Here is a 124616-nt window from a genome sequence, read left to right as displayed (position 1 = left end):
TTATTTTGTAGAATATATTAGGCCCTCAGAGAGGGCCCTGACGCCTCGCCACTGCTTTATTTCCTAATGACATGTGGGAGCCATTTTGAAGCAGGTGTAGGAGCATGCCTCCACCAGCAGGTGGCCTAACACTCTACAATCATTTGATTACTAACTTTGTGTTAGAAATATGGCACCATAAATTCAAAATGGCAGAGGGAAGACCAAATACCTCAGAAACCATTTTTGAATCCTTTTATTTTCAAAAAACAAGACCGGTAAAAAGTATACATTTTTTTAACTAAAAAACATGTAAAAAATACTTTTCCATGATTTTAATAATATTTTTCTTGTCAGTTTTTGTGGATGTTGTGCAAGACATAGAAGGTTTCTCATGTATCTAATTCCCCTCCTTGACTCCCCTCCTCAACTCCTATCCTTGTGACTTAGTCCCGCCCACAGGAGATGTGAGTCGAGGAGAGAGGAGGCGAAGCAGCAGGCGTTTAGAGAAATAGAGAGGCGAAGTCCCTCCCTTTCCGGTGTACCTCCATGGGACCTTATTTTGGAAAAATTATGTATTGAAGTCAATGGAGAGAGAAAGATTATTTTTCGATCCCGTTTGAATTGTGCCACTAATTACACATATGATGTTGAGTGGACGTTAGCAGGGAAACAGTAACGGGTCTGAGTGATAGAAACTGACGATGTATCAAAGAGAAAGAATTAGGCCATGGCATCCATTCAGATTACATTAAAACATGCCTATACAATCTACCTACATCAGCCGTTTGGGTACTTTTGTATATGAATTTGTAATCTTTATAATCATTTGTATTTTCCAAATTCTATGTTATACGAAGTATAAACAGGAGGGATATGTTGGAGAAAATACAAGTTGTCTCCTCTTTATGGGTTGTTTTCATGCACTGATACTATGTGTGACTCTGCACTGTCTATGACCTTGCAGCTGCCTCTTCTAATGATAGGAGGAGGCACGGCATTTCAGGTTGTTGATATTTATGAGAAGACACATCCTAAATATCCCACTTCTATGAGGCGTGAAGCCTACGTGACTCTTTCCAGAAGACGTCGCAGATGTCCCCGTCACCCTTCCGACACCTGCTGATGATATTAGCGCCACCTCGATTTACGACTTTGTTGTTATCTCCGTATTTTGGACTAAATAAGCCTGATGTTTTTTCTTGCTCCGTTGAGCAGCATACCCATGTGTGAGTTAACCCATATCCTTTGTATGTGATCTAACTCTGCTCTTTCTTGCAAGAATAAATTAGTACCTGATTATTGATTCTCAACCTGGTGTCGAGTGATATTTTCCTAACATCAATTTAAAAGATAATTTTGCAAGTAAAAAAAAAAAATGTGTTGTAAAACTGTGAAGTAACACATTTTTATGTGTGAAGTGCTCAATGAACTACAACTCTGGTGTTGCACACGTCACCAACACCAAGATGGCCGTCACGTTAGCACATTTCACCTCTTTCTTTCAGAATGAGGCGAAAAGTATTAAAAGAGGTGAAAATCACTACAAGTCTGGCCATGTTGAGAACTGTACATACACACAAGGGGAGTTAGTCGGTTCCGTAAGAGCCAGCATGCGGGACCGGCTTTACAAGGTTTCGGTGAGTAACACGAGTGTAATGTATACGTTAATGAAATCACTTACGCGACTCTGGGATTTGTAGTCTTTCTAGTTGCGTATATTTCATAGTCTTATATTTCAACAGTTTTACGACAAACTGTGACTTTTTTGACATGGAAATGATTTTTTAAGATTGACTAACATCATATGTGTAATTCATGGCACAATTCAAACGGGATCGAAAGATAATCTTTCTCTCCCCATTGACTTCAATACATATTTTTTCCGAAATAAGGTCCCATGGGGCGGAAGTAGAAGGGCGGGACTTCGCCTCTCTATGAGAAATCCTCTCATCTGAGCCGGTGTCGGTACCAGATGTGTTCAAGGTACCAGATGTGTTCGGGTGTATTTCCGTCGCATCCGTCATCCGTCTTATCCGTCATATTGTACGGCAACTCAAGAGGGCCATCATACACGGTCAAATTCCGAACATTTAAACATAGCCTACCAGTGGCGAGCCGTGACTTTTATACCTAGGCCCTCTGACCCCCTTCCCTCGAAAAAAAAGAAGAGATATTACGTCACAGCGTATACTTCAGCGGAATATCAAAACAGCGGCCATTTATATAAACACCTATCACAATAATTAATAATTCCTTACATTTATTATAGCGCTTTTTCAATGACTATTGATATACACACACATATATCATACATGCAATGGTCAGAAACTGTGGACAATACCCACAGGAGCAAGTTCAGGTGAAGTGTCTTGCCCAAGGACCAAGGACACACCGGCTTTACGCAGCAGCGGCGGGTTTCACCCCTTGATCATTGCACAGCGCCACACCGTCCATCTTCACGCCTCGAGGTCATCGAGGCGCTTTTACAAGTACACATTGGTATTATACATGTACTGTGGACAATACCCACAGGAGCAAATGAAGTGTCTTGCCCAAGGACACAACGGCCTGACGCAGTGGGGGCGGGTTTCGAACTGGAGTTCCCAGCACTCCCCCTTGATCTGATGTTCGGATGCACAGACCACCCGCCACCCGTCCTATCATGGCAGGGCACCCACAGCCAAGTAACAATTACAAATGAATTAAATCGGCAAGGCGGCCCGCATTGAAAATGACTTAGGCCTACCTTTGATGATAATCACTGAAACACAAAGTCCATCCTCCTGTCCTTTTGGATGAAGCACTTGCTTCAGCTGATCCTTTGCCACTCAATCTTGAAAATGACTCGGCTAATAATTTCGCAACGATGTCATCACTATCACTGAAGTGAGCCATCATGAACGAATTTGTGCTAATTATAAATCTATCGATCATAAATCTATCGATTAGATTTATGATTAGAAAATAATAAAAGTAGGGTAGACATGTGGATATTATCCAGCTGAACAAAACGTGCATTTTTCTAACAGGTTCGTTTTCCACAGACCTTATTTCAAGCTATTTTCCAAAACCCTATGGAGAAATCCCATTGCTTTCTGTCGAGGGAATCCGAGCGAAGCTTACTCCCGGGTTTTAGGATGCGTCACTGCACCACTTGCATAGACCCACAGCGGGCGGAACTTGTCATAAAGTCCGCGAAAATAAAGCCCAACCATTTAGAGGGAAGATATGATTGGTCAATTGTACTGTCATTTGAAATTACTCTCTCGTTGAGTTACTATAGCTGGCCCTTTGTGAATGTAGAGAGGGACCAACAAGCTCTCCCGTCTTCACATAACTCGCAGAGACGGCATTTAACCCTTCACATTCCAACAGAAACTGAACAGGCAGGTTCGAAGGATTTATTTCTTTGGAAATATTATTTTAAATACAATTAAATCAAGTTATTTTGGTAAAATTAATGAAAAATGTAACGACAACAAAATATTTAAAAAAATATTTTTACATTTTTTTTATTTATGTAATGTTTTCAAATATAATTTTTTAGAATATCTTAGGCCCTCACAGAGGGCCTAGAGGGCCCTGACGGCTCGCCACTGTAGCCTACACTTCATTCTTTACTTTGTCCTTTATTATATGTAGAAGATTATACTTTTTCTCCGTCATGTTGTTTCCATAGCAACAACTTCAAACAGGCATAGCCTACACTTCATTCTTTACTTTGTCTGTTATTATATGTAGAAGATATTACTTTTTTCTCCGCCATGTTGCAACAACTTCAAACAGGAAGTTAACCTAAATTACATTTAAGACACTGCAACGAAAGTAACAAAAACAATGTAAAATCCTTTTCCGTTTCACAGAACACAAATTGGGTTATTTACACAATTATGTTTACACTGTCGATTGTTATTCTTTAACATTCAAACATACAAAATAACAACTAACCGCTAGCCGCAAAGCTAGCATCACAGCCACTAATCCGTTTTCGGAGACTTTGCACACGTTTTTCACAAACATGTTCACACGCTAGGAGTATGGGAGTACTTCCATTAGCTTCGTCTTGATCTGTAGATGTGATTTGATGTGTCGTGTGTCCCCCAACTCCTCTCCAAAGTTCAGATATTTACTTTGGGCATGAATTTTCATGCCCAAAGCCAAGCACTAGGCCCTGGGTAAATTAAGAGGCTGATCTCGGGCACCTTTGTCACTTTGAATTAAAAGAGCGTTAGTGTTATCATCTCCCTATTGATCAAAGGAGGTGATGCAAAACAATACAATAGGGAGAGTTCACAACAAGCTTGGAAGAAACCCAGACAATCATGAAATGCCAAAAAGTTTCATTTTTAAACATAAGGTATTATCGTTTTGTTACGGAGCCCCTAAAGGGACATGGAAAAAAAAAAAAAAAAAGAGACAAAAAAAAATAAAGTCAGGATAACGGATTCGTTTCTCGTGCGCACGAGAAACGAATCCGTTATCCTGACTTTATTTTTTTTTTGAGAAAGTTACCGATGCACCAAGGAGGAAGTGGAACACGAGACAACCATTTCATTGCAGACTTTTATGTTTACGTGGGGAAATGACAGTGCATAGCCTACATTATTTGAGATATATTTTGAAGTCAGACTTAATTGTATGGACATTTCGGCCAGGGGTGTAGAGCTATTGGTTTAAGCACCGGATTGGCAAAAAACAGGAGAGTCTGTAAACCAGTCTGCTTTGATCTATGAATTAATGTCCGTGACTCTCAGAGTACCTGCTGCCCCGCAGCTATCACACACACACACGCACACACACACACACACACACACACACACACACACACACACACACACACACGCGCGCGCGCGCGCACACGCCGGTACCGAAGTGGGCCGCCCGTTGACAGTTTACGTGGGCTGGGCTGGGTGCGAGTACCGGGCTGATTTTTAGTCCCAGTCCGCCCATAGCTGTTCAATGAAGGTAAACACAGTGTAGGCGGTGCGTAAAAGCTCTTTGAGCGCTGGTGCTGCTCTTCTCTGAGTTACACGTCCCGCTGCCTCCTGGAGTGACCACACACCCCTGGCCCAAATGTCCTTAAAGTGAAGTCTAAGTACGATATATATCTCAAATAATGTATGCACTGTCATTTCCCAACGTAAACATAACAGTCTGCAATGACATGGTTGTCTCGTGTTCCACTTCCTCCTTGGTGCATCGGTAACTTTCTCAAAAAAAAATAAAGTCAGGATAACGGATTCGTTTCTCGTGCGCACGAGATACGAACCCGTTATCCTGACTTTTTTTTTTCTCCCTGTTTTTTTTTTTTTTTTTCTTCATGTCCCTTTAGGGGCTCCGTATTTTGTTGTAAACCTGACCGTGGCTTAATGATAGTACATAAACAAACACTACTACAACAGAAACTGGTCAAATGTGACTCTTTGTTTGCTCTTGTTAAAGTAAATGTTTTAACCCATTTGTGGGTAAAGACCATAGATAGACTGTAGCCTATAAAGGTAAAGACGTGCAGACATACGATGCTACTGTGTTTGTTGAAACAGATCACCTTGTATTGTTTTTGTTTCCGTGCAGCAATAATACGACAGCTGTTTTGTAAATCCTAGTGGTTTGTGCCAACTGAATGTAAACGTAGCTACTAATACCACACCCTGTGTCCAGTCTCTAGTGATGATGGTGTATCTGTAGGAACATTTTGAAATATCCAATTCTCAAATAAAACTGGATGTTAACAAAAGATTGATGCTTGTTTATTATCTCAATGTTTTTACCCTTCCTCTGAATGTCCTCTGTTTGTATATGTGGATTTACATTTGGCATTAGATGAAAACTAGAGTTAAACAAAGAAACTACCTACATTATGTTCAGTGTGGTCTTCAACGATTCTTAACATCCAAAAAACACATCTATTGTGTCATTATTTAAATCTTAAAATAAATAAACACATTGTTGGAGTTTTAAAGAATTCCTTTTTAATTGAGAAAAAATACTAAAAGGTAAATAAAACATTAAACATAATGACAAAATAACAACCTGAAAGATATGTATTCTATCTACACATTTCGTAATTATCTAATCTAGTGGCCTTATAAAAGTGTTGGCTAAACTAACGCAGAACATATATATTTTTTAATTGTAAATAATTAGAAACATTATTTATATGCACAAGTACATAGGACCCTACACATAACAAACTGTCCCGAGTTCCTCCGGCTGCAGTTCCGCAGACGGCCGGTGTGTGGCAGCAGAGCGCTGGGAGCATAGGGAGGTGAGTTGCGGTGAGTTGCCGTACAATATGACGGATATGACGGATGACGGGTGCGATGGAAATACACCCGAACACATCTGGACCTTATTTCTGAAAAATAATGTATTGAAGTCAATGGAGAGAGAAAACTTATCTTTCGATCCCGTTTGAATTGTGCCACGAATTACACATATGATGTTTGTCAATCTTAATCCATCCATCCATGTCAAAAAAGTCATAGTTTGTCGTAAAACTGTTGAAATATAAGACTATGAAAAATACGCAACTAAAATCCCGACTACAAATCCCAGAGTCGCGTAACTGATGTCACTCATAACTGATGTCACAATTGTTTTCCTCCACTAAAATGGAGATAGCTAAGATAAGATAACGTTAACAAGATGCCTGTGTGCTTAGTACCAGGTTGTTATCATACCAGCAATGGGTCTTGCTCGTTATTTCGCTTCCCGTCTGATGAAAGGACCAGGAGTGGCTGGATCAAGTTAGCTACCTAGCTAGTAGCAAGCACGTTAGTTAGCATTACAGCATTAGCCTTGTCATTTTTATAAGCCTTAACATGAAGTAACATTAAGTAACCCAAAATGTTAAACAGTAAGAGTAGTAGTCATATTTTGTGAACCCTTTGAAGAGTACTGTCACACCGGTGTGATCATTGTATAATACACCATTTAAGCCCGGGGGAGAAATGCTAACGCTACATTAGCATCGGCGATCTTTTCTACTTCATGCTAGCTATCTGCACAAATGGTTGACATTGTAGTGATCACTTATTAATACATTGGGTTACATAATTCAATCAAGGAACTACAGGTTGGGGTTATTGTTCCGCACGGACACTAATGCTTACTGTACCTCCGGGGTATATAATGTGTCCTCTTTCCTTTCTCTTTCTCTTCTCTTCCCGGGCTCCGACCCAACAACATGTGCATTTCTGCTGCTCAATAAAGCCAGCTTTGTACCTTCATTGCACCGCCTCCGACTCCCTATCTCTCGGCACTACAACATTAAACATTAAAAAGACCAGGCAGTTCAGAGAGAATCAAAGGCAGGCAGGCAACTTTGCATGGCATTCTTCTGGACGTGTTTCATTGTGGTGATAGTGAGGGTAGTCAATCCCTTGTTTAGCAAGACAGTAGTGACGGCCATCTTGGTGACGTGTGTTGTTCTGCGAGACCAGAGATGTAGTTCATTGAGCGTTTCACACAAACAAATGTGTTACTTCACAGTTTTATGACACTTTATTTATTTGACTTGCAAAATTATCTTTTAAACTGACAAACATCATATGTGTAATTTGTGGCACAATTCAAACGGGATTGAAAGATAATCTTTCTCTCTCCATTGACTTCAATACATAATTTTTCCGAAATAAGGTCCCATGGAGGTCCACCAGAAGGGGAGGGACTTCGCCACTCTATAGCTCCTCCAGAGAGCCTCCATCGAGGCATCGATCCTCGAAGTGCATTTAGAGAAATTAGATGTCCTTCAACATGGCACGCTGAAATACATTTTTATCCAAAGCAGCTTACATATACTCAATACTGTGCACAATCCCCACAGGAGTAATTTGGGGTGAAGTGTCTTGTCCAGGGACACAGCGACATGCTGACTGCAGTGGGGTTTGAACCTGTGCCCCCCTGAACCCCACACCAACGCACAATCCACTGCGCCACACGCCTCCTCCGCCTTACCATTTATAATATAAATTAAGTGTAATATGTAGAACGAAGTGTGTTAGAAGCGAAATGACGTAAGTAAAATGATATGTTTTATTTAGTTACTTATAGATTCTTGTTAGAGTTTTAAAATTGCCAAACTAAGAAGGCAGCCAGTTATACTAACCTTTTAACTAGGTACATTCTTCATATAAGTCTTATTTTACAACAGTGGTGTCTTAGTCTTGTGTTTTTGTGTGTGGGCGGGGGAGGGGTCTACCAGGGGCTGTGTAGAGCTTGACTGCTGCAGGAAGGAAGGATATGGACGACAGGATATTGCATCAGAGGAAAAATGCTTAATAAGCATGTGACTCATATGGAGGAGGGACAATGCGTGAGTAGAAGGCTGCTGCGTGTAAAATTGGTTACATCTAGTTATTATATAGTTAATTCTACTTTACATATTTATTTAAGATGCACCAGTTGTGTTTTAACTAAAGTATGATCATAAAACTTCATTTAAATATTATTATGATATACAGACAGACAGATACACATACAGCAACACACACACACACACACACACACACACACACACACACACACACACACACACACACACACACGGATACAGACATCTGAATGTCTTTGAGTGAGTTAACCGCAGAGTTGTGATACTTAGGGGCCCCAACCTGATGCCCTGAGGCCCCCCAAATTGAGTTAGTAAATGTCAGTGCTGTGTCTCCCAGTTCCACACACAGACAGAGCGGACATCACAGGGCCACAGAACAAGTGAGAGCAGCCCTTCTCCATTTCAGTTTGTTCACAGGCTCAGGATCAGCAGCTCGGCTGTTACTGACATTGATGAGAAACAGGTAACTGTACGTACTAAAGTAGTAAAAAGAGGATGAGTCTGACACAGAAACCTTTGTTAGAGCTGTGTCCCGCCTGATTCTCACAGCACACGCCCTGTCTGCTGAGCACATTGAGTAACTGCACCACACCTCCAGCAGGATAAAAGGATTACATTATATAGAAGCATATATAATCATGTATAAACATATATATGAGTCCTTTTAGCAAGCTAGTACCAGCTCCATTAGGGAAGACAAGCAGCATATTAAGACATTTGTTTCACAAGCATGCAAAAATAGTTCTTCCTACCAATGGTTTATCACTGAACTTTAAAGCTTCAGTGATAATTGTAAATTGTAAAAATAAAGCCAATTTGCTGTGATTCTTTATATTTCAATAAAAATAAAATATGGGTTGAGTCTTAATATAAAATCAGCAACACCAGAATCGAAAATCATTTATTTGAGAAATGTACATTGATACAACAAAGAGTTAAAAGAAAGAGATAAAAGGCAAATACAATGAGTTGTCCAACATGGTAAATAAAGAGAAAAGCACATATTAATCCAAATAAAAAGTACACATCCATGGTATACATTCATTATAAATAAATTGAAAAATATCCTAGATTTCTTCCTAAAAGTATCTGCATGTGTGTGACACTTCATTGTTTAACAGTCATGCATTTTGTATGGTAAAGTTCACAGAGTCTCATGTGATCATGACCAGGCATTTACAGTATGAGATCCCAGCATGCATTTGCGAGGCCAACACTCTGCATATTAAGAATCATTGGAAACTTCCTGACATAAAGTGTAGCCTGCAGGGTAGACAGCGTGGTAAATCTCCACCCAGGAGGTGGGACACCGCAGCCAATAACCAGCAGACTGCTTGTTTACACTGCCATCATTGTGACGTCTTTCTGGTTGAACATGTTGAGGATCCTCGCAGGAACACCTGTGTGCAGGAGGACAACACATTATGAAACACGAAGGCAACAAACAGCGTGATACCACAGCATGTGACTGTGGGACACTGGGGACGTGTTTACCGTCACGTCTGTCTCAAGGACAGAGAGCATGCTGGATAACATACAATGACAGTTAGCTTATATTCAATTATATCATTAAAAATACAAATAGATAAATAAGACTACACAAACAAAACTCATGAGAGGAATAGCCCTTACAGGAAACGGTTAAGTTAAATGTAACAAAATCAAAAAAACTACTGCTATCAAAACAATCCTTTGATTTAAAAAGCGTAATATATGAATATACCAATTACTGGATTGAATTCAGGGAGATAAGAGTCAAATGTCCTTTAAAGAACTTCTCCAAGTATGTATATCCTCTCTCTCTCTCTTAGTAAGAGCTGTTGGGATTCAGCAGCACTATAAGTTAAAAAAAGAGATCCAGAGCCCTGTTATCAAGAATACAGCACATCATGTTTGAAACCAGCTTCCTCAGGCTGTGTGAGGTGTGAAAGTCAGATGACCCCCCCCCCCCCCCACACATGCTGGCTGGGCTTTAAAGATGTAAAGACAACAGGAACTGACTGCAAACTGTCAGCGTACATGGTGGCCTAGTTTTAAGTTCATGATAAAAGATCATTTATCATCTTGAACTGTAGGTCAGATGTTGTTGTGAAAGCACACAAGTCAAATATTGCATGCAGTATTCCCGCACTGTACGGTGGTCGAAAGGTGCAAACACGCAACAACAGCCCAACACATTTCAATGAGGGATAACGCACATGTGCCAACACACATGAAGAGACATCTTCACCAACTTGACAACACATGGGCACAATTAATAATAAAACAACATTCACCACAGTAAGTCTAATACATCACTGTAAGTGTTTCTCAGAATGTGTGAAATCAGGGGCGGACTGGCCGTCTGCAGAATCTGGAGAACCACAGAACGGCCGCCCTTTACAAAAAAAAAGTGTAACGTCATCTTTTAAGTTGCGCTGACGGCCGACAGAGGGCGACAGCGGCCGCTAATGCAACACACTCTCACTCCCTAAGCGTCCAATAGCGACGTTTGGTCAGTGTCCGTGGCGTCCAATTGTGACGCTCCTAGGCTCCTTCAGCGTCATAAAGGGACGCAAATAGCTTTCAACTGATTGCAATGTATTCCCATCTGCGTCGGGATTTGACGCTCATGGAAGCACGGCATTCGTTTATTCCGGCTGCCCTTAAAGGCAATGTGAGCGTCCATTCCCATTGGATAACGGAGAATTTTACACCCGGAAGTAAGTATTCCCCTTACTGTCGATTGATTTTACAGTGATATCTGCACTACTCATCGACTAAAAAACACCAGATTATCCTTGTTAATTACACAACATTGATTGGTTTAAATTGTGTGCAATGCTTTTGTATTTTCCCCCTTCGATTCGGAGAAACAAATATGTTTTCTGAGTAAAGGATGGCAGAAGACACTACACTACCCAGAATCCCCAGCTATCGTTTGGCCTACACCATGTGCTCTGTTTGACAAACCCCGTTTTTTTCACCATTCATTCCGATGGCTGGCGTCTATGTCACGTGATCTTCAAATTTCTCCCTGCAGAAAAAGAAAACATGGCCGAAATTCGTTTTATTCTCGGTAGAAAATGCCTATTTTAATGTTAGTTTGGCCATTAAAATGCGTTTTGATGTCATTTGATGCGAGAAATATGAGTTGTTATTTCAGATTATGTGTGCAGTGGATGTACATGATCTTTAGTTTGCTAGTTATTATGAAGATTACTTCAGGAAATCGCGACGTTTTCATTGTTACCAAGGTGGTTGCTAGGGACGCTGCTATCGATATTATTTCTGTTATGTTGTGTAACTGTTTAATGGTGTTATCTTTATTGCTACCCCCTTCGCCGTCAATGTATAGTGTTGGTCCACAGCCTAAACATATTAGTTTAACAAAATCCGCATCTAAAGATAGCCTACGTTATTTCCCCCCTGTGCAATTCCAGTCTCACATCTCAGAGCACATCGTCATTAACAAATACCGGAAACAGACCGAAATAATAATAATACCTTATTCCGAGTGTGCTTGCTTTTCTCTTTGAAAGTCATCACATAACGGCATTGTAATACACGGTTCGGCTGCATTACATATTACATATCTGCCGTAGTTCTGTATTTATAGAGCCCTGATGAGAAGACAAACATGAGGAACTGAAAACGTGACGTGGATCATAAATATATCAGCCATTAAACAACATCTTACATTTCTTTTCACACAATACGTCTCCTTGCAGTATCAACACTAATTCGGCTCACTTTTATATTTGATCCAATTGGTAGATAGGCTGTATGTACACCATAAAGGTGCACAGCTGATATAAAGGGACACCTAGTGGTTAAAGCATGTTATTGAATTTCAATATTTTTATTATTAGATATTAATACGATCCCTATAAAGTATATTCATTACTCGTTATTCTCTACTAATTGTTAATTAAAGACTGTATGTAATGACTATTTTGCACATCCCTTTCAAGATTTCAAGATGTTCTAAGGTTTATTGACATATCATATAGGCCTACACAACTGTGGTGTAGTTCTGCACTGAATGAAAAACTTGGGTTGCAGGTTCCTCAATAGTGCATTACAAGACATCTATCAATATTTGTGCATACCTCCAGCAATGTTAACTATGTTGAAACACTTATTTTAACTGATATTATACATAATGTATTATACTCTTATAAGATGTATGTAGATATTTCATCTCCGGCCTTGTCAGGTATTGAACAATCAATAAATAAAGAACACAGAATTGTTGAATATAAAACACAGAATTTATGTGATTATACTAAATGATTTTCAAATAAACACAACTGCATATTTAACTGTTACACATGCGTTCAAATCCAGTTTTGGACAGTCTGCCGTGGTTCCATCCCATTTCAAGTGCTGTTCGAGGCTCGGCGTAACTCTCGGAGCACACTCTCCAATCACAGAGCTTGAGGACTATCACGGGGTTTGTCAAGAGCACATGGTGTAGTCCAAACGATAGCTGGGGATTCTGGGTAGTGTAGTGTCTTCTGCCATCCTTTACTCCTGGGAATGGACGCTCACATTACCTTTAAGGGCAGCCGACATAAACGAATGCCGTGCTTCCATGAGCGTCAAATCCCGACGCAGATGGGAATACATTGCAATCAGTTGAAAGCTATTTGCGTCCCTTTATGACGCTGAAGGAGCCTAGGAGCGTCACAATTGGACGCCACGGACACTGACCAAACGTCGCTATTGGACACTTAGGGAGTGAGAGTAGGGTGACCAGATGTCCCGCTTTGCGCGGGACTGCACAGCATTTTCCCGACTTTTGGTGCGTCCCGCAAATTGAGACGATGTCCCGCATATTTCATTTTGATTGGCCAAAACGCTTTTCTTTAAAATCAGATTCATCCAATGGCTGTTGAGAAAGCAGGGAAGGCTATCATCAGGGGCTGTGTATGCTGTCAATCAATCTGTAACACACAGCGGGTGCTGGTCAAGTGTTAACCAATGAGAGTAACTCACTCACACACCCCCCCCCCACCCCGCCAAACAACAACAACGAACGCAGGCGACGCAGCAGGTTATGGAAAATGGAGGAAACTGAAACTACAGCTAAGAAGAAAAGAAGATGCACATACAACAAAGACTGGGAAGACACTTACCCGTGGGTGAAGCCAGTGCAGGGCGACTCTCAGAGAGTTTTTTGCAATCTTGGCAAGAGTAATTTTTAAATTGCACATGGCGGTGAATACGACGTCAAAAGACACAGAGAATGCGATTCTCACAAGAAACGTGTCGCTCAAAAAGAGACATCCCACTCTGTGGAGACATTCCTACTCAAACCAAAAAATTATGGCTACTCAGACAAGGTAACAGCAGCAGAAATAACCAGTGTTTACCATACAGTGCAACCAGGCCCGGTTCTACGGGGGTGCATAAGGGTGCAATGCACCCTCAGTTGAGTCGTTATGCACCCTCATTTGAAAAATGAAAAGTAAAAAAAAAAAAATTAAAAGTGAAAAAAATTACATGTTGCCTACTATTACTAACAATAGTAGTAATAATAATAACAAGAAGAAGAATATAGTTGAAATAAAATAAATTGTAATTGTGGTTGAATAGCATTGTCTGCTGCATTTATTTGATCAATTTAAACGGTAAGTAACGTTATTGTGTCAGGTGCGCGTGACCTGTGCCGCTGCACATTCATCATCTGCAAGGTGCTTACACAGCAGTCAGTGATGGACATCAGAAAATGGTTAAAACAACCAGCCCTTATCGCCAGCATACACTGCATCTACTGCAGGTAATAACAGTTCAGATCATGGGGACATGACGTTAATGTCGTGGACACTAACGTCCTCCTGCCTGACTCGCCGGCTTTGCCCGCCTCTCCCACAGAGGCGGAGCAGCCACAGCCGTCTTCGTTACCCCAAACACCGCCACCCCTCGGCGGCCCGCAAGTGCCAGAGGACCTCGGGAAAACAGAGCCTGCCCAGGTATATTTAAAAAAGTGCACAACTCGCCTGTACAGTGGGGTGAGGCGCTCATTTTGCAGCTCATGGTTTCAAAACAGAGATTGGCTGGAATATTCATGTAAAAAAGATGCCATCTTCTGCTATGCATGTAGACATTTCGGTTCAAGTAAGTCAGATGCCTTCACCACAACTGGCTACAACAACTGGCGCCATGCTCTTATAGGCTGATAAGGGACTGGGAAGGCATAATCAAGCAAAGAGCACATAGATCCATAGATCTCTTAATGTTGCTCTCAAAGTGCACCAAATTGATGCTTTTAACTTCAATATTTAAAAAAAAATCTTCCCGGGGGAGCATGCCCCCGGACCCCCCCAGAGGAGGTGAGGACCCCCATAGAGGGTGTTAGGTACACTCCCCACTTATAAAAATAGCACTTTACCACTGCACCCTCTCTAATCTCAGATGCACCCTTAGTCATTTTGTTCTGGAACCGGGCCTGAGTGCAACACTCCCATTCATACCGGTCAAATGACTGGTAACAAGCTAGCGCCGACCTTTTTTCCAGACTCTGAGATAGTAAAGAAAATGTCATGTGGTCGTACAAAAGCAGCGTCCATAATAACAGATGTGCTTGCCCCTGCCTCTGTGGAGAGTTGTTTGACAGAGTTAAAGACACCAGTGGTTCTAGGTGACAAAATAGCCCACACACTGTGTGTGGGGGCCCACCTTCTGTTGCTGTGATGGACAAAACTGAAAGCTATTTTATTTGATGTATTATTATGTTTCTGTTCCCTCCTGGCCAGTGTTGGTTTTATTTTATCTATTAATTTATGTTGTGCCTACTTGTACAGGTAATACACTAGTTGAATTAAGAAGATGCATTTCTAAACACTGGAAGTAATAATGCCTGCTGCCTTGGTTAGCCTTAGTTTACTTTTCTTTATTAAAAAAACTGCATTTTGACTTCACTTTCTGCTCAGTTGTTATATATTTGTTACGTTTTTTTTCCGGGGGTTGGGGGGTGCTGTTGAGAGGGTGTCCCACATTGTCCCACACAACCATACTCCTTGTCCCACATTTGGTTTGTTGGGATCTGGTCACCCTAAGTGAGAGTGTGTTGGCTAATGCAGTTGTCTCTGCTAAAAAAAACAGCATAGACTAGCTTAAGATGGTTACTGGTTTTAGCTGGTTTTAGCTGGTGATAGGCTGGTTTAGTTGGTTTACCAGGCTGGACAAGCTGGCCAGGCTGTTCTTGCTGGTTCAAGACCAGCCTGGTAAACCAACTAAACCAGCATAGCCCAGCAGGGATGTCATGCTGGACTATGCTGGTCTATGCTGGTTTTAGCTGGTAGTTAAGCTGGTCTATGCTGGTGAAGCTGGTATTAAACCAGCTATCCTGACCAGTTAGACCACTGTGACCACCAGCTTTTACCAGCTAAACCAGCTATCCTGACCAGCTAGACCACTGTGACCACCAGCTTTTACCAGCTAAACCAGCTATCCTGACCAGCTAATGGTGACCAGCTAGACCACTGTGACCAAACCAGCTATCCTGACCAGCTAAAGTGTCCAAACCCCCTCTAAACCAGCAAACTAAACCAGCCTAATATTGTCTGACTGGTCAGGCTGTTTTTTTCAGCAGGGGTGTTTTTCTTATCTGTCAAATAATCACACACGAAGAAGAAAAAAGACCGGCCACGCGAAGAGAAGGGATTAGACGGCGTGGCAGACAGGCAGAATGGCAGCAGCGCTGCGACAAGCACTATCAGCAGCAGCTTAGAACAAGTGCAAGATGATGAAGAGGATGATGAGGGCGCGAGTTCAGACTTACAGCCAGCCTCCTGCGTTCATGATGAGGGGCAGAGTGGAGCTGGTGGAAGAACCAGCAGCTCAACTGGCACACGTGCAGCAGGGCAAGAGCAAGAGGTGGGTGGGAATTATCCCTTGAACTGCAGCCTAATAAACAGCTGATTTCTAATAACTAATAAATAGTAGGCTACTGTATTTTCTTTTCTGATGCCTCCGTGACAACATGGAACAACGTTTTTTTATTGCAAACACGTATATATATATATTCAATATTACAATAATGAATATAAATAGACAAACAAGTCGACACAAACAAAACCCATGAGATGTGCCGCTTGTATACAGAAAGAGAGCGATGTAGTATTGTAACAAAGTCAAACTACTGCTCTCACATCATGTCACCAGCTGGGATCCAGGACAACATTGCGCTTTGAACAGAAAGAGATCCAGAGCCCTAGAACATCCCACCACCAGGGACCGTCTGTTGCAGCCAGCTTCTCAGGCTGTGAGGAGGAGTGGAAAGGGTGAGATTAGACAACCCAGTCTCACGGCATTTCGTGAGTCACGACATTTAATCTATGGATTCGTCTTCACCAACACCATTTCCCCCTTTTTTCCGTGTCACACAGAACGATTTTAAAAGCAATGTATTTCTATTGGTAGTATGTTTCGTGCCTGCAGCACGTCTTTTTGTCCGGTCGGGTCGTGGAAGACCGGAAGCTGTGGGGTTCATAAAAACATGTTCTTACTCAATATCAAGCCACGATTATTGTTTTTATTTTAAATCGTATAATGTCGGACTTTTTTGGCCGTCTGTGAGGAAAAGAAATGGCTCAGAGCCTCAGAATACTGACATCTGTATTTTTAAATCTCTTTTTCCTTCTAATTTGTTTTTCTTTGATGCAGGCACGAAACATGCTACCAATAGAAATACATTGCTTTTAAAATCGTTCTGTGTGACACGAAAAAAAGGGGGAAATCAAGTTGGTGAAGACGAATCCATAGATTACATGTGGTGACTATAACACGAAATGCCGTGAGACCGGGTTGGATTAGAACAGGAAGAGGGAAAGACTCTTTCTTTAGTCATCCTTCCTACAGAGGCCGCTTGAAAGTCCATGATAGAAGGCTCATTGATCACTTTCAGCTGTTGGGCTGACGTTGTCAGTCGACCAGTTCACTTTTAAAACCCATGTCCTTTGTGGACTGAACAAAATTAAAATCTTGCATGAAGTATTTCCTCACCATCTCTTTAATTTAGCGGAGACACTGATGAGCTTTGTGAGTCCACGGGTTAATAGCCCCCTCCTTTACTGCCCCTCAGATAACACCTTCATATCCTGTATGAATAACAAACTGGGTTCATTTGACAGTTGAGAAAGTCCCATACTCTCCTACAGAATTCCCAGCTCCCGCAGAAGCTCCATCTGTACCTGAAGCCTCTCTCAGCTGATGTTTTCAAAGTCAAAACCCTCCCGTCAGCTGTTACACATGTCAGCCTAATGTTGTGCAGGCTGTCATTCCACTGGGCAAAACATAGATAAGATTAAATGCGTTGCTAAAACTATTTTCAATATGTCGTCAATCTTAAAGAAAACTTGAAGTAACAGCGGCTGCGACATGAAATGTTAACAGAATTATCTGATTCACAGAATCAGATAAGAACCCATATTTAGAGGAAAGGATACATAAATGATAACCTTTTGATTTCTGGGTACTTTCAGAGTACAGTGGAGAAGAAAAGCAGTGGTATTGTCAAATACATGGGCCGTATTGCCATCTGAGGAGTTAGAATGTAATTATATATACATAAATATAGTAGAAGAAACATACAGTGGTTGGTGGAAGGGCTCCTGTCCTCACATGGAATAGTGTTGTGCAGTTAGTGAGCTGAAGGTGCAGCCAGACATTCCACACTCCCTGTCTGTTCAAACACACTCTCTCTCTCTCTCTCTCTCTCACACACACACACACACACACACACACACACACACACACACACACACACACACACACACACACACACACACACACACACACACACACACACACACACACACACACACACACACACTCACACTCACACACACACACACACACACACACACACACACTCACACACACACACACACACACACTCACACACTCACACACACACACACACACACACACACACACACACACACACAGGCGTGCAGAGGTACATAAGGTGTGCAGGTGGAGGAGCTGGGACTCAGTGTGCAGCAGTAGTGGAGGAACCACCATATGCTGCCTGTTTACTTTGTTATCATGGGTTACTCAAATATAATCAAACACTTCTCCCACAATGCAGCACGTGCACACTTCTTCATTGCTCAGCAATTCTTGCTCATGGGCATCTGAAAACAGTGAGCCGTGATGTCAGTGAGGGGTCTTTTCCTCTGAGTCAGGGGGTGGGGGGGGGATCCGTTTGGGACGCATTTAGCAGGAGTGTACATAGGACCTTGCAGAACTTACATGTTCTTGTCAGCAGCAGCTCTGCCGTGCATGCTGTCAATACATCTGTCCGTGTGACTTCATTCAGCGCTCTTTAAAGGCTGTGCTGCTCTTCCATCCTGATGCTGCAGGTCGTTGTGCTGATAAGGTGGAGCTCGGTGATAAGAATGACCTCAGACAACACTATGCTAGCTGTTCCCGCCCTGCGTTTCTGACCATGCAGTTGCTGATGTCTCTTGCTGATCAGAAGGTGGGTTGAGGCAGCCACCCTGAGCAGAGACACAGTACCTTCCCCTTGAGTGTGGACACATGTAATATATAAAAACAGACCTGTAGTACAACCATATAAGGCATTGTGTGATCTTTCAGATGTGAAATATGAGATTCCAAAAGTGAAAGCAGAGAGCAGAAAGCCCCCACCCCTCGTGTGTGAAGCCAAGTCACTATAATGGCAGCTCTATAAAAAACACACATCCTCAAAAGGAGTTCAGTCATGCTATTCCTGCATGCTCCATGCATGAACACGCCTCCAGCCAATCACAGAAGGAATGGCACCAGAGTTCAGCCAATGGCTGCTCTGCTGTTGTCAGTGTCAGAAAGAGAGGAATTTGTTTGGCTGGATGGCAAAACATTGGAAATAAAGAGACATCGGGAAACTTGTAAAACTCCTGAGCGGTGCTGGCACTGTGACGAGTGGACCTAGTGTCATGCTTCCTGTAATAAGCATAGACTGTGTATAAAGAGGTAACAGTTACACATCTGGAAGGTTTCTCCTCATGGCACCCTAGTGTGTGTGTGTGTGTGTGTGTGTGTGTGTGTGTGTGTGTGTGTGTGTGTGTGTGTGTGTGTGTGTGTGTGTGTGTGTGTGTGTGTGTGTGTGTGTGTGTGTGTGTGTGTGTGTGTGTGTGTGTGTGTGTGTGTGTGTGTGTGTGTGTGTGTGTGTGAGAGAGTGTGTGTGTGTGTGTGTGTGTGTGTGTGTGTGTGTGTGTGTGTGTGTGTGTGTGTGTGTGCGCGTGTGTGTGTGTGTGTGTGTGTGTGTGTGTGTGTGTGTGTGCGTCAGCATCGCCAGTGAAAGTGTATCTTACTGTGTGTGTGTGTGTGTGTGTGTGTGTGTGTGTGTGTGTGTGTGTGTGTGTGTGTGTGTGTGTGTGTGTGTGTGTGTGTGTGTGTGTGTGTGTGTGTGTGTATGTGTGTGTGTGTGTGTGTGTGTGCGTGTGTGTGTGTGTGTGTGTGTGTGTGTGTGTGCACGTGTGTGTATGTGTGCACGTGTGTGCGTGTGTGTGCACGTGTGTGCGTGTGTGTGTGTGTGTGTGTGTGTGTGTGTGTGTGTGTGTGTGTGTGTGCACGTGTGTGTGTGTGTGTGTGTGTGTGTGTGTGTGTGTGTGTGTGTGTGTGTGTGTGTGTGTGTGTGTGTGTGTGTGTGTGTGTGTGTGTGTGTGTGTGTGTGTGTGTGTGTGTGTGTGCATCAGCATCGCCAGTGTCAAACAAATGGTGCTGATCATGAGGCCTGAAAGTTGGACACACCTTCTCATTCAATGGTTTTTGTTTATTTTAATTGTGTTCTACTTTGTAGATTAATACTGAAGACATCAAAACTATGAGAAACACATCTCGTAAACCCAAAAGTGCACTCTTGCTTTCTCTCAGTCAGCTTCTTCATGAGGTCGTCACCTGGAATGGTTTTCTGTTAACACGTGCGCCTTGTCAGGAGTCAGTGTGTGGCCCCAGCTGTGTTGAGCAGAGGTAGGGTGAGTGCTCAGTGGAAAGCCCTATCTGACTGCTGATGTATTCCATATTATGGCAAGAACCACTCCACTCAGTGAAGAGAAACGACCGTCCCTCAAAAGAAAAATACATTAAATAAATGTTACATGATTTTTGGTTCCAACCGCTGTGTCTTTGTGAGACGCGGAGAAGGTGAGCGGGTGGGTCTGCACGTGTGGTTCCCACCGTGCAGCATGGAGGAGGAGGTGTGATGGTGTGGGGGGGCTTTGCTGGTGACACTGTTGGTGATTTATTCAGAATTCAAGGCACACTTAACCAGCATGGCTACCACAGCATTCTGCAGCGCCATGCCACCCCATCTGGTTTGAGCGTACTGGGACAACAGTATGTACTTCACAACGCAATGACCCCAAACACAGCTCCAGGCTATGTAAGGGCTATTTGACTAAGAAGGAAAGTGATGGAGTCTGCGTCAGATTACCTGGTCTCCACAACCACCCGACCTCAACCCAATTGAGATGGTTTGGGATCAGTTGATCGCAGAGTGAAGGAAAAGCAGTCCAGGTGACGGCCTGACTGAGAGAAGCCAAGCAAAGCTGTCATCAAGGCAAAAGGGCGCTAATTTTAAGAACCTAAAATATAAATCATATTCTGGATTTTGTAACACTTTTGTTTAATAGATAATTCCATACGTGTTCTTTTATAGTTTTGATGTCTTTAGTATTACTCTACAATGTATAAAATAGCTAAAATAAATAAAAACTTTCGAATGAGCAGGTGTGTCCAAACCTTTGACTGGTAGTGTGTGTTTACAGAAAAGTAGGCTATAGACCTGCGCAAGCTGAAAAAAATATATATTACCGAAGCCCGCGCCATAACTCTTAACACCAAGAAGTTCTCTCATATTCTTAGATCAAATAAGACAGAACTAAACTGTTTGTAAAAACATATAAACACATGTAGGCCTGTCTGGTTTATAACAACTTACTGAGGGCGTGCTGCTGCCGACTTGAAGTCAAGCGTTGTTTTGAATATGTGCTGCAGAGAATCCTCTCTCTGGGGCCAACGGCAGGCTGGTTCACAGCCTGCCTGTCAGTTAGGCAGCCTGGGAATCACTCGTGAGGAGTTTGCAGGCTGTTTAGATATTCCAGTCTCCATACTGTCTTCACTGCGATGGCATCCAGCGTGCCGCATCCGTGAGAGGGTGGTGCTGACTTGTTCATTCTGATTATTTTTAATAAACTTCAAATTGTGCTTTATGGGGAATTATTTTCACCAGACATTGTGACTGGCAAGATTTAAATCTGTTCGAATTCAAGAAATGTTCCCGGTCAAAGTCAGGTAAACATTAGCTAACGGAAACACTGGTGCGCGTGTGAATGTGTGAAAGTGCAGCTTTCAAATGCCTACCCTCATGAACAACTGTTTCAGCATAAAAGGTGGCCAGGGCTTTGCTGCCTCAGCCAATCACAGGCCATGTCTGAAGACACACACAGTTATGCTGCTGGTTGACATGCACAGTTGGGAAAAACATGTTTGTTCCACATGGCCGTAGTAAATTTACACCACAGCTAAAAGTGACTGTGACTACCCCCCCCCCCCGCCCCCCCCACACACACACACGCACACACACACACACACACACAAAGACACAGTGTTAAGCAACAAGGTCAAGACCCCTCACTGACTTCTCATTGTATTGAAAAACACATGACCGAGTACAATTGGTTAGATAATGTGCATGTGTCTGCATTGTGGGTGAAGTGTTTTAGGTGCACAGCAGATTATATTTTAGTAACCCATGATAACAAAAGTACACAGGTCAGCATATGAGAGGGAGGAAGTGGAAGAACTGACCTCAGGCAGGTCAGACTGTGGGTGACACTTAACTGCTGAACACTGGAGTCCCTCAGGGCTGTGTGCTCAGACCCCTTAGGCCACGTTTACACAGAGACAAAAACGAACGTTAGTCGATATCAAAAAGTCTTCTGTCCACACGGAATCGGCTCAAGAAACGTGTCCGTCCACACGAGACCGCTCGACCCGCTGGAGACGCTGTAGTACATATGCCGGGCCTGCAAGTGGTGTACTGGAGTACTTCCGCCAAAAAATACACCAAAAGCAGCGAAGAAGACCCCCCGATCATGGTTGCCCTTCTGTTTATTCTCCTTGGTGGATTTAGCAACATATAGTTCATGTAGTTCTCCATGTCCACTTGCTGATGGTTGTGGTGGAGGAGCTGTAGATTTTGCACTAACATCTGTATCATGGTCAGTATCGTCTGGAGCACGAAAGCAACCCTGTGATCCGCCATTGTTGTTGTTGGTGAAACACATCAGCAATGACGCGGGTGACGCGGGGGTGAGCAGCAGAGGTGGGGAGCGACAGGGCTATGGCGTCATCGTTATCAGGAAATGATCATATAGGACGTACACACAGAGCCGTTTGGCCCCCCAGAGCGGTTTCGTCCGCATATCTACCCACCTTGGTAGCCGTTATCATTCGAGGGCTCCGTTTCCGCGGTTCCGTTGCGGCCTTGTGTGAACGAACCGTCCATACGAGCAGTGTTTCCCAACCGGGGGTACGTGTACCCCTAGTGGTACGTGGGTAGTCCCCAGGGGGTATGTGAAAAGATTTTGAAAAGTTAAAAAAAAAAAAAACTGTACCCAAATAATGAATAATGCATAATCTGTAATAATGTAACCAAAATTGGGGGCATTCAAATTAAGTAATAATTTGCTGGCTATATATTATTATTGGCGCGGCGTTCAGCTTCCCGCCGGACTGTCAGGTGTTACATCATCATCATCATTGTAGTGGCGCGCTGGTTTTCTTGCTAGCTAGCAAAATATCAACATCCTATCAAGTGAATGCGCTGGTGTTTATTGAGAACATAATCATTATGGATCAATGGCTCAGTCGAGCTGGTTCATCCAGAAACAACAGCACAGGTGATACTGCTGAATCAGGAGATCCCGTTCTCAAGAAAATAAAAACAGAGAAGGTGAAGAATCGTCAGTTTGGTGAACGTGATGTGCTCTCCGGGTTTACGGTCACAACTACAGAGCCACCGCAGCCAATGTGTTTCATCTGTGGCGACGTGCTTTCTAATAATAGCATGAAACCATCCCATTTACATCGGCACCTTAGTACTAGACATCCCGCCTGTGTGGGTAAGCCTGCAGAGTCTTTCCACCAAAAGCTGGCTGAATTTAAGGGAAGCCAAGAAAAACTAAAGAAAGCGACATCGGTCTCAACCAAGGCCTTGGAGGCATCTTATGCCGTATCGCTACTCGTTGCTAAATCGAAAAAGCCATTTACCATAGCCGAAGAGCTAATCTTGCCTGCTGCTATAATTCTCGCAGAAACTATGCTCGATAAGAAAGCAGCTGATGTCCTGAAGAAAGTGCCGTTGTCAAATAATACTGTGTGCCATCGGATCGACGACATGGGAATTGACATTATTGACCAAGTGGTGGAAAAATGTAAAGCGTCTGGTACGTTCGCTTTGCAGTTGGACGAATCAACGGATGTCAGTGGGGAAGCACAACTGATTGCGTTTGTGCGTTACAAAGACACTTTGGAGATGAACGAGCACATTCTGTTTTGCAAGAAACTCACGGGGAGAACTACCGGACAGGACGTTTTTAACGTTATTGACCATCTTTCTCTCAACACAAGCTGGATTGGAAATCCTGCTCTCATGTGTGCACAGACGGCGCTGCGGCGATGACCGGCAGAGTAAATGGATTAATGGCCCACATAAAAAAGGTAAACCCAGATGTTACATGGACGCACTGCATGATTCACCGAGAAGCATTAGCTAGCAAGAGAATGAGTCCAGAGTTAAACGATGTTTTGAATGATGCCGTGATCAACTTCATACAGTCCAGGCCTTTGAATCATAGACTGTTTCAGTGAAGACGGTGGGTCAGAGCATAAACAGCTCCTGCTTCACACTGACGTCCGCTGGTTATCCCGAGGGAAGACGTTACAGCGGCTGTTCGAGCTACGCAATGAAGTGAGGGCATTTCTGTCGGAGCACACACACCCACTTGTGGCTATGTTCGACGACGCTGACTGGGTAGCTCGGCTGGGATACCTCTCTGATATTTTCAGCAAATGTGAAAAAGGGGATAAAAGTTGTTTCCTGCAGCTGAACGCATACATTGCTGCTGGTGAATGTGACAGAGCTCCAATTGTGAAAATAGTACACACACATTTGTCCAAGCTCAAGAATGAGTTCAACTCCTACTTCCCTTTCCCTGATATTGACAACAAGTCATCCACACTGGACTGGGTGCGTAATCCATTTGTGACGTGCATTAACAGCAGCATTCCCGCCAGACTGCAAGAAGACCTCATAGATGTGTCCTCGGATAGGAGCCTGAAGATGAGCTACTCAAGCACACCACTGACACAGGTCTGGTGTGGTGTGGAGAAGGAGTATCCTGGGGAAACATGCCCTGAATTAACTGTTGCCTTTTGGGTCCACACACCTGTGAGGTGGCATTCTGCGCCATGACCCTCATCAAGACTAAACACAGGAACAGACTCAACTTGGAGAATAACCTGGTCACAGCTGTTGCAACAATCTCCCCCAGACTCACAAAACTGATGAGGGAGAAACAGGCTCAAGTGTCACATTAATTGGTGAGTTACCTTACTTTTTTAATAATAATAATAATAGATTTAATTTGTTAGCGCTTTTACAGGTGCTCAAAGACGCAAGAATATGATTTAAGTGTCACATTAATTGTCACATTGGGTCACACAGACAAAAATATCCTCCTCTTCTCTATCTCTCCTCGTCACTTCTCTCCTTCTTCCACTCCCAGGTTTCACCTTAGCTCAGAACTAAAGCTTTACTTCAATAAACTGCCAACCTGTGTGACCATGTGACTTTATCCAGGTCATCCACACACACACACACACACACACACACACACACACACACACACACACACACACACACACACACACACACACACACACACACACACACACACACACACACACACACACACACCAACACGTTCTCACTCCCATCCCGTCACATATTGACAGACGGTCAGGCCCCCTCCCCGTCGCTATATTACGTACAGGGTACCCCTTGCCCGTCAGGCTTCTACGGGCAGGGCGTCCCATAGACCTTCATTGCGGACAGCGGACCCCTTCACCGTCAGGCTTCTACGGGCAGGGCGTCCCATAGACCTTCATTGCGGACAGCGGACCCCTTCACCGTCAGGCTTCTACGGGCAGGGCGTCCCATGGACCTTCATGATGCCTATTTTAAGGTTAATTTGGCCATTAAAATGCGTTTTGATCTCATTTTATGCGAGTAATGAGTTTTTATTTCTGATTATTTGTGAAGTACATGTACATGATGTTTAGTTTGCTAGTTATGACGAAGATTACTTCATGAATGTGTACACATTCATGGTTGCTAAGGTGGTTGCTATGGACGCTGCAACAGCTCCCAGACCAAGTGATCAACAACAATGGCCGACCTTCGTGTTATTCTCGGTGGAAAATGCCTATTTTAAGGTTCATTTGGCCGTTAAAATGCGTTTTGATGTCATTGTATGCGAGTAATGAGTTTTTATTTCTGATTATTTGTGCAGTACATGTACATGATGTTTAGTTTGCTAGTTATGACCATAGACTGTATGGTTATGACGAAGATTACTTCATGAATGCTAACGTTTTTTTGGTGGAAATGTGTTTTTTCACAGCAAGTCACCCTCTGTACTTGGATTTATTGGGAGAATCCAAAGGCAAGAACATCCCAAATATTCATTTAGGTCTTTATTGTAGACCTTTAGTGTTGCCGTCTGTGAGGAAAATACATGGGGCTCAGAGCCTCGTATTTTTAAAATCTTTTTTTCCTTCTAATTTGTTATTCTTTTCAAAATAACACACTGTTATTTACTCACCAATAACACACAATTATCCTTGCTTTTATTTATTGGTTTAATTCCATAATCTCGGTCTTTTTTGGAATTCGTCAGGAACTGAATTTCAAAATAAAAATAACCGGAAACAGACGTAGCATTTCGAGCGATTACCCAAGATTCTCAGCTACGCTGATTGGATGGATTGCATGCTGGGATTTGGTGTTTATATTATATGAAATCCGGAAAACATTCTGCGTGATCTGCCTTTAGGGAGGAGCGGGCCGGCCCTGCGAGTAAAGTAACGAGTAAAGTAACGAGTAAAGTAACGAGTAAAGTAACGAGTAAAGTAACAAATTACTTTATGTAGAGAGTAACGAAGTAGTGTAATATATTACTTTTTTTTAAAGTAATATGTAATATGTAATATATTACTTTTTTTAGTAACGACCCCATCTCTGGTAACGAGTAAAGTAACAAGTAAAGTAACGAGTAAAGTAACGAGTTACTTTATGTAGAGAGTAACGAAGCAGTGTAATATATTACTTTTTTTTAAAGTAATATGTAATATGTAATAAAAAAAATTTAGTAACGACCCCATCTCTGCCTAGGACTGGTGTGGTATTAGCAATACAAATACTTAAGTTGAATACATTTTTTTTACAGTTTATTCAAGAAATGTTTTGAGGCTTATCTTATCTTATCGTTATTGTTTTGAGGCTTATTACAGATCACTCAGACAATTGAAGGCGTTATGTAAAACGTGGTAAAAAAAGAAAACCCAAAGATGAGGCTAGCCTACAACATAAAGTAAAGTGACACGACACAGTTAGGTCAGCTCTCCCAAAGTCCAGCTTCTGCTCTGTTGCTACAGGAAACTAACTAATTTCCTGCTGCTCCTCCATCCACTTCACACCCACTCACACCGCTGCCATCCCCCTAAAGAGAGAGGAACAGCCAGCCTTTTTTTACAATAAACGCAATCTCGTTCTTTGGGTCATGACCCATCCTTCATGACCATAGGTGAGGGTAGGAACGAACATGGCCCGGTAGACAGAGAGCTTTGCCTTCTGGCTCAGCTCCCTTTTCGTCACAACGGTGCGGTAAAGCGACTGCAGTACCGCTCCCGCTGCTCCGATTCTCCGGCCCATCTCACGCTCCATTGTTCCCTCACTCGAGAACAAGACCCCGAGATACTTGAACTCCTTCACTTGGGGTAAGGACTCATTCCCTACTTGGAGTGGACAGTCCATCGGTTTCCTGCTGAGAACCATGGCCTCAGATTTGGAGGTGCTGATCCTCATCCCAGCCGCTTCACACTCGGTTGCGAACCGATCCAGTGAGTGCTGAAGGTCGCAGACCGATGAAGCCATTAGAACCACATCATCTGCAAAAAGCAGTGGTGCAATCCTTAGTCCACCGAACTGCAGACCCCCCCCCCACGACTACGCCTCGAAATCCGATCCATGTATATTACAAACAGGATTGGTGACAAAGCGCAGCCCTGGCGGAGGCCAACCCTCACCGGAAATGGGTCCGACTTCCTGCCGAGGACCCGGACACAGCTCTCGCTTTGGGAGTACAGAGATTGGATGGCCCTGAGTAGAGACCCCCTCACCCCATACTCCCGCAGCACCTCCCACAGTAACTCCCTGGGAACTCGGTCATACGCCTTCTCCAAGTCTACAAAACACATGTAGACCGGACAAGCGTACTCCCAGGCCCCCTCCAGGATCCTTGCGAGAGTAAAAAGCTGATCCGTCGTTCCACGACCAGGACGGAATCCGCATTGTTCCTCCTCAATCTGAGGTTCCACAATCGGCCTGACCCTCCTTTGGAGTACCTTTGTTTGTTTGTAGCCTTGAAGAAGGTGAAGCCCCTTGAGATCAGAAGATCTCTTCTTCAGGGTGCCCTGCAGGACATCAGTTACACATGTAACATACAAACAACAGAACAACAATAAGGACGACAGACAACATAATGTACAGGGTACAGTTTACACACTCTATTCACAGTGACAGGTACCATGAGTATCAGACAGCATGGCACCCAGCGAGTTCCAGAGTGATGCAGGGGAACCAGAGTGCTCAGGTTCAAACAGGTTTGCAGACTGTTCCAAGTTAGTGGAGCTGCTCAACTAAAAGCTTTCTTCCCTCAGACAGTCCTAGCACTTGGCACATTTATAAAACCACATCATGAGATCTCAGGCAATACGTACTTTCAATTCGTCGAGAGATCAGAGAGCAGATATAAAAAGGTAGTTTACCCAACATGGCTTTAGAGATGAACATGTACCAGTGACTGAGCCTCCGTGCAGGTAGTGAAGGCAGACCTGCCTCGGCGTACAGGGTGCAGTGATGAGTGAGTGCTTTACAGTTAGTCACACATCTCAGAGCGCTGTGATACGCAGCATCTGACTGTCCCAGGCATGGGCCGGTGCATTCATACAGACCAGATCACCTGAGAGTAAACTTTCCCGGGGAGGCTGAGTAGTGTGATGCTCTGTAATTGGCACACACCCTCTGATCCCCCATTTTGAAAAGGGGAACCACCACCCCGGTCTGCCACTCCTTCGGTACTGTTTCCGACTTCCACGCAACGTTGATGAGACGTGTCAACCATGACAGTCCCTCAACACCCAGAGCCTTCAGCATGTCCGGGCGGATCTCATCCACCCCCGGGGCTTTGCCACTGCGGAGTTGAATGCTTAAACATGCACTTGTGCTAAATATAGTTGTAGAACAACTGGTGGTTTCAACATATTATTTAAAATATCAAATAGCTATAGTGGGGACTGTTATAATGTAAGACTGTTGAAGTTGAAAAATGTACCCTTTTTCTTAACAATTAACTCAAAATAAACACAAAGGTGTTTAAATTATAGTGAGATCTTGAGGTTAATAGACAATTTTAAAATGATTTCTTTTGATTTCAAAGTTCTAGCCCACCAATGAGCGCTGATGCAAATCAAACGTCTAATAAAATATGTACCATTGATGCCTGAGCTGGCCAAATCAGTTGTTGTGATGGTTTACTACCTGTTATATATCAGAACACTTGGAATATAAAGGGTTTCATTTTCAAAAGTGTTGATGTCTAAATGTCCTGCAATTCTGGAATGATCCATAAACTAGAACCTGTGAAGGTTATTAAATCCACTGCACAGGTATGAATATGTTGAAGAAACAAACAACATATCACCCTCCTCATGGTCATGACTCCAGCTACGGCTGCCTCCAGGCCCCCATCACAGAGACTCACTTGCCTGTATGCAGGGGCTGCTTTGCTTTCACTAACTGTACGGAGGCTCAGTCACTGGTACATTTTTATATACAAAGCCATGCTAGGGAAACCTCCATCTTATATCTGCTCCCTGATCTCACGGAGAATTGTAAGTGGCTACTGCCTGAGATTGAATGCAGTGGTTTTATTAAATGTGCCAACTGCTATGACTGTCTTAGGGGAGACAGCTTTTAGATGCAGCTCCTCTGTCTTGGAACAGTCTGCAAATTAAATGGAAACTGAGCAATCTGGTGCCACTAAATGTTTTTACAGCTCGGTTGGATGCTACTCAATCGGAAGCTGTTGGTACCTGCTCATGTGGATAGTTATGTAAACGATGCTGTATGATGTCCTTTTGTTGTTCTGTTTATGCTTTTATGTTTCATGTGGAACTACTTGAGCAGGTCTCCCTTGGAAAAGAGATCAATGATCTCAATGGGATTTATCTGTATAAATAAAGGTTTGAAATGAAATGAAAATAAGCCCTCTCCTTATCCGAGGCTCTCAGCGGTTACCAGACGTCAACTGCACAGCATAGAGAACAAACTTGAAACAAAAGAAGTCGTGGCCAGGCCTCTTCCTGCAGCCGCTCCACAGGAGAACAGGCCTTCTGAAGGCCGGCTGCCTCATGTTCCCCTCCTACTGACCGTGTGTGTTGGGCTGACCCACACGAGGCTGATGCACTCCCACATCTGCGTCAAACAGAACAAAACAAATGTGGCTGTACTTGGTCAGTGTATTGTTGTGATTGGTCAGTTTGCCCACTCTGTTCTGATGATCAGTGATTATCTTTTACAATGGCGTTTGTTAGCAACCAGGAAGTGACACCAGTAATGACAAACAGATGAGAATGCTGCGTGGGGTCTGGGTGCCGTGTGGGCGGGACGTTGCAGGGCTCGCTGCTCCGCCCTGTGGGGCTCGAGGGGCGGACAGTGTGAGCTGGATTAGTGTGTGTGTGTGTGTGTGTGTGTGTGTGTGTGTGTGCTCAGGCTGAGTTCAGGCTGAGTTTCGCGGTGTCTCGCTGTCTCAGGCTGAGAAATGCGCTGAGCTGCGGCTGAGAAAGGATAAGGCTGAGTGAGAGTGTGTGTGTGTGTGTGTGTGTGTGTGTGTGTGAGGAGCTCCACGGATTGGTCTATTTGGCCCATGTGGCCTTGAGTGGCCTCAATGATCAACAGCAGGGTCAAAGCACTGATAAAGGAATGAGTTGACATTATACTGCTTCCTGTTCGCCCTGAAATCAAGTTTTGAACGTGATTGTGGTTAAAAGCCTGAGCCCTTATGACGCTAACTTCCTGGTTGGCCTACAAAGCTGCGTCACCAGTAGCATACAGTATCTAACAACAGCATGGAGTTCATCTCTTGCTCCACGCTGAACAAAGACGTTGCTGGACTGACAGATGATCAGAGTTTAAATGAAAGAGCCGACATGCTGGATATTTTTCAATCTTTCTTTAATACAAAACAAATCACCCATAGGGTTTCATACAAAAGTACTTGTTCTAAGTATCAAGGACACAGTGATTCTCTGTCCGGACGGATCCTGTGGGGCGCTTTGCAGAAAGCCACCACACTGGGATTATGTCATCAAAGATAAGGAGTCAACAGGTTTAGAGTGTTGTACCCGGAGAACATCCACTCTACACATCCAACACTGTTCAGACAGACCGGAACACACAGAGAGTGGAGTAGGCAGTGATAGATCAAAAGTGCAATAGAAACAAACAATTCTTTCAAACACTAGTACAAAAGAAAGTATGGATGCTGCTTGAAGTTCTATTAGCATCCCAGGGAGATTACTGCACATGCTGTATGCTCACAGCAGCATTATTCCCCTACAGCCAACACCATGGTTCCTCTGGGGAAAGCCCTTAAACACAGGGTTTACAGGAATGACAAAGCGCCATGAAGAAAAAAGACAAGCCCCAAAAGGCAAAGATGTAACAGCAGGCTGGGGGCCGACTCGTACGATGCTTGGCCCCAAAACAAAGTCTTAAAGTGGCTGTGAGTGGACAGCGAGACCCTGAGAATTCTGAGCCTCTGGAAGGGACAGCTTATTCAGAAATGTAGCGCGCCTCCAGGTCCTTGACCTGAGGAGCGCCAGGAGGAAGACACGTGCTGATGAAGCGCAGTGAAGACAGCCCGGAGCGCAGGAGCCTCTTTCTGTGCACCCTCTCTCGCCTCCTCTGGAGTGTGGACCTTCTGCTCCTTTTCAAGTGCTTTAGATGAGCGGTCCCTGAGAGCTGGACCGCGGGAGGAGAATCTCTTCAGCAGACTGGCAGCATGCGGGCGTTGCCGTTGACCTCCTCAGCCTGAGGGAAATATAGTTTATTATTAGAGAGACAATCAGCAATGATCATTCCTTATCATCTTCAACCCTAATTGATATACTATCCTGTGTATACATATTTATATTGTGATTGTGTACTCCAATGTCCCCTGAAACAGTCAGCATTAGAATAACCTAGGCTGTGCTATCAAATGCTAAATGAGCACATATGTTGGAAGGATATGGATTGATTTTAAGAATGGATTATCTAACACAGGAAAACAGTTTAAAGTGAAAACTAAATGTGTCAAACTGCTGCAAGGACGTTCAATGCTGAGCCCAAAGTACTAAGACTTAAACAGCATCTGCATTAACGCATCGGAAACCTGATCGCAGCTACACATCTCATCTAGTAAAGACTAAACGAAAAGCCACGTACAAAGGTGTTTTGCAATGATCATTTCTTATCATTCAACTGAAATGTATATACTGTCCTATGTGTATATATATATATATATATATATATATGTTGGTCTTTTATAGAACATTCTTATTTATCCAAAATATTTTATATTGTGTATTCTTTGGGATATATGTCTTTTCTACTGCAGATATGTATAAATGTGCCATTTGATTTGATTCTATTCTAATGTAATCCACCTTAAAGATGTGAATGCCTGAACACACTGCTGCTGTAACTATGGGATGAATAAAGTGTCTATCATTTGACAGAGTGACTTGTTGAGACACCCACCTCAGTGTAGGCCGGAGGCGAGGGGAACTGGAAGGTGGGGGGGGGGTTCATGAAGATGGGGCTGTCGTCCCCGTCGAAGTCGTCCAGCAGCGGGGTGAGGGGCTGGTCCAGCCGGCAGTCCCGGGAGATGTCGCAGTAGCTGGGGGGTGAGGAGGGCATCCTGAGGGAGGCCCAGCTCTGGGAGGCGGAGCTCACCGAGCCCTCCTGGCTGCTCACACTGTTGCTGCGGCTGCCCAGCCCCGCGGTCCCGATCACCAGGGGCAGCTCCAGGATCAGCTTCTCACTCCCAGGGATGTGGATGTAGATCTGGGGGTGGGGGGGGAGGAACAGACACATTAATACTGATTCTCTCTCAGACTTGCAAGAGTACACTATGGAAAGCATAACAGACAGAATTAGAAAGCAAATACATGGAAAATGGAATATTACAAAAACTATGTAATATCATTAAGTTTAGGGCTAAAGTACCATGTATGCAGGGCCGGCCCTTGGCATAGGCAGTATAGGCGAATGCTAAGGGCGCATCAATCAATGGGGGGCGCCGAAAAAAATAAAATATCTTTTTTTTTTTTCTCATTTCATAACAGCACAATTTTCGAATTTTGGATCAACAAAGTACATCTTATTATCTTATACTAACAGAACTACGCCTATATTGCGTACAGCGTCCATAAACTATGGCGCACCCCCCCCCCAAAATCAAGTTGAACCGCCCCAGCCACAGTAAAAACCAGAGGTTTATGTGAAATAGTTCTTTTTTTGAAATAATGGTTTTAGTGTGCAATTATAAGTTCTAATTTTGTATTATGATCATTATAGTTACAAAAAAATAAGTAATTAGTATAAAATACTAGATTACAGATGTTATTAATGAACAAGAATAGAGTTTAGAAGAGGAGTGATTTGTAAAATATCCATAAAGAAAAATAAATCTGCTTACAGTTGTGTTTCATCTGGGTGTTGACTCTTGAGAGATGTATCCATAGATCTCCTAATGTTGCTCTCAAAGTGCACCAGATTGATGCTTTCAACTTCAATATTTAAAAAATAAATCTTCCCGGGGGAGCATGCCCCCGGACCCCCCAAGAGGAGGTTAGGTCCACCCCCCACTTAAATCATGTTCAAATGGATAGGATACTAAATACATTTGCACAGATCTTGTGTCCATATCTTTCTGTTTAGGTGGTCATGCCACAACCGTGCATGCATGCGTGAGTCATAGTGAGTGTCTGCATTTGGGGGGGGCGCCAGCTAAAGTCTTGCCTAGGGCAGCAAATTGGTCAGGGCCGGCCCTGCATGTATGTTATTGTTATTCTTTACAAGAAAGTATATGAACAGGTGTATGAAAGCGTGTGAGAATGTGTGAAATCATCCCTCTTTGTGTTCGACCCATGATGAAACATGAGCCATTGCTTTGTTATCAGCTGAACTTTAAATATATTACTGCTTACTTAGATTTGGTTTTTATTTTGTATTTCAACTTAATTTTTGTTCTTCCATATTTTTCTGTTGTGATTGCTTATACTTACGTTAATATTCTGAACAAAGTGTATCTGTGTAATGAGATAAGCCGATAAATCAACCTCCAACAGCTGCAGGCTTACCGTGAGAGCGTACTCCACACGGATGATGTTGCAGCCCAGCATCGAGGGCTTGATCTTGGGCACCCGGATGGTCTTCCCCTGCCAGGCGTCGCACATCCCGGAGATGATGTGGTTTCCCCGCACTGCGGACAGCTTCTGGCGGCAGACCTTGGTGCGCCCGTTGGCCTGGTAGGTGTGTTTGGCGATGATGGCGGCCTTGGGCACCACGATGCGGGAGCAGGTGTTCTCAAACTTAGCGTTGATGCAGATGTCTTCGCCTTCACAGAAGCCACGCCGGTCGATTTTTGCATTCAGAGACACCTGGCCGTCAGGGATGAACATGCAGGTGACCTTCTTCTCCTTGCTGCCTCCTGTGGGGGACTGAGGAGATGCAGGAAGGTAAGCCTCAATGTCAAACTCATAATTATAAAGCCCATATAAACATCGCTGTTGTTGTTCAGTGTCAGATAACTCACCAGCAGGTCAGGGGTATTGACATCCAGGGGCTCCTCCACCTCGAAGGCTTTCTTACACTCCATGGTGGGCTGCTGTGGCCTCTCCATCATGGCCTTCACATAGTACTGCACATAGCCAAACTTCCCCTTGTATGACGACACCAGCTGCCTGCGAGAACATTGGTGGAGGAAATTAAAACCAAAAGTATTCTACAAAGTACATTTCACTAACGCGAGTCATTTACTCAGAGATGGTGTAATAATATCAAAAGTGAGAAAGCCTTACCCTTGCTGGGGGAGCTCAAATCCAAACACGTACTCGTATTTGTTGCCAGGCCTCAGGACGACTGATCCATCAGAGTCTGGAAAGAGAAAATAAAACCTCATGACTACTCCTGTCTGTGTGGCTGATCACTGAGCACCACCTTGGGAAACATCGGACTAATCCAGGGGAAATCAACAACAAGAGGTGGAAGAACAACTCAGACGTTTTACTTAAGTAAAAGTAGCATTGCTACATTTAAAAAACAGTTTAGGCTGCAAAATGTTATTAAAGTACCAAAAGTACTCATTATGAGTCATTTCAAATCACGTCTATTACATTTCTGGATTCTGATCATTGAGACAGGAAATGTGTCTCACAGCTGTTCAAGGTGGACCTCATGTTAAAGATGTCAAATAAATGTAGTAGAGTAAAAAGTACAATATTGGCTTCCAAAAGGTAGTGGAGTAGCATAAAATGAAAATACTCAAATAAAGTACCTCAAAATGGAACTTCAATACAGTACTTGAGTAAATTGAATACACTCCACTCCTGGTTCCACACCCTCGATGATACTAAATTGCACCACGGATAACAAAGTGTGACCGTGGTGCCAGGTGACTGCAGATACCGAGAAAGGTGCCGTACCTGCGGGCTGCTCGTCCAGCAGCAGCACCTCTTCATGTCGGAGGTACTCGGCCGCCTCTCGGCACCGCTGCTTGCCTTTAGCGTACTCCACTTTAGCCGAGCCCAGAGCCAGGAGCTTCACCGCGGACACCCGGGTCACCTCGTTTACTTCCACTGAGACCCGTCCAGACACCTTCTCCCCCCCGCAGTAAAATGTCTTGCTGGGGTCCGTAAATTGAATGTGAAAGGTTTTCAATCGCTTCGCCATAGCAACCATGACTGCTAGTTTGGGATACTTAACAAAAAGTTACACTTTTACACTGTTACACTGTCGAGTTCCACTTCTGTCTGCTGTAAACAAAGAGCTCTGCTGGTTTTATGTGACGAGCCTCAAGTGGGACATGAGCAGCAAGGGTGAGCAGCATGGCTCAGCGCGTGCACACGGCTCCCATTGGTGGAAAAGCTTTGTTTGTGTCAGCATTAGCCAATGAGCGCCCGAAGCTAACGCGTGGACACCGCGTGGCTGCGGCAATGTAAAGCATGCTCGGCAAATGCGAGCACAGGAAGCTGGAAGCAGACAGCAGAGAGCAGAACACTTGTAGTAAACACATTGCCTCCCTGTTCTGAGCATCGATCTGACCAATGACGCGGGAGTTCACTTCCAATGCAGACTCCCAATGTCACCTGAAACACAGTCTGGCATAATGATAGCTTTGCTTGTGCTATAAGATGCCGAATAACCTTAGAATCACAAGTACAAAATAGAGCACATATGTTGGGCACTGAAATGTTACTGACTGATTTTATTAATGGATTAGTTGAGCAAAGATAGCATTTTCAAGTTAAACCTAATGTGTCAACATGCTGTAAGGATGTTAAATGCTTCAATTACTAAGACATACATAAAATGTGCATTAATGCATCAGACAACCTGATGCAACTAAAGATTTGATTTAGTAAAGAAAATAGTAAATGCATATTCAGAATACAGCCACGTACAAAGTGGCAAAGGTGGTTTGCAAAGGCTGTTGTCTTTGAATGCACATACAACATATTTATTTTATTTGTAAGAATGAACCTTTTTGGAGTTTGTGACTTTCATGGTTTCCCAGCTGCTTCCCCTGTGTGCGTTGAGGGTCATGTGATCAGTGCAGTGTTGTTGCTGCGGGCATGGACTCACAGTTGTTTCTGATCTGGCGGGATCACATTGTTCCCTTCGGTGAACCTTCACCCATCTATTTAAGGCGTCGGTATACCATCAGAAAAATGTTGCTCCATAAATCCCTAGAAGTGAAATTCCACCCACGTCTTCGGATGAATCATCCCTGCCACAGGGATGGACATCTGAAAGAGAATGATACCATGCACATGCAATAAGGAAACAAGGAAAAGCCAAGAGACCATTATCTCACCCGCTGTACTGTCCCTTATTCTGGAACAGTACATGTCACACTTCCTTATACCCAGTTCCCTTGAAGTCAATGTCTTTTTTAAGTTGTTGTAGTCTTACGCCTGTTTTGTTCTCAACATATAATATGCCAGTAAATATCGCCCACTGGTGATTGTCTGAAGTTTCTATGTGTCATAAAAATGGTGGTTGTTCAATTAGACCTCTAAATGTCATCACCAAACATTAGCCACCTTTAGCTTAGCGGTGGTGATGTGCAGCCATGTGTCTTGGATGTAGTTTGTTAATAGCCTAACGTTGGCTTTTTACTTCTGGGAATTGCATTGAGTGTTGATATGTGGACATTATGCTGCTGAACAACATGTGTGAGTATCACTAATGTGGTTCTTATTTTTTGCAATATTCCAAAAATATATATTGAAGGAGCGGTTGTGATGCTAACTGCCAGGTCAGCCTGCAAAAGTACATCATCATCATCATCATCATCATCATCATCATCATCATCATCATCATCATCATTTTCACTGGGGACATGTCCCCACCACTTTTGGAAATTGCATTAGGATAATTTGTTAAAAAGATGACACTTTATTTGCACGAGAGAACATGCAGTAGTGTTTTTGTATCTGAATAAAGTGTGCTTGCACCACTTTACCGCTCTGCAGACCCTGGACTGAACTCATGATCTGTACATATCTTATGCTTTCACTTCACATATGTTTACATTCATGTGTTTCCTTTTTGGTGTCTCTATATTGGTTCTTTCTTTTCACTGGAACCCAGTTACCATGCAGTACGGTACAGTTACCACCAACACTGTTGCATCGTATCAATCTTTCTAAAAGGAGAAAGGAATAGGTGAAAGGTTGTCGTCAAACTTTGCTTCCAAGAAAGACGGATGTCGTTCAGCTCAGATGCTCCAGGGGCTGTCCTTACGCTTGCTATTATTAAGGGTGGGACTATAGTTAGACTGTAGCCACTTCCTTAGGTGGTGTGGTCTTCATTAAGGAAATAACTGATCGCTACGGGGCCACTCAGACTAATGAATGATGGGTCAGTTAGCTGGGGCCTGGGGAGGAGGGACCTGGGGAGGAGGTATACAGGAACTATGTCAATGTGGGAAATACTTCATGAGTAATGTAATGTGAGTACTCCTCAACAGGGCCACACCGCTCTGCTAGTGTTAGCATACTGCTCACTAGTGGAGGAAATATGCTGCTACGCATGTAGACTTCTGATGTGAGAGGAGCCGGCCCCCTCCAGGGGGTGTGGGGCAGAGGTGGGAACAGATACTTAGATATTTTACTTGAGTACAAGTTGAAAAGTGTTAGCATCAAAATATACTTAGGTCCCCTAATTGTGCAAATGCACTTTTTGATGTCAACTCCTCTACAGTTCAGAGGTACATGGTGTACTTCTACTCCTCTACAGTTCAGAGGTACATGGTGTACTTCTACTCCTCTACAGTTCAGAGGTACATGGTGTACTTCTACTCCTCTACAGTTCAGAGGTAGATGGTGTACTTCTACTCCTCTACAGTTCAGAGGTACATGGTGTACTTCTACTCCTCTACAGTTCAGAGGTAGATGGTGTACTTCTACTCCTCTACAGTTCAGAGGTACATGGTGTACTTCTACTCCTCTACAGTTCAGAGGTAGATGGTGTACTTCTACTCCTCTACAGTTCAGAGGTACATGGTGTACTTCTACTCCACTACATGTATTTAATCCCTTTAGTTACTTTACAGATGTGGATGAATGATGTGAAATATAATCAGGTGTTGAATCAGACTTTAGTTCCACCTGGAGTAAATCCACCAGCTACCCTGCAGTCTACAAAGTACTTCAGACTAGCTGCACCTTCACCAGCTTTGAGAACACTTTGATGATCAATCATTATAAAACATATCATATATATTATTCTGAAATGGACCAATCTGCACAATCACACATTTTACTTTTGGTACTTCAACTATATTTTGATGATAATACTTTTGTACTTTAACTTGAGTAACATTTTGAATGCAGGACTTTTACTGTGACAGAGTCTTCCTACACAAGATCTGAGTACTTCTACTTTTACTTCAGAGCAAGATCTGAGTAGTCCTACGACTCCTACCCAGGGGCGGTTCTAGGGGGGGGGGGGTATGAAGGTAGATATGGTGCAAAATGCGAGAGCGTGTAAAACCTGATGTGAGCACTTGCAGACAAAAGATCTGAACTTGGTAGTGCACTGTAACCCCGGTGTAGTGTCCCCTCAGCAACAGACCACTCAGAGATAGATAGATAGATTTTACACGAAATTACAATAAACTCAAGGTGCCAACACGCAACAACAAGACAATATAAAAACAACAAGACACTATAAAAACAATAAAAACAATAAATGGGACTTAAAAAAGACATGATAGGGAATATGTACATAAATAAATAATAAATAAATAAAATTGCACGATTCCCCTCGTATTGCAAGGAAGGCTTATATACTTTAAATATTAGCAGCGTTTAGTGCACATATGGCCCTGGGAAAGAAACTGAACTTGAGTCTGTTTGTCCGGGAAGACATGGTACGGAAGCGCCTGCCTGAGCGCAGCCGTACGAAGTGCTCGTTACCCGGGTGGTGTGGGTCCTTGAGGGTCTTGACTGCCTTCTTAAGGCAACGAGAGCTGTACAGTACCTCCAGGGAGGGGAGGGGGCAACCGATGATCTTCTGGGCCGAGTTGATGACCCTTTGGAGCGCACCCCTCTCTGCGGCTGTGCAGCTGAGGAACCACACGCAGATGCAGTCGGTGAGGATGCTTTCCACGGCGCAGCGGTAGAAGGACACAAGCAGGTCCTGTCTGAGGTGGTAATTCCTGAGTATTCTCAGGAAGTAGAGTCTCTGCTGCCTTCTTGACGGTTGCCGTGGTGTTGGTCCTCCAGGACAGGTCCTTTGATCAGTCTCTCTCCACACAGCCTCCATCAATGTACAGGGGCTGCATGACGGTCTTCTTCCTCCTAAAGTCAATGATCATTTCCTGGGTTTTCAGCTTGTTCAGCTGCAGATTGTTTACTTTGCACACCGCTAGCAGTTGCTCCACCTCGTCCATGTACGCGGTCTCGTCACCCCCTGAGATGCAGCCCACCACGGTGGTATCATCAGCAAACTTTATGATGGAGTTGCTGGTGTGGGCGGGGACGAGATCATAGGTGTAGAGGTCGTATAGTAGGGGGCTCAGCACGCAGCCCTGTGGCGATCCGGTGCTGAGACTGAGGGACGTGGAGGTGTGGGTGCCAATCCTCACTCTCTGGGGGCGATCAGACAGGAAGTCCCTAATCCATAGACACAAGGAATGGGATGCTCCCAGGACTGATAGCTTGGTCACCAGTCTGTCGGGGAGGATGGTATTAGATGCAGAGCTGAAGTCCACGAAGAGCATCCGTGCGTAGCTCCCCCTACTCTCCAGGTGAGACAGGGTAGAGTGGAGAGCTGTGGCGATGGCGTCCTCCGTGGACAACAAACCTGGAATTATGTATGTGCTGGTGATTACTTCAGTTTATTTCCATACCTGCATTGCAATGGACACATGAGCTGCGTTTCTCAACAGATCCTCTCGCGGTATCTCAATCTCCTTTACAAAATAAGTGTCCAATAATCAACACAGCAATGATCGTATAGTGGGTAGTATAAACAATGTGAAACATTAAACATAAACAAACTGGTGTACAAAACTCACATACCAGGGGGTATACTACGAAGCAGGATGTTTTCTTAGCGGCTAACTTCAGGGAAAACTCTGGGTTTCCGGTCCTACGAAGCTGGTTCTCTTTTTAGCGGCTAGATCTCCATGGTAACTGATGCTGCGCGGCTAACCTGCTCCGGAGCAGGTCAGGTTGCAGGCTAAGAGATCAACTCAGTGAAAGCACCGCCTGCTGACCAATCAGAGCTCAGTGTGCGGAGTTTAAAGCGATCAAGTCATATTACAGGAGAAAGGAAATACAGAAAAGCTGCCGTCGCAGGAAAGACGGCCGGCAAAGATCACCGACTGTGTGAACGTGAACATGAATAGAATATCACCTCCATCTTCAGAGCAATCTGACTATTATAACATTAGCGTTAAGAAAGCTTAATTAAATATCGGCCACAACATAAGTAACCGGATCAGAGTAACATTAAGTACAGTCCGCGGCATATCACTTCATAATGTATCATATCTCTCCTGATCTGAGTCAGCTGAGCCGTATCTGGCCGTGCAGCACTCACAGTGTCACAGACTGGATGCAGAAGTATTATTTTAAGCAACACATTAAGTTGACGAAACACTCGAGTCAAACGTAATGAAAGTCAGATCGTATCCAGGTTAGGTTGAACCAGCTTCGTAGGACAGGCCTCTGCATTGCAATGGACACATACAATGAACACGTGAGCTGCGTTCTGTTGGAGAGATAGCACCACGCTCACGTTAGCCTATTAGCTCAAATTAGCTATTGACGAACACATTAATAAATCATATAACGAATCACACAAAAAAACATGTTGCTGTGAGCATTAAACGACTAACATTAAACTAAACAAACACAACAGAACGTTATTGTCCTAATAAAATAATAACATACATTTTGTCCACAGACATAATACAATAGCACCTTACTCTCAACAGATCCTCACGCGGTATGAGAACCTCCCACAATCCATTGCGGTAACAAAGCTACAGCAATGCAGTCACGTGTTTGTAACACCAGATGGCGTAATTCTCCAATTTAACCCGGATGTTACACCAACCTTTATAACTCTGTTACATACACCCCCCTAAAATGCTGCTAAATTGGGGCAAAACACAGAAAACAACAAAACACACAGGACATACAAAATACAAGCTGTGTAGAAATGTGAGCATAACCTCGTTGAAGTCAGCTTGAACCTGTCCACTTGGAACAAGTCAGCAAGAGATTGACCAAAGCCCTTAATAACATAGACACAAAAGATGCCGTGTACACCTCTTATAAAATAAACATTACTCTTCTACATCTTGAAATGACTGAGGAACACTGTAAGACAGTGTAAATACTGGTTGAAAAAAACCTAATACATATACATATATATATATATATATATAATCACTATCAGGACTCAGGAGTCTAACCAAAGAATATGTCTCTCATAATAGAAAACACAGAACCACTTGTTGACACCGAGTCACTTCACAAATGAGTCGAGGTGGAAGTTGTAGGTCTGCCTGCCCTAGTGCAACGTGGAAGAGGCTGTTCACTAACGACATGGCCCTGTGTGAGTGCACCTAGTTGTGTGTCTGTTGCCATGCTAGGGGAGGGCACACAATGAGCTCTGTCTGCTGAGGGCTGTACAGATGCATCTTGGGACACCTCACATTCAACAGTGGAGGGCAACTGTGCAACACGTCCGGAAGAGTCTGAGGGATTCAAAACCTCACACACAACATGTGAGATCAAAGACTCTTCTGCTTCTGAAGGGGCTGTGCTCACAGCCACAACTGAAGAACAATCAGGCTGGCTGGCCATCTCATCCCCATCATTTGCATCATCCGTCTGCAGGAGCCAGTTAACCGTCTTGGTCTCACTGTCCCGTGCAGCAAGAGAAACCACTGGGTCACTTTGTCCACTTCCAGCGACAGAAGAGCAGCTTGACTCCAGATCTTCACCGCCTCCCACGGGGAGAAAGCTGCTCACAGGAAGCAGGAGATTCCTGCGAGCAGCTCTCTCCTTTGACGTCACAGGGTCTCTAATGCAGTACACATTGATTCCTGGCTTCACAGATATCACTTCATAAACTGTGGAAACCCATCTGTCTGCAATCTTTCTTTTCCCTCTCTCACCACGATGTGCAAGCAAGACTCTGTCCCCAATAGGGAGAGGTGACCCTTTGCTTTGCGGTTGTAGTTCTTTGCCTGACGCGCCCGTTCAGTCCGACTGTTCTGCCGGGCAATGTGAGCAGCTTCAGCCAGGTCACGTTTCAAGCGGGAAACAAACTCACAATGGCCAACAACAGCACTGCTCGAGAGGGCATGCTGGAACACAACATCAACTGGCAGACGTGGGGTCCTCCCAAACATGAGAAAGAAGGGGGCAAAGCCTGTTGTCTCATGCTCAGTGCAATTGTAACAGAATGTCAGCATTTGGAGCATTTGTGGCCACCTGGCCTTGGAAGGTGGAGGCAGCGCCCTTATCACGCTCCCAAGTGTTCTGTTGTACCGCTCGACAACTCCATTCCCCATATATGGTAAGGGGTGGTGTGTGACTTCTGGACGCCAGCCACCTCCATGAGCTCTTTAATGAGTTGACTCTCAAAATTGTCTCCTTGATCTGAATGGATCATCAACCATGTTTACCGAAAAGAAAACACAAGTCTCACAAGAAGCTTCTAATTGAGCCCTGAGCGAAAAAATGCTGACGCACTCTAGGTATAAATCAATCGATATACTTATCGGATATGCACAAACAAGCTTATGCTAACAAGCTGAGATTCCACAGATTCTAGAAATATAGGTATCATCACTGAGCGATCAGAACTCGCGACAGGGGAAGCAAATACAGACATCACACAACGTAGCGTAGCCAAACACGGAGATATGCTCACCTTTTGCTGTAATTCTGATCAAAAACGAGAAACGCGGCTGAAGGTTAATCCATAGGTTAATCCAATGTGTCTGTCACTTTGAAACATTTATTGATGATCCATAATTCCATTTTTATGTCAAAAACTGAGTTTTCGGAGCTGCTAATGATAGCTTCCTGTTTTGTCTCCTTGGATACGAGTCCAAACAACTCACAGACTGCACCGGGCGCTGATGTAGGCGCCCTGTGACCATCAGATTTGACGACGCTGATTGGCTGAAATTATGTTTCGTCGGCATAGTTTAAAGATAGCAACAGTTGGCTTCTGCTGCACTTGCTGCACTCTCGTCTAGGCGCTGTGCATAGCGCCCAGACGAGACAGGGTAATGATACACGGGCAAGGCCAGGCAGGAAACATGTGACTTATCAGTAACTTTAGACATTGTAACACAATTTTAAACGAGATTTTATTGTAGATTATACATATTACTGATACCAATTATATAATATTTACCTTGTTTATTAAAAATAAAATATATATTTTTTAAATATATATATATATTTGTTTTTTATTTGTAATGTGGGAAGAGGGGGGGCGGCAACCCTAGCGCCCCTATGGGCCGGCCGCCATCTAATACTATATAATGGAAATATTTTACTTTTACTTCACTACATTTATTTTACAGCTTTGGATACTAGTTAATCTTAAAATTCAGATGTTTACCCACAAAAGAGAATTTTTAAAATATGATGTTTTTAATCTAGATTTAAATGTTCCAACATATATTTAAGCATACCTAAAACAATGGGTGGGTTGACAGAAGTATTTTTTGTGTTAACACGTCACATTGTGAATGTTCTCATATGTGAAGATTTACTGCTTTTATTTTAAATTGTTTTCCTTTTAAAAATCTTTTTAAAATCTGCAATGAGTACTTTTAGTAAATTGTATTTACTTACAGTGTATTATTCGTACTTCTAACGGATATGAATACTTCTTCCACCACTCACTGATTGATGTCGGACAGATTTAATATTGAGCTAATAAAGATCTTGCTGTAAGGATCCCAGGATTTCCGAGCTGCCTTGAACGCAGAAGTTTTTGACGAAAAGTGGTTTCAACTGACGTAAAACTCCCCTATAAATACGTTGGCGACAGGTCGGTTGTCCTCTCAGTTCCTCGGTCGGTGTAGTGTCTCCTGCGCAGTACACTGTTCGGTCCTGGTCGTCCAGAAAACACGCAGCAGGTAAATATTCGCTGAAAATACCTGGCACAGCACAAATGTCCTCATTTGTAAGTAAAGTTACTTTAGTAGGATTTTAATAAGACATGTGAAACACGACGTGCACACGTTGTGGACTCCACGTTGTCCTGGTTGAGCACAGTAGCTGCTAGTTAGCTTAATGCTAGAAAGGCTAACAGGCCTCCTCGTGTAGTTGAAACACCGGCAGCTCTAAGTGCATTGCCTATGCCTCGTGCGGGGCATCTAGCTGGGTGAGGATAGTGTGTTGAGTGTAAATGAATGCGAAGACTGCATTCATACAGATGTGCAGTAGTTTCAGTCCTGATGCATGCGAACTGCATTACTGGCGGCATGGCTTTCGAATATTTATTTGAGTACCAGAGCCTTTTTTTCTTAAGTCGTTAAAAACTAACAATACTCTTTCAAATGTCACTATTGATGCAATCCTAGGTCTGGCAACATTTTGTTTTTTTAAATCATATTTATTTACAATGGGGGGAAACAAGTTACCCAATCACCAGCTGTGATTATTGCAAAGTCCTAATCTGAGCCTAATATATTGAGTAGTACCAGTTGGATGGGCTTGGGTCAGTACCAGATCACCGCGTTGGTCCTAGCAGAGCCACTTGTCAGGAGGATGGCCCGATGCAGTGGGCTGATCTCAGGACAACAGTCGCTATAGAACATCAGGTTTTGCTTTCACCTCTGCACTGCTGGTTGCAGAACGGTGTCAATGAGGCCTGGCACATTCACCCTGTCCACTGGTTTAGAGATGCATCACGGTTTCCTCGAACACCCCCCCCCCCCCAATGAAAGAAACGCATTATTTTATTCATACAAGACTTTCAGCATGATGACAGGTTTCCCCCTTTTCTTTTAATAAAGTCTAGTTGCTTTTGCTTCCAATATTGGCTCTGTTTAATTGTTGGCTGAGATGGCTATGTTCAAACCTCTCCGTAATAACACACTATTGTTTCCCTTTTCATTACAGGATATGATCTTACTCGATATGCTCGCCTCGATGGGGAAGATTGAGCTGCCCCTCTTGGATATGAGGTTAGTATTTGTTTTCATGGATTCAGTCAATGGTGTCATCAATGCATCTATGGTATAAATGAGTATCGGTGCATAAGATCTGTAGGTGTTCTTTAATCAGAAAGACACAGTAAAACCAGTTGAGATGTCATGCGTGTTCTGTCTTTTCATATCAGACCATGAAACTAGTCGGAGCCTGACAACCTAAACATTCAGGCTTCCATGGACATTTGACTTGCGTCAGTTTTTGGCACAAGCTTCAGCAACGACTAGTTTGCATTTAATGTAATCGGGATACTCTTGTTCTATAAGATCTGGGGTAGGGTAAGGGTGGCCCTCACTGCTTAGGTATCCAAAACATCATCAACCACTTGATAGCATTTCAGTTGAGTAGACGCCACCTCTTTAAATACAGCAAGCCTGCACATGCTACTCGACATTTTCCTCAAGTAAACGTGTTCTGTTGATGCACTTCTGACCCGCTTGGCACAGTATGCGCTCTGGTCCTGTTGGGTGGGCCGTAGAGCTCATACAGTGCATAGAGCAAATCATTCTCTTGCAACCCACTGCTGCTGCTTGTAGCAGTGTTACTTATGAGAAAAGACATCTGTTACATTTATCAATATAAATATTTTAGTTTATGGCAGTCCTTTTAACATTCTTTGTTCTTTGGCAGGTGATGAAACCGTAAGGACAGCTTGGTAAGTTGCATTTCAGAATTCAGTGACTGTTCAAGTGTCATGATGATTGGCTTAATGTTCAACTGCTCTGACGTGTGATTGAGAGATGCCCAACTGAACACCACACAGCAGTCTCTCTCTGCTGCCACTGCTTATGGGAACCCATAGTAACTAGTTCTGCCTCAACAGGTGTCGTCCCTGGCCTTCAACACTGCAGCGTGATGTGAGTACTTAGACGTCCCTTAAACCAACAGGTGGCTGATATCGATGCACGAGATTCCAGAAAGACAACAAACCATGTTTTCAAAGTAACTGTGGAGAGTGATGCTGACCTCCAGGGGAGTGCAACACATGTGGTATAATGGCAGCACTGTACGGTATCTGCAGCCAGCTGCTTTCTCAGCTGGTTAGTTCATAAGTCAGTGCAAGACAAACTCACAAACTGGCATCGTTGGTCTCCATGCTGCCTGTGTGTGGAGTCCTGGTATGTTTGTTGAAACACTATTCATTAGAAAGCAATGGCTTCACCCCGTGTCTGTACATAGCACATGCAAACCACTGCAGGTGGAACGCATTTCATCAAAAGGGAGACATGCATGTCGAGTATGATAAAACGTCAATGCTGCGAACATGTGCTCACTCTCTCCTGCCTTCTTCAGGTGTGCAGCAGCAGAGGCTGTCCTCCCAGGGTGCAGCAGCAGAGGCTGTCCTCCCAGGGTGCAGCAGCAGAGGCTGTCCTCCCAGGGTGCAGCAGCAGAGGTGAGCGTATGACTGTCACAGAACTGAGGTCTATCCCGACTGACCTTTACCTATAGGGCCGTGTCGTTGGAAATGCCTCACAGAATAAATCTGTGGTTATGCTTTACCCACATGTCCACTCCATGAGCATTGTGGGTTATTACTGCAGGACATCTTTTGAAAGGTTCAAGGAGAAATACATAATCTGCATCTTCAGAACTGTTGAATAATGAATTGGGATGTCATTGAATAATCTTGACTTTCAGGATCCTGAGCTGTGAAGAGGAAGGACTCGTCTGTTTCCTGTGAGTACACTGAATGTCCCCCTGGTGTTAAAGCTTGATCTAAGGAGTGGTGCTGCTCTCTGTGTTGGTCATATACCAAGGCTCTCAGGACTCTCCATTCTTGTTTTGCTGTGGAATTGACCATAAAATAAAAAGCATCCCAGAGGTCTCCTTCAGCAGCCTGCTGAGGAGGCCTGTGGGAACATGCGCTCCTAACTGTTACGCTTTCCCCACATGTCCACTGCATGAGCATTGTGGGATATTACTGCAGGACGCATGAGCCCATACTGAGTATCAGCACGGCACTAGGCCATGCTGAGGCTGGTGTTTGATATGTTCTAATATTAGAAATGTAGTGCTTGAACTGGTGAAAGGAAAGGGTCTTTTTAAATAGCACTTGTTCAGTTAGATTTGGATGCCCACCAAATGAGTTAAAGTAACTTTTAGACTTGAGATAGATGTATTGACTGAATGTGTGTCCTGTGTTTAGGTGGCTGTGATGGCAGAACAATCCTGAGACTCCAGAACTGAGAGCAGTAGGTGGGTTTGTCTTCCTGCTATTGTGATGTCTGTCCAGTGATTGAAAACACCTGATGCTGACAGCACTGTACGGTATCTGCAGCCAGCTGCTTTCTCAGCTGGTTAGTTCATAAGTCAGTGCAAGACAAACTCAATAACTGGCATCGTTGGTCTCCATGCTGCCTGTGTGTGGAGTCCTGGTATGTTATTTGAAACATTATTCATTAGAAGCAGGCTGACTTTAAAAAGCTGTATGCAGGTGGCGTTAGTACATGCCTACATGCCAGTGAAACGTCTTCCTCTTGATAGTTGGCATAAACAACTTGCTCACACGCCCATTCACCATATGGCAGTTCTCATTAGAGGGAATGTTTTGCTTATGATCTCCACTTGAAGTGTTCGTGTAGTGAAAAACAAAACGTGTTGGTGGGTTGCAAATTCCTCTGACTACTATGTCAAATGAAATGATCATCACTTACTTTGAGGTGCAACTGGAACAGTTGTGTTGATACATTTTGGCTGTCATCTCAAACTGCCTAGCTTTGATAACTACTCGCATACTACTCTCCTAAACCTTTGTTAGATCACGATAAGATGGCACTGATCAAAGGTATCGTGATGTGACAGAACTGCATGTGCTGACACACTCCTTACTGTCCTCCCAGGATGCAGCAGCAGAGGCTGTCCTCCCAGGATGCAGCAGCAGAGGCTGTCCTCCCAGGATGCAGCAGCAGAGGCTGTCCTCCCAGGATGCAGCAGGGCGTCACAGCAGAGGTGAGCGTATGACTGTCACAGAACTGAGGTCTATCCCGACTGACCTTTACCTATAGGGCCGTGTCGTTGGAAATGCCTCACAGAATAAATCTGTGGTTATGCTTTACCCACATGTCCACTCCATGAGCATTGTGGGTTATTACTGCAGGACATCTTTTGAAAGGTTCAAGGAGAAATACATAATCTGCATCTTCAGAACTGTTGAATAATGAATTGGGATGTCATTGAATAATCTTGACTTTCAGGATCCTGAGCTGTGAAGAGGAAGGACTCGTCTGTTTCCTGTGAGTACACTGAATGTCCCCCTGGTGTTAAAGCTTGATCTAAGGAGTGGTGCTGCTCTCTGTGTTGGTCATATACCAAGGCTCTCAGGACTCTCCATTCTTGTTTTGCTGTGGAATTGACCATAAAATAAAAAGCATCCCAGAGGTCTCCTTCAGCAGCCTGCTGAGGAGGCCTGTGGGAACATGCGCTCCTAACTGTACACATGCTGTTCTCATCAGTCACATGAAGGTGAAGTGACCTCCTGTAGCTTGTACTGAACCTTTGCTTCCTGTATTTTCAGATTGCTGATCTGGTGACATCATTGCACATTGTGGCAACCTTTGTACAGCTGTTGTGTACACACTGAAATAAACAACTATTTCTCTCACTTGTCTGTCAGTGTCCTCATATCCAAGAACTATAATCAAGAATTTAAAAGTGCTAACTTTCTTAGTGTAATGTTTCGTTACTGAGCTAATGCATTTATCCACGCATACTACCTGACCTTATTAGTGCTCAAATGGAATGCTTGACATTTGGATGTTCCAGGGGTTGAGTCATGCTAACAGACCACTGCTCAAGATAATTGGGGACCATGTGCATAAGGAGCATAACAATCTGCAGAATGAAGTTCTGTTGAGAAATCTGCTGCAGTCAAAACCTTTTCATCCATCAGAAAACATGACTGAATACTTTCTATGAAGTATTTAGAACTCTGTCAGGGTGACCTTTTTCATTTATAACCAGCTTGCTGAAAATGGTGCCTACGTTCAGAGTAAGAAGCTGCAATCTGAACATGAGTGTTCTGTTGGTAGAATATTTATCAGGGTAGGCATCTCTGCAGAGATAAGCTGCTAATTTATTTTGAAAGGAACTCGTTTTATCTTTCAGTTTAAAATGAAACTGACAAAAGGGGCCTCATTCATTCCTGAGAGTTGCTCATTGGCGCATGAAGATAAAATGGCCCAACTTTTGAAAGAGCGAAACGTCACAGATTACCCATGTCTGAGAAGTACCCGTATGTGCGCTCATAGAGCACATAGATATATAAACCATAGGATGCTGTCACTGGCCCCGTCTCAGGTCGACTATTTTCATTTCCTCGCTGCTCGGTCTCACCGGAAGTTGATTTGTCTGAGCCATCTTGAGTACCGTCCCATGGCTCTTATTTCTGCCGGAGGAGCGATAACCGAGGAACCACCAGACCATCCTTCGATGAAATCCTCAGACACTCGCCACGCCCCCTTACTGTGTATCGCTCACTGATTGGACGAGGCAGTGCACTGATCTGGTGCTTCTTGACATGAGAGCAGTTTCCCAGCGGAGTGAAGAAAACACATGAACCTCACGGGACTCACTCCTCAGTTTATACCGTGTTTTGTTTCAATTCATGTTTCATTTAGTTACAAACATGAGATATATCTGAACAACGTGGTCAAAAATCATTTTATTCATTTATTGGAAACATTTTCATGATCGCTTTTTTCGTTTTACATTTTCATTTATCGTCATTTCCATTCAGTCAGTCATTAAGTGCTATTAAAATGTTAATGTGCTACATATCCACACAAAGTGTGGGTTTTGATAGATAACATATCTCTTTTTCTTCTCTCAATTATTTTATTTCTATTGGGCACTCTAATCAATATTAATCAAACTATTGTTCGTCATTTTAAGAATGGCGTTTATCTTTTTTGAGAATAAGTTCTTATTTTATTTTTATTTATTGGGGTCTACAACAGATGATACAAATGTTTGTGTCAGTAAATGTGTGGCCGGGGTGTTTGTGAAAATAACGGGGACAGAGCTGCTGGCTTGTTTGAGACGCGTTGCGGCTCGCCTCGAAAGTAGACGAGAATAGCCGATCGCAGCCGGAGGAGGTCTCAAAAAGCACGCCTGAAGTCGGACAGCTCGGAGTCGGCTTCTTCTTCTTCTTCTTGTTCTTGTTCTTGTTCTTGTTCTTCTTCTTGTTCTTCTTCTTGTTCTTCTTCTTCTTCTTCTTCTTCTTCTTCTTCTTCTTCTTCTTCTTCTTCTTCTTCTTCTTCTTCTTCTTCTTCTCTCGGTTTTTTGGCGGATTTCAAACAACTTTAAGGTACATACCGCCACCTCCGGAGTCGGCTTGAGTCGGTTTGCATTTATAAAGAATGCACACGTGTTTAATCGTTAATGTCAGATATGTACTGAGTAAATACATTTGTTCCTGCTCAAGATTAGATTCAACTTTATTGTTATTGCACAGATTACAGGCACTGAGACAACGAAATGCAGTTTAGCTTCTAACCAGGTGCAACAAGCAGTGAAGTGAAAAGTAATGTACACAATATACAGAATAAAATATAGAATGAATTGAATGATGAATAAACAGTGAGGGGTATGAATACACTAGATATCAGCCTGTGAGCAGTATGAACAGTGTGTATGAATATGCTAAGATATACAAAGTATATCAATATTATTGTATTTTTTAAAAACGTTTTCAGATTTCACATCACATAAACACCAAATCCCAACATGCATTGCGGCTAAACCATCCAATCATCGAGCTGAGGATCTTGCCTACGTCTGTTTCCGGTTTCGTTTATGACCGATGTATTTTGTTATACACACATTCCTTCACATTTACATTTTAATTTGCATTAAAGTATTTCGTGAGGCCTTCTAACATGTTTTTAAATATAACTACGGTTGTAGTTGAAGAGTTTGTAAATTAACATGAACCGAAGCCGTTGCCTGGCAACTCAATCGCACAACGTCACGTCCGTTAATTCCACATCTACACGCATGGATTAACATCGATTTAATACATTAATGTAGCCTTTGTTTCTGCTAAAAGAGGTGTCGACCAGCTGGGGCAACAACAAAATCGGCGTAATCGAGTGTGACTATTACAAAATAAATCATTACATCGGGGTAGCATTTGCTTGGTATTTCCGGTTAAGTACATTGTCAGAATAAGTGAGAAATGAATTTAACTTCTGTTAGACAGCTATCATACTGAATACATATGTACTGTGAATGTGTGCACAAATGTAATGTATATCCATTTCTCACTTATTCTGACAATATACTTAACCCAAAATAAAATAACCCAATAAAAAGAGTTGTTAAATAATAGTGAAGTCACGTTGTAATAACAATAACTCATCTCTCTCGAGTTTTATTTTTGAGCTTTGCCAAAAGCCACTGTGTCAAGTGTCCATCTTGGGTTGCCGTCCGGAGTTGTCGAATATGTTGGACCATCTCGCACATGCGCAGTACCGATCGGCCAGGGTGACGGATGTCACTAACCGATCTGTCCCCCTGCCCGATCTGTGGTCACACCAGATACTGACTGGTTTTCGGACCCCCCCAGACACCCCCAATAAAGCAAAACTGCACGTTTCAGCCTTTTATTGTGGCCAGCCTAAGGCACACCTGTGCAATAATCATGCTGTCTAATCAGCATCTTGATATGCCACACCTGTGAGGTGGGATGGATTATCTCGGCAAAGGAGAGGTGCTCACTATCACAGATTTTTTCAGACCCTAACACTTTTTTTCTTCTTCTGTGACTTCAAATTTGGTTCACAGTTACGTGGATATTTTATACAAGTGTACATTTGGTTCACAGTTACGTGGATATTTTATACAAGTGTATATTTGGTTCACAGTTACGTGGATATTTTATACAAGTGTACATTTGGTTCACAGTTACGTGGATATTTTATAGTGTATATTTGGTTCACTGTTACGTGGATATTTTATACAAGTGTACATTTGGTTCACAGTTACGTGGATATTTTATACAAGTGTAAATGTATGCACACAAGCTCAGATTTTTTTTCTGCAAGTGCTCACATCAGGTTTTACACGCTCTCGCATTTTGCACCATATCTACCTTCATATAAGGGATAGTGGATAGGAGGATTCAAAAGGACTAACCCCCAGTTTCCACTGGGTCCGTCTAGCGCCATAATCCACCGGAAGCGTCCCAGAAGCGTAGCATCGTGCGTGCAGGCTCGCAGTTTTGTTATTGATTCGGGCATCCTGGACATTTGTACTTCTACAAGAAAGTAAATTGGCTACGTAGTTAAATGTTTTATTTTTGTGTCTGTTTAAATTGTGTTTATTGTTGTTATACATTTCCTAATATGTAGTTGTTACCTTCCACTCCACAAACTGCAGCGACTAAACACCAGGCCTTGACATTTCTGATGTTGTCCCTGTAGTAAGCATTGGTTACATCATATACAATAGTGTGTTTTTCCACTTCCATGATGAAAACCTCGTTGTCCATTGTGCGTATCGTATGTGTTGTGATGAAGGAGGGAGGTCTGCTAAATTCAATATGGTCTAGCTGCGGCCGCGGCCAATACACGGCGGTACACGACACGCCCACCTGACACGACACTACGGTGGCTGAGAGGCACCACCGTTAAAAGCGAATTGACGAGATTTACATCATACAGCCCATGTAGTATAAACATTGATTTTAATTTCTACAGTAGGAGAGGTTTTGGGGTTTAGGTTTAGGAGGGAGGAAGGAAGATTAGGATTAGGTAAAAAGGTAGGGAGTGGTTAGGGTTAGGATGGGGGGAAGGGAAGAGAACTGCTACCCGGGAACGTTCATACTGGGTAGTTTATTTAGTTTAAAAAAATGATCCAACTAGTTAGAGACCACAAAGGAAGTGTAGTACCGCCGTTTGGCCACAAGACTCCGGCGCACTCCTGGGGGCTTGGTTCAACCTCCACTGTCCGCGGCCGCAGCTAGACCCTTCTCAGCCACCGTAGTGTCGTGTCAGGTGGGCGTGTCGTGTACCATCTGTGACTACTGTAGAGGCTTCTCAATACTCAAATTTCCCCTCCTCGACTCCTCGGTCCTCCGGTAGTGACCCGGAAATGAATTTCAGCGCGCCATTTTGAAGGACGTCTCATTTCTCTAAATGCACACCGAGGACCGAGGATCGAGCGTCGAGGAGGCTCTCTGGAGGAGCTATAACCGAGGATACACTGATGGTTCCTCCACGGCTCCTCCGCGGATGCATTTCCGGGAACGGTGGAGGCGTGACGCACGGCCGGACTTATCTCAGCCAATGACAGCTCTGCATGCATCCCCTGGATATTATTTGAGAACCTGCTCTCATCGCAACGCGATGTTTACAGTGAGAACAGCTGTGAGGTCCTGCAGAAAGCAGAGCAGTGTGTAGAATATATATCACTCAGTATAACAGGCATACTCTCTTTATTTGATTTAGTTTAGTAGATATCTACAAAGAGTCCATATTTTTCTAAAACCATTTAGTGCTTCACATAATAAAATACACAACGGCTGTAGCCTGATTATGCTTTAGCAGCTGTAGGTGTGTGTGGTACAGTATGTAGGTGTGTGTTGTACAGTGTGTAGGTGTGTGTTGTACAGTGTGTAGGTATGTGTTGTACAGTGTGTAGGTGCGTGTTGTACAGTGTGTGTGTGTTGTACAGTGCGCAGATGCCGCGGACAGACAGTTGGAATACTGAAATATTTATATATAAATATTTACTGTGAATGTATGCAAAAATGTATGGCATATGGCTGTCTAACAGAAGTTAAATTCATTCCTCACTTATTCTGACAATGTACTTAACCCCAAATAAAAGAACCCAATAAAAAGAGTTGTTAAATAATAGTGAAGTCACGTTGTAATAACAATAACTCATCTCTCTCGGTTTTTCTTTTTGAGCTTTGCTAAAAGCCACTGTGTCAAGTGTCCATCTTGTGTTGCCGTCCGGAGTTGTCCAACATGGCGGACCCTCTCGCACATGCGCAGAACCGATCGGGCAGGGTGACGGATCGGGTAGTGACACATGTGGGGGATGGGCCTGACCCGGATGCTCACCTTTCCACTTCCTGCGAGGGGGGGCTGCCTGCCCGATCTTACGTTACGGCAAAAATAGGATTCATCCTAATCAGAAGCGCTGCGCCGAGCCGCTTCTGGGACGTAACGCGGCGCGGTAGTGGAATAGCACCCATTGACTAGAGTGGCCGCGATGCGTACGACCGCCGCGGCGCAGCCGTAACGCGCCGCAGACGGACCCGGTGGAAATTGGGGGTTAGGAGCAGTGGTTCGCCAAAGATCGCAGGGAGGGCGCCAGGCCTCAGATGATGAGGCCAAATATCATCTTTTTTTTGGGACATATAATTGTAAGGCAATACATGATTGTCACTAAAAGCCTTGTCTCTACATTACAATAACATATACAAAATAATTGATTAATTAATTTTAATAAAAATTCAAGTTAGTAGCTAATAAAGGCATAAAAATACAAAAATGTATAATTTTTTCTTTAATATAAATGTTTCTTCAGCCCGTAAAGTGTCCAAACCAGGCTTGTCTGGATAAGCGCATTTTTAAAACATAGCCATTGTCCATGCCGGTTTCAGTTGGATTATTTGTCACAGTTGCTCCGATCAGATCGGTCTCCTCCATTTTGTAGATTATTTACGACTTTTGAATCCACATAAACACATCGGCAAAATCCGGCTTACTTTGAGCATATGTTTTAAACAGTTTAATCCCTTTGTGAATTGTTTCCACTTGCGCCGTCCTTTCATTTCTTCATACAGCGGGAATCCAAATGAATGAATCCTGAGTCCAATAACCATCAAAGTCACTCCAATAGTGCTCCTTGACAACCTGATCTCACCAGAATGCGTGACTCCACCACGACTCCTTAACACCACAATGCGTGGTGGAGTCACGAACTTTGTTACATTTGCGTGTCGGCACCACGCAAAAAACCCCAATGTAAAGTGAATGAGGCTCCTTTGTCGTGGTGCACACACGCATTTCTACAACGTGCATTGTGTGTAATGCAATTGTTAATTTTATTAAATTAGTTAGTTTTTAAGGAAGGCCAGAGCTTCAGCTGTGTCAAATAGATTGTTCCCTTTAGTTAACGTTATTTAAAAGATAATGATCATGTCTTGTATTACGAGCGTCCATTCCCATTGGATAACGGAGAATTTTACACCCGGAAGTAAGTAGCCTATTCTCCTTACTGTCGATTGATTTTACAGTGATATCTGCACTACTCATCGACTAAAAAACACCAGATTGTCCTTGTTAATTACACAACATTGATTGGTTTGAATTGTGTGCAATGCTTTTGTATTTTCCCCTTCGATTCGGAGAAACAAATATTTTTTCGGAGTTTTTGGACGGCAGAAGACACTACACTACCCAGAATCCTCAGCTATCGTTTGGGACTACACCATGAACCCCGTGATGATCAGTCCTCAAGTTCTTTGATTGGTTGACCTCCAACTGCATTCCATATGAAAAAAAACGTTTCGTAAAAGAGAAAATCATACTTTATTCAGCAGTGCTTGCTTTACTCTTTGATAGTCATCACATGAATGCATTGTAATAAATGGTTTGGCTGCATTAAATATTACACATCTGTCTTAGTTCTTTATTTATCTACAGAGATCGGGCATCAGCATACACCGGAAACTATTCTTTTACCGTTCTGTTTTAATTTCACAATAAAGTTAGTAGTAATATTTTGTTTTGATATTATTGTTTTTTATTAACTACTAGACGACTGGGTCATGTTAAGACCATCTTTTGGTTGCTATGGGTTTTTTCCATCGCTTTTGTGTTACAAATATCAAAACAATAACAAAATAATATTCGTCGTAAACTAAACCGGAAACAGCAGTATATTTTATTTTGTTAACACTGTAAACTTGACAGCCTTTTAACCCAAACCACCTACTGGTTAAAGCACGTTATTACACGTTTAGAGTAATTGCAATGCAGGAAGATTGTGTTGCTTTTTAATGACTGTTTAAAATGCCTTTTTCTTAATGTCTTTCATTTTTGTAACGCACTTTTGAATGTGTTATATTTTATGAAAACATTCAAATATTAAGAGTATACAAAATAGTGGGAAAGTAGAAGGTCAATTATATAAATATAGAATAGAAAATATCAAGAAGATACTCAAATGATATCTAGAGTAAAACAGTTTAGTGCCTGATAGGAGGATGTGCTAACTAATAAGGCTTTATTTAAAGAAATGTGCAGAATACGACAGTGTAATGGTGGAAGTATACACACATTGATAGATGTCTTGTAATGCACTGTTGATGAACCTGTGACCCAAGTTGTTCATTCATTGCATAACTACACTGTTGTGTATATGATATGTCAATAAACCTTAGAAAATCTTGAAATCTTGAAAGGGATGTGCAAAATAGCAATTATATACAGTCTTTAATGAACTATTAGAGAATAACGAGTAATGAATATGCTTTAAACGGATCTGCAGATAAATATTTAGTCTCTCAAACACCAACTATCAAATATCTCTCCTGATTGTTGGCACTTGACAATCACCTTCACTGAATTTCATTCAGGTGTCACTGAAGTCTGATTTAAGGGTTGTTTATATTTCACATCATTAATCCAAATCTGTAAAGTAACTAAAATAAATGTAGTGGAGTAAAAATACCAGGTTAACCTTAAAGAAAGCCCTCAGGATTATAAAAGACCACCATCACCCCAGCCACAAACGGTTCTGTCTGCTGCAGTCTGGCAGGCGGTACCACAGCATCCGGACTAAAACCACCAGACTCAGAGACAGCTTCATCCCACAGGCCAGAAGACTATTAAACACCTGAACTTAGAAATAACATTCATCTGGCTGCTACTTAGAAATTATTTATCTAATATATCATATTCCAATCACTTGTATATAGACTCTTATTGCACTATTTCACTATGTTTTCTGTGCATCTGTTTTATTGCGTAGCACTGTTGGAGGAGCCTGTGACCTAAGGGGGGGGGGGGGTAGGACACGTTCGATTCCTGTTTTGAATAGTGTGCCGTCGATGGGTTTCATTCCATTTCAAAGTCCTTTTGGACGCTCTGTGTAAACGTCGCGCATCCAATCACAGAGGTTGAGGACTGATCACGGGGTTTGTCAAGCTAAGCACATGGTGTAGTCCCAAACGATAGCTGAGGATTCTGGGTAGTGTAGTGTCTTCTGCCGTCCAAAAACTCCGAAAAAATATTTGTTTCTCCGAATCGAAGGGGGAAAATACAAAAGCATTGCACACAATTCAAACCAATCAATGTTGTGTGATTAACAAGGATAATCTGGTGTTTTTTAGTCGATGAGTAGTGCAGATATCACTGTAAAATCAATCGACAGTAAGGAGAATAGGCTACTTACTTCCGGGTGTAAAATTCTCCGTTATCCAATGGGAATGGACGCTCGTAATACAATACAGGGGACATGATCATTATCTTTTAAATAACGTTAACTGAAGGGAACAATCTATTTGACACAGCTGAAGCTCTGGCCTTCCTTAAAAACTAACTAATTTAATAAAAACAGTTGCATTACACACAATGCACGTTGTAGAAATGCGTGTGTGCACCACGACAAAGGAGCCTCATTCACTTTACATTGGGGTTGTTTGCGTGGTGCCGACACGCAAATGTAACAAAGTTCGTAAGTCCATCACGCATTGTGGTGTTAAGGAGTCGTGGTGGAGTCACGCATTCTGGTGAGATCAGGTTGCTCCTTGATTACGCTTTCATCCTCCTTCAACAAAATACTTCACATTCATCCAGTTTGTGACAGTAGCTGTAGCATTTTTTGAGATTTTGAAACTTTAATTACTGCTGTTGCACCCCCCGCCCCCCCCCGTGTGTGTGTGTGTGTGGGGGGGGGGGGGAGGCGCAACTTCCAACAGGAGTCATTTCTCTTGGGAAAAAAGGTTAGGAACCCCTGCTTTAGAGAATCCGAATGCACTTTCACTATCCAACGTGTTTATGATGCGCCAGCGGACGTCATGAATGTGCGTCTGCTGCTGTGGGGAAACTGATGACAAATGATCCCAATACGTATGATTGTATGAACTATGAAAATATCTTAAAATCAATACAAATGTATTTATTATAAACGTTAGTCCTTAACATCTATCACTGTGTATATCACCATTCAAACATATTTTAAAAGTTGAACAACCCCACACAGCTCAGTAAAGACTGTGAAATGCTGACTTTATTTGATCATTTCAGTAAAAACGTTCATATTTCTCTTTTTGATTATCTTCTTATTATCGTGTCCACAAGGCAGTCAGTTACAGGGCTTGGTTAGATGTAGTTCAGCCACAGCTGAACACATTGATGTCCCTTCTCATTAAACTCTGCCAAGTCCGATGTTGTGCAGGGTTGCTCCAGCAGGGGGCATATCAGGAGATGTTGCATGGTTTGTGGTTCAATGCAGTGGTGTAGTCTACTTTTTTGTAGTGGGTATACTCTAATAATTGTATTCATCCATCCTAGAGCGACGCATCGCGGAGCGACACCTGTCTCGAAGCAACACCTCATGAACACCATCACACTCACTAATGCATAACTAGTCTTGAGACTGGTTATGTGTTATCAACATGTCAATGTATTATAAGCATTTGTATGTGACTTGTAACTGCCAGTGACATTAACAATACAAAAATAAAAGAATGAACAATGATGGAAAAAGCCCACTTATCTTCTAGGGTTGAACAATTAATCGACATTTTTATCAATATCTCAATATGGCCTACTGCAATTTTCAAGTAATATACAATACATATGGTCATGCTACAGATGTCCTGGCCCACACATCATATCCTACACTTAAAAAAACATCTGTGTTTCGCATAGGTCTGCACAAATATCACACAATAATCATTTTAAACCTATTTTTCAATGCATTAGTTTATTCAAACTTGTTCAGCCCTATTATCTTCCATAAATCAGTGTCAAACTATGTACTGTATCAGCTTAAATGAACAAGCAAACATCCTTGAAGTGCTACAAGACAAATTAGCTTCAAACAAGAAACAAATTAACAAATAAGCTTCACCTCAATAAATGAGGGTTGAAAAAGCACTCCATACTGGGTTCACTGTGTTCGTCCACTCGCCCTGCAGATGTAGCTGTAGTTTTTTCTGCATCTCTTTTGCTATGTGTTTTACAATTTTTGTGGAACTGTACCTTGAGTGCAGACTAGTGCCCATTTTGGCACAATTTTTTTCCTGAAGCTCAATGAGACTATCATGGTCAGTAAAAGGTTGGTTCATCTTCGCAAAATAGTGTGCTGTTCTGAATACAGAATCTGTCTCTGCAAAAACAGTCTCTGACACAGCTCTCACCAAATGTCCAACTAAATCCTGTCCACCCTTCTCCGTGAGCTCCTGGGCTATTATGTGTGCTCTGGAGTCTGGACGTCTCATGTCGTCTAATCTATTTACCTAACTTTCTGTCCCTCCACTCTAACCAAGGATGCCTGTTCTTAAATTCCATACTGTAGCCTGACTTTCAGTCCACAAGGCTGGCCAGGAGCTCTCATCTGTGTCCGAAACAAGGAGATAATAGCCACCTGACATGGCTCTTCTTCTATAGTGGTAATAGGGGGAAACATTGAAATATCGTCGTCTGTTTTCGTTTCATGTTTGCTTCCTGTTTAGCGCTCCGCGAACTTGAATTGTGGACGGATCAAATTCTGATAACGTTAGAGAAACTTGGGGTTTGTCAGAGCCGTGTGTTGCTGTTGCTTAGCAACAGGCCACAGGCCACATGCGACGGAAGCTCCAGACGTCCAAAAGTATTAACGAAGAGGCGAAAGCGTGAAAGCGCAGTCACAAAATGAAGTTGTTACGTATCATCGCTCATTTTTAAGAGGGTATACGGAAATCACTGGCATTTTCTAGTGGGTATACGGCGTATACCCGCGTATCACGTAGACTACACCACTGGTTCAATGCCGCAGTCACACACAACGTCCCCGTCATTTAGGTATCCCCATTTGGCGAGAGTGGCTTTTGCACGTCCAACACCAGATCTTATTCTGTTTAGGCATTTCCACACTGCGTAGTTTGTGTCTGCTCCAGGGGGCAGTGCCTCGCTCGCCTTTAGCTCCATTGTTGTTGCTGATGGGAGGTTGTCAAGTCTTTCTTCCCACCGAGTGACTCTTTCACTGCTAATGCTCGGGGTGGGACGCTCTTCAGGAAACTTTTCCTGGATTTAAGGCGGCTTTTGGCACAAGGCCAGAGAGAGGATGTCTTTGGTCAGTAGACTGTTGTTGGCGCTCTTTCTTGCTTGATGCATTTCGTCGTATCTCTGGTGGGGCTATGCCTGCCTGATGAACTGATGAACGAGCCCTGGTGTCTATCTACGCCGGGATCCTGAGTCGTGGCTGGTCCTGTGCTGTGTCCTGCATCCTGAGTCCTGGGCTGAAGTGGAATAGTCCATTTAGCTTAGGAACCTTCCTAACGGAGTGAAATGACCCGGAAGTCCCTCAGTGGCAGCCATGATAAGTGCTGTTCCAATTCTCTAGATGAAAGGAAAGGAGGTTTCAAACTTCCTTTATAACCTCCTTTAGCTTAGGAACCACTGGACCTCCCTCACCGAAAGGAGAGGAGAAAATGCTGCCCCACAATGCCTTGCAGCCGCAGCATTTGCGCGCACAACAGTCGGCCGTTCACGGAAACAAAAGATGACGACGGAGAAATTATATCATGAAAGTTAAGCTTTTTAAAACGTATGTGGTAAGTTGCCAAAGTGCTTTGTTCTGAACGTTCATCAGTATTATAATCAAAAAGAGAAATATGAACGTTAGTTTTTACTGAAATGATCAAATAAAGTCAACATCTCACAGTCTTCACTGAGCTGTGTGGGGTTTGTTCAACTTTTAAAAGATGTTTGAATGGTGATATACACAGTGATAGATGTTAAGGACTAACGTTTATAATAAATACATTTGTATTGATTTTACGATCTTTTCATAGTTCAACAATCATACGTATTGGGATCATTAGTATTAATGTGGACCGGAGGGAGAGGGGGACGAGCATAAGTTTCACTTTCCTTTTTTATTTAAATTCCAACTTTGGTCCTGAAGAATATGTTTCTCTGTTGTCCACGTTCATAAAGCAAAGCAGCAGCATCAGAGCACGGAGCAGTCTCTAGATGAGTTCACAGTAGTCCCTCGTTCTTATTGAGCATCCATGTTGTAGTCCGCTGTATAGAAAACTGTAGTTTCATAGTTTCCCCACAGCAGCAGACGCACAAAATGACGTCCGCTGGCGCATCATGAACACGTCGGATAGTGAGAGTGCAGTCGGATTCTCTAAAGTACCATAGTCTCTTCTCCTAAGTCCTTTTGAATTCTCCTATCCACTATCCCTTAACCCCGTGACCTTTCACTCAGAGGTCAAGGAATAGGAGATAGGGTTAGAACTTAGGAGCTGATTTTTAAACTATCCGAACGCAACCCTGGACTTCGAGTCGTGGCGGAATCTGTCACTGGTCCAGCCTGACTCATCATACTACTTCCCTGATGGCTCCCACAGGATAGCTGACATCCTCGTGGATTCATCTTCTTATTATAGACATGCATTTCCAAACATTTGGTCTACCTACGCTGTAAAATGTATTATCTCTTCGATTTACACACGGCATCTATTGCACGTCTGTCCCTCTGTTGCTCTCCCTGAGGTTTCTCCCAGTTCCCCTTTAAACTGTGGGGTTTCTCTGGAAGTTGGACATAGGGTGTCGTATCGTCATACTGATATTCTGTACAAACTGCGACATCCACTGAGACAAATGTAACATTTGTGATATTGGCCTATATAAATAAACATTGATTGATTTAATTTATAGCATAATATATTGACGATCATGTCCTCTACACACTGGCTTTAAAATAAAGCATCTATACATTTGCAGGTGGCACATAACACTATATTAGTCTATTCAGTGTAACATTTACTTGCATATCAAATGTGGTATAATTCCACTTTGAAATATGTATTTATGATAAGTTGAAGTAATTAAACTCTGCTGGTACTTTGTGCTAGTAGAACACCAGTGTTGGGAAAGTTCACTTTCTACATGAACTAGTTCAGTTCACAGTTCACACATTTTAAAATGAACTAGTTCAGTTCATAGTTCATAATTCAAAATGTTGAACTAAAGTTCATGGTTTCAAAAATGAACTAATTTATAGTTCATAGTTCTTTTTTCAATAAGTTGCTGCGAGCTATTATTTGTCTCCTGTACGATGTTAATGGGCCATTTCAATGTTTACAATATCCTCAGAGGGCCGTACAAGTTATTGACCTCTGCTTAAAAAAACTAAAATCACAACTCATTCATTTCATTCTGTGCAAAGAAAAAGCAACCTCTTAATCCAGATATCTCACCATGACTCGCGTATAGTGCTGCGTACCGGTACGCCGAACCGGTACTGGACTTGTAAAAAGTTTCGGTTCAAGTCCGGTTAAAACCGGAACGTCGGGAACCGGTACTTGGACTCGCAAAAAGACTAGCACTTACGTATATTCTGGTGTCTGTTGTTATTTAAACATTCCCTGATAAACGTTATTCAGCGTCAATAAATGAGTGCTAATCCCAGTGTGCTCAGTGTACAACATCACATGTCATTTCACCTTCGATTCACAGTTTGAAAACGTAGCATTTCGCCACATGCTAATGCTAACCGGAAGTGAAGAATTTTCAGAATAAAAGTATTAAGTTAATAGTGTGAACTTTCGGTGTTTTCAGAATAAAACTGATTTAAATTAAATAGTGTATTTAATTCAAAATTACGCCATATCAACATTGATTTTAATTTCTAACAGTGTGTATGTACATCACTATGTATGTAGTATGTACTGTATAATGTACACATGTAGAGTTGTAGAAAATACATGGTGTACTGTCAGACAGTACAGTACACTCTGACTGTACAGTCACTACAGTGTATACTGTATAGTAGGTGTGTAACAGTGTAATGCGTATAGTCTACTCTACACTCTACCTTTCAGCAACGCTTTAGGGATTTAGGCTCAGTCAGCTCAGGGACTGTTTGGTAAATGAAATAAATGTTTGAACTTTGTAGTAGTTCACTGCTGTCATAAGTCATTTGTAGACTAAGTGGCAAAAAGTGTTTTTTTTACATTTGTACTTTGTAGAGAAATGTAGACACAAGTTGGAAGGGAGCACAATAAACCTCACGAGTTTGAATTTGAGTTGATTATGAGTTAATTTTCAATTGATAATTAGCTCACAATAAGTTCACTTTAGTTACTCACACAACTTGACACAAGCCATGGGTTCAGGTCCGGACTTATAAGTCCGGACCTGCACCTGAACCTCTGGACTTGAGTCCGGACCTGAACCTGAATGTGAGTCCAGGTACGCAGCACTACTCGCGTATGCATGCATGTGCAGGGTGTGGCGTGATCACCAAAACAGAAAGATATGGACACAAGATGTGTGCAAATGTATTTAGTTTCCTATCCATGTGAACATGGTTTAAGTGGGGGGGGACCTAACCTCCTCTAGGGGGGTCCGGAGGGCATGCTCCCCTGGGAAGATTTTTTTTTAAATGTTGAAGTTAAAAGCATCAATCTGGTGCACTTTGAGAGCAACATTAGGAGATCTATGGACACATCTCTCAACACCCAAACACAACTGTAAACAGATTTTCTTTTAATTTATGGATATTTGACAAATCACTCCCCTTTCAAACTGTAGGCCTATTCTTCTTTATTAATAACTGTCATATAGTATTTTATACCTGTTTACTTTATTCTCTTATTTTTTTGATAACTATAATGATCATATAAAGATGTGCCTTTACCTCACTGGTTGTAGACAAAGCTTCTTATATTCGTTAGCATAGCTAGCTAACCAGATGCTAATGATAACAACACAGTTATTGACTGTCTGATCAGTATGACAGATGAGCAGATCGCAACTGGGCTTTCAACTAAAGACACAGACACGCAGAAACTGCGGCATGTGTATGGACTTATCGGTACTGCAATTTCTGAAGTGCTGGAGTGGCGTTCTGGTGCTCTCCGTCAGAACTGCACCCCTGTCAGTCGAGACATATACCACGTGATGACACGTTAGGCTCGTGTTGTGTTCAAGGACCCTAACCTTGGCCAGGAAAAACAGGCACTCGCTTGTTTAATTTTTTTGCGGTCTAGATTTCTTTCATTTTTTATTTTTTGCGTGTGTTTATAAATTACCTCGAGAGCCGTACCAAATTGTCTCGCGGGCCGTATACGGCCCGGAGGCTCCCCACCCCTGCCGTAGAGTCTCACTCTGAGCGAGTGCTGCTGCAGCTGCTCTCCTTCGTCCATACTTCATTCAATGCTCGCCGGTTCCGCGGTTCCACATTGTTTCTTGTGAGGAGTCTGATATATTTAGTATATTTATATTTTAGTGCGACAGCCAGGGGTGACAGGCGCGTACGCGTCACAGGCAGCTTGCTGTTGCCAGATTGGGTGGTTTTCCGCATTATTTTGAAGCCTGTTTACGGTGCGTTTTAACTGGGTTTTCGGCTGAAAGGCATATGAAATCTGGCACACTTTTGAACGCCGTTATAATACAGTGCTGAGAATGAACGCACTTTTGAACGCCGTTATACAGTGCTGATAATGAACGCGTTCTCAATTACGTTCATCTAGCGGAAATACAGTACGTTCAGTTCACGTTCGCCCAAAATATGAACGCGTTCATGAACGATCGTTCATTGAACGCGTTCAGGTACATCACTGTAGAACACTAACTAGAAAATGTAATGCATGTCTATTGGTATTTAACAGATGACAAATCAATATTCCACTTTGATATAACCAAAATAGTAAATTTATAGAACACAAGCATTTCTCTATTCGCAGCAACAGGTTGTCTTATCCCTTCGTACTTTTTTTTTTTTTTTTATTCTGCTGGAAACAATTATACCCCATTCAAATGTATACGATGGACACAATTAGGGAAACCAATTCCGTTTTAATTAAAAACCTATTTTACTTGCTTTGGATAAAGTCATACAAATGCTCTCAAGTACAGGTTAAGGATGACAGCGGCATTCGCCAGCTGGAAGATCCAGAGGAACAAAAACAGTGTACATCTTTTAAATACAAAACAATAACAAATGGAAACTTGGCTTTGAACTCTTTGCTTACATTCTTTTAACAAATAATTTAGAAAAGTGTTGCATTGCAAACATTTCCAAGATAAGCAAATTAATCAATCCCCAAAGGTCTGAGCACACTAACGCTAAAATCACATTTAAAAGAAGAGTACAAAATAAACAGGCGTCATTCAAAATAGATTTCCAACGAAGGTTAAACACATCGCCTGGAGAGCTGAGCGTTACAGAGATCCGTCCCAAATGTCTTAAGTGTTTTTCACGTCATATTTAAAAAAAAAAAAAGAATAAAAAAACACTTCTATTGACCGCAGGGTTTTGTTAATGTTTAGAAAGGTCCCTTCACAAAGTTATTCCAGATTTACAGGGGGTTTGCAGGAGCAGCTTGATGCAGAACTGAGCAGTGGTCGAAGCACATCCAAGGGAAACCTTGATCTCTTGCTGTTCCAAAGTCACCACTCCCCGGCCTACCCTCCTGTGAGTTCAGCTGTGTGCAGTGGCTCTCCGTGTGTCTGCGCCGTTACTCCATGCTGTCGGGGTCTGCCTGCGCCATGTAGGCGTCCAGCTCAGCGTCCAGGTGACCTTTGGTTTTTGACATGTAGGCGTCCAGCTGGTTGTCCAGTTGTTCCCGAGTCACAGACTGCCGGTCTACTCCTCGACCCCGCCCGCGACCACCTCGACCAGCAAAGCCACCGCGCCCTCGCAGACCACCGCGGCCTGTAAGCAGACAGACAAACAATGACTGAACTGCACTGAGTCAGCAGTTCTACTCAGTGTCTCTTTAGGAGCGGACAGTTACAGAGGCATCTTATTCCCTCGCATAATTAGAGTGGCGCAGGAATGAGTCGTAAAACCCAGGGATGAGTTAGCATTTTAGCACATTCCGTTTGCGTGTCTTAAATACTTTTTGAGTTGGAAGCCTGATATCTGTAGTTGAAACTAGATGAGAAGATTTTCACATGTTGTTCTACAACATACAATAGATCAGTGATAACTACACTGGTGAATGTCTGTAGCCTCAATGAGTCAGTTGCTAGCAAGTGAGTATTGAATAAGACTATTGAGCATGATCATGGCGAATATCAGATGCCTTTATCTTAGCAGTGGTGACATGAAGTCATGCCACTATGACCTGTCCTCTACAGCCTAACGTAGGGGGGGCGATATGACGATATTAGGTCTCCACGATATGCCTTTTCAGAGATATCATATCTATCGTGATAGTGCACCAGGGTAGTATGTTCACGGCGGTCATGACGGTCTGACCGTGAAGCCCCGAAAATAATTGTACGTCCCCTGATACTGTTAAAATCTCGAAGTTGCTTTAAAAGCGTCAGAGCAGTGGTTTCTGAACTGCGTTATGCTGCGTATACGTTTGCTTTTGTCAGTTGTGTAGTATGTGGAGATACATGCAAAACATGTACGAATTATTGCAATGGTGGAAGCTAGTATTCAGATTCTTTAATTGAGTAAAAGTACTAATACCATAGTGTGGAAATACTTAATTTCAAGTTAAAGTACTGCATTGAGAATGGTACTAGTAAAGTAAAAGTATTTAAGTATAATTAGGAAAATGTACTTCGAGTATTCGTAGTAAAAGTAATCCAACATGTTTTAAAACAAAAGCCGCAAATCTTCACATTTAAGAAGCGGGAACTGTAAAATATATTTTTGTTTCTTAATTCTGTTAACCCACTCATGGGTTTAGTTGCTTACATATCAATGTTGGATTGTTTAATCTATAACAAATGATCATATTTTAAAACCCATTCCTAAGTATTGGGTGTTAGTAAAAGTTGAGTAAAAGGTACAAAATGGTCTTCCAAAATGAAGTACAGTAAAAATAGAAAGCAGTAAATGAAAATACAAGTACCTCAAATATGTTAAGTAGTTGAGTAAATGTACTTACTTTACACCACTGTAATTGTTTGTTTTAAGCAAGCTTATTTCTGTAACATTCCAAAGGAAAAATCCCGTTGGCATAAGGATCACTAGCAATGCTAACTTCAGGGTCCGACCTCACTCTTTATAAAGTTAACCATTAGCACTCCCACCTCTGGCGGCGACTCCTCGTGCAGCTCCTCGGGACAGAGCTCCTCCTCTGCCTACAGGTCCTCCACGGTTACGGCCTGCTCTGCGCATCGCCAGGCGCCCCGCAGAGCCACGACCTCGCATGGGCCCGCCTGTAGAAGCCACTCTCTTCCCTGTGCAACACAAAGTCACATTACAACAGAGCTACACCCAGGTTCCACAGTGAACACAAGGACGTATTTATTGATGAAAGGGATGTTGTGGACACACACCTCTCAGGGACAAGGCCCCTCTCATTATTCCTCCTCTTGCTCGTCCTCGAAGGCCTCCCCTGTTCATCCCTCTCATCCCTCCTCTGCCTCCAGGAGCTCCTCCCCGCATCAGAGCCCCCACAGGCCGGCCCAGCCTGGCCTGGATGTTGCTCTTCCCCAGGCGCTGCTTCAGGCTCTGACACAAGTTATTCACGGACGCAAGTATGACTTTGTTAAAAAATGTAGGACGGAAAATGTGAGGAGTAAAATCCTACACATGGTTGTTATAAGCACTTAAACACAACGTTCAAACCCATGAATCATTTTTAACAAGAGTTTGCAAAAGAGCCTTTGATATTTTACAGAACATTCGGTAGCAAAAACAATAAGAAAGTGAAATGTAAAAGTTCAGCTTAACAAAGTTCTGGTTTTAGAAAAGTTAGAAAATGTTGTGTCCATCCAAAAAAAAGAAATTACTTTTAGTGAAAACCACCCTTGAATGATGGGATGGTAGACTACAAGCTTTAGGAATCCAAACTACAACATAATAAGTACCCTGTATCAAGATTGATGCCAAACAAGCGACATGTGACCTTTTTAGAGAGATTTAGCACAAACCACTTCTGGGGTCATTTCACCCATCTCTGGCCCCCCTTGCTCGATTTTGCATACTCCTTATTTGGTAATGTGTGTGTGTGAGACTGACGCATAGCCAAAACCGGAAGCTGCGATAACTCTGGTGGCTACAGCCAACGTTTACCCGATTTTTACATACAAATAAAATTATGGATTATAAATAATTTTTTCAAATCCACAGAAACATTATCAACCTATGGATTAACCGATTCAGCCGCGTTTCTCGTTTTAATGCCATTGAACACGTCTTTTGATCAGATTGACAGCTACGGTGAGATGGTCTCCCGTAAAAGCTACGTGTTGTGACGTGTTTGCTTTCCCTGTCGCGAGTTCGGATCACTCAGTGATGATATATATACCTAAAAAATCTGTGGAACCTCAGATTTAATCTGATATCTTGTATGTGCAGCTACGATAAGTAATAAGTAGGGATGCACGATATTGGTTTTTTGAAATCGATACCGATAACTTCCTGCTTCTCAAGACCGATACTAATATATATATATATATATATATATATATATATATATATATATATAATATACCTGTAGTTTTTGCACACCTGGTTAAATGATGAACTAGCCGACTGAATCCTTTATCTTCGACGAGGGAGAAGGGCTGGTCGTCAAGCGCCATCATTTCTATGATGAAGTTAGAGATCGTTTTAGCCCTGGGGTCGTCTCTGGCAAACTTCTTGCCTTTTTCAAAAGCCTCGTCGATAGGTCAAAGCCCCGGTGCCTTTGCAGCTGGCTTTGGATTCGCCGCTAGTTTAGCAGCGCAGGCGTCTTCGTACGCTGTTAACACACCATCGTAGCCATGGCGATGTTTCAGGTGACTAATCAGGTTGGAAGTATTATAGCTCGTTGCCTTCTTCCCTCCTCGTGGAACTTCTGCATTGCATTTGTTAATACAAATAGCAAGCGAACTATCTAACTCTGAAACTTTGAAATGGTCCCATACTACCGACGACATGTTTGTTTACTGTCCTGGCTTCACGGCCGCACACCGTCTACGTCACAGCCAGGCAGGAGTTAGGGAGCGCTGGATTTGTGAAAAACTCCCCTCTTCCTAAACCACCAATACAGGGGTGGGGAACCTTTTTCCTCTCAAGGGCCATTTACATTTTTACAATATCCTCAGAGGGCCGTACAAATTATTGACCTCTGCTTCAAAAAAACTAAAATCACAGCCCATTCATTTCATTCTGTGCAAAGAAAAAGCAACCTCTTAATCCAGATATCTCACCATGACTCGCCTATGCATGCACGGTGTGGCGTGGTGTGACCACATGCGTATGCATGCACGGTGTGGCGTGGTGTGACCACATGCACGGTGTGGCGTGACCACCAAAACAGAAAGACATGGACACAAGATGTGTGCAAATGTATTTAGTTTCCTATCCACGTGAACATGATTTAAGTGGGGGGGGGACCTAACCTCCTCCAGCACCCCCGGGAAGATTTTTTTTAAATGTTGAAGTTGAAAGCATCAATCTGGTGCACTTCAACACCCAGATGAAACAGAACTGGAAGCAGATTTCTTTTTCTTTATGAATATTTGACAAATCACTCCCCTTTAAACTGTATTCTTCTTTATTAATAACAACTTTTGTTTACTGTCATATAGTATTTTATAACCGTTTACTTTATTCTCTTGTCAACTATAATGATCATATAAAGATGTGCCTTTACCTCACTGTTTGTAGAAAAAGCTTCTTATATTCGTTAGCATAGCTAGCTAACCAGATGCTAATAACAACACAGTTATTGACTGTATGATCAGTATGACGGATGAACAGATCACCACTGGGCTTTCAACTAAAGACACAGACACGCAAACACTGCAGCATGTGTACAGCTCCTTATCGGTACTGCAATTTCTGAAGTGCCGGAGCGGCGTTCTGGTGCTCTCGGCAGAACTGCCCCTGTCAGTCGAGACATATACCACGTTAGGCTCGTGTTGTGTTCAAGGACCCTGACCTTGGCCAGGAAAAACACGCACTCGCTGGTTTAATTTTTTTGCGGTCTAGATTTCTTACATTTTTTTTCTTTTTTGCGTGTGTTTATAAATTACCTCGAGGGCCGTACCAAATGGTCTGGCTGGCCGTATACGGCCCCGGGGCCGGAGGTTCCCCACCCCTGCTCTAATACCACAGTACTGGCAAAACGGGAGGAGCCGAGTGAAAAACAAGCGCCCCTCATCCCAATCCACCCACACCGCAGTATTTTTTTCTTTTACCCAAAAAATATATTGTATATTATCGGGGCTATTAATACTTTTATCTGGTTTATCGGGATGACATCATAATTCCTAATATCGTGCACCACTAGTAATAAGGGTATCTTTATCTTGAGTTCTGGGCCAAAGTGCGTTAGCATTTTTCGCTCAGGGGTCATTTAGATGCTTCTTATGAGACTTGTGTTTTGTTTTGGTAAAAATAGTTTGTATCGTCAGTTAGCTGAGATTCTTCCCGTTAATCTGGTAGAACACATTAATAGGTTCTTAAATATTAAGATGCCCTGAGACACAGTGTCGTGAAAAGAAAAAATCGCCCTCCGAGGGGGGCTTTGGGGCTTAACAGGTGCAGAGTTGATTTGTGGTACATTTGAACTGCATTCGACTCGACATTTAATTAGCAAAGAAAGCAAAGCACCTAAAACCTTATCTGACAAAGTTCCATTAACAGTTACTGTCACTCACAAATCCAATATTGTTTAAACTAGCATGCTATTGTCAATAGCAATTAACCCGATTATAAGAAGTGGAACCCCTTAAAAACGTGGTCTCTGATCAATTGACTTAGAGCAGATGTTCCTCTGGTTAGTGATGAAAGGATCCATTTGTTGCGTTCAAGAAAATTCACTGTAAAGGTTAGACTAAACCAACCACTTTTGCCACAGATAGGCAGTGGGTTTAAAGCAACACCATTTTAGGGGTAATAAAAGCACAAACAATGAGCTAAGAGTTAGGTTGATATTGGCACTATGATTAATAACTCTCTTTACACAATAATTTCATTGTAAACATTTTTAAATTGATTCATGCCGGTTCAAGTTCACCAGATATACACTTTTTCTTACTCATTAGGTTTCAAGTTGAAATCGGGCAATCTAGTTAAGTTATCAAATGAAAACCAAACTGCCATCTCTAATATTAGCATTACCAAGTTACTGTTCTATTAACTTTTATATTATAGTCAGTGCCGGTATACCTTCAATTTACAAAGTGGCTCAACGTGGTTCCAACCAAAGGTCTGGTCGGACCTTTGCCCTCACCTGCTTGTGATTGAGAGCAGCTTGCACTGAGGGCCGGTTCTCCATCTGCTGGGCCAGCCGGCGGTTGCGGGCACTGGCCAAATGTTGCTGTTGCATGGTGGCTCGGATGCTAACAGCAGCAGGCTGCTTGTTCTTCAGCATGTTAGTGAAGCTTTAGAGGCGGGAGGGGAAAAAGAGGGAGGAAGTAAAAGAAGGGGACAGGGGATATAGAGAGGAGGAAGCAGGTTCCACATCAAGTCATGTCTCACATTATGGTGAAGCCACACAGCCTGTGATGGCTGTTTTATATGCGAGACTTATGTTCCACTTGTTGGCTCTCAATTTCCCTTTCAATCATGAACATCCAGAACAATTTAGCATGTTTTCAAACAAGCACAAGATATGCAAACTTAGATGAAGAAAAACTCACAGTGCAAAGACAGACTGGAGAACAGTAGCAGAGAGAAGGTACCAGAAGAAGAGTGCGTTTTGCCACTTACAGGCCTCCAGCTGCCCGGCTGGGGGTGTCATCGTGCTGCAGCAGCAGAGGCCTCGGGCATGAGGAGTGCCTGGCCACCCAGCCACTTACAGCATGGACCGTGACACGTGGTACAAACCACTGAGAGACTCAGGAGGCAAGGGGACATGGGAGCTCTTGTCACGTCCAAGCTAGGACCGAGTACCAGGTCTTTGATAGACTTAGTGGAGAGGAGAAAGAATGAGAGAAGAGAAGAAAGGAGCATGTGCTTCACTTCCACTGGTTTGAGAGAGGCAGAAAGGTGGGGCCCCATCTTCCTCGTTTAGCTTAAGCCTTCCTCCCCCCTTTATAGGGGTGCCGTATACTTGACGCATACTCTGCTGTTTAAGGTAACAGGAGGCATGAGTGCCAGGCATTTGTAGGACAGCGGCCTGGTCCAGCATAGGATAACCTAGGCTTACCCAGTATGACCTTTACCCTCTCCCCTTGTCTAGAGGTGTGCACTGCTCACAAAATATATTAGGTCTGGGCCAGCACTGTGTGCTCCTTAATTAGTATACGTTCATATCACATCTGCCCCAAGAAAAATGGACAGGACCAACATGGTTGAGTGAGCAGTGCACACATAGGGGACAGTCAGAATAGCCTCCATGTCAGGTCCGGTCCCCGACAGTAGCCTTCCGTAGGGAGCACTAGAACCTTCACAAGCCAAGGCTGGCCCTTGCATCTGGTGTGTAACTGCTGACAGGGTGCGTGGCGCCTCACCGCTCATTCAGGGACACCTTGGTGGTGCTTTTCAGGACCACTTTTTGGGAGGAGGGTGCACTCATTTTGACTTGGCTTGCAGGCTCCTGCAGAAAGACAGAAACAAAAAAAGTTCTACTGGCAGTCCAAATGTACACTACAATAACACATTATCATAAAAGAACCTTAAACTTTACATTGCACCACAAGCTGTAGCTTATTAACTGTTATGAAGTGCTCTCTGGAGATCGTCATGACACTACAATTCGATAGAGTAAGTGTCTTTGATGTGTCATGAGAAAATACCAGGGGCCTCATTAATAAAACTTTGAGAAGGATGTGACAAGATGGCACAGACGAAACACAGGAGGTGCTTACGCAGAACAATATTCTGATTCCTGCGCCGGTTTCCCATACACACACACACATATATATATCTCAACATATATATCAACTCGCAATAAGACGCAGCTTTTGCAGACAAGTAATGCCAATGTTTCTCTATAAATAGTCAAAGAAACACCCCATATGAATTTCCACTGACTGAATGGAGACGATCATAGGAAATGCAAACAAAATGGGTAACAAAAGTTCTTGTTCAATGTAATTGTAATGTTAAATTACAACACTGGCCACAACTAACATTTAATGTGTACCTAATCACAAAATGGTGGCCAGTATGCAACAACTAAGGCTTCAGGGTAGGCCAGGTCAAATATTCCAACAGCTGCATGGCCAGATATCACAGAGACAAACGGGTTTCCTTCTCATGTGCCAGGGAGAGGTGAGAACATGGAGGTTTAATTCCAACCCAACAGCTGCTTCAGAGCATGTGTCAGTGTGTGAGAGAGGGAATAGGTAGTTTGTATCAGTACATTGCTCTGTGGTTAAAACGTGTCAGGTATTTTACTCAGCTATGTCAGGGAAACTCTATACCTTAATTTAAATCGTATAGTTTTTGTTCAAGAATACAGAAAAGCAGGGATGGACAGTATAATTTTCCAGTACTTGTACTTTACTTGAGTATTACAGTTTGATGGTACTTTATAATTTTACTCACTACAAATTGGAAGCAAATGCTTTACTTTTTTAATCCACTAGATTAATAGTTTAAGTTGCTAGTAAGCTTTCACGTTCTTATTATTATTATAATAAATATATATACCAGATTTGCACAATTTCAAAGGTAACTTAACAGACTTTCCAACGGTATAAGATGTATTGCCAAAAAGCATTGATACAACAAATGTATCTACCGAACATAAATGTCCTTGCTTTTTGTGTTAAGTTTATATCAACTGGCCTCCTCCTTTACCAGCTGAACAAATTAAATGATGGACACATTAGAGGATCCATAATTAAAATTCATATATTATATATATTATTCTGAAAATGGCCATTCTGCACGAGAACTTGACTTTTGGCACTTTATGTCAAATGTTGATGCCAATACTGAGTACTTTTACTAAAGTTAGGTTTTGAATGCAGGCCCTTTACTTGTAACAAGAGTATTTAGTAAAAGCTACTTTTACTTAAGTAAACAAATAAATAAAGAGTACTTCTTCCACCTCTGCAGAGAAGCGTTTACATTTCATTTATCTCGAGCCCAAGAAACTACAAACAAAACAAACGGGTGGACTTGTTTTTTGGAACAGTTTTTTGCTAAAGCACTTGATAAAGTAAATCACAATTTATATTCCTACAATACTTTTTATATTTTGTTACTTACAGTGATTGTGGCGTCTGTCGAGAAAAGCCTTACAGCTAGCTAGGGTTAGCTTTGGTAGCTAGCTAGCAGGTACGTCACGGTGTCCTTGTTTTCTTGTGTTTAAATATAAACTACAAAAAACTACCTCCTTAACTACGCGCTGTAAGATTTGAACTAACTCTAATGGGTCTGTTAATTCCAGAATATTGAAATAATGCTGCAGACAGGGTTTTAACAGTGCGTCTTCCCAAAATGGTGCTGCTAGCTAAAGACGGTTCAACTAGCGCTGGGTTCAACGTAAGAAAATGGAGAGAGCCTTATGTCTCCAACGTCACGATGACGTAGCTTCCGGTCTGGCCCTGTTTACGGTATATCAAAATGGCTTCCTCGGCTGTAGTGACTACTCCCTCGGGCAAAGATGCTGTAGCAGAGGGTTTGCTAGACGTCTTGAAACCAGCTATTCAGCAGCTTGACCTGCACGTACACTCAGTCAGGTAAATGCGCATTATTATTTAAGATCTAGGTGACTTTATTTATTCTTCCAGGCGGCTCTGCTGTCATACCTCATACGAGCTGTAGCCGCTGTGAGTCCATTGAAGTCTCATGACTGGGAGATGTCACCCGGTGGTGTTATTCCTTTATGATTCACAATCAAAATGTTAACTTTTAAATCAGATTAGTACACATTTAATGTCCCTTAATCTACAGCAGTACGTGTCACGTGTCAACAGAAAATTGTACTTCCTCCCAATAACATGTATAAAAAAAACATACGAAACACTAATAATAAATACAATAATTAAATAAAAAATGGTTGTCATTCAATCATATTACATCCCCACTCATACTTGCAAAACCAACTGTAACCAGTGTGTGTGAGTGTGATTGTGTATGTCAGCTTGTGAAAAGAGCTATGTGGGTTGGAGGTGGGGGATTTCTGGATTAATGCGATTTTTCTTTCTTTGCAGAGAAAGCCAGGTAGAATTGAGAGAGCATATAGATAATCTGGCCACAGGTACAATTTTGATTATTCATTTATTTATGTTGTGTTTGTTGAATCCCAGACTTGCTTGTCTTGTTATGTATATAATTGAACTGCCCTAATACACAAGAACAATTTCTATCAGATAGTGATGCTTTCAATAGAGCAAACAACCAGCGTACCAGTAGGCTACACCATATATTGCATAGTTCCAATTCTAAGGTTTGTTTGAATATGTTAAATATATCATTACTGTCTATATAAACATTAGCATCAGTGCACACCATCATATCCATCTACTGAGGCATTACATGAGGTATATAAGGCAACCTGTCAATCATTCCATATTATGTACAGCCCTAATTAAACGGTTTTATCCTATTTTAGTTGTACATCTATTTCTGTGAATACAGCACATTAAATGCAATGTGTCTTTTTTAACACTTACCTTGCCATTAAAGTAATTCTGATACATTAGATATGTTTATTTTATTTTTTTAAATGTACATTAGACCTGCATCTTTGCTAACTTTGGTATGTTCTTTTGTGTCATTTAATGTCCACTCTTTGCAGAGTTATGCCGGATAAATGAACATCAGAAGGTGGCTCTTGACCTGGACCCTTATGTAAAGAAGCTGCTGAATGCAAGACGTAGAGTCGTGCTAGTGAACAATATACTGCAGAATGCTCAGGTCAGTGGCAAGTCTTTGTTGTGGGACTTCTTCAAACAGCACATATTCATGTTTTTTGACTGACTGTACTCTTTTGATTCTGCAGTGTCCCTCCGCTCCACAGGACTGTTTTGGTTTTCTGGCCTGTAAACGCTGCTCTCACTACACTGATTTCCTTTTGAGCAAAGGCTGTAAAAAGCCACTGCACACAACCTTGGCAGCAGGCAGACAGTCAGAGATTAGCTGGGGAACATACTGAAGAGTTTAGTAGCCAAATAGACAGATGTTTAACATAGCTAAAAGAGAAAAATATATTGAGCTTGGACTCATCAGTTGCACAGCTCCTAATGTTCGCCTTTTTATTACATCTTTAAATGTTTATTACACTAAATGCTAATACTGTCACTTCTACTGCACGGCTATGACTACTGTCATAGAATTCTTCTTAGTTTTACAACCACTACTACCAACAACTTCTCTATGACTACCTGTTTGACCTCTCATGATTAGTTCTACCAGTGACATTACTGTACAAATACTCAAGTACTTCTAGTATATCCTACTATCACTATGTGAGAGATAATGTGCAGCAGGACTGTCCAAGTCTCTTCACGTTTTCTTTTCTGTTAGCCAGTCCTCAAACATTGCCAGAGCAAAAGAGTGTGTTCCAAAAGTCAAAAGTCAAAGTCAGCTTTATTGTCAAGAATTCTACATGTTGTACATCCAGAAATCTACAGTGTGACATATATACATCAAACAACAACAACAACAAAACAAAAAGGGCGTGTGTGTGTGGGTTAGAGTCCAGGACCATTTGGGGCAGGGGAGAAAGGTCGGAGGCAGGGTGGAGAGATGTCAGAGGGGGGAGAGAGGGAGAGAGTTCAGCATCCTGACCGCCTGGTGGAGGAAGCTGTTCCCTTGTACTGTGTCCCATTTAGAGTTTACTTCCTGTCTGTCTTCTTCCAATCTCTCTGTCCTCCAGCTCTCTGTGTCTTTAACCTTCTTCCTTCTCTGGTGCCTTTTCTGATCTGTGTCACCTTCTTTGTGGAAGACACTTAACTATGATGAATCCAAAATGTTGTGCTTTCCACAAATATACAAATGAATATCCAAACAGTTTTCCACTGTTTTCTGGGCCACCTCTGATGTTTAATTGAGCGTACTACACATAGTCCCTTGATCAGACTGCTTTAGCAATAGTCTCTTTTTGCAATCGAGCTGACCGCTGAATGTCCACATTGACCAATTGGAATCTAGTATTCTACTAAGCCACGTTATAACCTGCCATAACTACAAGTATCACCTCCTTAATTACCGACCAAGATTAAAGTCAGAAAAGCACACAGACTGTTAAACAAACATAACATTGTTATTGTGTCCCTAGGAACGTCTGAGGCGACTCAACCACAATGTCGCCAAGGAGACGGCCCGCAGGAAGACCATGCTGGAGGCTTCGGGAGCGTTCCCCTCCCGCTCCCCCAGCAAACCCTGAGCCCCGCCTCCAGCTCTGCGGACTGTCCTGATCACGACTGAACTAACACAAGGAGGACACGCTGTCCTTTGACATTTAATTAGCAGTCCGTCTAATGAACTGCTCATGGTTTTGGCTTGCTAACGATGCTGTCTGCCATCTGCTAAGCGTAAGGCTGACAGACAACAGAATCCGCTTTACAGTATCAGCAGATTGATTCTACAGATAAGGTAAATGCTTAAACCCATGAGGCGCATGTAAAAAAACAAAAACAAACTTTGATCACACTCGCATGCAAGTTAAATTCCAAAGCCATAATAAGGTGCTTGAATTGTTCTTTAGAATGTCGTCATGCCAACGTGACGCTCTGGTTCTGGGACACGGTGCTTCACAAACCTGACTAGCTTTCTATGAAATTCACTTCCTTTTTCTGCAGTTTAGAATGGGTTCAGGTAACTGTAACAAGCAGTGGTTTGCAACACGCCTGCTCGATGTTCACACGTATGGATGCATCAGAGCGCTTTAAGACCGTTGTGATTGCACTATGAGCAGGTGTGATTGGGCAATGTGTTTGTTGTCCTTTATCGCTGTGCTGTTACTGCTGTTATTGTGATATGCCATGTGTTCTGCAATGTTTCCATTGTTCACATTCCACGTAAGAGTCAACACAAGAGTGCAGTTGCTTCACAAGTGATGCACGGTTACTAGGTGTTACCTGTCACAGCAACCTGGTGCCCCATGCAGCATGTAGTCCCGTTTGTGAAGCATTGAGAAACTACTTCCAAGCTATAAACTTGCTGCACTTAATGTTATTAAATAATATTGTTCTGAATATTTCTATCAAGTGTACTTCTTGCCCCTGTGCTGCTTATAATCTAGTGCACTATCCTATCAAAGTATAATATTGTATTGGCTTACCCTAGAGCTAGAGCAGAACTGTTCTGACGATGCATGATCGTTTGCTCACGCAGGCTCTGAGCTGCATTCATCAACACGTGGATGTTCTGTTGGTCAGGTCGTCAGAAGTCCTGCTTCTCTTCTTGTATCGGTGATAAAGGAAGAACTAACGCCTTAAATACTTATTAAAGCTATATACGTTTATAACTTGATTACATTGTGCCTTCATAAGAACCTACATGTTAACGTATTTTAAATGTTTCAGATGTATAAGTTAAATACATTCAAAGTACAAGAGCAAATAAAATCACATTTACATTTAGTCATTTCAAATAATTTGTTTAATAATACATTTGAATCTGAAAATGTGTTAAAACTGAGTACTTAAAGAGAATAGAGCAGAACCGCAGCTGTAAGTTGCCCCGAAGGTGGCCAAGTATTTGAACCACAGAAGAGAAACCATTCACGCAAAGGAGAGCTCGTCTTTGCCAGGTGTTGGCACGTTAGAGTTCCATCTGTCCAGCCGAAGGTCCTACCAGTGGACTGCTGCTAAAGGTCTGCGGGCCCTACGGGCATGAGTTCTGAGTGATTGATACACGAGCCGCAGCACTTGATGTGTTCAAAAAGAGCCTGAATTCCAGTTTAAATATTTACTGCAGTTCTCTTGGTTCTCATCAAACATATGCAGTAGTGTTAATTCTTGCATTTGTTTGAGGTGTTAAAATGCTGTTTTATGTATTAGCCTTAAACACATGGCTGCTGTAGCTTAGATGGGATGTATATCATGTTATATTCACTGATACTTGAATCGGGTCCTATTCAGGGATGTCGATCCTTAAAGGACAAACGCTCTGGAAAGAACGACCAATATCCAGTTCTGATTCAATACGACTCGAGTCTCACGCCATTCATCCTAACTGAGCCACTTTGCTCTCCCTTTCCTTCTTAAACATGTTCACTTGTTTAATTATATAATATTTGGACATCAGATTAGTTTTTAAAAAGCATTATATGAAAGTTAGCACATACTCCAAGAAGTTTGATGTGTTTCACTTGACATTTCTCCCAGCTCCTGATGGCAACACCGTGAGTCTCTGTCTGCTCAGTGCGCTGCGGTGCTTCCTCTAATGGTCATGCGTTTCCAAACATGGCGGTGAGGGACAGAGGACAACACGCGAGGGTACCTGTCCTCAGCACTTCGTTCTCTGATGCATTGACAGGCTTGTTTCCTTTTAAACTCCTTATTATATTTAGAATTGTTGTTATTTGGGCCTAGTTTTATGAAAAAGTCAGACAACGTTAACAAATAAAGATCTAGCATCTGGCCAGTATATTATATCAGATGCAAAGTCTAACTTTTCTGCAGAGTTGTTGACACTTCAGATTGAATGGATATCCACATTACATGGAAACATTTGGAATATTTATTGATCATTGTTCTTGAAATAGCAATATAAAACATATTGTCAAATAGTTTTGGAATATCAGTTTATCCAATCAGTGTGGATCTTTCGTCCTCTTCTTGAAGATAACATGAAATCACACCGCAATGCAAAACGCATTTTGCATTGATTTCTAAACTAAACATTTCTTCCATGAACTCTTCAATTGAGGATTAGGGGTCACAGACATAGGCATCGTTTTCCTCTGTTTCTCAAATACAGTTGCAGTTCGTGTGCGTGTGTGTATGCGTGAGTGTGTGCGTGATGATGTGAGTGTGTGTATGTTTGGGAAGGGGGGTGGGGGGGGTGTAATCTCAGCGGCGCCACCTTAAAAAAACAGTCTCGCAGACCTGTCAATCTAGACGAACCAGACAGACCCTAGCTCGCGGCCCTGCTGTGAGAGTCTGTACGTGATTGGCTGAACGCGGTGGTCCCTGTGAGAGCTGAGCGCCTATTGGCTACAGCATGTCGAGACACTGACGCGCACGACGTCTCCCCTCTATTGTTATTGTGGCGTGCGCGAGGGGAACAGACAGGATGCACGAGGAGACAGTGGGGCTGATAAAAGGATAACACAACCGAGAAACATCAAGCTAGCGCTGTAGCCTAGAAAGCCGGGAAATAAACACTAGCTCGTTACATTACAGGACTTTAGGGAGACATTAGCCGCGTAAAGGCACAGCGGTTCGTTGCATAGGGTTAATACAAAGGAGTATAAACACAGACCACACGTACGGCTTGCTATCTTTCTGCCCAACTTCTTCTATCCACTCCGGCTGATGTGTAAGTACAAACTATTGGTCTCCATCTTTTCCTACCCCTGTCCTCACTAGTGTTGCAACCAGGAGAGCCGGGGAAATGAGGGGGAAGTCAGACAGGCACATTAGCTGGCTACATTGTTGCTTACTGTAAAGTAACCTGTTCCTGTCCGCTCTTCTGTTGTCCGAGTTTCTCACACTGGCCGACATTGTACTGTTTCTGCTTCTCCATGTACTGTATCGAGTTCCTTCTATCAAGCAGTGAGATACATCAGTCCGCATTCAAATGTCTCATATGTATGTATATAGGGTTCCAGTGTGGCATGGCGGTGAAGTGCATGTATGGAACACAGACCAAGTTCTCATTTGAAGTGCGGGGCTACACGTTAGGACCCGTATGATGATGTTTGAGAGCAGACATGGAAAGTGTGTGTGTGTGTGTGTGTGTGTGTGTGTGTGTGTGTGTGTGTGTGTGTGTGTGTGTGTGTGTGTGTGTGTGTGTGTGTGTGTGTGTGTGTGTGTGTGTGTGTGTGTGTGTGTGTGTGTGTGTGTGTGTGTGTGTGTGTGTGTGTGTGTGAGAGTCACAGGTAACAGGTGCTTAGGCCTGCATGATGCATGGGGTATTGAGCTTTAATCAATGATGTCAATGTGAACATCAGTAATATAAAACTACATGTATTCATGTCTCATGTGTGTAGGGTTGCAGTTCATATTTACTGGAGTGTAACAAAAAACACTTTTTGACAATAAATTATACTATTATTGCATAAATAAATAGAATTCTAATATTATTGTAATACATATTATAAGAATACTATGCTTGTTGAGACAAAAAGCTGTTTATTGTTTGGTAATAACTGTGTGTTGTGAATGAACACTGCAATAGCGACTTTCCCAATGGAACGTGTTCCTTTGTGAAGATGGCAGAGAGCAGAGAGGGAAGGGGAGATGGAGTACATTGCAACACAAACACCTGCTTGTGCAGTAATCCTATTTATGAGCACACCATCATTTGATATAACTCCAAACCTTAATATGTTCACTTAGCTATTATAATGCTGCTAATCATTTGTATCCATGGACGAGTACTTATTAGCCTTTCATTTCCTTTCTATTACTAACGTGTGCTTTCCCTCTGTATTGAATAGCTTTGTGACTTCTGCTGTAACGCCGTACATCTCGCCGCTGCACGACTAATAAAGGAATCCACATTTTCTGACTGACATTTTGTAAAAAGAAACATCATTATTGAACCAATTTGAATATAAAAAATAAAACGAGATGTATGCATGTCCCATGTATGTTTGGTTGCAATCTCCTAGTCACCAGTACAGTATTCACACCCTGTAAGGTGACACAACTAGCCTTATTAAAACCGTATTGGTACAATAGATAATACTATAATAGTATTGTACAAATAAATACAACTTTTCATATATAATCTTCTTGAAACGGTATGGGTAATTACCACATTTGGTTGGTCAGAGACCTTTACCATCAAAAGAGACATTTTGCCCCCTTTTCCAGCAAATAAAACATGTCTGGAGCAGCAACACATAGAACACATCTTATACACTAGGTGTGATCCTCCCACCAACTTGACCCACTTCTGATAACACCATTGTATTCTTTATTATCATTCAATTGGATGAATTGATAAATGTACAGGCTCCATACAATCTCAATGAGCTGAAATCAGTACTAGTATTTTTATTTATTTATAAAAACCTATGCAGTCATTTCAGTTTGATCAGATTGAACCCAGCTGAAATGTGAGGAGCTCATGGACAACACCTAATACAATGATGCAGGTGGGCCACCGTAGCTCTGGGTCGGTCAAGTAGATGGAGCTGATAATACAAAGAAACATTTACTTGGTATCCTTTTGACACCAACGTGTTACGTTGACCTATCGTGTATTACAGTTGTTTGTATATTCTGCACTTTGGAGAAAGAGGTAAATGCTGTCATGAAGGTTTGGTGACTCGGTTCGTATATGGAGTCTAGAACAGCACTTGTGTTACAAACTGAGAGCGTGTCCAAAGGTAAAGATGTCTGATGGAAGACGTTGATGCCGCTGCACTGCGGGACATCGTTAGTCAGCGCTTTGTCAGCGCCGCGACCCAAGCCCTGTCTTGAGTCGCTCACAAAGCACATGCACATTATTATTGGTGTGATAAAGGCTGCACACATGCATCCACAGGGTCATAGCAAGTGCAGTATGTGGCAAAGGCACAACAGGTGAACATATCATTCTTAATAACTTTATTCTACAGACTACATTAAATAAATGCTTTGGTACAGACACTCTTAAAAGTGTTAAATAACTATTACATGATGATCACTTTAACAATGTAAACTTCAAACATACTCATTCCCCTTATCATCACCGAGAATAATATTACAATTGCAATATCAATCAATATGATTGATATTTTATTTTCTCCAAATTGTGCAGCTCTTATTAATATTATTATTATTATTATTATTATTATTATTATTGTTATTGTATTTATATTTATTTATCTGAGAAGATCACAAATGTAGCCGTAGAGGCTCATTTTCAACTGCAGTCCCTGACAGCTTGACGGCATTTGAAGAAAACACACACGAGCACAAAAGCACAGAAAACACACGAGCACATACAAAAACACACACGAGCACATACAAAAACACACACGAGCACATACAAAAACACACACGAGCACATACAAAAACACACACGAGCACAATAGACGCACATATAGAGCACTCACGCTGATATATAACCCGTTAACGCACACGCTAAGCGATATGCAGGCGGTATGACATCAAAGAGGTGACTGTTGGTATTGTTCTGGTGTTACACGTGACTAGTACCGGCCCGTATTCCTCTGCACCGCCATCACTGTGAGTCCTGCTGGCCTCCACACCTCACTGGACCCACTAACCCTGCTCTCCGCTCCACTGCAGGGTCTGACTCGGAGCTTGGCCATCACGATGCTGGTGAACTTTCTGGTCACTCATTGGCCGACCAACTTAATACCAGGTGAGCAAGCAGCAAACACACATGCCGGCAACAAAGTGTCACGACTGAGAGACCTTGGAAGTACCATCACTAAGTGAGGCAGCTACTGTGCATTTGGACCAGGGTCAGAACCAGCTCTGTTGCTAACTTTACACATACATGCACATACATGCACACATACATGCATACATACATGCACATACATGCACATACATGCACATACATGCATGCATGCATACATACATACATACATACATGCACATACATGCATGCATGCATACATACATACATACATACATACATGCACATACATGCATACATACATACATGCACATACATGCACATACATGCACATACATGCATGCATACATACATACATACATACATGCACATACATGCATACATACATACATGCACATACATGCATGCATGCATACATACATACATACATACATACATACATGCACATACATGCATACATACATACATGCACATACATGCACATACATGCACATACATGCATGCATGCATACATACATACATACATACATACATGCATGCATGCATACGTGCGTGCATGCATACATACATACATGCACATACATACATACATACATACATACATGCATACATACATGCATACATACATACATACATACATACATACATACATGCATGCATACGTGCGTGCATGCATACATACATACATACATACATAACACAATAAGCACAATGAAGTCAGACAAATGCAGAACTATTATAAAAGCTTTTTTTAAAACTATTGTAAAATTGAAAGAAAGTATTCAAGAAATATACCAAAAAGTAAGTACACAAAGTATATGGCAAACTACTCTGAAAAACAAAATATGCAGTATTACAGAATTGATAGGTGTAAAGATTTAAAAGAGTGAGTAATGTGCAAGGTGTACACCCATTTGCATGAGAACCCGTTCCTGGGCTGAAGTGGAATAGTCCGTTTAGCTTAGGAACCTTCCTACGGAGTGAGATGACCCGGAAGTCCCTCAGTGGCAGCCATGATAAGTGCCGTTCCAATTCTCCAAATGATAGGAAAGGAGATTTCAAACTTCCTTTATAACCTCCTTTAGCTTAGGAACCACTGGACCTCCCTAACCGACAGGAGAAGCGAACATGCTGCCCCACAATGCATTGCAGCCGCAGCATTTGCCGTCACACAACAGTCGGCCGTTCACGGAAACAACCGATTATGACCGAGAAATGATATCATGAAAGTTACGGTGCTTATTAAGCTTTTTAAAACGTAGGTGGTAAGTTGCCAAAGTGCTTTGTTTTGAACGTGCATCAGTATTATAATCAAAGAGAGAAATATGAACGTTAGTTTTCACTGAAATGATCAAATAAAGTCAACATCTCAGTCTTTACTGAGCTGTGTGGAGTTTGTTCAACTTTTAAAAGATGTTTGAATGGTGATATACACAGTGATAGATGTTAAGGACTAACGTTTATAATAAATACATCTGTATTGATTTTAAGATCTTTAGTTCATCAATCATACGTATTGGGATCATTGGTATTAATGTGGACCGGAGGGAGAGGGTGACGAGCATAAGTTTCACTTTCCTTTTTTATTTTAATTCCAACTTTGGTCCTGAAGAATATGTTTCTCTGTTGTCCACGTTCATAAAGCAAAGCAGCAGCATCAGAGCACGGAGCAGAGTCTCTCGATGAGTTCACAGCAGTCCCTCGTTCTTATTGAGCATCCATGTTGTAGTCCGCTGTATAGAAAACTGTGGTTTCCATAGTTACCCCACAGCAGCAGACGCACATTCAGGACGTCCGCTGGCGCATCATGAACACGTCGGATAGTGAGAGTGCAGTCGATTCTCTAAAGTACCGCAGTCTCTTCTCCTAAGTCCTTTTGAATTCTCCTATCCACTATCCCTTAACCCCGTGACCTTTCACTCAGAGGTCAAGGAATAGGAGATAGGGTTAGAACTTAGGAGCTGATTTTTGGATTATCCGACCGCAACCCTGGTGTGTTCATGTCAGTGATTGGTCGCCTGATCAGGTGAGTTACTGCAGCTCCACAGCTGTGACACACAGATGTTAAACAAGGGCTTTAGGGTTCAAGCTGTTCCAATGGGCTTTGACGGACTGGGACATATCTATAGTGGAACTACACCATTATAATATGTGTTCTGATAGTGCCCTGGACTATCAGACCCCAAACAGATCATATCTACTGACGGACTGTGTCAGTCACATATTCCCAAGGTACAGGAAGCAGCAACATAATGTCGTGTTGCCAGCAGATGGAGGGCTAGCTCCATGCTAAGGCATCTTCACGAGAGATGTGAGGTGTTTCCCACACGCTACCTTTGGACTTTTAGAGATGAGATGCGTTTCAGCACGCCTTTAGTCTGAATCAAATCTCTTTAAAAGCTCTACAGACTCTACAGAACTCAGTGACTGGTTGGTTTTTTTATATCAAGTTTAGTGACTGACATACTGCACTATAGACTCTGATTAGAAGTTATCAAAGAAGTTTGCAAACGGTAGAGAACTATTAGTTCTCAAAGCCCAACATTTTATATCTCATCAAATAGATCAAACCTTACAGTCGACCCAAACCCTCAGGATACACAGGGGTTATCAGGTGCTTCCTTCAAAGGTCCTACCTACACTGTGCTGTGCTCTTTAAGGCCATACCCAGCATGCAGATGTGCAGTGCTCTTGACCCTCACCGTTGGCAGCTTTATCTTGGGGCCTTCGTCCATCCATCCCATTCGTGTGAAGGCGATGTCTCAGGAGCGCCGAGGGCGAATGTTGAACATCTAGTTGTGTGAGACGAGAGAAGCAGAGATGATGTCTCTACGCTTCCCATCCTCACAGGGCCTTCCCCTGCACTGCACTCAGCAACACACTGATGGATACAAGTGTGCGGTACACATATTTCTAAGAAATGTGTATGGTACCCCAGGTACGGTATATAAATGCATTACACAAGCACATATACTCACGGTCAAGAAATAGTTGTAATGCGAGTACACAGTACGACATACTGTGTGTGACGCTGAACACCATGCTTAATACACGAACATCATACGTTATGTTTTACTAGTACATAGTATACAGTTTATATAGCTTATACTATTGCTTCTACAGTCTGCCTCTTTGTGTCTGTGCTGTGGAAACTCTAACTTTGCTTCGTGTGACCTGGAAGCGGTCATCTCTGACACTTAGTGGGAAGATCATCAGTAAGCATGCTAGCTGTAAGCATGTTCAATCAGAAACCCTTAGCGCTGTAGGTGCCTGAAACCAAAGCTTGGGGCACGGAGAGGACTAGAAGTTAGCTGTCGTTAGCAACTGTTTACAGATGATAAGTCATCTCTATGATGGATCTAGAAATGTAAGAGCTGAGTGCTGTGATCGAGGGAAGGTGATCAGATATCCATGAGTCTTTATTTACATTGTTTCTATTGTTTCCCCAAACATTAAGCTCGACAGGTGCTTCACAATACAATTGAATATCGTGGAAATCATTTCAATTTAAAAGGTGAAGCTCATATATTAAATAGATGAATTACACACAAAGTTAATTATTCCAAGCGCTTACTTGCATTAATCCTGATGATTACGGCTCACAGCTAATGAAAACACACAGTTCAGTATCTCAGACAATCAGAATATTACATAAGACCAATACAAGAACAGATTTCCCTCTGACCCTCTGAAAAGTATGTTCATGTGTACACTCACTACTTGGTTTGGCCTCCTTTAGCATGTTAGCCTTCAGCTCGTCTGCGTGGGTCTCGTGTCTCTCATCTTCCTCTTGACAAAACCCCATGAAGGTCTAGCTCAGGCCAGGTTGCTGGCCAATCAAGCACAGTCATTCCATGGTGACTAAACCAGGCGTTAGTACTGTGGCAGTGTGGGCAGGTGCCAAGTCCTGCTGGAAAATGAAATCAGCATCTCCATAAAGCTTTTCAGAGGATTTCTAAAATGTCCTGGTAGGAGGCTGCGTTGACTTTGACTTGATAAAACACAGTGGACCAACAGCATCAGCATGTCTCCCCAAATCATCACTGACTGTGGAACCTTTACGCTAGACCTCGAGCAACTTGGATCCTGCTTCCTCCAGACTCCGGGGCCTTGATCTCCAAATGAAATGCAAAATGTACCTGAGTCTGAAAGGAGGACGGTGGAACACTTCGCCCAGGTAAGACGCTTCTGATGTTCTCTGGTTCAGGAGCGACTCCACACGAGTCAGTCCACAGTTGCAGCCCATGTCCTGGATACGATATCTGCCTTCCTCTGAAAAGCTTTATGGAGATGCTGATTTCATTTTCCAGCAGGACTAGGCGCCTGCCCGCACTGCCACAGTACTAACGCCTGGTTTGATGACCATGGATAACTGTGCTTGATTGGCCAGCACACTGGCCTGAGCTAGACCGTTATGGGGTTTTGTCAAGAGGAAGATGAGAGACACGAGACCCAACTACGCAGACGTGCACCTAGAGAGCGTCCTGAGTGGCTGCATCGCGGCCTGGTACGGCAGCTGCACCGCCCTCGATCGAAAGGCTTTACAGAGGAGGTGGAAACTGCACCGCAGACCACTCCACACCATGGAGGACCTTCACTCCCAGCGGCTCAGGAAGAAAGCCCTCAGGATGATCAAAGACCCCATCACCCCAGCAACACACTGTTCTGTCTGCTGCCGTCTGGCAGGCGGTACCGCAGCATCCGGACTGAAACCACCAGACTCAGAGACAGCTTCATCCCACAGGCCATAGACGGCTAAACACCTGGGCTGCAGTCGGATAATCCAAAAATCAGCTCCTAAATTCTAACCCTATCTCCTATCCCTTGACCTCTGAGTGAACGGTCACGGGGTTAAGGGACAGCGGACTACAACATGGATGTTCAATAAGAACGAGGGACTCCTCTAGAGACTCTGCACCGTGCTCTGATGCTGCTGCTTTGCTTTATGAACGTGGACAACAGAGAAACATATTCTTCAGGACCAAAGTTGGAATTGAAATAAAAAAGGAAAGTGAAACTTATGCTCGTCACCCTCTCCCTCCGGTCCACTTTAATACTAATGATCCCAATACGTATGATTGATGAACTAAAGATCTTAAAATCAATACAGATGTATTTATTATAAACGTTAGTCCTTAACATCTATCACTGTGTATATCACCATTCAAACATCTTTTAGAAGTTGAACAAACTCCACACAGCTCAGTAAAGACTGAGATGTTGACTTTATTTGATCATTTCAGTAAAAACTAACGTTCATATTTCTCTCTTTGATTATAATACTGATGAACGTTCAGAACAAAGCACTTTGGCAACTTACCACATACGTTTTAAAAAGCTTAATAAGCACCGTAACTTTCATGATATCATTTCTCCGTCATAATCGGTTGTTTCCGTGAACGGCCGACTGTTGAGTGACGGCAAATGCTGCGGCTGCAATGCATTGTGGGGCAGCATTTTCTCCTCTCCTGTCGGTTAGGGAGGTCCAGTGGTTCCTAAGCTAAAGGAGGTTATAAAGGAAGTTTGAAACCTCCTTTCCTTTCATCTAGAGCAGGGGTCAGCAACCTTTTTGATATGTGCCATTTATAAAAAAAAAATGTGATGCCAAATCCACATTAAGATCACCATGACTCGCGCATGCATGCACGTGCACGTGCACGGTTGTGGCGTGACCACCCAAACAGAAAGATATGGACACAAGATGTGTGCAAATGTATTTAGTTTCCTATCCACGTGGACATGATTTAAGTGGGGGGGGACCTCACATCCTGTAGGGGGTCCGGGGGCATCATTACACAGAACCCTTATCTCTGGACAAATGTCCATCTCATGAAGTCTGAAGCAAGCATGGCATAAGGGACGCTGGTGCATCTCCCAGCCAGAGGGAGTGCAGTCCAATCCAACTCCGGGAGACAAGGCTATGGTGTTCACGTGCATTTGTCCTGACTTGCCATTCGAAGCCGTCTCTCGTGGGGCTCACGTCATGATGAGTCATTGTATATTCAGGAGTTGGGGTGTTCAGAATCTGTCCCAGTCAATCTGGTATGAGTGCCAGTTGGTCGGCCAGTTGTGCTCATTAACCCTAACGTAGCCTGTGCCTGTGTGTTGTGGCAGCAGCATCATGTCAGTGAACCCTCCCAGCAGCAATGACGCCTGCCTCAGCATCGTGCACAGCCTCATGTGCCACAGGCAGGGCGGGGAGAACGAGGGCTTCGCCAAGCGGGCCATCGAGAGCCTGGTGAAGAAGCTGAAGGAGAAGAAGGACGAGCTGGACTCGCTCATCACCGCCATCACAACCAACGGCGTGCATCCCAGCAAGTGTGTGACCATCCAGAGGACGCTGGATGGACGGCTGCAGGTCGGTGCTCCTCTCACACACAGCAGCAGCCATTACACACCACTGTTGTTATCATTTATTCCAGCTTTCTTCCTTTTGCAAATACAATTATCCTTTTCTTAAATTAGGATTTTCACAGTTAATTTGCATTCCATTCAAATCGTATCAATGTTCCGAGCTATACGGGCTGCCTGTGCAAGTCCTGTTAGTTGTAATGGCAAACTAAAAGCACATATTGTTTTGGGTTTGTGATATTCTTGGTAGTCATCTATTGTATTTGTTTTGAAGGACCTGTTATTCTGGGGGTGTTCCCTCTCTTGGGGTGTGCATGGTGTTATGTCTGCAAAGGCAAAGATGGCCTGACATGCCTCCATTGGACTCCTTTGTTTACTTCCATAACATAGACAGCACTACGGAACAGAGCCGGCCAGCTAACCAATCAGAGAGCCTGGGCTCTGGTTTCAGACAGAGGGCAAAAAGAGGAGCCTCTGAACGCCAAAGCATGGAACGATGTGATAGCAGAGTACCCATGTGAATCAGAGAATCAGCATCAAGGCCCCGAACAGCATTATGCTTATCACTCCTGAATGGCGGCTGTTTCAAGTGAAGATATAACGTTACTGTGTTTCTGGTGAGCATGACGGAGGCTAACGTGATGCTGCGATCTCTACTCAGGTGGCGGGGAGGAAAGGTTTTCCTCACGTCATTTATGCACGGTTGTGGCGCTGGCCCGACCTCCACAAAAATGAACTCAAGCATGTCAAGTTCTGCCAGTACGCCTTTGACCTGAAGTACGATAACGTCTGCGTCAACCCCTACCACTACGAGAGGGTGGTGTCGCCTGGCATCGGTACGTCAGCTTCATACTACTCAGGTTCTGCTCTCTGATTTAGCACTAGCCAACATTATTATTCTCACCCCGACTTGTTGTTGTTTCTGATGCATGATAGTGACGTGTTTCTGTCTCCTCTCACAGTTGGTCTCAGCCTTCAGAACACGGGTGAGTCTCATTCCACTGCACCGCATCATGCAAAGCCCCATGTCTTGTTTCACACTGCCTGCCTGTACACCCATTGGCCAAGCATTGTGTTAAAGGATCAGTGTGTAATGTGAAATGCAATATAGGAAATTATAAAAATGGAGGATTACAATGAATTCCTCTTTGATGGTCTCACACATGCACATTGCACACACAGTGAAATCTGCATTTAACCCATCCTAGTATAAGGAGCCGTGGAGCAGTGCGAAGAGACCTGGTGCCATGCTCCAGGGCAGTACAAGTCTACTCTCCATGCTTGGTCCTTCCAGCAGCTCTTCGCTCCACAAGCCCAGTCCCTACAGACTTTAGCTACATGCGCTCCAAAGTAATGAATGTTATATTCAGAATGATGTTTTAAGAGTCAATAATCACCTGAAAGTAGGAGTTGTGTTTCTCTCAGCTCTCCAGAAGGAGCCACGTGAAACGGCAGTAACAACGTTGTTTGAACTGCAAAGCTAGATGCCGCCAAATCGTGCACACTGTCACTTATCGTCAACGCTTTGATGCAGCCGTAGTTACAGCTACTGTTTCATGCTTTCATTGCTTTCACATTTTCAAAGTAAAGGAGCAAGTAGCAAGGTTCTCATATATATGTATATACAGTACACAGTACATGTGTACATTTTACTCCTCTAAATGTATTTGAAAGTTTTAGTTACTTTACAGATTCAGATTATTAGCTATTCAAAAATACATTTCAATTAATAAATAAGCATTGACATATAGGTTAGCTTATCCAGCATCAGTAGACACCCTATTCAGACCAGCTCCAGTTCTAGCAGCAGGGGTACACACATGAATGTATCAATATTCATAATCCAATAATACAAATGTATTATTCCAAAATAGCCCATGATGCATACTCTTACTTTTGGTACTTTAATAACAAATGTTTTATTCATATTTAGAATTTTACTTAAGAAATACTTTTAGCTCAAGTAATACTAAACTAGAATGACTAAATGCTAAAGCTTTTTCTCTCATGCACTGACATGAATGTGATGGCCGTGTGTGAATAAGCTATCAAGTCAAGCCTGAACTGAATGCTGTCATAACAGAAAGACTACAATAGTGCTGGGTTGAATGGTCTGATCCGTTAGACGCGTTCCTCTGTGGGACCAGAACAGGGCGAGGCCACACAACGCCACCAGATCTCAGATTGACATGGTCAGACCTACTTCTGATTATCGACTAACCAAACTGAGAGTGTTGCGTCTATGCTTTCATCATCGACCACACTGAACATGTTTAATTTAGTTCATTTCATTTATATATGATCTTAAGACTTTCACACGACATCTTATCATGTCAGTACACCATATCATGTTATCATTGATTATCATACACAATGTTGGTCTGGCTCCTTCAGTGATTTCATGGTGAAAAAGGACATATACTGAGATATTGAGCACCAATGAAATGGTCTGATGACCTGATGTAGTTTATGTCCAACACACTGCTGTCCAGCGTAGTGACTGTCCCCCATGCCCGACAGCAGCAGCCGGCGGCGGCGGCGGCCTGATCAAAGAGGAGTACATCCATGACTGCATTCAGATGGACCTCCCGCCTGGCATGCCTCTGTCTGACCACCAGGCAGCCCTGAAGCTGCCGCCTGCAGACCTCTACGGGCACCCACAGCTCTCCTCTGAGCCCCATGGACCCCCACCCGTCACCAGATACAACCTGCCTGTCTCACCCAAAGGTCAGCTCCTCATTATCATAATTCTGTGTTTACTATCACATGGTTAACAAAGACTGGCATTTCATCTACAAAATGCACCCAGCACTATTTGTTATGTTTTTATAACAATCATATCTTGATATAATAGAAGAGAGCAGCGCTACGTCTTGCTGGCCCCTTCCTCTTTCCGATGAAAACAAAGAATCTGCGCTTAGCGGAAATAATAGTTGTATCATCCTTAAAAGCTGCTGTGTGGTGTATTGAACATCGGACAAAGAAAATACCCACTTTCCAGATGTTCTTTACACGCGTATTGGACATATGGATGTTCCCAAGAGAAACGGATCTGTACAATCTGTAAATGTTCTGGACCTTGCCACCTGAGGCTTGATGTGTGATGATGTGTAGCTGCTGCCAGCTGCGGGGGAGTCAGCCTGACTGTGCTCTGCTCTCCCTCAGTGTCCGGCTCCGGCTCCGGCTCCATGCTGCCTCTGCAGGGGGGCCACCCTGACGGACGGCTCCAAACGCCATCTCCACAGGCTCAGGGCATGACCCCGGCTCCACGACCTCTGACCCCGACCCAACCCACTCCTCAGCAACAGGCTGGCCAACAACCCTCACAGCCCCCCCACCCACAGCAGCCCCCCCTACCTCCTTCTCACACGCATGGACAGAACGGGTACAGCAGCAATAAACACTCTCAGAGCCAGGCGGCCTTCCACAGTGAGTCCACACACACACACACACACACACACACACACACACACACACACACACACACACACACACACACACACACACACACACACACACACACACACACACACACACACACACACACACACACACACACACACGCACACACGCACAAATTGAAAGTACGTATTGCCTGAGATCTCATGATGTGGTTTTATAAATGTGCCAAGTGCTAGGACTGTCTGAGGGAAGAAAGCTTTTAGTTGAGCAGCTCCACTAACTTGGAACAGTCTGCAAACCTGTTTGAACCTGAGCACTCTGGTTCCCCTGCATCACTCTGGAACTCGCTGGGTGCCATGCTGTCTGATACTCATGGTACCTGTCACTGTGAATAGAGTGTGTAAACTGTACCCTGTACATTATGTTGTCTGTCGTCCTTATTGTTGTTCTGTTGTTTGTATGTTACATGTGTAACTGATGTCCTGCAGGGCACCCTGAAGAAGAGACCTTCTGATCTCAAGGGGCTTCACCTGGTTCAATCAAGGCTACAAACAAACAAACAAAGCTGCTTCCTCTCTGATGTATTTTTAACTGAAGCCAAATCTACTTTCTCCAAAGGAAATATGTTGCCTTAACCACAATTCCTTATGGCAGCTAAATCTAAAGTGGTAGTCATGACATCCTATCACTACCCTGTTCAAATGTACACTTGTTGTTGTTTCCGAGTAGGTGTGATGTGTTTTGGACAGTGACGTTGTTCCGCCCTGGTGTAGGAGCAGTATGATTGTTGTTAGCACCAGGGTCGTTCTCATGAGTTCACCTTCACATGTTTCCTCGTCCTCACGATGTTTTAATCAAACTGCAGGACAAGGGGCTTTTTTGACTGTACACCCGCAGCCCTGACCATTTGTCTCTTCCTGTCATTCAGCAGTGTGGACCGGCAGCAGCACAGCCTCCTACACTCCTATAGGACCCCAGCAGAACGGGCAGGGTCACCAACAACCCCCCCTCCATCATGCCAACCACCACTGTAAGACATTGTGTCCTTCCAAACATGATGTTCACTGTCTTTCTGTGGCTTTCACACACAAAACTCCTCACACGCCCCTTTGCAGGTGCTGTGTCTCATGTGAAGTCTATTATCTATAGCAAACTGATCTCCCATGGGGATTTCTCTGATCGGATTGATTTAAGTCTTCGCCTCCTCTCCGTTCATGTCCCTTAGCCTTTTTCTCATTTTAGCCGTCTTTTGTGGTTTTACTTTTATTGAAGTACATTGAAGGAAATTAGCTATATGAGTAAAGTGTATTATTAATATTGTAGAATTAGAGAATTACATTTATTTCAAAGTTAATCTATGAAGTGCTAATGTGGTGCAACAAGGTTGTAATGCAAATATAGTCCCTGTATAACTCCTAAAGTATCCTGTATGCCTGTGAGACATACATGCTCACTCCCGCACTATTCACAAGTATCCACTTCAAGTTTAACGTGTATGTACAGCTTTGTTTTATTTGACTTCACTCCAATGTTCTTATCCTTCTGCTTTCAGGGTCCCAGCATCATGGCACCACCTCTTTCCCTCCATCTGTGTCCAACCACCCAGGTTAGAGATGATCACTGTTATCTGTCAATGCTAGGCTCATATACACAACTGTCGACCATGGAAAAGCTGATGCACTCTAGGTTGTAAGGTTTTAAGAGGATGTATAATCTTTATTTGTACATTTATTCGAGTATCTGCTATGATTCATATGTCTGCTGCAGAATGCGTAACATCTGGGCTCAAAGCTGTCAGGACCCTGACTCCCTGTGTGCCCTGTTTGATTGCAGGACCAGAGTTTTGGTGCTCCATCTCCTACTTTGAAATGGACGTTCAGGTGGGGGAGATGTTCAAGGTGCCCTCCAGCTGCCCGGTGGTCACCGTGGACGGTTACGTCGACCCGTCAGGAGGAGACCGCTTCTGCCTCGGCCAGCTGAGCAACGTCCACCGCACAGACGCAAGTGAAAGAGCCAGGTGTGTACATTACAATACATTCATCTGAGTGCGATGAGCCACTAGAGGTATCAATCTCCTCCTCTACTGACCTATGATAGCACACTGATAGCTGTGTAGGCCTAACAAGTTATGCATTTATCATACTAATTGGGATTCATGCCGATTAATATGTGTGAACCGGTGGGTGAGGGTGAGTGGGAGCAATCTTTATGTTTCGCTTTTTAATTTCAACCGCAGTAGTCTTTTCCCAAGTCTCTGCTTAACCCCAATACGTTTTACCCTGAGGTTAAGGAATAGTGGTTAGGAAAACAAATATGAGCTCATTTTTGGACAACTCCTACACAACCAATAATAATAATAATAATTAAAGCTGCAAGCAGCGTTGAGCTTTTTTGCCGCAAAGTTCAGGAACCAATTAAACATCAACATTTTCACCACTTCTGACGCCCACGTCACTGTAGTCGCATGGGCTACCTACTGTCATGATTTAGGCCACTTTTAATGGGCTTTTGCCCTCGTCTTCCCTGCTTGGTTATCACTCGCTTTGCGAGCGGCTAAATTGATCGCGCCCACGTGACTGGGCTCGCGCGGCCTATCAGCCGTCATGATTTCTGAACCTTTTCTGTGCTTTTGCCGGTCGTTTTCCCTGTTTTGGGTGTGTTTCGCAAGTTTATCGGTCAATAGGGTCTTCGCCGACCTCAGGTCTCAGACCCTAATAATACATTTATTTTGGGGGGCGCCTTTCATAACACCCAAGGACAATATAGGGAACAATTAAAACAGTGGATTTAGTGAAGTATCAGCCGGGGTAAGACAAGACAAACAACAGGAAATGGACTACAGAAGGACACAGAAGGACACAGAAGGACACAGAAGGACACAGAAGGACACAGTTTGAACAGGTGGGTTTTGAGTTGGGATTTGAATGTTGTTATGGAATCAGACTGTCGGATGTGTCGTGGCAGGGAGCTCCAGAGTCTGGGAGCCGAGCAGCTGAAAGCTCGAGCACCCATGGTTTTGAGGCGAGAGCTTGGGACGGTGAGAAGTCCTACGGACGAAGAGCGGAGGGTGCGGGAGGGGGTGTATCCTGAAGGAGGTCGGTGATGGAGACGGGGGCAAGGTTATGGACAGCTTTGTATATGAGTAGAATGTGTCTGTAGTGAATACGGTAGCGTACAGGAAGCCAGTGTAGCTGAGTGAGCATGGGGGTGATGTGGTCGGATGAGTTGGTGCGGGTGATGATCCGGGCAGCAGAGTTCTGGATTATTTGCAGTCTATTGAGGAGCTTGATGGGAAGGCCAGTCAGAAGTGCATTGCAGTAATCAATCCGGGATGTGACGAATGAGTGGACCAGGATTTCAGTGCTGGGTTGGGACGGTGATGAGCGGAGTCTGGAGATGTTCCGAAGATGAAAGAAGGCGGTGCGGGTGATGTTTTTTATGTGTGGTGCGAACATGGGCGGCGCCAGGATGTTGTTGCTGCAGTAGCTTAGCAGTTGCTATGACAGCACGGCGTTGCTAGTTAATTTTCAAAATAAACAAACAATACCAGTGGGCCAAGCACGAGCCTGTTCATATTGTAGCGTTCCCCGCTATTCAAGATCACTCAAGCCTTCAATGTCCAAAACGTTCTCTTTATTTACAGAACCAATCAATAGTGTAACACTCATGACTTTCACGTAACACACACCGGAAAACGCACACATACACACACACACACACACACACACACACACCTGGAAGGGGCGGTCTCTCCCTAACTCCCACCAACAACATTGCCTAAATAACGCACTTTTCCTCCTCTCTGGCCTCCTCCTCCTCCTCCTCCTCCTCCTCCTCCTCCTCCTCCTCCTCCTCAGTTATCTTCTCCTCATTCACAATTCCCCGTGTTAGATCTGACTGTCAGCACGCCTCGAACAATGCGCCATGTCGGAAAATACAACACATTCTTGATTCATTTAAAATGACCATTTGTAACTGAGAGGAGCGACTGCTCCTTTCTGCCGAGATGCTCAAAGGGTGAGACGCTGTGTCTGAGAATCACTGACTAGCAGAAGTTGTATATTCTGGAGTGGAGCTCTGCAGAGAGCAGGGTGGAGGAAATGAGGGCAGGGGATCATCACCGTGCGGAGAGGAGCAGCGCTCGTGGTAGCAGCTAGCTGGTCCTGCTGCTGCGGGTGCAGCGGGTCAGTTGGCGGGGGCACCTGTTCTTCGTGGTCCCAATCCTCCCGGTTTTCATAGTGAACATCGGGATCCTTGTGGATAGCAGGGTTGTCCGGCTGGACCGGCTCCGTTGGAGATCGCGGTCGTTTACGCTGACTTGTGACTGTGAGAAATGTTTCCATTTTCGATCTACTGAGAATTAGCCAAGTAACAGTTCATGCAGTAAATTACAACGACCCGCCCCTGATAGACCCCGCGAAAATGTATCATATTTATACACATTCTCGCGGGCTGCGAGAATGTGTATAAATATGATACATTTTCATATCAAAACAATGGGGTTGCTAAGCCATTGCTAGGCCAATTGTTGGAGTTGCTATAGCAACTCCTAGATACCCCCTGGCGCCGCCCCTGGGTGCGAATGAGAGGGAGCCGTCCAGAATGACACCGAGGCTTTTCACTTGGGCAGCGAATGGTATGGGGAAGCCGTCGATGATGATGTTCGGTGCTGGGGTGTTTTGTGACTTGGTGAGGGTGGATTTGGAGCCGACGAGCAGGACCTCAGGTTTGCTACTGTTAAGCTTCAGGAGGTTCCTGCTCATCCAGCTCCTGGTGTCCTCAAGGCAGGATTGGCCCAGATGAGAAGAGGGTTTTCAGATAGCATATTGTTGAAAGTTGGAAACATATAAGCACTTTAAAGGGGACCTATCATGCTAAATGCCCTTTGTGATGTCTTTTATACATAACGATGTGTCCCCGGTGCGTCAGGGAACTCACGCAGCGTCAGAAAACAAAACCCTCTCTCTTTCCCTCCGTACCCAAATCTCTAGAAATGGGGAAACAACGGAGCTGATCCAGATTTGCGTCCGATATGACATAAATCACATCATATCGGAAATGTGGACCCACAGCACTATCAGAAAGTTGCTATCAGAAACAATGCGTGACGTGTTTTGGAAGTAATATGATCTTTGTTTACATTAGCATCGCTAACACTCAGAGCTAACCTGTACTGGAGAGAGTATGTGTAAAGAAGCAGGAAATAAAAAAAGGAACTCACCTGCAAGAGAAAAAACATTTGAGCTCCATACCGTTTCAGAAAAAATCCTTGATGTGGTTTGGAAAATGATGGCATTTAATCACGGCAGAATTATAAGTATCTGCCGGTAGAATTCTGAGCAGGCATTAGCTCCCCCTCCCAAAATCAGCGTTTCTCTAGCAGGGCTGGAATAGAGGGATATGAGGGATGTCTAAGATGCATGACCTGTTTGGTATTTTGAGCAAAACACATCATAGAAATGTTTTTTATATATTTTTATATATCTGAGACCTATAATATATGCCGAAAAATAGGATAATAACCTTTAAGGCATAAATTGTAAAATGCTAAATAAGCACTGTAACTTACAAGATCTGCATTTCTTGTTCACAATAGGTTGTTTCCGTGAATGATGCGTCGCGTTAATTGTTGTGGCCGCAAAGAATTGTGGGACAGCATTTTCTCCTGTCCTTTCCTAAAGGATCATGGCTGATACTTCTTGGTCATTTCAGGAAAATAGACTTTCCAACAATCTTTTCTGTTCCAGGTGAGCTGTCCTCTGAAGTCAGGACTGGAGGCTTTAGGACTACACTTGTATGCTAACTAAATAACATCACATTTATTTTCAATCAGACACTGGTGGAGCACCCCGTAATCTCTGCAGCCAAGGCCAGTATAATAATATTCATTGTTACCAATAAATGAAGGGAGGTTCCACATGTGTGTGTTCCAGGTTGCACATAGGTAAAGGCGTGCAGCTGGAGTGCCGTGGGGAGGGCGATGTGTGGATGCGCTGCATGAGCGACCACGCTGTGTTCGTACAGAGCTACTACCTGGACAGAGAGGCCGGCCGGGCCCCAGGGGACGCTGTGCACAAGATCTACCCCGGGGCCTACATCAAGGTCCGCACACACTCACACACACATCTTCTAAGATCATGTCATTATCAGAATCACAATACTTTATTTATCCTGGGGAAATTGGGTTTGCAAGACTTGCTCCATTTGAGAAGGAAATAAATAGAATTATAAAAATGAAAAAAATATTTATAAAAACGTAATCAAGTAAAAGTATGATGTCCAGTTAAAGATAAAATGAAATAGAATATAATTATTTTATATGGGAAGTTAAAGTAAAAATGCACACGTTGCACTACAATAAATAACATGCATATTACAATACAGTACATACAGTGGTGTACCAGTAATAATAAGATATTTATATAGCAATGAACTATAAGCATTGATCTCATAGGTTGCGAGACACAAACAAATAAGTCACATCCATTTGTTATTGGCAAATATAGCGCTATATGAACAGTTGGAGTGTGATTAAAGAATGAAAGTTGTAATGTGCTCTGTGTCTCTCAGGTGTTTGACCTGCGGCAGTGCCACAGACAGATGCAGCAGCAGGCAGCGACTGCGCAGGCTGCAGCGGCTGCGCAGGCTGCTGCTGTGGCAGGAAACATCCCCGGGCCAGGCAGCGTCGGAGGCATTGCACCTGCAGTTAGTGAGTACAATCAGAAACATACTAAATGTACAATGAAGAGTTTAAGGCTCAAGGTAGGAACTAATATACTGTATATATATATATATATATATATACAATTCCCCTACGGTGGACAGATAACAAGTATATGAAATGGTGACGTGTTAGTAGCCCACTCATGCAGCTTTGAGCAGTGTTGGGATACTGAAGATTCAATTGTGTTTGTACTCTTTATTTCAAGTCTGCTGTACATGTTTTAGGATTTGGGGGATTTGTATATATACTATATGCTGCTGCTACATTATAATACATTAATTTAACAGGGACAGTGCACATCGATAGACGTTGCGGTCAATGCACCAGAGTTAGTCAAGTGGCGGTTTTTCCTCTTTAGGAGTGGACAGATGTTACTTGCTTTATTCCAGTTTATTTATTAAGAATCTAAAACGTGTTCACGGCCCACATTCAACCATAAAAAATATGGAGGCTAAATAAAGTTCTGATTGGTCAATTCATAACCTGTGACACGTTGTTAATCCAGTAGAACAGACCGCTGTCAAGGACTGTAAAGACCGTTGCTAAGCAGGATCAAGAAAGAGAAAGGAAAAGAGGTTCAAATTAAAAATAATCTTAGTAATGAAAATGTTTCCACACAAATCATAATGTTTTGCAAATTATTTGGCGTAAAATATTGAATTTACATTTACACCCTTTAATATTTTATTTGGGCTTTTAGATGAAGACCGCACATAGTTCATACATACAACTATTCTTCTGGCTAAAATACATCTTTTTAAAAGTCAATCAAGGAGTAATCTTAATTTAAGGTGTTTGTAGATTAAAAATATATTTTCTTTTGGAAAAAATCAAAGGGTGGCTCATCACACCATGAAATGGGAAATACTGATGTCTAACGAGGAGTGGGTTAAAGGAACAATAACTATGCTTGCCATGTTGTGTTTTGGTGGCTTTTGGTTGAAGTGATCCTACTGACTGTATCTTTCTTTCTTCTGTTTTTATTTTGTTTTTGTCTGAGATGGGAATGTCATCTCCTATATGTTATTGTTATGTCCATGTTTGTGTCTTTTTCCTGTACAAAAAATAAATAAAAATAATAATAATAAAAATAATAATTTAGCGACCCACTTGCCATGCCTTCGCGGCCCACAGGTTGGGAACCGCTGCTTTATTCACTTGTAATCTTCATCTTTTGTTTTCCTTACTAGCCTTTTAATTTCAGTATTGTAGGACTTCCATTCCAACTTACAGCAGCATCATCGTTTTCTTTTCTCGCAAAATGGCTTGTTTTTTGCATGGTCCCAAAGAAGCTCTAAGTGTTTAGTGAGTGTAAAAGCAGTCATACCACAGGCTGAGCAACAGTCACAGCATGTAAAGCCCATGATGAGTAAAGAAAGGCTCCCTGACGTGATGTGTCCCCCTCCTCTCACAGGTCTGTCTGCAGCCGCAGGGATCGGGGTGGACGACCTGAGGCGTCTGTGTATCCTGCGGCTCAGCTTCGTAAAGGGTTGGGGGCCCGACTACCCCCGGCAGAGCATCAAACACACCCCCTGCTGGGTGGAGGTCCACCTGCACCGCGCTCTGCAGCTGCTGGACGAGGTGCTGCACACTATGCCATTGGCAGACCCAGGGCCTGCTAACTGAGGACCAACATGTTCAATCTGAACTGTATGAATGTGCACACACACACACACACACACACACACACACACACACACACACACACACACACACACACACACACACACACACACACACACACACACACACACACACACCTGTTGCCAAATATGCTATTAAATTGATACACGAAGCAAATCAATGAGAAATACAGGAAACATTGAGGACCAATAACATTATGCTTTTAACAATCAATGCACACACACTGCAACCAAACTGTCTGCAGCCACACACACACACACACACACACACACACACACACACACACACACACACACACACACACACACACACACACACACACACACACACACACACACACACACGTTTCTAATGCTTTACTCTGCAATCTAAAGTCAAACACAAGGGAGGAGAGGTTGTGACTGACCGTGTCCGTTCTGAAGACATTTGGATGCACTGCAGAAATCCAGTTTCCCTATATGCACACAGACACAGACATGTCAAAAGCAATGGAGTGAACTCACAGTGAACACACACCGTGTTACAGGTGTGTGTGGGTGGCAGACGGATGCATGAAGGAGCCCCGTGTTCATGTCATCTCTGCTCGTACTGTATGTCCATCTCAACTCAAACGGTTAGCATCGATAGCTGGTTAGCCCTCTTATTACGCTCAGCTCAAGCTATATTATTTTTGTACCAAAAGACTAAAAAGCCAAAAACATTTAGCTTTAAGTAGTGTTGTTGTTCTTTGTAACGAAGCAGTGCTACCCTGTATGTAACCAAAAGCCAAAATACCTCATAACTACAGCGCAAAGTCACCATGACGTTCTCCGCCTGAAGCGCACACACTGCTCTTCACTGATGGCTGAAGTGGGCGAGAGCAGCCCTCTGTGAGCATTCTGGCTCCACCACTCCCCTGGTTTGCGTTCCTTTAGCTTTATGATGTAGCGTGCTGTGCAGAACTTGATGATTGGACCGATGAGCAGAACTTATACCGATGACTGAATAGCTCCGGAGACAGAAACCTGAGTGCCTCTCTGTTCTCATCTCTGAAGTGTGCTCACTCTATTTCAATCAGAGCCCTGTTTTTATATGTGGCCCAACCAAAGCAGACTATCATGCTAATATCAGGCTCAAGGGATCCTGCTTTTAATCACGCAGCTAATAGAGTGGTGCACTGGTGACATGTGTGTAGGCTGACCCGGAAGAGAGCATCGCGAGACCTCGGGAAAAAAGAATGGGATTTTTTATTGGATTTGGAGAAAATAATCTCTGTGGAAAACACATGTTTATGATACTTACGTGTTTTGCTCAACAGGATTATCTCCACATATTGACACCACTTTAGCATTTTTTTGAAGTGGAAGCAATCACCTAATGTTATAAACAAATTCAATCAACATTGCGGCTGTGCGTTACCAGCGCTGTGCTAAATGTGCAGCGTGATGACGTTTAGTCATCTCATTTAGCCACTCGTTAGCAACCGCTGTCGCTATGACACATACAAGCAGGGGCGCTTCATGTTGTCGTTGCTGTGGACCAATTTAATCAACCTTCTTTGGGGGCCCCTTCTGGTCCGGGGCCCCAAGCAGTTGCCTGCCTTGCCTGTTGGCAAGCAGCGCCCCTGCATACAAGCTTCAGATATTTACACGTGGGGTATTTACTGACATAAAAAACATTACAATCTCCTTAGCTTGTGGTAACCACAGCCCTAATGTCAGGGTTTCAACCACAAACATGTTCAGAAGACTGTTGATTCCAACACGAGGGAACCGGAGGTGCTCAGATGCTGACTGGTTTCAGGCTTTCAGGACTCATTCCTGCACCGCTCTGTTTGGCTATCTGGAAGCAAAGGATGGATTTGTTGATCCCTAATTAAGTTATCTTTCAAAGAAAAATGATGCGCTCTTCTTTTATAATTAAAGTCAAATAAGTACAGAGTTGAACCATACGCAGCATTCAGATGATTGGCTGTGTGCTGATCATGTGATCGTGGTTACATGAGGAGGTTGATTAGAGTTAGTCCTTCACAATGTTTCTGTCCCGTGAATGGCTGAACGCAGTGTCACTTTAAATGTTGCGGCCGTAAGGAATTGTGGGACAGCATTATCTCCAGTCTTTCATAAAGGATGGCTCAGATAATAAAGGAAGCATTGAAGCTCTTTTCCCATCATCTAATCAAACAGCTCTTATCATGACTGACACTGAGGTACTTCCGGGTCATTTCCCTCCGTTAGGAACCTTCCTAAGAAAAAAAGAGTATTCGACCACAATCTAAGTCTCTTTTTATTTTACGGGTGTCAAATCAAATCAAATCAAATCAAATCAAATCAAATTTTATTTCTATAGCACATTTAAAAACGATTTTCGGTCGAGCCAAAGTGTCATTTTCTTCTACATGTGTTTAGTGGTGTGGACCCAATGAAAGGGTACAATTGAACCCTTAGATGGTACCATCTACTACAGGGAGCTTAGACCCAAGAGTGGGTCATGTTCTGACGGCTAGTTCTGTGGAGTGCTGAGAGGAGAGGTCATGTGATTCAGCTGCTTATCAAACATCAGCCATATGCATACTTGTGATTTGTGCCTTTTGTTCTCAGCTGTAGATGCAGCAACACTGGACTCACACACACACACACACACACACACACACACACACACACACACACACACACACACACACACACACACACACACACACACACACACACACACACACACACACACACACACACACACACACACACACACAGGTTTCTCTCGCCACACATGAAGGTTCATGTTGCACATTGTGATTTCAGATGTTTCAGTCCTTGGGTGTTATTCTGTGGTTCCCTCAGGTGTAGTAACAGTTCAATGAATATATCACAATGTGTCCAACTTTCTTCTAGAGATAGTATTAAGAGAGCACTCATCTTACCTGAGTAGTATTATTTATTGCCTTCTGTGAGTGTAAAACATGAATGAGTATGCGTTGCACTGTTTTAATCTTAGCATGGACAACTCAAATAGATGTCATATTTATCTCTGCTCTGCTGCCCATGTTCAGGGAGGTACAAGCAGGCTTTCTCAGATAATGAGCAAACCCTTCATCACCATCATCATCATCACACACATCACCTCCAACACATGTCCACAAGTGCTTTGCATTCAGCGCCTGTAACTGTGCACATCTGTGGATGTACATGTTCAGAGAACTAAACCCAGCTTCAACTATTTTTTGCTTCGCTTCATTTTTTGGGTTTGTCATTTTAAAAATGTCAAATTATGCTTTATTTTATACTTCTGAGAGGGAAATAGCTTGTCTGTAGACCGGGGGTGGGGAACCTCCTGCCTCCGGGCCATACCAAATGGTCTTGTCGACCGCAAGACCTCGAGGTAATTTATAAACACGTAGGTACTCGAGGTAATTTATAAACACACATAAAAAAGAAAAAAATTAAAGAAATCTAGACCGCAACATAATTAAACAAGCGAGTGCCTGTTTTTCCTGGCCAAGGTCAGGGTCCTTGAACACAACACGAGCCTCACGTGTCATCAAGTGGTGGTATATGTCTCGTCTGACGTCTGACAGGGGTGTAGTTCTGACGGAGAGCACCAGAACGCCGCTCCGGGCCGGGACTTCAAAACTGTCAGTACCCACAAGGACCCGTACACACGCCGCAGTTTCTGCGTGTCTGTGTCTTTAGTTGAAAGCCCAGTGGCGATCTGCTCATCCGTCATACTGATCATACAGTCGATAACTGTGTTGTTATTAGCATCTGGTTAGCTAGCTATGCTAACGAATATAAGAAGCTTTTTCTACAACCAGTGAGGTAAAGGCACATCTTTATATGATCATTATAGTTATAAAAAAATAAGAGAATAAAGTAAACGGGTATAAAATACTATATGACAGTAAAAAAAAGTTGTTATTAATAAACAAGAACACAGTTTGAAAGGAAAGTGATTTGTAAAATATCCATAAAGAAAAATAAATCTGCTTACTGTTCTGTTTCATCTGGGTGTTGAGAGATGTTTCCATAGATCTACTAATGTTGCTCTCAAAGTGCAGCAGATCGATGCTTTTAACTTCAACATTTAAAAAAAATCTTCCCAGCGGGGGAGCATGCCCCGAACCCCCCTAGAGGAGGTTAGGTCCCCCCCCACACTTAAATCCTGTTCACATGAATAGGTAACTAAATACATTTGCACACATCTTGTGTCCATATATTTCTGTTGTGGTGGTCATGCCACAACCGTGCACGTGCATGAATGCATGCGCGAGTAAGATATCTGGATTAAGAGGTTGCTTTTTCTTTGCACAGCATGAAAGAAAGGCCAAATGAATGGGCTGTGATTTTAGTTTTTTTATGCAGAGGTCAATCGTTTGTACGGCCCTCGGAGGATGTTGAAACACTTGAAATGGCCCTCGAGAGGAAAAAGGTTCCCCACCCCTGCTGTAGGCAAATCAAACATTTGTGCATGTTGAATTGAATCATTGGAAGCAGTGACGACCATATGACCAGAATTAAAATCATTTACCTAAGTAAAAGTGCTAAAACCAAACTGTCTAAACACTTGGTCCAAGTAAAAGTACTGAATACATTTTTTTACTTAAAGGTGGGGTAGGTCATTTTGGAGAAAGCAGCTTGAGCGCGCTAGAATTTGAAAGTACACAGCCGGAGAAAATATGCCTCTTCCTTCAGACTTCCTCACAGAGCCCCTCCTCCAACACACACGAACGCGCGCATGACCAATGAGGGCACGAGATAAGTTTGTGCACAGATGGAAGGCTGACAGGCAGGTAGGCCATCCAGTTACTTTAGCCGGGCCGGCTCAGATGATTGGTCGTGCTTTCTACAGAACTACGGCTTCCAGAGATGACATTTTCTATGTATTTTTTGTCAAAGCACTTCAGATATTCATTGCTATCGGGACGTTAAGAGCATTCCATGGAATATAACAAACAGTGTATCTCGAGCCGGTTTCTCAAACTTACCTACCCCACCTTTAAGAGAAAGTCAAATCAGCAAAACATTATTTAACGTACTAGTACCAATTGCAGAACAATCAGGAATATAAACATCCAACAACATTGGAATAAGTCGAATAAGTCTTGAACAAATTCTTTAATTTATCACAAAATCACATTTTTGAACTCTTACACAAATCTTAATTAAGTTGAAAGTTAAAGTTACATATTAAGATAAGTGACAACATATTTAAGTTAAACATCTTTATTTATATCCATTGAGTAATTGGTTGAGAAATGACCCAAAAATAGTGAAAGGACACCAAACTCATCAACCCATTGAGGGCTGGATTCAAAATCACACCAAAACTCGAAATGATCCAACTCGTTAAGTCCAGCGTGCCCTGAATGTGCACTTGTGTACTCAGGGACATTCCATCGCTGCAGGTGACATCATTCCCTCCAAGAAACATCTCAGAAATGTTTACTTAGTAAATATGACATCCCTGTTTTTCCAGACCCAAGGCCTCTTACTTCAAGGGTTCTCACTTTGAAACCGAAAGCTTTAATGTGCAGTCTGACGTTTGCTTCTATGGAGTCCACTGTGTCAGAGCCCCGCCCCCCCATGAGTACGATGTGTGCCCTGTCTGTAGACTCATGCTGCATCATGACTCTTTACAAGTAAAGCAGAGATGAAATGATCTGTGTACACTAACGGCCCGTCTACACTACAGGCATCAAAACATCTTGAAGCTGGGCGTGTCTGAGGCTTGGCGATTTCTCGCGCCCAACAACCAATCAGGAATCTCCCGCCCGCCCCCGACATACAAAGCAATAGCAATGTTAAAACGAAGTAAACTGGATATAAAATCCCAAACAGGCGAAAACCTACCAGTTCCACCCACTGTCTCTGCCCCCTCCCTCCATGCCTCGCTCCTCCGGTCTGTATCCCGGTAGAGGAACAGAGACTGATCAAACAGCACCGGGTGATTCACGACCGCTATGATGAATTTTCCCTCAATTTTTTTGAATATGAGGAAATGACCTGCGTAGTCTCTCCCAGCATACACGCGGTTTGATTGGCTAGCGCTTGTGCTGTCAGATTTGCATACGCGGGATTTGATTGGCTGATGCCAAGCATCGAGCCTCAAAAGTTGAACATTGTTCAACTTTTGATGCCGATAGATGCTCGCGATGCTTGCAAAGCCATGCTCCGCTCCCCACAATGCAGTTCGGCGAAGTTTAAAAATCTTCTACGTCACCCCATTCAAGTGAATGGGCGAAGCGTTGAAAGCATTTTTCGATGCCTGTAGTGTAGACGGGGCGGAAGAAGACACTTGGCATAATATAGTGTCCTTTGTGTTCACGACAATTCATTCCTCCTCTGCTGTGATTGGACGGTTCAGTGGCAGTGTGATACCCATGTGTTACTCGCATTTTTAAACTACAACTATCCAAACTCTTCATTTCCTCTTCCGCTACTCATGGCCTTCATCAGTGGATATAATAATAATACTAATTATAATAATACTACTCAGAAGTCTGTGAGCAAACCCCATCTACTGATGAAGACTGGGAGTGGCTTGAAAGCTCTAAATGATCTGGTTACTGTGCGAGAGTTTTGCTTTCAACTGAACATGTGTACAACCTGGAAATCAAACACACACTCAGAAAAGGTTTAGGCTGAATATTAAAGTATAGAATTCATGTAATGTTTATATCCAACAATAGCTCTGGATGAAAGCGATCTATTCCAAAACCACCGCACTCCATCCTCATTAACGTCAGTATCCAGATCCTGAGAGACACACACATCCCATGCATCACACATGTAACACACACCATGCTGACACACTACAAACACTATTATGTACTAAATCATTTGATTTGGCTTCCTGAAATATATGGTTCTTAGATTTTGTAGTTTTATTGTAAAAATGTGCTGCTCTTGTAATGTTGACTGTATATTAAAAGAGATAAACATATTGTACTGTCATATGTATGTTAATGATGGAATACTGTTTCACTGGGAGGGGGGGGGGGGGTGAAGTACACACAAGAACACGCTGAGGACCCCACGCTGATCACTCACTGTGATACCAACACGTGTCAGAACTATCAGACACACACGGCAGCAGATACAGGAAGCTGCAGGTTACTGGTATCACGACGTATCGTCACACAGGCAGTGGATCTTATGCTGTATCATCATGTATTACAATCATTGCACTACACAATCCAGCCTCCAGGGTTGAATCCCAACGTGGGTCACATGATGCGTCCTGTGAAGTCAGAGAAAGCAGCACGTGTGATGTGTGTGTGGCAGCGGTGTGATGTGTGTGTGGCAGCGGTGTGATGTGTGTGTGGCAGCGGTGTGATGTGTGTGTGGCAGACGGTGTGATGTGTGTGTGGAAGCGGTGTGATGTGTGTGTGGCAGACGGTGTGATGTGTGTGTGGCAGCGGTGTGATGTGTGTGTGGCAGCGGTGTGATGTGTGTGTGGCAGCGGTGTGATGTGTGTGTGGAAGCGGTGTGATGTGTGTGTGGCAGACGGTGTGATGTGTGTGTGGCAGCGGTGTGATGTGTGTGTGGAAGCGGTGTGATGTGTGTGTGGCAGACGGTGTGCTGTGTGTGTGGAAGCGGTGTGATGTGTGTGTGGCAGCGGTGTGATGTGTGTGTGGAAGCGGTGTGATGTGTGTGTGGAAGCGGTGTGATGTGTGTGTGGAAGCGGTGTGATGTGTGTGTGGAAGCGGTGTGTGTGGCAGCGGTGTGATGTGTGTGTGGAAGCGGTGTGATGTGTGTGTGGCAGACGGTGTGATGTGTGTGTGGAAGCGGTGTGATGTGTGTGTGGCAGACGGTGTGATGTGTGTGTGGCAGACGGTGTGATGTGTGTGTGGAAGCGGTGTGATGTGTGTGTGGCAGACGGTGTGCTGTGTGTGTGGAAGCGGTGTGATGTGTGTGTGGCAGACGGTGTGCTGTGTGTGTGGAAGCGGTGTGATGTGTGTGTGGAAGCGGTGTGATGTGTGTGTGGCAGCGGTGTGATGTGTGTGTGGAAGCGGTGTGATGTGTGTGTGGCAGACGGTGTGATGTGTGTGTGGCAGACGGTGTGATGTGTGTGTGGAAGCGGTGTGATGTGTGTGTGGCAGCGGTGTGATGTGTGTGTGGCAGACGGTGTGATGTGTGTGTGGCAGACGGTGTGATGTGTGTGTGGCAGCGGTGTGATGTGTGTGTGGCAGCGGTGTGATGTGTGTGTGGCAGACGGTGTGATGTGTGTGTGGCAGACGGTGTGATGTGTGTGTGGCAGCGGTGTGATGTGTGTGTGGAAGCGGTGTGATGTGTGTGTGGCAGACGGTGACACGCGGCAGAATGGCTCACAACACTCAAGTCTGTCGGGACTTTGTTTGGACCAAGATTCAAAGACGTTCTCATCAACGCACAGCTACAGTGTAGATATGGCAGACATCAAGTCTGCTCCAACAATGGGACATCAATATATCAATCATAAAACTCTGAAACTATTTTGAAAACAATTAAAATAGTGCAAGAAGAAACAAAGTTATATAAAATAGTGCAACATCATGTTGCAAAACCAATGAATGAACTATATACAGTATGTACAAAATAAATAAGTACAATACGCTGAATGTGACCTGAGGCCTGTCCTACGAAGCTGGTTCAACCTAACCTGGATATGTTTGAGTTAGCCGGTTGGCCTAATCCAAAACATACGCGCTCTCGCTAAACTGTACTACGACGCTGGTTATCAAGTGGATCGCTCAAGCCAGCCGTGTCCTATCTAGTTAGGTGCGCGTTCACATGAAAGGGGTGGTATCTGGAGCATTCGACCAATCACAGACATGGAGAAGCGTACTGACAGCGCAGCGTCATACTTCCTGAATGAAAAGTCAACTATAATATTAGACATGAAGAAGTTAAACTTTAAACATCCATGAATTAAACACTTGATCCAGGATCAAAGCCTCAGAGCTGCAGCTGCAAGGTGAACACAGCTGGGAACAGAACAAGTGTTTGAATGCGTACATTAACAGGTTTATGATATCACTGCCCCGTCTAAAACACGATCTGACTTTCATTACATTTGTCTCGAGTGTTTCCTCAACTTAATGTGTTGCTTAAAATAATACTTCTGCATCCAGTCTGTGACACTGTGAGTGCTGCACGGCCAGATACGGCTCAGCTGACTCAGATCAGGAGAGATATGATACATTATGAAGTGATATGCCGCGGACTGTACTTAATGTTACTCTGATCCGGTTACTTATGTTGTGGCCGATATTTAATTAAGCTTTCTTAACGCTAATGTTATAATAGTCAGATTGCTCTGAAGATGGAGGTGATATTCTATTCATGTTCACGTTCACACAGTCGGTGATTTTTGCCGGCCGTCTTTCCTGCAACGGCAGTTTTTCTGTATTTCCTTTCTCCTGTAATATGACTTGATCGCTTTAAACTCCGCACACTGAGCTCTGATTGGTCAGCAGGCGGTGCTTTCACTGAGTTGAGCTCTTAGCCTGCAACCTAACCTGCTCCGGGGCAGGTTAGCCGCACAGCATCAGTTACCATGGAGATCTAGCCGCTAAAAAGAGAACCAGCTTCGTCGGACCGGAAACCCCGAGTTTTCCCTGAAGTTAGCCGCTAAGAAAACATCCAGCTTCGTAGTACAGCCCCCTGGTATGTGATGCATGATGCATGTAAATAAATACTACACATATTCCAAAAAGCAAACAGCAGATCAGAACATCCAATGAGCCTCTCTTATGTATCCATGCTGTTCTTTATCAAGGAGGTGGCCTCTCTAGCATGTGTGGCTCCTCAGGAGGGGTTAGCGGTGGATACAAGCCACTGCTTTGGTATATTTAAAGGTCCCCTATCACGCAGAGCCCACTTCTTCATGTCCCTTCTACATCAGCATGTGTCCCCTCTGTGTAGAGACACTCTCTCTACACACAGGGGACACATGTCTCTTCTACATCAGCATGTGTCCCCTCTGTATCGAGACACTCTCTCTCTACACACAGGGGACACATGTCTCTTCTACATCAGCATGTGTCCCCTCTGTGTAGAGACACTCTCTGTACACACAGGGGACACATGTCTCTTCTACATCAGCATGTGTCCCCTGTGTGTAGAGACACTCTCTCTCTACACACAGGGGACACATGTCTCTTCTACATCAGCATGTGTCCCCTCTGTGTAGAGACACTCTCTCTACACACAGGGGACACATGTCTCTTCTACATCAGCATGTGTCCCCTCTGTGTAGAGACACTCTCTCTCTACACACAGGGGACACATGTCTCTTCTACATCAGCATGTGTCCCCTCTGTGTAGAGACACTCTCTCTACACACAGGGGACACATGTCTCTTCTACATCAGCATGTGTCCCCTCTGTGTAGAGACACTCTCTCTACACACAGGGGACACATGTCTCTTCTACAACAACATGTGTCCCCTCTGTGTAGAGACACTCTCTCTACACAGAGGGGACACATGTCTCTTCTACATCAGCATGTGTCCCCTCTGTGTAGAGACACTCTCTCTACACACAGGGGACACATGTCTCTTCTACATCAGCATGTGTCCCCTCTGTGTAGAGACACTCTCTGTACACACAGGGGACACATGTCTCTTCTACATCAGCATGTGTCCCCTCTGTGTAGAGACACTCTCTCTACACACAGGGGACACATGTCTCTTCTACATCAGCATGTGTCCCCTCTGTGTAGAGACACTCTCTCTACACACAGGGGACACATGTCTCTTCTACATCAGCATGTGTCCCCTCTGTGTAGAGAGATCGTCGTGCAGGTTGAGCTCTAGGGACTCAGAGGTCATCGTCGTGCGGGGTGAGCTCTAGGGACTCAGAGGTCATCGTCGTGCGGGGTGAGCTCTAGGGACTCAGAGGTCATCGTCGTGCGGGGTGAGCTCTAGGGACTCAGAGGTCATCGTCGTGCGGGGTGAGCTCTAGGGACTCAGAGGTCATCGTCGTGCGGGGTGAGCTCTAGGGACTCAGAGGTCATCGTCGTGCGGGGTGAGCTCTAGGGACTCAGAGGTCATCGTCGTGCGGGGTGAGCTCTAGGGACTCAGAGGTCATCGTCGTGCGGGGTGAGCTCTTGTCCAACACAGTTTATCTTTAATATGAACCGACAATTAAAATACGCCAGGAGATAGAACATAAATGAGAATGGACCAAGTATGACGAGTGAGCTGGTACCTTTGAGAGCAGCTCAGATGTTCTGAACAGGTGGAGGGCGATCAGAGAAGACCTGAGTCTGTTCGCACCTATAGTCCGCTCTCTGGTCCAGACCACAGTTTGATACATTGTTTCATTTCTCAGAAGGTTCGGTTTGCGTTCACAAAAACGGACTATAAACTTTAAACACAAGTCATGTGCTCGGAAATGCTGTTCAACCATTGGTCAGACATTAAGGGGGTAAGAACCATAGATATATAAACTATAAAAGGCTGGTGTGAATGCGCCCTAATATTCAAGGTTTCAAGGCATGCACGATAGCCACATTAGACGCTTTTATCCAAAGGGACTTACATACAGTCAATACTGTGGGCAATCGCCAAGGACCCCCATTCCCCTTGCCCAAGGGCACAGCGGCATGCTGAGTGCAGCGGGTATTGAACCAGTGCTCCCTGACCAGAAGACCAGCGCACTGAGCCACAACCTCCAGTGTAGTTGTTGGCAATGAATGGGACTATTCAATAACTACATTTTCTATGTAGTTTTAATCAGAATTTGAACTCCCCCCCCCCACCGTTCATAATCTCATATAGTTCACCATTTGAGACCCGTCTAGTTCACGTGCTAAATCATCAGAGATACTTCTAGTTTTTGTTCAATAAGGCCAGATTGCAAAAACAGAAAACTTGTATTTACAAGTTGAACATTCTGGTGTTTATTCAAAGCACCCCAAGTCCAGCACGAGTCAACAGAACTCTGAACAACACGGGCTCACTCGAGGCTATCGTTGACAACATGGCAGCTGCTCATTGTTTCCACAGAGGGCACAATACGTATTACATGATTCCAACAACCTATAGATAAATATATACAATAAAAGAATCCAAAAGTCAACAACAGATAACCAAGTCAGTTACATTATAATGATCATACATTTGATTTGAAACTAGACAGAAATAAGACACAAAAAGTGGACGTACAGCGGCCAACAAAGAGATCGGGCACGCTGTTCTCTGTGAATCAAACCCATGATGGCATAGCAACATCATCAGATGTGCTGCTTCTACATTTCATTGGGTTTAGAGTAACTGGGGAAACAGTGTTTTCTCTGGGAGTCCCAACGGGGAACATGCCCTGACTCTGACACTTTGAACGCCCAGTGCAACACAAGCACACACACATGCATCACATTATATGCTCTGGAGCACAGCCATTCTCTCTCTATATTCATTCTCCAAATTGAGAGCAAATGTAAAGGTAAGTTATTTCCATGGCTCCTCAGATTCTCGTCTCCACTCTCCAAGCAGGACAGCTGTCTGCTCTCTGTCTCTGAGTATAGAGCAGTGGCGGAGCTGGGGGTGGCTGGGAGAGGCCGTGGCCACCCCCAGCTGAATCCTGGCCACCCTATTGGCCACCCTCACCACGGGGGCCAAACCATTTTAGAACATTAAGAATTTTTTTTCGAAATAACCTTTCATCATTCATCAATAATTAACATTAATAGGACGTTATATTGATAATGTACTCACTAAACTTACAATTCATTTAACTTCTTTTCTTCCAAAAGTTAATTATCCAAAGCCTCTGTACACCCCCTTCTATTTACATGTAATGGTTTGGTCCTGCCTCCAAACGCGGTGCGGCACCGCTCTTTCTAGCAAAGAGTGAGAGCAAGAGCATGTGAGGAGCAGGGATGCTAGTACGTACGTTAGGGGTGTTGAAAATAATCGTTTCTACGATGCATTGCGATGCGGACGTGGACGATTCGGTCTCGATGCAGTGACGGAAGATAATCGGTTATAGAGTAGCAACGTTGCTTCCTGATTTTCCGGCCGCGGCTTTACTATAACATTTTTTCTGTCACTTTAATATCAAATCGGTCGGTGACGCAGAGATCAGGGAACAGACGTGACAGCGGCACAGCAACACGGAGCAGTCTGCTTTATCCACCAACACAAGAACACCAGTCCAGAACCGACAACAGCAGGACCCGCTCCGAATCACTCCGTGTCGCTGCGGCTCAGAGACACAGGGAGGGATTTATGTTTTTCAAAAATAATCGCGTTACAATCATGTCAGGTTTTTGGTGGATTTAATTAAGTCTTGGATTGCAAAGTATGAATGTCCTCTAGCAATTTGCAGACGATATATACGTGTGTAAAGTTTGTGAAGGCAGGAGGAAAAAAGCTTCCGCGATCACCGTCTCCTCTCCGTTCCTCCAAGCCCCGCCCCCTCCCTGAAAATAATGAGTGACAGGCTGATAGTGACCCGATAGAAACTTTGTTATTCACTTAATCACTGAGATATAATGAAGCTAATTTAATCTCATACATTCATGGGATTTATGTAACAGTAAAACAGAGAATGTAAGTGTGCACCCACATGCAGTATTTTTGTTTGTATATGCTGTTGTAAATACTCCTGTTGTCTGCTGTGTTCAGACTCAAGTCCTGTGTGTGATGCCACATTCAGGACATTCAGTGTCCTTTCTTAACAGAAGGCTGCGGCTAGAAGCTGCAGCTCGACTGCAGAAGCATTAGCTTTTTGTTTTTGAGGATGGAACAACTTCACACACGGAGGCTAGACCTATACAATTCATTTATTTTGGTTTATAAATTAATGTCAAGACATTTATGTTATTGATTTCTGAAGCACTTTCTAAATAATAAAAAGAGAGTTCATATGTATTTACTGCATGTATGCATTGATGAAAAATAAGCCATGTGCAGTAATATAGAAAATTGAGGATGCAACGCATTGGTATGAATCGTGATGCACCGGGATATCGAACCGAATCGAATCGTTGACAGGATAATCGTAATCGAATCGAATCGTGAGACCAGTGAAGATGCACAGCCCTAACGTACGTGTGTGCCATGTCCCAACGACTCACAAAGTCAGGCTTTCAAAAGAGAAAAGAAAGGAGAGAAAGACAAGAGAGAGGGACTAAATGTGGTGTCTAGACAGTTGTGTTAAGTTAATTTATTTAGTTCAGTCCTTTTGTCTTTTGCCTTGTCTTGTGATTTCCTGTTTTATTTTGTAGTAACCTTTCCCTCTCGTTTCAGAGCATTCCTGCCCTGGTGTGTTTTTCCCGCCAGTGTGATTGTCAGCCCCTCCCTTAATTGTTGCCACCTGTGTCCCCTTACCTAGTGTGTATATATAGTCTGCGTCTCCCTTTGTCTTGTGTCAGTTCGTCTTGTCTCGTCAAGCCTGCCAGTCATCCCTTGATCGTGTGAAGTATATTTTTGATAGTCCATGTAGATGTTTTTTGGTTTAGAGTTTTTGATCCTCCAAGTGAGCGTTTTGTGTTTGACCTTAATTAAAAGACCTTGTTAATTCTGATCTGTTTCTGGTGTTGTGCGTTTGGGTCCTGAGCCTCGTGACATTCTTAACAGCACGAACTGACCAAAGAATGGACCCAGCCGACCCAGACAGGTTCAGAGCAGCTCTGCGCTCACAAGGCATGCTTTTGTCTCAGCATGACGATCAGCTGAAATCAATTGACCAGGGAGTGAAAGAATTGAGTGGTCGTCAAGAAAGCTTCCAAACATCTGTGAACAGCCAAGTAAACCACCTGGCAGGTCAGCTTGTTCATGTCCTTGCCCACCTGGAAGCTGGATCTCAAACTGTTTCCGCGGCTGCACCCCTGCCTGAGGCTGTGAATCCTGTGATCCAAGGACCTACTCCTTCTTCATGCTCTCGTCTCGCATCTCCAGAGAAATTCTCCGGTGACTCAGGTGACTGTCGTCCATTTTTAGTCCAATGCGACCTGCATTATCAACATCAGCCTTCTGCTTTTCCAACAGACCAGTCTAGAATAGCTTTCATGATAACACACTTGACTGGTAGAGCAGCAGCGTGGGCTACAGCAGAATGGGCTAGAGACTCTCCCCTTTGCAGATCACTTGGACTGTTTACTGATTCCCTTAGAAAGATTTTTGATCGTACAGCACCAGGGAGAGAAGCGGCTAAAGCTCTAGTTCAACTCAAGCAAAGAAATCAAAGAGTGTCTGATTATGCCATAGAGTTTAGGACAATAGCAGCAGACAGTGGCTGAAATGATCTGGCCTTGCTGGACGCCTTTGTAAATGGACTTTCAGGCCTTGTCAAAGATCACTTAGTCCCATTAGATCTTCCAGAAGATTTAGACTCTGTGATTGCTCTGGCTATACGAATAGATAATAGGCTCTGGGATAGACAAAAAGAAAGAGAACATCCTGCAGTTCGTTCACCAAGCTCCAGGGGGCCTCCTCGTGGCATCCGGATGGGGGAGGATTCGTTTCCAGGGGTCTGGATCAAGCCTCCTTTGACAACACCATCCACCACATCAGAGGAACCCATGCAACTTGGCCGAGCAAGACTTTCACTGGAGGAGCGGGAACGGCCTCCGCCAGGGCCTGTGTTTCTACTGCGGGCATCGTGGACATTGTCACCATGCCCTTAACTCAACCTTTAAATGCCAGCGCCCTTGATGGAAGATTATTGTTTCAAGTCACTCACCACACAGAACCCGTCCAGGTTATCATAAATCACACCCACACAGAATTCATGACATTCCATTTATTCGACTCCGCACAACACCCTATGATTTTAGGCTTCCCATGGTTGAAAAGACATAACCCTCACATTGACTGGCGTTCTGGTAGGGTGAAGGGGTGGGGAAGAGAATGTAATCATACATGTTTGGTTTCACCAGGAGAAGTTGAAGGGCTGTCTGTAGGAAGGGTTACTTCAGGTAGGGAGGTGGAGACGAAGGAAGTAACTCATGACCATGCCTCTGACTTACCAGACCTGCCCAATGTTCCCTCCTGTTACCACAACCTGAGGGAGGTTTTCAGTAAGACTCGGGCCTCTACGTTGCCTCCTCATCGACCTTATGACTGTGCAATTGACTTACTACCAAGTGCCCCCATTCCCAAGGGACGTCTATACTCAATTTCTGGTCCTGAAAGACAATCTATGACGGATTACATTGACTCATCTCTGAAGGCGGGCCTCATTCGTCCATCGTCATCTCCTGCTGGTGCCGGATTCTTCTTCGTGGGTAAAAAAGACGGATCCCTCCGACCCTGCATAGACTACTCTCCCCTGAATGATATAACGGTAAAGAACAGGTACCCTCTCCCCCTCATTTCCACTGCTTTTGAACTGTTAAAAGGAGCTAAGATCTTCACTAAACTTGACTTGAGGAATGCCTATCACTTGGTCAGGATAAGGGAGGGGGACGAATGGAAGACTGGATTCAATACCCCCAGTGGCCACTATGAATACTTGGTAATGCCATTTGGGCTAACTAATGCTCCTGCTGTATTTCAGGCTCTTGTGAATGACGTGCTCAGACAATATTTGAATCATTTTGTGTTTGTCTACCTGGATGATATATTGATATTCTCTCCTGATGAAGAGTCCCATGTTCAGCATGTCCGCCAGGTCCTCCAAGGCCTTCTGCAAAACCAACTATTCGTGAAGGCGGAGAAATGTGAATTTCACAAGACCACTGTCTCATTCCTGGGCTTCATCATTGCTCCGGACCAGGTCAAGATGGATCCAAGCAAGGTCAGTGCTGTCGCAAATTGGCCCACACCCACCAACAGGAAGAAGGTACAGCAATTTCTCGGTTTTGGTAACTTCTACAGACGTTTCATAAGACATTTTAGCTCCATAGCTGCACCTCTCCACTCACTCACCTCAACCCATGTTCAGTTTTTGTGGACTCTACAGGCCGACAAAGCTTTCCAGGAATTGAAAAGACGGTTTACCTCTGCTCCTGTTCTCATCACTCCTGATTCACTATGGCAGTTTGTGGTGGAGGTGGATGCTTCCAATGATGGAGTTGGGGCTGTGTTGTCACAACGTTCAGCCAAGGACAGCAAACTTCACCCATGTGCATTTCTGTCACGTAAGTTAACACCTGCTGAACGCAACTATGATGTAGGCAACAGAGAACTTTTGGCAGTCAAAACAGCGCTTGAGGAATGGAGACACTTTCTGGAGGGGTCAGAGCAACCATTCATAGTCTGGACGGATCATAAAAATCTTGAGTACATCCGAAAAGCTAAGAGACTGAACTCACGTCAGGCAAGATGGGCTTTGTTCTTCACTCGTTTTAACTTTTCCTTGTCATTTAGACCCGGTTCACAAAATGTCAAGCCAGATGCACTTTCTCGTGTTTTTGATCCTGAACCCTCGGCAAAGGAACCAAAGCTCATCCTTCCACTAAACTGTGTGGTTGGAGCGGTAACTTGGCCAATAGAAACAGAGGTGAAACGAGCTAACGGTGTGAGCCCGACACCTAGGGGTTGCCCCCCAAATAGGTTGTTTGTTCCTCAAACTGTGCGTCCTAAGGTCATTCAATGGGCTCACACCTCGCTGCTCACCTGCCATCCTGGGGTAAAAAAAACCATGTACGTCATCAAGCAACGGTTCTGGTGGACATCTATGGAGAAGGATGTCAAGGAGTATGTGGCCGCCTGCACCATCTGCGCCAGGAATAAGACCTCTTCCAGGCCCCAGATGGGTCTGCTCAGGCCGTTGCCTATCCCCAGTCGGCCCTGGTCTGACATCTCAGTGGATTTTGTCACCGGACTGCCAGAATCCAAAGGTAACACCACCGTCCTCACGGTGGTGGATAGATTCTCTAAAATGACACATTTTATTGCTTTATTATTGCTTTATAACGGCTGAAGTGTTGTTGCACCAGGTTTTCCCAGGGACATCGTGTCGGACCGGGGTCCTCAGTTTGTCTCCCGTTTCTGGAGGGAGTTTTGCAGCCTCATCGGGGCCTCTGTCAGCCTCTCTTCCGGCTACCATCCCCAATCAAATGGACAAACGGAGAGACTGAATCAAGAACTGGAAACCTGCCTCCGGTGCCTGGTGTCCCAAAACCCAGCTTCTTGGAGTAAACACCTCACGTGGGTAGAATACGCCCACAACTCATTGCCTACCTCTGCCACCGGATTGACTCCGTTCCAGTGCGTCTACGGTTACCAACCTCCCATGTTCTCCGAGACAGAGAAAGAAGTCATGGTTCCCTCGGCACACGCACTGGTCAGGCGCTGTCATGGCATTTGGGCTTCAGCACGTCGGGTCCTCCTTAGGACTTCGGCCCGCATGAAAAAAGCGGCTGATCGGCATCGCCGTCCTGCACCTGTGTACAGACCGGGTCAGAAAGTGTGGCTATCCACCAGAGACTTGCCCCTGAACGTAGTCTCTAGGAAGCTGGCACCAAGATTTGTAGGCCCATTCACTGCGGAAAAGTGTATTAACCCTGTGTCTGTTCGTTTGCGCCTGCCTAGATCACTCAGAGTCCATCCAACATTCCACGTAAGCAAACTCAAGCCGGTCAAGGAAAGCAAAATGGTTCCCGCTTCCAAGCCCCCCCCTCCTCCCAGGATCATTGATGGAGGTCTGGTCTACACTGTCAAGTGTCTGCTGAAGGTCAGAAAACGAGGAAGGGGTCAGCAGTTTTTAGTGGACTGGGAGGGTTATGGACCGGAAGAGCGGGAATGGATACCATCTAGCTTCATAGTGGACCAGAACCTGATAAAGGATTTTTACAAAAGCCATCCTGAACTCGCTGGGCCGTCCGGAGCCGTCCGTAAAGGATGGGGTACTGTGGTGTCTAGACAGTTGTGTTAAGTTAATTTATTTAGTTCAGACCTTTTGTCTTTTGCCTTGTCTTGTGATTTCCTGTTTTATTTTGTAGTAACCTTTCCCTCGTTTCAGAGCATTCCTGCCCTGGTGTGTTTTTCCCGCCAGTGTGATTGTCAGCCCCTCCCTTAATTGTTGCCACCTGTGTCCCCTTACCTAGTGTGTATATATAGTCTGTGTCTCCCTTTGTCTTGTGTCAGTTCGTCTTGTCTCGTCAAGCCTGCCAGTCATCCCTTGATCGTGTGAAGTATATTTTTGATAGTCCATGTAGATGTTTTTTGGTTTAGAGTTTTTGATCCTCCAAGTGAGCGTTTTGTGTTTGACCTTAATTAAAAGACCTTGTTAATTCTGATCTGTTTCTGGTGTTGTGCGTTTGGGTCCTGAGCCTCGTGACATTCTTAACACTAAAGAGCGACAGTATGTCACCCAGTTTTTCAAAGAAAATGTGGGTGTGGTCTATGAGTGGTGGAAATGTGTCTGTTAGCTAAGCTTAGTCCATTGTTAATAATAATTGTTATGTTTTTTTTTTACTAAGCTGACATTAAAGGTGGGGTAGGTAAGTTTCAGAAACCAGCTTGAGTGCACTAACATTTGAAAGTACACAGCCGAAAATAATCCGCCCCTTCCTTCAGACTTCCTTACAGAGCACCTCCTCCAACACACATGAAAGCGCAATGCACGCCAAATGACGGCACGCCCAATGAGGGCACGAGATACCTTTGTGCGTGCACGAGATGGAAGGCTGACAGACAGGCCGGCTAAACGGATTGGTTGTACTTTTTACAGTATTACGGCTTCTACAGATGACATTTTTTTATGGATTTTTTTGGCAAAGCACTTAAGATATTCATTGCTATCGGGATGTTAAGAGCATTCCATGGAATATAACAAAAAGTGTATCTCAAACTTACCTACCCCATCTTCATGTACTGTTAAGTAATGTTTTTAATTTCACTCCTCTTTTAGCTGACATTTAATAAATGCAGGTCCATTTTTAGCAGCTATTCATACTAAATCAGTTGTCCCTCCCCCTGGTGCCAGGACCAACAGATCCATCTCTAGACTTAGCAGTCCTGTCCCCCCATAAGTGTTATATTTTCACAGCTCATTGTCAGTAAATATTGTGCAGTTAGTATTGGACTACAAGATAGATGCAAGCCTGTACAGGTAGAGTTATTTCAAGCATAAATGAGTGGGTCGGGTTCTGGAGGTGTGGTTACAGCATTGTGCTTGGTTGGCGTGGCCTGGGCCTGGCGGTGGGGCCCAATAGGCGCATTCACACTGTGGTACTTTTCCCACAAAGGTTGATGGGAACTTAGTTCATGATCGCGTTCACACCAAAAAGAGCCGGTACTAAAAGTAGTTCATGCAAACCTTTTTACCCCCTCGAAAGTCCCTGCTAGAGAGCAGGGACTCGAAAGTCCCTGCTAGAGAGCAGGGACTTTCGAGCGGCTCTTTTATGAGAAAAGAGCTATATTTCTGATTGGCTGGGCGGATTGCAAACCACGCCCCGTAAAACTCCCAAAAAGTTTTGTGAAGCCGCCATTTTATTATCCTCGCATTAGCATTATTAGCATTAGCATTATCCCAGCGCAGAAACGCAGAGAGACTAACTTATGGCAACACAAAATAAAACATGGGAGCGGTGGAGATGAGGAGGTGTCGGCGTTCTGGCAATTTACTCGGAAAGCTTCAGTAGAAGCTGCTGGGACTCCCAGCAGCTTCTACTGAAGCCAGTTCCCAACTCCGGGGACTTCCGGCCGGGGACTTTGGGCGGCAGTATACGCCGTGAAGTGGTTTGCGGCCTGCCAGTAAACCCAATAAAGCCCATCCGCTGTATGAGGCGTTTGTTTACTTTCCGACCTCAGACATGATGGAGTTCATAAGGGTAATTTACAAATAAAATACCCCATTATAACAATGGACTTTATCTTTATGTATTTATTATATATTGCCCCCTCAAGCTGATTTTGGAAAAGGACATCAACCCTTGTTTGGTGTTTTTCCCTTATTTATCTAAAACAAATGACATGATCAATTACTTGTGTTTATGTGTGTAAAACTTGTGTTTCTGATCAATTCAACCACCGACACCTGTCTGCTCTCACATTCTTCTATTCTGCAAATTTGGGGTGGGACACAATAAATAAAGCTTCGCCAGTTTGTTTGTTTTATTGCACAGTCAAGACATAACAATAACGGCATCATGCTGTTCCAGGTGTGTCGTATGCATGTAAATTGAAGTTAAATAACAGTGTGAAATGTAAAATAAAGTGTAAGTAGTTTCAAAACAATGTAACAGTGGCAATATATATAGCAGCAGACACGCCTTAGTGCAAGTTAGGTGTCAGTATTAAAAAACAGTGGCAATATATATATATATAATAACAATAGAAAATCGTTACCACTCTTATTATTGTGGTCTTTAATTTTGTTATAGTCCTGCCTGAGTTTCTTTATTTTTACCCGGCATCCGTGTGCACTGTGCACGATTCCCAGCTCAAGTAGCGAACATCGCTCAAAACATTTGGAGTTGGGAACTGCTTTCTGTAGAAGCTGCTGCATCACGTCCTTGGAGTAAATTGCCAGAAGCGCCGACACTTCCTCATCATTCCACCGCTCCGGTGTTGTAGTACGTGTGGTCATAACTGCTTTAAAGTACAAAAAAACCACTCGCTCAGGTGTGGATGTGGTTTTGTAGCGAGGAAAAAAATGGCTGCCTAACAAAACAAATTCAGAGTCTAACGGGGCGTGGTTTGCAATTCGCCCAGCCAATAGAAATAGAATAGAAATTGGCACTCTTTTGTCACCAGGTTCGTACCACCTCTCTAGCAGGGACTAAAAACAACCTGATCTCACCAGAATGCGTGACTCCACCACGACTCCTTAACACCACAATGCGTGGTGGAGTCACGAACTTTGTTACATTTGCGTGTCGGCACCACGCAAACAACCCCAATGTAAAGTGAATGAGGCTCCTTTGTCGTGGTGCACACACGCATTTCTACAATGTGCATTGTGTGTAATGCAACTGTTATTTTTATTAAATTAGTTAGTTTTTAAGGAAGGCCAGAGCTTCAGCTGTGTCAAATAGATTGTTCCCTTCAGTTAACGTTATTTAAAAGATAATGATCATGTCCCCTGTATTGTATTACGAGCGTCCATTCCCATTGGATAACGGAGAATTGTACACCCGGAAGTAAGTAGCCTATTCTCCTTACTGTCGATTGATTTTACAGTGATATCTGCACTACTCATCGACTAAAAAACACCAAATTGTCCTTGTTAATTACACAACATTGATTGGTTTGAATTGTGTGCAATGCTTTTGTATTTTCCCCCTTCGATTCGGAGAAACAAATATATTTTCGGAGTTTTTGGACGGCAGAAGACACTACACTACCCAGAATCCTCAGCTATCGTTTGGGACTACACCATGTGCTTAGCTTGACAAACCCCGTGATCAGTCCTCAACCTCTGTG

The 124616-nt window shown here is 43.5% G+C and overlaps 4 protein-coding genes, 1 long non-coding RNA gene and 4 other non-coding genes across 11 annotated transcripts; 7 read left to right on the top strand and 2 right to left on the bottom strand.

Moving 5' to 3' along the window:
- Nucleotides 1-30873: 30873 nt before the first annotated feature.
- txnipa (thioredoxin interacting protein a) lies at nucleotides 30874-36117 on the bottom strand. Its single transcript, XM_034094420.2, has 6 exons — nucleotides 35408-36117; nucleotides 34784-34859; nucleotides 34519-34666; nucleotides 34064-34423; nucleotides 32460-32765; nucleotides 30874-31748 (listed from the first exon to the last, which is right to left on the bottom strand). Exons 1-6 carry the CDS (start codon nucleotides 35661-35663, stop codon nucleotides 31704-31706), a joined length of 1191 nt encoding a protein of 396 aa, XP_033950311.1. The 5' UTR covers nucleotides 35664-36117; the 3' UTR covers nucleotides 30874-31703.
- An 8405-nt stretch (nucleotides 36118-44522) lies between these two features.
- LOC117455357 (uncharacterized) lies at nucleotides 44523-49289 on the top strand. 2 transcript variants are annotated; one of them, XR_004553085.1, is made up of 10 exons: nucleotides 44523-44610; nucleotides 45599-45663; nucleotides 46319-46343; nucleotides 46512-46545; nucleotides 46982-47081; nucleotides 47327-47365; nucleotides 47835-47880; nucleotides 48529-48637; nucleotides 48883-48921; nucleotides 49203-49289. It is a non-coding gene; the product is annotated as an uncharacterized lncRNA (long non-coding RNA). The 2 variants fall into 2 exon arrangements; XR_004553084.1 differs by having other exon boundaries at nucleotides 47835-47884.
- Nucleotides 46689-46826, top strand: LOC117455704 (small nucleolar RNA SNORA8). Its single transcript, XR_004553147.1, has one exon. It is a non-coding gene; the product is annotated as a small nucleolar RNA SNORA8 (small nucleolar RNA).
- LOC117455717 (small nucleolar RNA SNORA18) lies at nucleotides 47104-47236 on the top strand. The gene has a single exon (XR_004553159.1). It is a non-coding gene; the product is annotated as a small nucleolar RNA SNORA18 (small nucleolar RNA).
- Nucleotides 47946-48083, top strand: LOC117455702 (small nucleolar RNA SNORA8). Its single transcript, XR_004553145.1, has one exon. It is a non-coding gene; the product is annotated as a small nucleolar RNA SNORA8 (small nucleolar RNA).
- On the top strand, nucleotides 48660-48792 carry LOC117455716 (small nucleolar RNA SNORA18). Its single transcript, XR_004553158.1, has one exon. It is a non-coding gene; the product is annotated as a small nucleolar RNA SNORA18 (small nucleolar RNA).
- Nucleotides 49290-65704: 16415 nt separating the features above from the next.
- chtopa (chromatin target of PRMT1a) lies at nucleotides 65705-75254 on the bottom strand. 2 transcript variants are annotated; one of them, XM_034094004.2, is made up of 6 exons: nucleotides 74990-75254; nucleotides 73282-73367; nucleotides 72060-72210; nucleotides 68170-68344; nucleotides 67921-68070; nucleotides 65705-66583 (listed from the first exon to the last, which is right to left on the bottom strand). In XM_034094004.2, exons 2-6 carry the CDS (start codon nucleotides 73344-73346, stop codon nucleotides 66387-66389), a joined length of 738 nt encoding a protein of 245 aa, XP_033949895.1. In that variant the 5' UTR covers nucleotides 73347-73367; nucleotides 74990-75254; the 3' UTR covers nucleotides 65705-66386. The 2 variants fall into 2 exon arrangements, with proteins under 2 accessions (XP_033949895.1, XP_033949894.1); XM_034094003.1 differs by lacking the exon at nucleotides 74990-75254 and having other exon boundaries at nucleotides 72469-73361.
- A 76-nt stretch (nucleotides 75255-75330) lies between these two features.
- Nucleotides 75331-78924, top strand: snapin (SNAP associated protein). The gene is made up of 4 exons (XM_034094005.2): nucleotides 75331-75462; nucleotides 75937-75983; nucleotides 76524-76642; nucleotides 78006-78924. Exons 1-4 carry the CDS (start codon nucleotides 75347-75349, stop codon nucleotides 78111-78113), a joined length of 390 nt encoding a protein of 129 aa, XP_033949896.1. The 5' UTR covers nucleotides 75331-75346; the 3' UTR covers nucleotides 78114-78924.
- A 2031-nt stretch (nucleotides 78925-80955) lies between these two features.
- smad10a (SMAD family member 10a) lies at nucleotides 80956-109250 on the top strand. The gene is made up of 13 exons (XM_034094505.2): nucleotides 80956-81214; nucleotides 84142-84217; nucleotides 90332-90575; nucleotides 91230-91404; nucleotides 91531-91554; nucleotides 93089-93295; nucleotides 93734-93997; nucleotides 94899-95000; nucleotides 95523-95576; nucleotides 95804-95987; nucleotides 99904-100072; nucleotides 100541-100679; nucleotides 102109-109250. The coding sequence occupies exons 1-13, from the start codon at nucleotides 81211-81213 to the stop codon at nucleotides 102318-102320; spliced, it is 1854 nt and encodes a 617-aa protein (XP_033950396.1). The 5' UTR covers nucleotides 80956-81210; the 3' UTR covers nucleotides 102321-109250.
- Nucleotides 109251-124616: the final 15366 nt, after the last annotated feature.

This window comes from Pseudochaenichthys georgianus, chromosome 11, assembly GCF_902827115.2.
Source record: "Pseudochaenichthys georgianus chromosome 11, fPseGeo1.2, whole genome shotgun sequence".
Taxonomy (NCBI): Eukaryota; Metazoa; Chordata; class Actinopteri; order Perciformes; family Channichthyidae; genus Pseudochaenichthys; species Pseudochaenichthys georgianus.
The sequence above is the reverse complement of the archived record's forward strand: the minus strand, read 5'-3'. Positions and strand labels throughout refer to the sequence as shown.

What these genes read in the sequence shown, in the direction of transcription:
- chtopa (XM_034094003.1), bottom strand. Translation starts at nt 72,569, where the DNA reads ATGACACCCCCAGCCGGGCAGCTGGAGGCCTGTAAGTGGCAAAACGCA. An exon ending in CTCCAGTCTGTCTTTGCACT is followed by an intron (nt 72,211 to 72,468) that starts GTGAGTTTTTCT and finishes CCGCCTCTAAAG; the next exon opens with CTTCACTAACATGCTGAAGA. An exon ending in CTGCTCTCAATCACAAGCAG is followed by an intron (nt 68,345 to 72,059) that starts GTGAGGGCAAAG and finishes AACTTGTGTCAG; the next exon opens with AGCCTGAAGCAGCGCCTGGG.
- smad10a (XM_034094505.2), top strand. An exon ending in GCCGACCAACTTAATACCAG is followed by an intron (nt 84,218 to 90,331) that starts GTGAGCAAGCAG and finishes GTGTTGTGGCAG; the next exon opens with CAGCATCATGTCAGTGAACC. An exon ending in CGCTGGATGGACGGCTGCAG is followed by an intron (nt 90,576 to 91,229) that starts GTCGGTGCTCCT and finishes ATCTCTACTCAG; the next exon opens with GTGGCGGGGAGGAAAGGTTT.
- snapin (XM_034094005.2), top strand. Translation starts at nt 75,347, where the DNA reads ATGGCTTCCTCGGCTGTAGTGACTACTCCCTCGGGCAAAGATGCTGTA. An exon ending in TATAGATAATCTGGCCACAG is followed by an intron (nt 75,984 to 76,523) that starts GTACAATTTTGA and finishes CACTCTTTGCAG; the next exon opens with AGTTATGCCGGATAAATGAA. An exon ending in ATATACTGCAGAATGCTCAG is followed by an intron (nt 76,643 to 78,005) that starts GTCAGTGGCAAG and finishes TTGTGTCCCTAG; the next exon opens with GAACGTCTGAGGCGACTCAA.
- txnipa (XM_034094420.2), bottom strand. Translation starts at nt 35,663, where the DNA reads ATGGTTGCTATGGCGAAGCGATTGAAAACCTTTCACATTCAATTTACG. An exon ending in TCAATACCCCTGACCTGCTG is followed by an intron (nt 34,424 to 34,518) that starts GTGAGTTATCTG and finishes GCATCTCCTCAG; the next exon opens with TCCCCCACAGGAGGCAGCAA. An exon ending in CGCCTCCGGCCTACACTGAG is followed by an intron (nt 31,749 to 32,459) that starts GTGGGTGTCTCA and finishes TATTTCCCTCAG; the next exon opens with GCTGAGGAGGTCAACGGCAA.